This window comes from Castor canadensis, chromosome 4 (genome assembly GCF_047511655.1).
Source record: "Castor canadensis chromosome 4, mCasCan1.hap1v2, whole genome shotgun sequence".
Classification (NCBI taxonomy): Eukaryota; Metazoa; Chordata; class Mammalia; order Rodentia; family Castoridae; genus Castor; species Castor canadensis.
The window spans coordinates 42,939,961-43,084,139 of record NC_133389.1 but is presented as its reverse complement, the minus strand read 5'-3'; the positions used below and the strand labels follow the sequence as shown (position 1 = coordinate 43,084,139).

The window sequence follows — 144,179 nt, the reverse complement described above, 5'->3', positions numbered from 1 at the left end:
TCTGAAGAAGATCTGAGAGCCCAATAGAATCTACATCAGCAATAGAAATCATCATGAACAAACACTGTTAACCAGGCGTCCGTGTGATATGGCTGAAATTCCAATCCATGTGTAACAAGTGGTGTATAGGGATGGTCTTTTCAGCCCTTGGAGTTGTCAGGTAGAGTTTGGAGGAACTGAGTTCCCTGGGCTCATCACCTCTAAGCGGATCACCTCTTCTATGTACCTAGAAGTGCCACTCCTTCCTGCCTGCTCTGACACTTCTGTCAGACTCTATTCTTGGTTGTGTTTCCTCCATTCCTTGTTCCATAGTCTCATGCTACTAATTTCCATTTCCACTTCCATCGACTTGAAGCTCTCAGATGCTTCCCCACTAGTATGGGAAAGTAATTATACACACTACTCCTTTTCTCCTATGTGTATTATATTTATCCTTGATAATCAAGCTTAAATCTTATCTCCTCACAGTAGTTTTCCATGAGCCCCAAGTCACTTCTTCCTTTTATGAATTACTGCTATCCTCATCAACTGTTTCCTATTTAATGAACAAATATATTTTCTTAACAATTAAATTAGGAGCAACTTTAAGGTATATGTGTCTCAATAACTCCAATGGTGGCTAGCATATCTTCTCAATAATGATGCTCAATAATGACTTCTTTTAATCATTTGAACTTACATCCCTCTTTATTGGTCATATTTCCAAGATAATAGATGTGGCCAAAATCTAGATATTGAACCATGGATCCTGACACAAATCAGCATAGTTTATTCTAGAAAATGTGGGGACAGAGTTAAGATCAACCAAATCTTCTTTAATTCCAACAGGTGCTGTTGGTCCAAACCCAGTGCAGTCTCTTTGTATAAAACACCCCAAGGATGAGTTTGGAGAAGAGAGTTGTTCACTACCATCTTTTCTTCCAGCCATACCATGGCTCCTGCTTATCCTTCACAGATCACACCCAGATAAGCCCAGCTAAATGCCATGCAAACTCAAGTCTGTTTTGCCATACAACAAAGAGGAGCCCATGGAAAACCTGCCAACTAGACAAAAGAGCCTGAACCTCCTCTCTGTCTCCCTCATAGTGGAGGTGGATGAGCTTTGAGGTACTCTAGAAGCCAAAACTCTCATTGCATCTAATGTCTGTTTATTGATAAAGTCCTTAAAATATGTATAATCGCTGAGAGAGATGCAAATCTGGACCAATACATTGGTGTCTTGACTTTGAATCATCTGAGCTACTAACATAAGGCAAATTAAAGTCCCTCAGATAGAGACAGGGTAGGTTCTTGAGCCAGCAGTGAGGCTGAGGTCACTGCTTCCAGATGATATAGTCCCCCAATATGGGACAATATGGCAGCATGCAGGACATGAGTTGTGAAAGATTCTTATACTAGGGAGTTCTCAACTTTTAAAGGATGACCCTTAAAATTCATCAATGAAACTCAAAACATAATTAATAAAAAATAAAAGGTGATGTAATGACCAATACCCTCGATAATGTTTGCTTTAACTTGGATGGCTATCCAGATGAGCCCAGAAGGAAGGGGAAACAAAAGAAAAAGACTTTTCATCATTTATTCAGCTCTCTGTAGGGCAGACATAGATAAGGCTGACATAAGTATTCCTATCTTGAGAACAGTGTTCTCTGCAGTAAAGCAGGGAAACTTCCAGGCTTTCCCACCAAGGAAATATCCTCACAAAATGAGCCAGGCCCCCTTGCTCCAATTCCTTGCTTAGCTAGCAACCATCTGATCATTAATTAAATTGGTATTATACTTTTAAATAGAGTTTTTATGACTTGCTTATGATTAATCAACCCCCCCCCCCAGGACTTATCCACCTCAAGGGGAGCTGACAAAATTGAATTCTTTAACCTGCAAAGATCCAGGGCCCCAAACACTGTCGTTACCCTCTCCCCACTTGTTCTGCCGAAGTCCCCTCCCAGCAGTTGGCCCTCTAACTCTCCCTTCTGGCTAATCTGCTCACTTACAACAATATCAGTGAGCACTCCAGGGGCCACTGGCTACTGCTAGTTGTTTGACATGCATGCTCAGAAAATAAACAAAGTAGAAATAGCTTATCTATGATGTGAAAACGGTAATAAATAGGCTGTGCAGTTTAAGGGAGAAGGCAGAAGAATCTTAAACTAAAACCAGGCCTGATTTGTTCATTAACCACTGCATATGCTGTAGTAGAGGAGGATGCTGTCATCAAATTAGTTCTCTTTTCACCTCAATTAAATATCTAGGTTATAGCCCCATGGACAGAATCTGGAGGAAACAGTACATGGCTAAGAAAATAAAAACTTGTCTCTTAAATGTTTCACTAGTTATTCTTTTGTTTTCTAGCCCTGTGTCCCTGCTACCTTTAGTATGGTCCTGAAAAAGGGGGTATATTATAGTCACCACTTTGGATTCTGGAAATGTGGTATATCTCTTGACCTTAATTCATCCTTCTTGTTAAATCCCATGTGGCCATCCTCCCAGACAAGCTTTCACAAACTCCAATACAGGAAGGGCAGACCTTCTCATCTCTGGAAAACCATGTCTATCCACACAGTCCTCTCTCATCCAGAATTGTCTCTTAATCAAGAAGCTTTGGGTTTCTCGTGTTTATGTCAATGCTATTTGTTCTACACAAATATTCCTTCAAGAAAGAATACATTCTCACACTCTTTTTCAATTTGTCCTTCTTGCCTCAACCTTGCTCTTCTCTTACCTAAAACACTACAAGTCTCTTCTCTAGAATATCTCTGACTTTGACTCCAGATTACCTACTCTGGATCTTTAGGCCTCTGCCCAAATTTTCTCTCCTTTTTATATTAAAAATAATCTCTGTCTCTGTAAAGTTTATCAGTGATTTTCTAATCCAATTCAGGGCCCTCCCTGTTCTCTGAATTGCCTCACTTTCTCTCCACCTCCTAGTCTGGTTCAAATATAAATTTTATTAATGATTTCCAGATTAATGACAGTTCAGCAAGCAAGCAAGTCAAAGTGTCCAAGGGCATGTGGCATGGAGAGTGCTGTAGTGTACTGACTTACTGAATCAATTAGCAAATGGTGCCAATAGGATGGGACTGGAACTAACAGGATGAGATGGACCAGAGACAAAATTGATAAGTAAGAAAAGCACGACATGATGAATATTCTATAGTTATTTCAGATCATGGTGACCAAAACATCATAGTGTTTTGATTGAGGAAGGGTCCAGAGATTATAGTTATGAGTGCACTCAGGGTGCAACATTTTGGAATAGCATACCTTTGCCAAGGGGCAACTGTCTCATCTCCACGTCCTGTGGGTTGACCTGCTCTTCTCTGGAGCATGTGTTCAATTCAGTGCATCACATTTGAAAAGAGACATTGACCAAGGGAGGAGGACAAAGGGCAGGTTTCTGGATGGTGAGGATTCCAGGAACAATGTTTGATGAGAAATCACTCAAAGAAGTGGGGATGTCTATTTGGCAAAAGAAAATAAGCTGTTATATACTGCTTAAATAACTGTCAGCAGGCCAAAAATCACAAACTCAAATTTTTAAGAGATTGGGCAGGAATGCAGATGAGGAAAATAGGACATGCATAAAAAATTCTTAAGTGTTCAAGTATGATAGTGCTACTAGAAATGCCACCTGGCTTCAGCAATGGCAGGGAGGCCTACAGAGCTGTGATATCTGAAAGCAGGATCCCACCAATTGTTGTCCTGTAGAGATGAGCCCACTATTGCCATCTTTTCTGATTTCTCAAGACAAGCCAGAAATTCAGACTTTCATGCCACATGTTTCAACTTTAATTTTAGCAACTATTTGAAAATGTTAAAAGAAACAATGGTGCCTATGGGCAGATGAAAGCCCAGCATTGCCAGTTCATAAGATGTACAGGAGTAAATTCTTGGTTTCAACAGAGTACAGGGATAAAAGGCATAGGTGGAAGGTTTTTCTGAGTAATGAAAGAACTTTCAAATGTTTAGGATTCATAGTCAGAGAACAGGCTTTCTATCCAGGTTCTGAGCAATAGGAAATAATCAAGAGAATATTGGATGACAATATATGAGAAATGTTAAAAGGATTTCTCCTTAGGCATAAATGTTGAACTAAATCATATTACAATTGTGTTTTCACAGCAGAATCATTTCCAGTTTACAAAAGCTTTGATATCACCTCATATTTAAAGTTATTGGAACAATTCTTCAAAGTTGAAAAGTAAGATACTAAATAACTTGCAGAATCATGCAGGAAACTGATAACAGAATAGGCCCAAGTGACTCAAAGCCTCTAACTCCATATTCAAAACTCTTTCCATGCTGCTTTGTAGGCAGACTCGAAGGCTGTGAGATTCTGTCCCTAGTAATGCTCTCACTGAATTCATTCATTGGTATTTTCCCATAGCCAACATGCTCTTCTGGAATCTCCTGCTCAATTCCATATTTCCGGGATGTCTTCCCTTTCCTTCCATATCTCCCTGGAGGCTTGTATCTTTCATGGTGTTTTTTTTTTTAATATCTTCCAACCTGAGTCTATCAACTATAGGAAGGTTCTCCCAACAATCAGTGCTCCAAACTGGACTTATTTTTGACATGTACCTGTCCAAAACATTTATCTTCTATCTCTTACATATTTGTCTTTATGTCAAAGGCCTGTCTTAATTTATCCAGGAACAAAGACACATACATGAGTTGTTACTTGATCAATAAATCATCAAATTATTGTTTTTTCTAGACTTGTAGGTCAGCCAGGAGGAAGAGATGTTGTCAACTATGGCTTCTAGTTCTAACAATCATCCCTACTTCCAGAAATTTCAATTCTGATGAAAGCCAGTTGGGTAGCCTTTGCCCCACATGCCCAGATGAGGAGACAGAGTAAAGATTTGGCTGTCTGTATTTCATGCTGATCAATGCCAATATGAAATATAACATCATTCCTTAGGGTGAGGTGAAACTTATCTGGGAAGAACACACACACACATCCCTTATCTAGGAAGAATACACACACTTAGGAAATACTCTCAGTTTAATATCTCATCACACACACACACACACACACACACACACACACAAAATATGGAGAAATCCCTGACTAAGCAAAGCTTCCAAATGATTTAGATTAGCTAAAACAGACTTTTTAAAATGAAGCACCGCCAATGGTTTTTCCGTGTTGACTCATGGACATTAATCTAGTGCAAGGACATTTTCTGATATACTAGATTTAGGCCTGTGCAGCCGGCTGTGTGAAATAATCATGACTTGCCGCTCTCATTTAAAATGAAAGACAAAAATGTAGAGAAAATGGAAAACATGCATAGAAAGAGGCAAGGGGGGCAGGCAAGGGGGGCGGGGATATCCCAAGAATTCTGCTGCATTCAGCCCAGCAGGGAGAAGCCTGTTTTTGTTAGGTTTGGATTGTTTGTTTTGTTTTGGTGATCTAGCTGGTCAAATGACCAGTTAAGAATATTTCATAGAGTGAATGTTCCGATGCTCTAATCTCTCTAGGCAAGGTTCATATTTGTGTGGGTTACTCATTCTCCCTTTGTTGACTAAGTCAATAATCAGAATCAGCAGGTTTGGAGTAAGATTGGCAGGGATCAGCAGCCTGGCTTGGGAGAAGGAAGTATAAAAGCCCCCAACCTGGGAGCAGCCATTACAGAAGTCCACTAGTTCTTGGCAGGATGGCTTCTCACAGTTTGCTTCTCCTTTGCCTTGCTGGACTGGTATTTGTGTCTGAGGCTGACCCTACGGTGAGTGTTTGATCCTATGAGGTCCTTTTCATATATTGCACATGTACATTAGATGAAACAGAAGTGACTTCTAGCTTTGGCAACCAGCTTGTGTTCCTAGTACAGGGGTACCCAGCATCTATGTTTAACAACAGCAAGTTAAGGCAGAGTTTGCTGACTGGGGCTCAAGTCCTGGGCTCTTTCAGCTGTTGCCTTGGTATATTGAGTATAATGCTTAGCACCTCAATGTCCTCAGATAGATGCTAGAAATAAAAACATGATATCAAAGAAGCTGTTAATACTGAATTTTCATAAAAGCATCTCTTTATAAAATATATTGGGGAAAACTCTATGAGTTTATAATCTGGCCCGTTAGCTAATCAAAATGTATTTGGCTGGTGAACAACATTCTAGAGCAGTACTGATTCTTAAATCTGTTAGAATTAAACTAATACTATAAAATGTATCTGGAAGTACTCTGGCATTATTTTATACCAACTGATAACAGGGAATTATTATAGCAACAGTTGATTAAAATGATCTCAAGGAAAATAACTCTGGCACATTGCACCTTTTCAGTAATTTCACTCAAATGGAGAGGCTGAACAGAGCAACTGTTCTCAGAGGGCCTATTTTCTCTTTTAAAATTCATTACACATGTTCCAGGTCGATAGCAGTGTGTCTGGAGGAGAAACCATTCTTGCTTTGGAAACAATTATGTCTGTGTTATACCGAGTAGGGAAGCTCATTAATTGTCAACACTTATGTTACTGATAATGGGATCAGCGTGTACTTCCAGCTTTGTTCCAAATGTCCAGCATGGTAAAGAATAAATCCTTTCCCTTTGATCAATTTTGTTGAATTCTCACTTGTTTTCTCTATGTCCAGGCCACTGAGCAATCCAAATGTCCTCTGATGGTCAAAGTCCTGGACGCTGTCCGAGGCAGCCCTGCTGTCAATGTGGGTGTACAAGTTTTCAAAAAGGCTGCTGATGAGTCTTGGGAACCATTTGCCTCTGGGTAAGTTACCAAAGACCCCTGCTAAGGACTGATTATATCTTCCCCCTCCCCCTGCACTTGTGAGAAAGAGGCTTACATCATCCACTAACGAATCTATAAGTAGATTTAAAAAGTGGGTAGGGCTGGAGGTTTGGATCAAAGCCCTGAGTTCAATACCCAATACTGGAAAAAAAAAAACAAAAACCCAAAACAAAAAAAATATGTTTTTCCCCTAAAATGTGAGCAAGGGGTCAAGTGTGCCCTGACAAGGATCCCTGTTCTTCCTTTACTTTCCTGAGAGTAACAAAGAACTAGAGTGTCATTTAGGGCTGATGGTTAGGAAAAGGAAAAGAAGGAGTCAGTAGCTCTTCTACTTTTCACGTCACAGACCACTGACACACACATACAAAAATATATATGTAATTTTAGGGGTTTCATAGGTTTTTTGGTAACCCTGGGTGACACGCAGGCTGAGAGCCCTTATCTTAGAATTTTAGGAAGGATGTATAATGTTTGTTAATTTGCTAATGAAAGGAAAGAAATTGATAAAACACCTACCTGGAGTTTACTTGGATCATTAAGAATCCAAGGATTTTTGTCTAATGACAAAAGTGTAAGGCTGGTGGCTGTCAAGCTCGTAAGGAAAAATACCTAAGAGAAGGACATGTAAGGCAAAAATCCAGCTACAAACTAAAATTGCAATCTCCCAATACTTGTGCAAAATGAATCCTCAACCTTCATTAGCTACTTTACAATCGTCAGGGAGGCTTTATTTTTTTTTTAAAAAAACCTCCCTTAGTAAGAATTTCAAAGAAAATACATACTAGAAAACCTAAGCAAAGTAACCAAAAGGAAGAACAAGTAAGAAACCTCAGCTCTAAACAGAAGAGGAGCTGCGAAGTATTTATGCCTCCTGGGAGAAGGTTTCCTGTTGGGTTTTAGTTGCATCCCCAGAACTACATTGTGAGTCTTCACCCACGATTGGGATGATTGTTGTCTTTTGTGGGATTTTAATTGAGGTTTTATTTGTTAATTTATTTATGTTTATATAAAATGCCAAACACAACATGGAAAGTGGTTAAAAAGAATATTCTAAGTGGGAGATAGAATGGGCACCAAAAATATTCACATTTTTTTATGAATCTTTCTTCTTGTATCAAGACACACACACAAAAGGAAGTGAAAAGGCTAGATGGGGGCAGGTATGGCTAAATTACTAAAGATGACTCCCATTTTTATCTTAGCTTTTGTAGTCGAACAGGGAGCAATTTCTAACATTTCAACTACTGAGCTGGTACCTATATGCAAATGAAAGTTGCCTAGTATTTGTTGTTGACAAATAATATTACTAAAAAGATAAGCATATAAAGGGAAAAGATTCAGATGCAGGTCTTCTTTATTCATTAGCTCTTTCTTTGTGTGTGTACAAATGATACTGCCTCTGGAAGGTCCCTCAGGCTAGGGGACCCAGGAGCAAGACCCTGCTGTCCTGTCATGCAGGATTGCAGAGTTATAGAGCAGCTTACATGAACTTTCATCTAATCACCAGCCCTGAACCCTGAATTTTTTGGTGGTGGTGCTGCTGCTGGCGATCAATTCCAGGGGTTCACACATGCTTGGCAAGAATTCTATTTAGCTGCACCCCAGCCCTTAGGATTTTTATTTTTATTCCTATATTTTGTTCTCATAAGAGCAAAAATCCACAATAAGCTTTTGGAAAAATTTCTATGAATTTCCTACCATATAATTTCAAAGAGTTATTAGAGTTTTTCCCCTCCTCACTTAGTTAAGGGAAAAAATATTTCTGTATCTATATATAATTTTTAATATATGTTTAAGTATATGAGTTTTTATATATTCTTTATCACACACAAATGCTCACAAGTGTGTGTGCTCTGCCATGTCATTTGTTCCTTTTGTGACTAACCTAACCTGGACTTTCATACCTTACAGGAAAACCAGCAACACTGGAGAGCTTCATGGGCTCACCACAAATAAGAAGTTTGTAGAAGGTATGTACAAAGTCGAAATAGACACCAAATCCTACTGGAAGGCACTGGGCATTTCCCCGTTCCATGAGTACGCAGAGGTGAGTATATAGAGCTTTCATGTGTTTTTGGCATGTCCCAGGAAATGCACAGTTTGCACTCAGCCTACCATGTAAATGTCGTAAGGAATTTTCCAAAAGGAAAGCACAGCCTCCCTTTCCCATCCTCTAACCAGAAATCCCCAACACACCCAGGAGCAAACCTTTTTCTGAGTTTGTTGAGAACTCATTTAGTAACATCACCTGAACTCCCATGACCCCATTTATGTTCTGTTCACATGAATATTTCTTTGCTGAAGAAATATTGATTTGTTCGGTTAAAAGCAGCCCCCAGGCCCTCAGGGTCTGAACTCAGGACTTCATGCTTATGCTTGAGCCACCTCCAGCCCCATATCACTTCTCTAAAACCTGAACAATTCTTCATTCTGAAACACATCTGGCTCCCCAGAGGGTTTGGACAAGCAATTCTTGCCAAAGCACAGAAAAACAATAAATTCAAGATAATAATGACAACACAATAGATAAATTTACCAAGTGTACATCACATTATCAGGAACTATGGCAAGTGTTTTCTGTATGTAACCTACTTTATCCTCATGACCAACTCACTAAGGTCAGTCACATTATTATTTTCATTTCACAGAAGAAGAAAGTGAGGCATGGGGAAGTTTACTACCTTGTCAAAGGTCACATAACGAATCAGTAGGGGAGTACTTACCACCAGGGTGCAGAATGGGTTTAGCTTCAACGTGGCTATGCCTCCTAGCGACTTGGGAAGCTTTTCCCCTTTGAACAACCAAGCTAAAACAAAAACAAGCAAATCAAAGCCACATGTGTACCTTTTTCTTGCGTTCTTTTTCAGTTCTAGTGATCAAACTCTGGGCCTTGTGCATGCTAGGCAAGCAATCTACCACTAAGCTATACTCCCAGCTCAAAAGACCAATCCAATTTTTTTTTTTGTCCAGTGCAAAATAAAGGGGGGGACACACAGCGGTATCTGATTTTTGTTCGTTTGTTTTTTTGGCCTCAAACTCATGATCCTCCTGCCTCAGTCACCTGAGTGCTGGGATTATGATGGGTGCTACAATATCTGGCTCAATATTTGTAACCCCTGATTTGCACTCTGTTCTTCTGTTTATGAGGTATGGATCCTCAAACAGTTATACACAGTCCCAATCTCCCTGCCTCCTCCTAGTCTTCCCTCTGTAAGTCATTTAAAACAGATGGCTGTCATGGAAATAGAATCCAGACATGTTGGTCAGAGTTAAAGATCAACTAATTCCATCCAAAATAGCTCAACATGAAAGGGAACCATTCTTGCTGGCTTAGTCATGGATGAGACTTTCAATTAACATAGTGCTTTTGCCAAACATTGTTCCCAGGGAAACTGTATTTGACTTCCGGGGCCCACAAAAGTGACCAAGGAGTCCTAGCCATCAAGAAGCATGTGTCTGGCTCCTCCTCAGCCAGGCAATAAGACACCGAGCCAATCAGAGCAGGTGTAGGTTTTAGATGGTGCACCACAAGATACTCTGAACCCCTGTCTTGAACACTGGATCATCCTCCATGGGACCACTGTTTGCCCAGGGTCTCAGCTTGATGAGGGAATCTGAAGATATTCATAGCCACATTACCCATGGCACATTGCTCCTATTAGACTACTTGTCTGCTCTTCACTCATTTAGTATTCACTTGACAAACATTTTCAAATAAAAACCTTCCATGTGTTGAGTACTCTGCTAGGTGCTAGAGATTTAGAAGTGAACAGACATCCCTGCCCTTGGCATGAAAGGGAAGGGGTACTCTAATACATAGCAGAATCACGAGTCTGGCTTGGAGCCTGAATGGACATGGGGGTGGGAGAGAAAGAATAATGAAGCTTAGATCCTACTGCCTCGTGGTCACTGGTGTGTGGTGGCTTCAGTCACAAGCTCCTTTGCTGTGTCTGCTTCCAGTAAGATCCTTCCAGAGATGGAGTCCTTCAGAGCAGGCCACCTCCTCCCAGCCAGTGACCAAGGTAGTCATATCAGACTTACCAAGGAAAATTATGAAACTTCCTTCAGAACCATTCACTTCTTCACTTCATGGAGTTTTGCTCACAGGTTACACCGTTTCCAATTCTGAAGATTCCGAAGAATCAAGTGGAATAGAGGACTATGTCACCAAAAAAAAAAAAAAAAAAAAAAAAAGATAAGAAAGTTAGCCCTAAAGGGCTGATCTGTTTTCACTATAATTCACTCAGTCATACAGGTTTCCTTTCCTTTGCCCATATTTGGAACAGAAAGTAGCCAAAGCTCAACCCAGGGCCTGTATACAAAATAAGAAAAATTACACATATCCTCACTGCCCACCAAGTCTCCCCTGAAGAGAATTTGTCCTGGTTGGCCTCACTCTGGACACCAGTGCTGTCCCAGCACCAGAGTCTTAGATGCTTTACTGAATTTGAGAAGTGCAAAACTAATTAATTGCAGCAATACTTCAATCCATAATTTGCCCAATCAGAAAACTTAAATGAGTCCCAAAGCTTGCGGGTGTATTTCGGAATTCCAACTGGATCTTCCACTCACTGCTGGAATATAAATAGAGCCCTATACTGCTTTTACTCTATAACTCTTTCCTTGCTAAATACTTAAAAATGTTCATCTTCTTCATGTTTGAAAATGCAAAGGAACTGTGGGAGAAAACCTCTGGGTGTGAAGACAGGAGACTTCATTCTTGGTGTGGCTCTGTCACTGTATCAACTTGGCAAACACTAAAGCAGAATTCTGGTTTGCTTATCTGTATTTGCTGCTCAGCTTCAAAATTCTAGGTCTCAGAGTCTATGGTTGGGACTTAGCAGTCACCATTCCCAGCAGGTCTTCAGTCATTGGATGCCAATGTTCCCTCCTTCCCCATCTTTTTCTGAACCTCTGAAAATGAACAAGAGTCTAAAGGCTCTCTGTTACTCCCCTGAGTGAAGGCTAGGGTCATCCAGAGTGTTGGTGTGAGTTTGCAAAGCAAGAGAGCTGCTTGCGCAGGCAATAAGGAGGAAGACCTCTGAGAGCTGCACAAGGTTCCAAAGGCTTAGCTTGCTGGCATATTTGGATTTTTACTTGTTGTTCTAGTTATTCCAAAAAAAATGAGCTAATAAAATAAAAACAATTAATTTGGCTCTCTGTCTGTGGCTCACTTTTTGAGTTCTGTCTGTCTTCTCTCCTAGGTGGTGTTCATCGCCAATGATTCTGGCTTCCGCCACTACACCATTGCGGCTCTGCTCAGCCCCTACTCCTACTCCACCACTGCTTTGGTCAGCAACCCACAGGAGTGAGGGACTTGACTGAAGAGAGACTGGAATTCATGTAACCAGCAGTATTCCATTTTTACTAAGCAGTGTTTTCACTCTATAAACTGTATTAGAAACTCAGGAAGAGACCATAAAACATTCCTATTAAAGCACTTCTCATTTCATTTGAACTTGATGTTTTTATTCCCTCACTGTTTCCTCCCTTTCCCTCCCCAAATCCAAATTTTGCAGGGAAGCAAAAGAATTCTAGAAAGTCTCTGGCCAGAACTCGGGGAGAGAATCAAATTTCCAATGTTTTGCAAGCAAAGTACATATTATGCACAGACTGTTGCCATTAAAAACACACATCTTGAAAACAAGAAAGCTTTGTTTTCCTAGAACCTTAGTAAATAGCAAAAAATTGTAAGGACCCAATTCTTTACTCTGGGCATATTTCTTTTACACCATTTATGATGTCAAGACTAGTGCAGCTCCAGTGGTACCTACCTGAGGTGACTATGCCCCTCTGATCTAGCATAGATCAACTCTACCAGCAATCAGCTGAGGAAGGGACATAACCACAGAGCCCTCCCACATCCAATCTACTTAAACTAATACAGAATTCATGTAAGAAAAACCCACATGTGCCAGGCAGTGTTGCAGGTATTCTAAGCATCAAGAATAAGACCTAGGGCCTGTGTTTATTTATCTTTTGAGAAGATAACTATCTCATTCACCGTGAGTTGACAGGGGCTGTGGTACAAGGCACAGTGTGGGTTTGAAGGAAGAAGAAGGCAACAGCCTGGAGAAGTCAGAAAAAGACTTAGAATGTGCATCAGTCACTAGTGCAGTGGCACACACGTGTAAACTCAGGACTTGGAAGGAGAACCAAGAGGATGGTGAGTTCCAGGCCAGCCTGGCCTACATGTGAGATTCTGTCTCAAAAAAAAACAAAAACAAAAGGCATCACTCAGTCCAAGTGGTGGTGGTTTGTTACCTGGAAGGTGTTCTAGGTACAAAGACTAGAGACTGTAAGGCCAGGCTGAGTGAAACAATTCAATAAGTTGAGGGAACAGGAAGTTGAAGACAAGGGGTATTAAGTTAATATTGTGCCACTGTAACAAAACACCCCATATCTCAGTGGTTTATTCCATACTCACACCAGGTCCAAAGCAAAAGTTCTTTCTCTGGTGACTTTTCTTCAAAGGATGACTCTGACACCCAGTTTAATTTAATCTTGTGACCTCAAGGTTACCCTAGTGGCATCTGGCCAGCAGAATGACAGAAGAATGTCATATTACACCTCTTGGTGCCTCAGTCCCACTGGCATTTCACTGGCCAGAGGTAGTTACTGGGTATTATAGACTCTTTTCTGTTGCTGTAACAGAATACTTGACATGAATGACTTCTACAAAGAAAAGGGGTTTATCTTGCATCATGGTTCTGGAGTTTGGGAAGTCCAAGACCATGGTACCAGCATTTGCTCAGGTTCTGGTTCAACTCATGGCAGAAAGCAGAAGGGCAAGCAGGCACAGGTGGGAGAGACAAAAGAGGGGCAGCTGTGCTTTATCATAACCTGCTCTTATTAATTAATTAACTTATTAATTAATTAACTAATTCAGTTCCTCCACAGCAGGAACCCACTCACTACTGCAAAATTAACCCAGTCCAGTGAGAAAGGACTGGGCTCCACCCTCATACCCAACATCTCCCACTAGGCACTACCTTCCAACACTGTCTCACTGAGGAATTCAGGTGAACTTTTGTGTGACACACTCGAATCATAACCCATGGCCCCATCTAGATACACTGAGAAGTCTGGTCTCTGGCTGGGAGTCTTTTCCAAGAACAACTCTCCATTTTGGAAGATGAGTACTAATCTACATGACCAATAACCATCTCTGCCACATGTGGGTTGGAGTGTTGGGAAATAAGATTTTATCTGCCATCCATATCTCAAAGGCATCACGGATCCATTGAGGAGAGTTTTGGCATCGGTCTTCCCCCACCTGCACCCTCCGGGGCTGGGGGAAGAAGAGCTACTGTTACACAAAATCTCCAACCAGGATCTCCAAATAAACCCGAGTCAGACACATGGCTGAGGCTTAAAATTACCTAAGCAGTTTTTCCACTTTTCTACAAATTCAAATCTAAAAATCTCGCCACCATCTGTTGGCCATGAGAGCAAGAAATTTGAAGAGAATGGAATGAAGGTTTGGACTTTTAAACAAATATTGAGTTTTCCCAAAATATGTAGCAAATCAATGTCACTGATTCTGTTCAACGTTGTTAGCTAGTACTTGTCCCATATACATTAGGTTAATCTATATCAGATTGATAGCTTTTAGCAATTTTATAAGGTTCAATGTATTAATTATATTGATTGTGTTGGTGACTAACCTCATTATTTCTAGAATGCTGCATTTCAATTGGGCTGTTGTTAAATAGCTATGGATTTCTGAAATCAAAATGATTTGAAAATATGAATCAGTTTGAAATATGTGTGTAAATGCGCACACACACACACACACACACACACAGCTTTCTGCCCCCTCTCCACTTTCTCTCAGCAAACTTAATCTTATCCACTGAAATTAACTCAGTTTAACTTACAGTTTAATGTCCAGCCTCTGCTTCCTTTCTCCCTGAATATCATCTACCTTCTGAGGCTCTGTAGCATCTTGGTACCAAGAAGAACGTGTTGCCATCCCTGATCATCCTCCATTCATGCTTCTTATCCTAGATGCAACTGCTTTTCTCTCTTCCAGTCTTGGTTGTTAGGTGTCAGTATCTCTGTTCATATCCTTTCATGGCCATTGTTATGGATGAAACTGTGTTCCTTAAAAAAGATACACTGAGGACTGGTGGAGTGACTCAAGCACTAGATGGCCTGCCTAGCAACTGTGAGGACCTGATTTCAAACACCAGTACCATAAAAAAAGGATACATTGAGGCCCTTATCCTGTGATACCAGTGCATAGGACAATTTGGGAAGAGATAGGAAGAGCAGCATGTAATGATGGAGACAGAGAACAGAGAACAGGAGCACCAAAGACTGATAGCCATCCACAGAAACTAGGAAAAAACAAGAAAGGATTCTTTCTACATCTTTTGGAGGGAGGATGGTCTCACAAATACCTTGATTTCAGACTCCTATCTTCCACAACTAAGAGAATACATTTCTGTTGTTTTTAAGCCACCCCATTTGTGGCATTTTGTTACTGTGCCCTAGGAAGCTAATATAGCCTTTATGATTCTTCCAGATTTTATCCTCGGTTTGTAGTCATTGAAATTTTTGCCATTCTTCAAGTCAAAAATTATGTGTAATGTTTATTTCACCTTTTCTTTTTTGCCTGATGTTGCTGAATATATTGTCTTGTATTTATGGGCTGTTTGAAACCTCTTCTGACAACTGCGCGCTTGCCCTCATTAATCTACACGGGTCTGTTTATTTAATATTGAGGTACAACTCTGTGCATATTAAAGGTACCGTGAATTGTTTTTTAAAAGTAGATGTGAAACCCAGAGGAACAGTTATCTAAGTTGTAGAAAACTGTATCAGCCAAGATACTTAGGAGTTTATGTTGCCAATGCTTTCCCTTCTGTGCCCATGTTTGAGAACCAGAAGTGCAAACTACTGGAGAGTGTAGAGGGAACAATCTCACAGCAGCATGAAAGAATAGTAAGTAAAGAACACTAGAACCTAGAATACACATGTGACACTGTTGATGTGGCATTATAGACTGCTGAGGATAAAGGACAAAATTCCACTAAGAGTGGAGAAGACAGAATGGTGCCAATGCTCTACTGTCAGGTCCACCAAGAACACATCTATACATTTATTACTCTTTCCATCAAGAGGGTTTACCCAACCCAACGGGGGAAACAGGAAGCAGTTCACTAAGAGGATGTTAGAGAGAAACTACTATAATATCGTCCCTAAATCGTCAAGCAATTTAGGGAAGAGATGAAGGAAGTCAGGCAGATTGAATGCTGTCAGAAGGTAAGGACAATGTTATGATTATTTCAATTACTTATCTACCAGAGGGCTGCCATCTACACCAGGGCAGAGATAAGTCTGTCTTTGGTAATAAACTACAGCCAGCACTCATTTTAAGGAGCTAGAGATGAGTGATATTTTGTGGGCTTCCCAATTATTTTGTTTTCATCTTACTTTGTCATAGTCTCAGAGTGACCTTATTTTATGCTGCTGTTCTGTGATATTGTTAGGTCCAAAGGGACCTAGCATGAGAGCTAGACTAGCTTGCAATAACAGTGAAGCTAGCTCCTGGGTGTCCTTCTTTTGCTCAGTGTCTATCTGGAATGGGAAACAGCAGATAATCAGTGACAGCCTTGTTGTAGGCTGTGAGAGAATTACAGAAGTCTTTGGAATGTCAGGCATATGTCCTGACTCACAGGTGAACGGACGAGTCTGTAACTGAAAAAGAGCAGAAGAGCAGATTTGTAGCCAGAGATAATAAATCCCATTTTAGTCACACTGAGCTTGAAGCAATCAGGCCAGTTTTCAATCTCCTAGCTTTGAAGTTAGCACTGTACACAAACATAGCCCTCAATAAAGTCATTAGGATATCTGTTGAAAATAAAAATCCTAGCTATTCAAGTGCTTCCTGGACATTCTGAGAATACCTGCCAAGGAAAGAAATTTAGGGTATTTTGTCTCAACCTGTCCACCAAGACTTGTATATAGCAGAGGCAGTACTTCCAAAGAGTTATTTCTCACCAAGTGCTCAGTTTTATGGCCAATTCCTTCCTTTTGTACATCACACTTCATAGAACACATCCCTCCCTTAGCCCCGTTATTTCTCCTTACTGCCTTTCAAAATGGAAATAAGCTTACAATCAATTCTCCTTTCCTCCCTCCTCATTGTCTCTGGGTTAGAACTTCCCTAGCTAATTTAAAGCCAAGACATCTGATAAGTCATCTCTGGCAATCCATACAGTACTGAAGGTCTGTTCTAGAAACACAGTTAGCAAGGAGATGGTCACATGCAGCCTTTCTTAAACAAACCCTTGAGATGCAGAGCTGCCCTTGGGCTTGGCTCTCACCTATCTGCTATTGCTGCTGATAATAGCATCCCCAGCAGGCGAGAGGCTACTGGGTCTGGATAAAAGGCAAAAGGCAATGAGCTTGGGAGAGAAAGCTGAGGCTGGCACTAGAGCCTTGGCAGCTTCCTGGATGAGAACTTGTACTGAGCTCAACGACCTTCACAGGCTTCCTCAGGATGGCTCATTTGCAAGGATGTTGGACATATTTTCTAGTATCTGGAGAATAGGGCACAGTTTCAGCAGCATAAAACAGCCTTCCTTCTAAATATGTGGAATGAATGAATGAATAAAAGGCTTAAATCCAGGTAGACAAGTAATTCTCATCTAAGCCCTTACAGATCCCACGGACTTTTTACCAGGGTGTTGGTTTTCCTCTTGTACACAAATGCGAGATTTGGCACCAGGACCCACCAGTATACAAGAAATGGACCCATTTGTTGGGAAACACTAGAAAGCTACCAGCCCCAAGGGGTAAGCTAGTTCAAACATGGGACACCAGGTTCTGCATCCTTGGATTGACTTCGAGAACTTAGAATATTTAAAAATAGAACCAGTCTGTTTTAAATGTCCTTCTGATTGGGGCCAGGACCAGAAGAACAACTAAAGCCTACGGAGAGACGGTGGCCCAGAGATCCTCTGCTGCTCCAGGCTGCCCGCCCACCCACAAAGAGGCAGCATGAAATCAGGGAGTTGGGAGAGGGAGTCCTATATGGGAATTCAGGACCATCTTGAGAAGTTGAAGTCCTGCTTCATAATAAATGTTACAGCTATATCTCTAGCATTCTTTCCATCCATCCTTCTCCTACTGAATAGAGATGGAAATGAATCCCCTTAGCGCTACGAGTTTGATTCAGTTTTTTGTTACTTAGATTGTCTTAATCTTTTTTTCCCAGCACAGGGGTTTGAACTCAGGGCTTCACACTTGATAGGCAGGCGTTCTACCACTTGAGCCACCCCATCAGCCCCAGAATGTCTTAATCAATACAGATGTAAAACTACTCATCTACTCTTGGTAAGAGAGTATAAAAAAAATGTCAGCAAAGGATCTAAAATAGACTTTCTCCTCACATATAATACTAAATCAGTTCAGTCCTATGATTTATTGAGATGGGCAGATTTTTTTCAAAGATAATTATCTTATGATTTTTATTAAAGGAATTTAATAACATCAAAGAAATTAAAATTGTAGTAACCCATAGTTGTACCACAATAGAATATTTTAATAGTCTATTATAAAATATTTATATAAACTTGTAATCATAAAGTGAAATCACCTTTATGCTTCAGTGATTTTATCGCAATTTTTCATGTTTCTTTGTAGTCCTTATAATTTTTTAAAAAAAATAATTATCTTGTTTTTAATACTGCAATTTAATTATTCCAACCCCATAATGTGATATACTTAGTTTTTTATACTTGTATAAATGTTTACGAAGCATACAGCTTTTTGTTTCTGTTGAATTTGAAGTAAGTGAATGATCTAACATTTCAAGCATGGCTCAAGCGGTATAGCACCTGCCTAGCAAGAGCAAGATCCTGAATTCAAATCCCAGTACTGTAAAATACAAAAAAACCAAAAATCCAAAACTCAAACCTCCTTGAGCATCAAACTTCTGGGAGCTTTTTTGACTTTCCTTTTCCTCCTCCTCTCCCTTCCCAAGCTTATTTTGAAGACCAGTTGTCACAATACACACAAAAGAGCTTAAAACAATGTATAGGAACTGGAAGTGTAGCTCCGTGGTAGAGCACTTGCCTAGCAAATGTGAAACCCTGGGTTTGCTCTTCACATCCCATACTGCAAAAACAATGTATCGTACATAATAAGCTCCCAAGAACTGTAGCTATTATTATTTGGAGTAACAGTAGTGTATGAACACATGAATGTATTAAGTTCTATGGCACCACAGTTTGCCACTTTAACAGACACACCGTTATGTCTTAGGATTGCCTTAATTTTTGTTTCTAATTTTAATTATTGAAAATGAACATTTCTCAATGGTCAGAGACAGTGAATTACAACAACACAGAATTACTCTTACACTTTTGAAAGTTAGAAGTCCAAATGACAGTGTTGGCAGGGCTGTGTTCCTTCTGGCTGCTTCAGGGTGAATCAATTCCCTTGTCTTTTTCAGTTTCTAGAGGCTACTTGTTTTCTTTGGCTCATTGCACCTTCTTATAAGTACACTTGTGATTATATTGAGTCAACCGAATATTCCAGGATAACTTCCCCATCTCAAGATCCTTAATTTCAAAACCGTATCTACAACGTCCCCTTCACCATGGGAGGTTAACATCTTCCCAGGTTCTCCGAATTAGCATGTGGACATGGGGAGCATTATTCAGACTAGGACAGCATACGATGATTCATGCAACACAGTCACTAAGCACATACTACATAGCAGGTACGGGAGTTATAAAGATGCATGAAGATACAGGGTCTGTTCATAAGGAACTGGTGTTACTGGAAATGGAAGGAAAGTGGGGGGAGGAAGAGAGGGAGGGAGGGAAGGAGGGAGACGGAGATAGGGAGAGAGAAAGAGAGAGAGGAGGAAGAATGTGAGGAGGGCAGGAAGGAAGGCCAGTTGGATAGCCAGCTGACATTGCCATAAAAATATTTAAAAGGCTACAGTAGTATCCACTGGTTTCTCTTCAGGTAGCACAAATCTTTCATCTTTTAAAAGGCTACAGTGGCACAATAGAAAACTGTATTGGTTCTCTGGGGTCCCAGGACCTGACAGAGGAGGGGACAATTGTACTAATCCTTAGAAGCTAAGTAGGAGGCACCAGGTAAATAAGTAGGAAAAAACCAGTCCTGAAAAAAAAAACTAAATTGCACAGTGACAAAGATTTGAGACCAAGAATGGCAATATTCAGAGAAAAGGCAAGCAATTTGGTTTAGTTCATGGATAGGATATTTCCTACTGAGTGGCAAAACATTGGAAAGCTTTGCTAAGAAATTAAAGAACCTGGGGTAAAGGGGAAGTTTAGAGGAGGTGAGAAGGGTTGATCAATGTTTTCTGCCCAGTCTTGTGGCTGGTGGAGACCTAAATGAGGGAAGCTGAAAGGCTGGTACAACTGTCCAGTGAAGGGGTCAAAAATCCCATTTATTTTGAGCAGAGATGGTAGCTAGGCCTGTACTCCCAACACTTAAGGGGCTGAGGCAGGAAGACAGTGAGTTCGAGGTCAGCCTGGGCTACATAAGGAGACCCTGTGGGAAAAAAAAAAAAAGGGAGGAAGGGAGGGAGGAAGGAAGGAAGGGAGAAAGGAAGAGAGTGAAGGAGGGAGGAATTGGCTTCTATTCCTTTTTGTTTTGATATCTTTAGTAAAGGAAACTTTAAAGTTTCCTCCCTGATCTAAAACTCTGTGATTTCATAGCTTTCTGTTCAGTTTGTCCCTCCAATAGTGTTAGTAATTTTGATACTTTAGCTTCTAGACCTAGAATAAAAAGAAATTACATTTACTCCCAGAAATGACTTTAAAAAGTTTTAATAAGTAGCTACTAAAAACTTATTAAAGATTACTTGTTTCTTCCGACTTTCTATTATGCCTTTGGATAGTTTTTATTTCCTTACAAAGGCACACTATGGAAGTAATGCCATGCTTGACATTTTTAGAAGCAATGAACTCTTCAGACTGCACTTAGAACTGTGTGTGTAAAACCTTAATAAGCTGGATTTCCTTGGATTGAAAGTCAAGTCAGGAATTGGTCTAGGAAGGTTTCTATAAGGCTGTGTAGCTCTAGGATGCATACAATTTTTCATCTGTTCCTCCTTATTCAATTTCCATGGATATTAGAAATTCCCTTACCACTTCCATATTCTGATGTATCTTGAATGGCCTAGCACTGTTTCCTCTTCTGGCATGGAACCTCTCTCCTGTAGTTTCTTCACTTTCATTCATTCCAGGTAGTTGTGAGGATCAAATAAGGCATTAAATGTAAAGGGCTTAGAAATCACCTGGCCCTTTGTACACATGTAATATTTGAAATAATATGTTTTATAAATTGTCCAGATCATCCCACAAAATATACAAAATGGTTAACTCATCAGTATAACAGTCTTATACATGGTATGTTGTAAATCTGCTGTACTTTTTCCTATGAAACAATAACATTTTATGACCTACAGGTATTGACTAATCAAACCTGGACCAAGGTCTCAATCTGCTTGAAAATCTGTATGAGATTCCATCAACTGCAAAGCCATATTCATGACTTAGGCAGTTACCTACTACTATAGTTTTTCAACCTTAGGAGGATTCTGGAGAAATTTTGGTACATTTTGGAGAATACCCATCCTAAAGTCCCAAACCAGGCCAATTAAATCAGATCCTCTAGAGGTGGTACCCAAGTGTAGTATACAGTCCCCCCAATATCTGTGAGAGATGTGGTCCAAGACACTCCACAGATGCCTAAAACCTCAGATAGTACCAAATTCTATATATTATATAGATTATATATATATAATCTCCCGGGGATGGGGTCTTCTGTCTCTGGGACTGCAGGATTTCCAGCATAGTCCTCTTCATTCTCTCTCTGTAGAGCAGCTTATTTGCTCAATCACACAGAAAGAAATTTGGGCTCAGCTCCAAGAATCATGCCATGACACTCATCCCCCACCCCAAACGATCAGCTGTCTGTCTCTTCAATTCCTGAGAAATTTTTCCAATTTGAAGTCCCTTCAAAACCCTGAGAAAGCTGACTGGCTTTTTTTTGGAGGGAGGGCGGGGAGGAGGCTGCAGGGAGGTGAGAGGGTCTTGGCATGTAGCTCAGGCTGACCTCAAACTTGTGATGCAACCCAGGATGGCCTTGAACTGGAGATTCTCCCACCTCAGATTCCTGAGAGCTAGCATTCTCAGGTGTGCATGAGCATGCAAAGCTCTGACTGCCTGTCTGGCATATTGTGGTGCTCTGTCTGGGCTACAGTCTACCCTTCATCCAGCTAGCTTGGCCAGGAAAGTTACAAGATGTATGGAAGCCTGCTTTTGAGGAGGTGGTTAGGGTAGGTTTTCTAGAAAAGGACAACAGAGGGGCTGCAAACTCATTGATATGGACACGAAAGGGTAGATGCTACATTTCTCACATTAAACTTTGTATAAAAAGAAAAATACAAAATCAAACTAGGAAGAAAATATGACCATACAACATGAAAATGCAGTATCAGTGACATTTAGGCAACACAGTAAGAACAATGATCTAATAGGAATAGTTTTTTTTATACTTCCTAAGGTTAGTTATTAGTTAAGGACAAACTCATTACATACTTGCTCTCCTTTGTCTAAATATGTTTTGAAATTTGTTTAAAATCAATTATAAGCACTGGGGACATAACTTAAGTGGTACAGTGCTTGCCAAGCATGTAAGAAGCCCTGGGTTCAATCCTAGTACTGCAAAATAAGAATATCAATTTTAACCCAGGTGTGATGGTACATGCCTGTAATTCCAGATCTCTGGAGAATCAAGAGTTCAAGGCCAGCTGAGCCACACAGTAAAACCTTGTCTCAAAAAAACCCAATAATAATTCTAGGCTTTCTTTTTAAAATTTAATGCTATGCAAAAACATTCACATGGTTCCAGCTCATAACTCTGTAAAAGCATAATTAAAGGAGTCCCACTTCTACCCATCTGTCCTGCATCCCACTGCCATCTACCACCCATACATTATTTTTATTAGTTTCTGGTTTATGCTACCAGTCTCTCTTTTGAAAAAGCAGCAAATACACACCTATTTCTCCTTTCATTCACAAAGGCAGCATTTGTAAATGTCTAAACCTTACTCCTCCCTCCCCCAGAATTCTATATTCTGATGTATATTTAACCTGGAAACCAGTACACGTTATTAGATCAGATCAAGTGTCATATAAACTTGTGCTTGATTTTCTAAAAAAATTTAATAAAAAATAAGTGAATTCTTTGCTTTTCTTTTAAATATTAACCTCTTGATTTTTAACTCAGTATGTATTTTTTAAACTTTAAAGATGTTTAATGAGAAAGAGCCAGTTCTCTATTCAGACATATTTAGAGGTAGATCACAGATTTTTATGATGGTCTTTAATAATCCTAAATTAGGCACTAATCCTACTTAACAAAACCCAGTAGGTATGAGGTACATGGATTAATGCAACGGTCCTTTAGAATGCTGTGAATGTCTTCCCTACTAGATTGCAAATGGTGCTCCCTTAACGGAATCATTCCTTCACTGAGCACTGTGCTGGATGCTGGGAGTATGAAAGTAAGACAGAGATCACCACTCTCAGAAAGCCAACCCTTTGGGAAAGAAGAAAATCCTAAAATGGAAAAAACGCAAGAGTGTAAACTATGCTTTGGAAGGGTTTATGTACTGTGGGGCAGGCTTTCAGGGAGACAGCATTTACTTTTCCTCAGGTTGTCCAGGGAAGACTTCCACAGGCACTTATTATTAAGCAAATCTTAAAACCTATGCCATAGATCCTCTGGTGGATGAGGTAAAAAAAGACAAGTGTGCCAAGGCAGGCAGCATGACACAGGCCCCTGGGGGCAGTTTATAGGTGATGAGAGAATGAATGGGTGGACTGTGAGTAAGATGTGAGGTGTCAGGTCAGAGAGAGGTAGGCAGAAGTAAGATCATTAAGGCTTGCTACGTGAAGCAGAAGTTTTTGGACTTTACAGGTAGGCAATGGGGAGCCACTGAAAGATTTAAGCAAGAAACACAGTTTGGCAATCCAGAAGATGGATTCAAAGATGACAAAGCCTCTTAATAAGAAGTGTGTGTGTGTGTGTGTGTGTGTGTGACAAAGCCTCTTAATAAGAAATGTGTGTGTGTGTGTGTGTGTGTGTGTGTGTGTGTAGATCTGGGATGTTGAGGAAACAAGAGACCCAGATGGATTGGAGCCCTGAGATGGAGTGAATGTTGATTGCAAGGAGGAGAAAACCAGGATGACTCATGGATCTGGCCCTTGAGTTTCTAATTGTGTGGAAAACAGGAGCCATCTGGGTTTTGAAGGGAAATACAATAGCCAAGGACCAAGTACGTTTGGGTAAACAAGTGGGTGATGATGTCAATAAATTAATAATTAGGTTCAGGAGCTAAGAATTCTCAGCTCTTGGGAGGCCTCTAGGCAGGAGGTCCATGTAATTAATGCTTTTGAAGTGCAAGGGATCACCTACAGCTTTGGGTGGCTTAAGTTTAGTTAAAATTAGAAATCGTTAATCCAGTCCCTTACTCATGCTAGTCATATTTCAAGTGCTTATGAGCCACCTGTGGCTAGTAACTGCTCCACTGAACAGCACAAATATTTCCATCCTGGCAGAATGTTCTATTGCACTGTTATAAAATGAGTATTGATCAAGACAGGAGGTGGCAGGGTGGGAAGAATGGAAAGGAGAGAAAGAAGCATCTTCCATGGAAACTGAGGCTAAGTGGAAAGGCCAAACCCAAAAGCCAAGGTAGGAAAGAGAAAGAGTAGTTTGGGAACACAGATGACATTTAACCTCTTCGACTGTGCCACCAAGAAGCTCCAGGTAACTTGATGCTTCCTATCCCCTATGTATAGTTGCTTCCCATGTTGCCTACCTAAAGCCCCTGATGTCTGAGGAAAGAGCCTGGTTATTTGCCATGTTTCTTCTCATGACTATTACTGACAAATTTCAACTGTGCATATTTGCCAATTTTACTAATTTTACATAATTATGTTTAACCACTGGCTAATCTCCTAGAATTAAAGACCATACTATCATTCTTTAAATGTTACCAGGACAATTTGCATGCAGGAAAAGTTTTTTAATTAAAAGCTGGAAACTGGTTTAATGAGCCCAGTTTTTTTTTTCCATGTGTCAGGAACTGTACTAAGTGTTCTACTAGGGTTAACTTATTTAATCACTTCAGCAATCCTCCAGTAAGTACTACCATCTTCAATTGAGTTCCCCACAGTTTTAAAATTCTTAAAAGTTTACCATCTCACAACTAATGACAGGGGATCTGTGAATTCAAACTCAGATCAGACTGATCCAAAAGATTTGGTTATAATTATAACCCTTACTTCTGTCTAGCAAGCATGAAGCCGAGTTCAAACCCCAAAATCACCCCCTACCCCCCAAAAAAGATGCTCAAGAAACATTGCATTAGTGAAATAAACAGTATTTTTACAGAAGACACAAACAGAGGCTCATGTGATGGGCTGTGTGGTCCTTCAGGTGTTTTCATCCATCAGTTTTACACAGAAGTTGTAAACTCCTTGAGGTCAGGAATGTCTAACTCTGCAAGATCTTCCAGAGCAAAACTTTAAACTTATGAAACTAGGAAGATTAAATGTACGATGGATTTCAAGTCCATCAAAATAAATTATAGGAATATGTTGAGAAATGAGTGAAGTTTTATTTTCAAACAACATATTTTTCTTTTAATTACAGTATAGCTGAGTGGCAAATCACTCTCTTCTGAAGTCATTTAAATTCAGAGCAATACGGCATGCTCCTTATGAACTGTCTTCTCCAAATAAAACCATTTTGGTCCAAAGACATAAACTTCAATACACACGTTTAAAGATAGCACTATATATGTGTGTATATACACAGAGTTATTGAGTCAGCTTGTTGTATCTATGGTAATGATACCATAGATTTATGATCTATGGTAGGTATCATTAATACCTTAGATAGGAACCTAGGGCAGAATAACCCAATTAAATTTTATGACTTTAAATGATTAAGTGATCATGATTTAATGATTGATTTTATTTGTGATATACAATGACAATGTACTTGTACCTGATACTATAGATACAAGTAAAATACTACTTAGAATTCATTACACAGATAAGTTAAAAGAAAAAAGTCATGATTTCACAATCTATTCCCAAACACAAATATTTTAAGGATTTTAACTACTTTATACCTAAAAAAGTTCCAAAGAAACTTAGAAGGAATGTACATCAACAAATAAAAGCTATCTATGACAAACCTATAGCCAACATCATACTAAAAGGGGAAAAACTGAAATCATTTCCTCTAGACTCAAGAATGAGACAAGGGTGTCTTCTTTCTTCTCTTATTCATTATAGTGCTGGAATTCCAAATCTAAGCAATAAGGCAAGAAGAATAAAAGGGATTCAAATAGAAAAGGAAGAAGTCAAATTATTCCTACTACAGATGATAAGATCCTATACATAAAAAACCCTAACGACTCCACAAAAAAAAAACCTCTTAGATCTGAAAACCACTTTTGGCAATGTACCAGGACACAAAACCAACATACAAAACTCAGTAGCTTTTTTATACACTAACAATGAACAGGCTGAGAAATAAATCAGGATTCCATTCATAATGCCTCAAACAAACAAAAAATCTCTAGACCCTAGCAATAAACTTAACTAAGGAGGTTAAAGACCACTTCAATGAAAAACTATAAAACTTTGAAGAGGACACGTGTTTCAGAGAAGTGGCACCTTGTTTCCACCTGTACAAGTGGAGGCGACATTGGACTTGAGTGGACAGTACCAGTAATTGAACCCAGAACCTTGTGCATGCTAGGCAAACACTCTACCACTGAGCTTCCTCCAATTTATTAATGAAGCATGAGTCCTGTTGAACAAAACAAGCTGGGTCAAGCATTTGAGGATGCCTTTGAGGTCTGAGGCAACATTCAACTGCAGACCTTCAGTTCTCCCCAGATTACAAAAATTACTGGCCTTTCATTAACCACTGTCCTCACATCAGAGGAAATTCCAACTGCTATGGAGTCCTACTAGCAGAAGAGCCTGTCTGTAATTGGAGAACTGTAATAAACAGTGCTGTGACTTTTATCTTGAAGGAAATATTCATCACTCTCTGCAGAACACAGCTGAAAGCCAGTTGTTACCACCTGCTGTTTTACATCAAAAGGGAGGAAAAGGCCAGAAGAAGCTGCGACTGTTTGAATACCTTTACGAATCCCTGCCCAATCCTGATATGACATCTTGCATCCAGTGGGTTGATAAAAACAAAGCCATCTTTCAGTTTGTGTCAAAAAACAAGGAAAACCTTTGGGGAAAAAGAAGACAACCGGAAGACCATGACTTACCAGAAAATGGCCGGCGCCCTAAGGAATTATGCAAGGACCGGGGAAGTCATCAAGATCAGGAGGAAGCTCGCCTACCAATTTAAGTAAGGCCATTCTGCAAAGGCTGGCCCTGCCTTCCTGTCTCGGGAAGGAGGTCTTCTACTCACTGTGTGCCACCCAGCCAAGAATATCTCAGTTTGAATAAATGGAGTGCAAATTACAACAGCTATCCATATGCCAATTACCATGAGCTAAGCCACCCTGGTTATTAATACACTGCACCCTACAGGCTTCGAGATTTTTCTCTTGAAGCAAACACCCCTGCCTTTATACCAACAGGTTCCACATCTCTGGATTGGACTGGGCCAACCACAGAGCAAAAATATTCAAAAGATAATTGTGTCTGTCCTGACCAAGTACAGACATTTTTCTTGCCATTATCCCCCCCCAATGATATAGCGGAACGACCATTTAGATAGCATTTACCTTGAATTGGAATGTTTTGGGGGGTGGGACTGGGATTTGAACTCAGGGGCTTCACGCTTGCAAAGCAGGCGTTCTACTGCTTGAGTCACACTTCCAGTCTATATCATATTAGTATAAGTAACATTGAGATGTTTTAATGTGTGGGAGGATGTTCCTGGGTTATATGCAAATACTTTGCACTTTATATATGCATTTTATATATATAAGGGACTTCAGCAAGCACAGATTTTTGGTATATCCCAGGGCATCCTCCCCAGCTATACTGAAGAAAAATACAATGGGGAAAAAAAAAGTACAATTAACTTCATTGCCATCTTTTCATCAAATAGCATTTAATCATACTAACATGGGAAGTTTTGCCAATAAACAGCTTAATGTTTTTGGTGGATCTGTAGTTGAACTCAGGACTCCTCACTTGCAAAGCAGGCGCTCTATACGCCACACCTCCAGTCCTCAACTGTTTCAATGATCAAGTCCCATTTGGGCTTGATCCTTTCTCTTGCTATTCTCTGTGCAACACTTTTCTTCTGGATCACGTGTTTCCATGACTTGATTTATATATCAATTTAAACATTTTCCTGTCATATGCTCACATGAAAAATCACTCTAGCACCAATCTGTTTACAAAAAATCATTTACAGAAAATGATAGTGCATAACACAGGGTCCATGCTGAAATGCACTCTCAGCTTTAAAAACTTGAGTGGATTATTATTTTTTTTAATAATAGACACTCTAATAGGTGCAAGATGGTATCTCGTCGTGGTTTCAATTTGCATTTGTCACTTACAGATGTTGACTGTTCATATCTATTGTCTATTTGTTTGTCTTCTGAGAAGTATTCAATCCTTTGCCCTTTTTCATTTTTGGCAGTATTGGAGTTTGAACTCAGGGCTTCATGTTTGCTAGCGCCGCTTGAGCCGCTCTGCCAGCCCTTTCTTGTGTTCAGACTTTCCAGATAGGTCTCGCAAACTATTTGCCTGTGCTGACACTGAACCTCAATCCTCTTGGTCTCTAACTCCTGAGTAACTATGATTATAGGCATGAGCCACCGGTACCCGGCAAGAGCTTTTGTTTGTTGGTCTGTTTGATGCAATCCCATTGGCTTATTTTTGCTTTTGTTGGTTGTGTTTGGAGTCCTATTCAAGAAATCTGTGCTCTGTTTTCTTTTAGTAGTTTTACAGTTGCTGGTCTTATATTTAAGTCTTTAATCCATTTTGAGTTGATTCTTTAAGGTATGTTGGGAGTGGGGTGTGCAGTACTGGGGCTTGAGCTCAGGGTCTCATGCTTGCTAGGCAGGCACTCTACCATTTGGCCAGCCACTAGAGTTGATTCTTGCATTAAGTGGTGAGATAAGACCCATTTCCATTCTCTGACATAGATATCCAGGTTTCCCAACCCCATTTATTGGGGAGACTGTTGTTCCCCTATTTTGTGTTCTTGGCATATTTGTTGAAAATCAATTGACATTAGATATGAGAGTTTATTTCTTAACTCTTTTTTTGTATTTCAGACATTTTGATCTTGCTCTCTATCAACATTTTTACCCATAAAGGAAATACAAAATGAAACTACACTGAGATTCATTGTCTTTTATAAGCCAATACTATTTTGGTTTGATTATTGTAGCTTTACAATACATTCTGAAATCTGGCAAAAAAAAAAAAAAAACCCTTGAGGAAATAAATTACAGAAGACACCAGAAGAAAGACTTCCCATGCTCATGGACTGGCAGAATTAATATTGAGAAAATGGCTATACTACCAAAATTCCAACATCATTGTCCACATAAACAGAAAAATCCAACCTAAAATTCATATGAGAACATAAATGACCCTAAATAGAAAAGTAATCCTGAAGAAAAAGCAATGTTGTAGGTATCACAATACTGGACTTCAAACTTTATCACAGAGCCATAGTAACAAATACAGTATGGTACTGGCATAAAAACAGACATGAAGCCCAAAGGAAAAGGGCATCCAGAAATAAACCCACACAACTACAGCCATCTGATTTCTAACAAAAGAGTCAAAAATATACATTGGAGAAAAGATAACCTCTTCAACAAATGGTGGAAAAACTGGATCTCCACATGTAGAAGACTGAAACCAGGCCCTAATCTCTCATTCTGTATAAAAATCAATTCAAAATGAATCACAGATCTTAATGTAAGATTCCTAACTTTGGAACTACTACAGGAAAGCATAGGGGATGTAGATATAAGCATAGGTAATTATTGTTTGAATAAGACTCTAACTGCCCAGGTAATAAGAATAAAGACAAATGAGATTACATCAAATTAAAAAGCTTCTGCACATCAAAGGAAACGATCACCAGAATGAAGAGAAAATCCACAGAATGAGGGAAAACCTTTGCCAGTTATTCATTGGATAAAAGATTAATATCCAGAATATAGAAAGAGCTGAAAAAATTAAACATCAAAAGAACAAATAATCCAATTAATAAATGGGTAAATGAACTGAACAGAAAGTTCTCAGAAAAGCAGAAATGGCTAAAATAAATATGTGAAAAAATGCTCAACATTTTTAGCCATAAAGGAAATACAAAATGAAACCACACTGAGATTCCATCTCATCCCAGCCAGAATGGCAATCATCAAGAAAACAAACAACAAATGCTAATGAGGATGCTTGGGGTGGGGGAGGGGAGGAAGTGGCCCTCATACCCTGTTGGTGGAAGTGTAAATTAGTGTAAACACTATGGAAATGAGTATGGAGGCTCATCAAAAAGCTAAAATTACACCTACCATATATATGTCCCTACTATACCACTCTTGGGTATGTACCTGAAGGGGTATAAATCTACATACAAGAGATACCAGGAGCTGGTGGAATGGCTCAAGTGATAAGTAGGGTGCATGCCTAGCAAGCATGAGGCCCCGAGTTCAAACCTCAGTACCACCTGAAAAAAAAAGGGAAACACCCATGTTTATAGCAGTACTGCTCACAAATAGCAAAACTGTGGAATCAGGTCAGGTGACCAACAACTGACAAATGGATAAAGAAAATGTGGAATGCTGGGCACATATCCTAACTACTCAGGAGGCAGAAATCAGAAGGATCTTGGTTCAGTACCAGCCCGGGTAAACAGTTCACAATACCCTATTTCAAAAATACCCAACACATAAGAGGGTTGGTGGAGTGGCTCAAGGTACAGGCCCTGAGTTCAACCCCCAGTACCACGAAAAAAAAAAAAAAAAGATAATGTGGTATATATACACAATGGAGATTTATTCAGCCACAAAGAATGAAATTATGTCATATGCAGGAAAATGGATGGAACTGGACATAATCATATTAAGATAAACCAAGCTCAAAAAGCTAAATACTGCATGTTTTCACTCATATGTGGAATCTAGACCTGAAATATGATGATGATGGTAATAACAATAATAATAATAATAATAACAGTACTATAACATGAGCATAAAAGGGGCACTGTCTGTGGGGGAAATCAGTAGATGGGGAGGGGGAAAAAGGAAAGGGTACTCATATGTATGTATGAGGACAGCATAATGAAACTCATTAAAAAATGAAAATGTGAGGGAAGGGTGGGAGGTTAAGAGAATATAATGGGGGAATGAACTTATTCAAAGCAAATCTATGGGTATATCACAATGAAACCCCCTTGTACAATTAATGTATGCTAATAAAAATTAAACTACTTGATAACAGAAAAGTAAATTAACCATAACACATCAGCCTAGTTTAATAAAGTTGTGCAGGGAGAAGAAAATGTATGCTAAAACTAAATTCTTATACAGTCATCTTGATAAATAGATTCGATCTACTACAACATATCACCATTGCATTAATGGAAATATTTAAATACTTATTTTTTTAAAATAAAAACTATGAAATGATTTCTAAACATATTAAGCTATGGTTGCCTTAAGTTTATGTTGCAACCCTAGACAACAAAGACAGTCATCAATAATTCTCTTCAAATTTAGGAAAACAAACAAACCCCCCAGGTCATCCCAAAGAGTCCTGAGAGGAAATAATTGCACCATCACACAAAATCTTTAGAACATTGTATTTCATAAAAGACAATGATAAAAAAGTACAAACGTTTTCATGAGAAGCAAAAAAAATGAGAGTACAAGAGATCACCAGCATTTATTTCAGTGCATTTATGTAGAAGCCTTTCATATCTTAATAAATAAAATAATCTTAAGTACACTTCCTCTTTCTGATAAACAACACTGTGACCATTTTGGTTCTCCCAATTAACACAGTTAGAAATCCAAGGCAGTATATCTAGAATGCTATTTATCTGAAAAATACATGAAGAAATATAATAGAGGCTAGCAAAGGCCAAATAAAAAGACACAAAATCTGCTTTCACTTATAAGGAACCTCCAGAAGGATAATATCATATTGGATCATTTTCCATTTTGTTTAAAAATGGTTATCAATATCTTGGCTGGTACAGGATTATAAGTTTTTAATATATAATTTTATATTTATATAACATTGTAAAGAAGGTTTTCTTAATGAACACCTTTTCACAAAGTAAGAACAGAAATTTAAGTTTAGATTTTTAAAAAAACTAACTAAACCATAGTTTTGGCAAAGAATTAAATGACATCTTTACTGTGAATTAGACATGATGTTACACAAAAGTACTCACTTCCCCCCCCCTTTTCTACAAAACACACCCACTGTTATTTTTCTTTCTCTAGTTGAAAGGCACTATGTAATTTTCCCAGTGCCACAGGGACCTCATAAAATCTGTATGTCCACACAGGTTTCTTTGCTTTGAGACTAAAACATACAAGGATGTCTTCATAATTTCAGAAAGGTTTCAACAATGAAGGTAACTGGGCAAAACTATCATTCTTATAGAAACATATAAAAGTCATTGTTCATAGTCAAAATAATTTTAGGTCTCTACTTAAAAAGCAAAAAAGTTGAAATCAAACTTATGAGGTGGTTTTCACAGCATGACATGCCATATTCAAAATTTAAAAAAGGCAAAATATTTACATCTAATGCCTAAAAAATATTAACAGAAATATTAGAAAATTTAACAGAAAATAAGGCAAATACTGAGTTCTCTTGAGACTGTAAATGAAGAGATATCAAACGTGGACAGCCCCACATCAAAATGAGAAAAACACGTTTCCTGAATAAAATTCAGAAACAGTGTTAACTTCTCCCACCACTAAAATATTGTGTTACTAGGTTAATTATGCACCTATGCCCCTACTATCTTGTTAGTGGTTAACAAATGTTAACATTACCATTCTACTATCTTTCATTTCCCCTAATTAAAACACTACATTAGCTGTGAGAGACAGAAAACAAAATGACCAGATAAATTAAGTAAAAACACTTAAATTTTCAGAAGGTTTGATTTTTCACTATTTTAGTATCACAAAAAAATTGAAAGATAACTATTTTGGAAGTATAGAATTCTAAGAAATAAATATGGAAAAATTCTGCCTGGTATCATGATAGAGAAATCATCCAGTATTCTCAAAGTATAAGATTTTTGATTATTGTATGATTTGGCTGTGGTTACTTTACTTTGTGTACCAAATTGCCATAGAAAATGATACTTGAAAATTAAACTTATAAACTGAGATAAATAACCATATTTCTGTTTCTAGGTGAACTACCCATGGGCAAATGTTATCCAAGCATTTTTCATGAATTAATGCTATCATTCTTCATTGTTGAAGATTCACTTGGTAAAATATACAATTTAAAGTACTGTAAGGTATTTTAAAGAGTCTTTATATTTGATAATTTTTGAAGTAAGAATACTGTTTGGTTTTGCCATGGAAAACTTCATTCAATTTTAAGATGCATATATTTGATATTAGGTAGTAAGACCTGCTTTCAGAAGTGCATTTAAATAACTGATAATGTAGTTTAAGATAATTCTAGAGGCCCTGGGTTCAATCCCAAGTATCACCCATACAAAAGATAATTCTATTAAATAATAATTTTAGTGAAGAAATTTTAATAATTAATACCAGAGATTTCCTGAAAGTAAAAAACAATAGTTTGAATGAAACTTGCTGACATTTAAGGGTCCTTTTCAAAGGTGAAATTGTTTAAGTCTGATAATTAAACTTAAAATTTATTTTTTTCTATTTATCTTCATAAAAATAGAACATTTCATTTCTTATCTAATACTATAATTCATCTGTATAAGTTCTACCAGGTTTTTCATAGTTCATTATTTAAAAAAGAACAATTAAATTTTTTAAAAAATTAAAATTTTTTTTGGCTCTTCTAAACTGAAAAATAATAAAAAAGTGCTGTTCACTATGAAATTAAAAAAAATACAGTGTGTAAACACACAACCTTGGGAACACTTTTTGAGGCACAGGATCCCTGACACTTACACAGAGGTACGTAAAAACATTTAACGTAAAGAGGTCCTTAGTATCATGTCACATCACAACTTTTAAGATTTTCTTGGTAATACTCATGCAATATGCATAAACAATATGGTTGTGATTTAGCAAAATCTGATTAAATTGCAAGCAAGGAAAGAAATAGGTGATCCTAGCAGGAAGAAAGCTGTGTAAGTCCTTTCTTCTTTCCCTTTAAAGCCCTAAGAAAGCTGTGACTTCTTCCACATGGAGGCTGAAGGTCTAAAGCTGAAAACTAGTATAACAGTTTACTATATTAATTCACTGTCAATTATTGACAGTTCCTTCATTTCACACAAGGGTTAACCTTTGCTTAGTGATATAAATTTACAGTGTTTTTCTCATGCAAATAAAAATGTCTATAAAAGTCCAAGGCATAACCAATTACATGCAAACTGCACATCTTATTTTTCAACAATTTAAACACATTAATTTACATCACATATGTACAAAATATGTTTGAACAGAAATAAAAGCATTCTCTTGAATTAAATTACAGATTTGAGTATAAAAATTTTCTCTTTGTGGGGAGCTGTCAACTTCCAATCTTAAGCAATCACTTGTGGTTCTGCAGTGCTTGCCATGGAGTGTGTGTAGTAGAGAGGAGAGGTGAAGAAGGTGATTGTATATAGTCCCACACTGTAAACACTAAGGAATGCTGACTCTTCTCACAGATCAGGGCACTGAGACACACTGATTGCTGACCTCCATTAAGAGAGCACAAAGTTCATGTTCGTGATCCAGCATTGTGGTCCATCTTGCCACGAGAGCTACTTCTTTCAATAGTCTTCGATTGGAGCTAATTCTGGCATGAGGTTTACAGATATATTTGTATACAACCTATCAACCAATATTTTTGGTGTATATAATAAATTGTTCAACCCATCGATGTACTGACGCTCTTTAGAATACCTTAGTAATTTATACCTACAGCATTAGAGAAGAAAACAAAAAAGTGACAGAATCATATTCAAATAGGGAAATTGGTGCAAAATATGTTCTAGGTCATGTTGTAATTAAAGCATTTACAGTTCTTTACAATATTGGATCTCATGGATATTTAAAAGTCTCTAAACAATTACTCTAAATTACCATTTTTACTCTCAAAAATCCCACCTGAAATATAATTTTATCTTCAGGAAACAGTTTTTTAATTAGGTAACTGGGTTCTTTAATGTATCATAAATATGTGTGCATGTGTGTCTATCTTCAAAAGAAGCTCTAAAAATGTTTTCCTTTCATAAGCAAACATCTCTTTGGCAGACTGCTTTGGGATGCAGTATCTTTTTTAAACTGTCATATATTAAATAGTTTTGTAGATGACATTAAACTTACCGTCCTAAAAACTGGACTTCTCCTCGATGGTGATGAGGAATAGACTTGTATTTTCCTAAGTCTCCCTCTGGTCTGGTTACATTATATCCAGCATAGTGAACTCTACAAAATAAAAATGGATTATATAATTTCAATTTCAAAATGCAAAATGTGCATGCTACCAATAATTTTAGAAGATGCTTAATGAAAGAGAGAAATAAAAAACAGGACCGAGGAGCCTCACAATTTTTTATCACTAAGACTCCTTTCTTGGAATAGGCAAATATAATTTACCTCATAGAAATGAAACTTAGAAATTCTATTATTAAACTATATGTATCTCAACATACCTGTTCCAAAGGTCATCATCTTCTCCTCCCCATCCCCAGAAGGCATTAGGAAAACCATTGATCTTTCTAAACTGTTCCACAGTCAGTCCACTTACACCACCAAAAAACTCTTTATAGGGGAGACTAAAAAAGAAAGCAGGACACAGCATGTTAAAAATGAAATCATAATATGAGATGAAATTTTTAGTGTTTCATATACTTGGTAAAATATATCCCTATTTTCCAAATAAATAACTGGACTGATTAAATAGTGTTCTGGAAAATGTAAGCCAAGAAACAAAACATTTTAATATTATGGTGAACAAATACTGTGCTATGTTAAACACAAAGTAATACTGTAGCAACTGAAATTCAATATTTAATACTGCTAATTTTTAAGACTCAAAACCCGTGTTCAAAAATTATATAATATTCTCACAATAAAACCAAACTTTATTAATCAATCAGTACTACCAATGCAATGTTAGATTTTGCTAAATTAATAACATTTTTAAAGTAACTAAATTTATAAATGCATTGCTTATTATATAAAACAGGATAATACAAATTAGAAAAGCAAATCTAGCCCTGAATACTGAAATGACTAGCTGCCTTACAACAATTCTATTTGGAAAAACAAAACATTCATGGTTATTTATGAACATATTTATTTTAAATGGATTAATATTTAGAGAAATAACTATTTCAAAATTTGAATTTTATTTTCCTTACCCTTTCCTCAACTTATATTCCAAATAACCTATCAAATCATGCAATATTTTTAAGCTACATTTTTAATAATCTAAGCTGTTAAATTAGATAGGAATTGGTTTTTCGATGTTGAGGTAGCAACCCCTAAGACTGTAGGACTCTCCCATGGCCCAAAATGTGCTTCTTGGGAGTGGTATGCCTTAAGGGGTCAGGAGAACATGCAGCACAACAGAGAAAACATAACCAGGCATAGCACCCAAAAATCAAGATGATGGACATTTGGCTGGAGCAAAAACAAAACTGTCTCAGAAAAAGGAAAAGAGCAGATTTAACAATTTGTAAGGTACTTGATTCACTTGCTGTGGGGAGGAAGTGCTGTTTGCAGTTGGAATCTTATGTGGCACACAGAATCAGAGAAAAACAACTCCCACACAGAGCCAGAAGACTGTAGGAGAAAGCAGTCTTGCACTCAACCTGGGCCAAGGACACCCCAAGATAATAACAGCAACACTTGCCCTAAAGATAACCATACTGTATCAGGAAGATTCCACAAGGGTTACACGTGGATGCCCACAGTTCTAGGGAACAGTACTGATGGGTCTCCCAGAGAGTCAGTGCTGTATTTTCTATACCAGTTGTATTATTCTTACCTAGGTTTGTGAGAAATCTAAGATCATTAGTACCAAGATATTAATAAGGGCTTGGGGTGTAGCTCAGTGATACAGCATTTGCCTAGCATGTGTGAGGCCCTAGGTTTCATCCCCAACACTGAAGGAAAAAAAAAAAAGATAAAAGACACCCAATAAATGTGGGTGTGTGCTTACTGACATGTATAAACCATTTAGCCTAATTAGGTCTACTTGCTGTCTTGCTTAGGTGGAAACAACCAATATAGTACACAATGGAAAAAGACTAAGATAAAACGAAGTTCTCACAGATAACTAAAGAAAAGAAACCAGAGCAAAATACTGTCGTGCCTATCTTACCCTCTCCACAGCAGGAGAAACACAGTCTGCATGGTTACCTGGGGTCAGAGTGTGAGCACAATGGTGGGTTGAGACTCTTCCCTAGGCTTCATCCTATGACAAAAGTATGCACTGTCCCACCCATGCCACTCTTCCTATACTACCTTCCAATTTCTAAGCAAGTCTCCCAGATCTCCTACAAATCCTGGGACTAGTCCAATGGATATGAATGTATTATCCATTAGAAACTGGTATTTTTAAAAATAAAAAATTAACTCAGAATTCTCAGTTTGCATGAGCTTTTATGATGTTTTTTAGTGAAAATCACTTACCCTGGATCTAATCTAATTCTAGTCAGCTGACTAAAATCAAGTTTCCATAAGTCTTAAGAGCCAGATCATAAACCCTGACAGCTTCCCCCCAAAAAACTCCAGACTTGGAGTTCAGATGGAGAATAATAAGGAAGATAATTTGTAATGATGACAGTGACTTAGCAAAACTAAAACACTGTCCCCCCAAACATTCTTGTTTTTTCATTAGTTTTGTTTTTTTCTTTTCTGATTTTGATGCCAATTCATTAGCTCATGTCAATGGAACTTTGAGTCTCTCTCTACTTTGTAGGTCAGACACCAGCCAAAATTATGACATAGGCAACATTTTCCCTGCTCCAGACAACAGTTTTCTCTTTTTTCCATTTCTATCAGTCAATGAAAACTGTGATCTCTTTATCAGATTAGATCTTATTTGTTCATGTCAACTTCAGTTATTCTCACAGCTCTGATAATTGTTTAAATTTTAAGGTATCTCCAGTTGTCAGCAAATGAAAAGATTTGTTTCTTATAATTAAGACAGGTCAAGGAATGAGTAAGTTTAGGAAGAAGAAACATTACAGAAGGAAAACCTTCATGACCCTGAACCATTTCTAAGGGGAAAGAAAGTAGTAGGGGCCAGCATGGGCTATGGAGCTACTAAGGGAAGGCCCAGGGCAAGTGTGAGCCCACTGAGGAGTCCTACAGATGGGGGATATCATTCCAGTGAAAAGGAAACCAAATTTCAAAAATATACGTAACTGACCAAGTCCTACAAGTGTGAGAATTCGGCTGAACCAGGCTCCATCCCACCATACTACACCCAAACCTTATATAATACGAAATGTTCAGATAGATGACAAGCCACTCTACGTCCTGGCTCTCCCAGGACAGCCTGGAGTTAAAGATGGTGTTCTTTAGGCTCCTGAGCTCTGTCAGAGTTAGGCACGTAATGCTGGTACCATTTCAATGCTATAACTGTACATCATACAATAACCAGAATAGTGCATATCACTTACATGTACATGTATTTATCCAGCTTTGCTGCAAAGTGACGTGGCATTTCTCCACATCCATAATAGTTCCGGTCATTTTCAGGTAGATGATCCACATCGTGGAAGATCACACAGTCCCAGACACTGTCTTTCATAGCTTCTTTGAAGCCCACATTGAAGAGCATCGCACGATTAAAAGGTTGCGTGCCAGTCTTCACAGAGCAAACACAGACAGAAAAATAGAAAAGGACTCAGACTTTGTCATCTGACTTTTTTCCTACAATTTTCTAACTGGTTGAATCACAGTCAAGTAATAACAATTATACTTGAATAAAATAGACAAGTCATAACCATATGTTAGGATTTTTAAATACAGTCAGGCATCACTGAACAATGGAGGTACAGTCTGAGAAATGTGTCATTAGGTGATTTTGTCATTATGCAATGTAACTTTATGGGACTGCCACTGCACATGCAGCTTACGGCTGACTGAAATGTCATTATGTGGTACATGACCATACACTGTTTAAATTTACTGCTTACATTATTTTATATCTTGGTAACACAGAAAAACTAGATAATAGGTACTATCTAGTCTACTGGTACATAGTCATATAATAATGTAATCTGTATTTCTGCCTTACTTCAAATATCAGGTCACAGATTATGACCAGAAAAAATAGAGATAAATAATTTTAAAAAACTGCACTAAAAATAACACTCTAAAGTAAAGTGCTTTACTTCTTAGTGGTGTTTCCTGTATATCATCAAAATTAAGGCAGGAGGGTAGGGGGTATAACTTGGTGACAGAGTACTTGTATAGCATGCATGAGACCCTGCGCTCCATCCCCAGCACCACACACACACACTCACACTCTCTCTCTCTCTCTCTCTATATATATATATATTAAGGCAGGAAACTTGAAGTAACTCAACAAATTGTGCCTTTCTCTTCTATTGCAAAGCCAGGAGGTCTAACTTTGTATTTCTAATGTTCATAATAAGGACCAAGAGCATTTTAGAGACAAAAATAATTGAAACTTACTATACAAACCCAGCTTTCTTTGTATTCCTTTATTGGGGAAAATACATCAACATGCACAAGCAACAGTTTCTATTTTTGCCATTACTATTAAATTTATACTGTATTATACTATCGTATTTACTGTTGTAATATAATTATAATAGCATTTTAATGGACAAAATATAGGAACTTCACACACAAAACCCAACCTCCTGTACTGCAACCATTTTTCTTTATTTATAGCGAAAAAGTGCACTGGCAATAGAAAAGTTTTATCCCACATCTAAAGAAAATTAAAGAGTGGCTCAGGCCTGTGATCAGCTACTAAGGAGGCAGAGATCAGGAGAACTGCAGTTCGAAACCAGTCCAGGCAAAGAGTTCATGAGACCCTGTCTTGAAAAAACCCGTCCAAACAAAGGGCTGCTTGAATGGCTCAAGGTGTAGTCCTGAGTTCACACTCAGAGGAAGGAGAAGGAAGGAAAATACCTTAGCAACATTTCTCAAAATAATTTCCAAAATATGAAAAAAAAGAATAATTATGATAAAAGTGAATGAAACAACTCTGGAGTGCTGCCTCAGGAGTAAGAAATTACTCATTTTTAGCTCTGGGTCTTGTACTAACTTGAGGTCACAGAAATCACTTTACTTTTTATAGCTTCTTTACCAGTGAAATGGAGAAAATAAAAGGAAAGGGAAGTCAATTGTATTATTACTGGTATATCAACATCAGCTTTGACTTTCCTTTAAGGTCTTAAAATTTGTTTTTTATTAAATGTGTACATAACACATAAAAGAGTTATAAGAATAAGAAGTTCCAGTCCAATGCATTTTCATCAGCCAAAAGTAATACATATTTCAACTCTTCTAGCTGTTTGTTCTAACATTTACTTTCATACTTTAAGACAGTAAGAGTTCTGATATTTCTTGCTTGGTTAACTTCAGACACTGTCTACTGACTTCTTACCATGGCAATAAAGGAGTTAAACCACCAAACCCACTACTCCTCCCTCCAGTCTCCCAATATAGTTATATCATAAGTTTTGGTTAAATCAGAGTATATATTATTAAGATTATGTGAGCTAATTCTGGTTTCTTTGTTAAACTGAGATTAACTACAGTTTTCTATATAACTTATTACTTTGTAAGAAAGGCCCAGTAGATATGCCCTATACCATTAATAATTGATGTACTCATAGAAATACAAATCATCTATCAGTTCCTTCATTTCCCAAGCTCAATTCCCCCTGCCCTGACCTTCTGCTTCATCTAGTCTGGACTAGCTGCTATCATCTGGACTTCTGTTTCATGTCTTTTACTTGATTTACTTAACTTTCTGAGGCACATCCGTCAAGAGCTTCTTAAGTAAGGGCCCACAGGGGAAAGTGTGTGTGTGTGTGTGCGTGTGTGCACGCGCGTGCACGGATGCACAAATGCATCTATGAACGAGTTACTGGAATGACTGGAATGCCACTGTCTACCCTCACAATTGAATTGATGTTTGACTAGGTCAAAAAAAATTCTAGGTTGAACATTATTTCTCCTTAAAATCTGGAAGACACAATCTTGCAGCTATCAGCATTGCTAAGAAAGTTAATACATTTCTGATTCCTACTTATTTTTCCTATAGAACCTTTTAAGTACTTTCTTTCATTTTTATTTAAAAAATTTCAAAATGTGCTTTATAATGGATCTACACTTTATTCATATATGCTTTTGGGCACTATTTAAAGCCTCATACCTTTACTTTGGAGAATTTTACTTTTTCTTTGGTCATTTTCTTCCACTTATCTGATTTTTTTTCTGCTACAGTTTTTCCAGAACTCTGTTTTAGTTTATTCTTTTAGTTATCTACAGATGTATTACTAATCACAGCAAAATCTGGCAACTTAAAAAAGCCAAGGGCCGGGGATATAGCTGAGTGGTAGAGCATTTGTCTAGCACGCGTGAGGTCCTGAATTTGAACTCCAGCATGGGAGGGGTGTTAAGTGGGGAAAGCCAATAGACATTTATTATTCTGGTCACTTCTATGGAGGGGGAATTTTTGGAACAGAGTAAGGAAGCCTCACCTCTGCCCCCAGGTTTTCGGGGCCTTGGCCAGAAGGCTAGAAGTCTTGACTGGGACAAAAGGATCCACTTTCAAGGTGGCTCGCTCACATGGCTGGCAAGATGATGCTGGCAAGTCACTTCTTCTCCACAGGGTTGCCTGAGCAGGCTTATGTCACAGCAGCTGGCATCCCCAAGAATGAGTGTTGCAGGAGAGCATGATGGAAGCAGCATGTTATCTTTTATGACCCAGCCCCAACTCATGTACTATCATTTGCACAACATCTGGTTCTCTTTTGCAGGATGCATATCCCCATGACATACTGGTACTCTTAGATCTATACGCCTACTTTCTTTTGCTTTGGTTCTATTTTTAGGAGTTGTATTATCTCCCACCTCTTCTACTGAATGTTTTTAGGCATCACATTTCATTTTCAACAATGCTCTTATGTTATGATGTCCTATTTTTGTTTCACAGATAATCATTATTTTCTTGCATTTTGTGGACTCTGAGCTTTTTTGACTGTCTTAAGGATTTCCTCTGTTCTCTCCATCATCTCTATTTTTTGTACTTTTCTTTTTAAACCCCTATTTAGTTTTGTCTCCTTTATAGAGGCCTTCTTCAAAATCTAGGGATCTTTGGCTATCTATTTATGTTTGAGAATAAGGCACTACAAAGCAAAATGAATTTCACATATGTATACAAGAATTGTTTCAAACCACTCTTAACTTACATACAACACACACATAAATACACACCTAAACCAAAAAAGTAGGTCCTTCCCTGCCTCCAAGTGTTCCGAATGTTCACAGTTGAGGAAATGGCAGTGTCCTTCATCGTTGAGGACAAAAACCCTGCCATCCTATTTGACTACTCTCTACCACTCACATAGCACACCCAACACCTCAGCAAATACTATCATGGCCTAAAACCAATCACTGCTCGATGCATCTGCCACTATCTCAGTAGTCCAGGTCATCACCATCTCCTATGCAGGCATCTGCAAAAGCTTTCTAACTGCTCTGCTCTCCTTATTTCATCACTATCTCATCTACAGCTTATTCTCTAAACAGCACCCAGTGCCATATTTTAAATGTGACATTCCTCCACTCAAAACCTGACAGAGTCTTCTGACCTCACACATGAGAACTCAAGTCCTTATCCTGGCCTGTTAAGTCCTTCATTATTTGTTTCTCAACCATCTCTCTGACTTCCTCTCCAACATTCTCCTTCTTTCAATGCTGTAGTGACACTGACCTCTCTGCTCAAACCATGCCATACACATAGTTTCCTCCTGCCCTGCCTGGAACACCACTCACCCACCATCACCCCATCAGCTTGACAGCTCCTGTACATCACGGAGTGTGCACTGAGCAAAATTCCTCAGACAGGTTTTCCTTACACACTGTATAAAAGAGCACCTCTCTCTGTTCATACCACTCTTTTGCCCTGAATCTTCTTAGCTCCAAGCGCTGCCTGACATCATAAAATTGTTGACAGTCTTTCCTCTCTAGAACAGGTAAAGGCCTAGTTTGTTCACTGCAGTATCCCCTTTGTGGAATGAAGGAAAGAGAGGTGCACAGGGGTGGTGATGTGATTAACTGGCCTTTCCTTTGGAGACCTCCAGTACTAGATCTGGAATCTTCTTGCTATGGCTAACCTATCTTTCTAATGAAGTCACCATTCATACCTTGCCATAGGTGAAGAGGCTGAGGGATTCCTATCTGTCTGCTGACCTCAAGAAGCTAGACAGGGAAGAGGTTTGAGCGACCTTTGGGTCAGTTTGCAGGCTGACTTACTCCCATCTTTAGCTTCTACAGAGGATAAACTTTTCATTTTTTATAGAATATAATGTAGCATTCATCCAGCAAGAGGAAAGATGAGGAACTGGGGCTATTAGTATTTTGTAATCAAATTTTCAACAATCTCCTCACCACAGCCCAGTGCTTCAGCCTATCTTCTGTACTATATTTCAAGTGCTGAGATTCTCAGGGTTTTGATTCCATTCATGTCATAATCACCTCCTGTAAGCACATGGTTAAATATCTTTAGCTCTGCCAGGCAGCTGTCAGTTCCATCACCCATTCTCATCTCTGTCCTCGTGCTTTGACAATTTATAAGGTTCCCCCTGCTTTCACTTTCAGTTATGGAGTTTGGAAGAGAGAAGAGGTAAAACCATGCACAAACCTCTACTTTTTAACTAGGATTTTTGAGCTGCTCTACAGTTTCTTGGCACTTTTCCTTGGTACCAATCCAGCAGAAAAATTACTTCTTTTTCGTATGTGGTAAAGATGTTTCTAGCTCTAAACGAAACTATATCGAATAGACGGTCCTGAATTAATACTGATCAAGGATGAGATTCAGACTTAAGAGGTTTGAAAGTAAAAATCTGAATCTTAGGTGTTTTCCAAAAGTGTCTTCACATACACAAAATACTTCAGTGGTGCTGAACTCTTGGAGAATATGCCTTTAAAATCACAGAAAGATACCTATCTCCAGCACATTATGGATGAATGAAGTTTCAAGAAAGGAAACAAGCAGTCAGTAATACTGACCTAGAAATGTATAGCTATAGCTGTCATGAAAGTAGCTAAAGTTTTTGACTTGTTATCAGATCAAAAAGGTCACTTTTCATAGTATAGGTTGCTACATTAAAAAGTGCACAGGCTCCATATACATCATTATATACACAGGGAACAAAACTGAAAGTGTGTTTTATGTACCCAGAAGAATATTATATTAACCAAGTATTTCTAGGGGAAAAAGCAGAGGTGAAAAACTGAGAAAATTTTTAAAAAGAGGCAGATCCAGAATAAACAACAAAAGAAAAGAAAAACAACAACTAAGAATCTTAGGAGTAAAAATTTAAATACTTGGTACAAAAAAAAAGTACCATCTACACAAAGCTAGGTCACTTTATTATTCAATTATATATCTACTGAGAAACAGGAAAATAAATTCCAGCATGTCTTTTTATAGAAACTGACAACCAGATTCAATGGAACAGAACAGAGAGACCAGAAAATATGATACCTGTATGTTAACTCATTTTCCACAAAAGTGACAAAAAAGGAAAAGATAATCATTTTGATAAGCAGTAATGAAATAATTAAATAGCCATAGGCCAAAAAACATAAACCTTCACCCTTACCTCAGAGCATAAATAAAGATTAATTTAAAATGGATTAACCTGAGTCTAAGAGTTTTAAACCATAACACTCAGGAAAAAAGCATCAAGAGTACCTTAGAGAACAATTTCCTAAACACAAAACAAAAAGCACGCATTATAAAAATAATCAATAAACAGAACTTCATAAAAATTTTAATTTTTTATTTTTCAAAAACACTACCAAGAAAACAAAGGGGTAAGTACAGACTGAAGGGAAATATTTGCAGAACTTTTGTCTTCAACTCAGTAAAAAGAAGACAACCCAATTAAAAAGTAGACAAAAGATGTGAACCAACATTTTTTTGATAGCAAATAAACATATGCAAAGATAATCTACATTATTAGTCATGAAGGAAATACAAATTAAAGCTGCAATAAGATATTACTACAGACTCTCTCACCATGCCAAGTGTTAACAATGGGCTAAAGTGATAGGGAAGGTCAGTATACATTAATATAAAATCACTATGTGCTGCACACATATGCATCATAACAGTGGCATAGGTTGGCAAAGAGACCTAGTCTTCAAGTGCTATCACATTTCTTTTTTAAGTTTCCATAACATCACTTTATTCACATTTAAAAAGAATAGAAATAATTAAATCCTTTCATTACATTTATAATCACAGCTTGTTTAAAGACAAAGACCACAAAAGTAAATCAGGTTCATTTCAATTTTATTTAAATAGGCTATGTTAAGAAATTACAATTTACTCACTTTTGATAATATTTAATCAAAGGAAATAGAAGGAATTTTTTTCCTTTTCAATATTTGTTAGTTCTATTCTTTCTCTGGCTATCTGTATTTCTAAAACAATCATAGACTCTCCATTTTGAAAGGGATCTTGGGCATCACATGGTTTAGTCCTCTATGGCATGTGTTGTTTTCTGACCTGTCGGTTCACTGTATGTATATTTATTTTATCAGTTATTGAGCTAGGCCTATACCCTGGAAAGGCTGGTGTTCCATTACTAATGAACATCAGGCTAAGCAAGACTAGTGTATTATATATGTGTATGGCTACAACAGAGACAGTCAACATTTCTTCATCAAGAAAGATTACGTTGAAAATGAAAACAGGACAGCAAATGTTCACTGTATACCACTTTTTAAAAAAGGATCAATACCTGACTCTCATTCAGGTGCTCTTCATTACCTAATGAAGTAGATCAAATATTATTTTGCAGGACTAACCAGCAACCACTCCACAGTACAAAGAAACCCTCAATCAAGAATTATCTATGCTTCAGGCCAGGCACAGTGGCTCACATCTGTAATTTCAGTTACTCTGGAAATAGAGATCGAGAGGATCACAGTTTTAGGTCAGCCCAGGCAAAAAAGTTAGCAAGACTGCATCTCTATCAATAAGCTGGGTGTGGTGGTACACTCCTGTGGCCCTGGGGGAGAAATAGGTAGGAGGATTATGGTTGAAGGTAGGTACCAGGCAGAAACATAAGAGTCTACCTGAGAAAAGCAAAAAGGGCTGCAGATTTGGTTCAACTGGAAGAGCACCTGTCTAGCAAGCACTAGATCCTGAGTTCAAACCCTAGCACCACCATCAAAAGAAAAAAAAAAAAAAGAATTATCTATGCTTTATGCTTTGCTATTGAAAGACAACAACAAAAAAGTCTGATCCTTCACTTTCTTCCTAAGTCAGAAACTGAAATGCTCTTTCAAAACTAAACCCTATGAAGGTACCTGAGATCACTCTAAGTGCTTCATATATTTTAGAGTACAGCTTTTGAGTTGCACTCCAGCATGCCCCAGCTGCATTCAAATGAGTCTAAATGCTCCCAAATAGCCTCCATCACAAAATGAGCAATTTTTCAATTAAATGGAACTAGAGATTTTCAAGAATAACAAAAATCACAAACATAATGAAAGCATAAAATGGACAATATTGCAAGTCAAAGGAATATGTAATCCTATAAGATAAATATCAACTGTACAGTTATTTAAAAACCAGTTTGAAAATCCAATATGTAGAACATCATTAAAATATATCAATACTATCAATGCTAAAGCCAAACAGAACTGCTGATCAATTCATTTGATCAAATTACAATTACTACAAGATAATTACAATTATTATAAGAAAAAAAGGCTCAACCCAAAATATAATTTTATTCAGCTCTAAAACCAAGGATTTAAGTTACCTAAATCAAATCATAGCTAAGAGTTTAAGTTCTAGACTACTTGGTGACCATTCTGAAAAATATTCTCACCTGTTCAATGACATAAAAGGCAAACTCAAGCCGCTGTTTCTGGAGCATTGGAATCAGGTGCAAGAAAAAAATTGGAAGATGTTCATGGCGATTGCGGAAAGGAATGAGAACTGCCACCTTTAAAACAAAATAGTCACATTTTTAGTAAATATAGCAGCAAATCCTAGAGGCAAAGATAAAAACTGACTCTTGGAAACTTCTGATGTCTTTAAAGTCACACCCCTATGTACTTTCTCACTGGAGATACCACAGTGAGCATGCACACACACATGTGCGCACACGTACGCATATGCACAGAGGCTTTGCCATCATGCCACTTATGGTCTTTCTCGTGAAGCTGGGGAGGTACATGTGGCCTCTGAAGACCATTCTGAGAACTATGGTCCTTCTCCTACAAGTACCAGAGGAAATCACTGGAAGGTTCTGAAAGAGTGGTAAATTAGATTTGGTGATCTAAGACTACTGTGGTGACTACATGAAGAGTAAGTAGATTGAAATAGACCAAAATGGACTCAGAGAGCTGGTTAGGACAGTAACACAGTAGTCCAGGCCAAGAGGGATAACGGAAGCTTGAATTAAGGTACAGGTGAAGGAGAAGAGGGGTAGGTGGATTTCTGAGACATTTCAGAGGTAAATTAACAGGATTTGGCTGTGAACTGGGTGTCAGGAATGTGGCAAGAGTAGCTCGTAGGTTTAAAGTTGATCCTAAATAATTTTTTGGGAAGACATTAAATGAAATACTTCAAACACGTAAAGATAAATACCCCATATTCTCACTCATAGCCAAAAACTAAAACAAGAAGAGAGTAGGAGAAAGAGTAGGAAGGGTAAGAGGAAGAAGAAAGACAGACTGGATGATGGATACCAAAAATACAGTTAAAAGGAATAAAGTCAAGGGTGACTACAGTTTATGACAATCAATTATATAATTTTATGATGAACTGGAGGGAAGAATTCAAGGTGTTTAAAATAAGAAGTGATAAATGTATAAGGAGACAGAAATGCTAATTTATCCTGATTTGGTCATTATATACTATATATACTGAGTGATCATACTGTAACTCATAACTGTACAATTACATGTCAAATAAAAACAAAGAAAAAAGAAATAATCTTTTGGATTTTAAATTGAATTGAAAAAGAGGCTCCACTTGAATGTCTACTATCTCTACACAGCCTCAAGATTACAGTGAGTTACACAGACCACTTCAGGCCAGCCTGGGCTACAATAGTAACACTCTGTCTCAAAACAGCAATAAAAACACAACCTTATAAAATATGACCATGAAATAAACATTAAGTCTGATGATTAAGTTAATACTTTCATTTAATCAAAATGCACAATTAAACTTTTGATACATTTTGTAAATTTATTTCAGAGGTACAGTAATATTCAGTTGAAAATGAGATTATGCTAGAACATTAAACATAACAAAAATGATCACATAAACAGTACAGAAAACAAAGAAGTTTGTCCTTCATAAATAAAAGAAACTATGCTCATCCAAAAACAAAAAGAAAAAAAACATTCATATGGAAGTGAAAATGGTTTCTCAGCACATCAATCTTTCTTCTAATCTAGAAAAAAAAAAGAAAGGGGGGAGGTACAGGCTCAATATTTACCTAGTATGCATGAAGCCCTGGGCTCAATCCCCAGCACCATTGTGTATAGAGAAAAACACCATCTATAAAATGTGTTAATACAAGTCAGGCATGATGACTCACACTTGTAATCCCAGGTACTCTTTAGGTAGAGATGGGAAGGATTATGGTTTGAGGCCAATTCAGATAAAAAGTTAGCAAGACCTAATCTCAATCACTAAGCTGGGTGTGGTGGTATGTGTGTGCAGAAGGCAGTAGGTAAAAGGACTGTGGTCTGGCTGGGTAAAAAACATGAGGTCCTACTTGAAAAATAACTAAAACAAAATAAGGTTGGGGGGAGTGGCTCAAATAGTAGAGTGCCTGCCTGGCAGCCATGAGTTCCTGAGTTCAATCCCCAGTACTGCAAATAAATAAATAAACTCAGGCAATATGGGAGTAAGTGAATAAGTATCAATCATCACTCAATTCCTCTATTTCTTGGATCCAAACTTTGATGTAGAAGCTAAGTTGCTTAAAATTCAGATTTTACTCTTCAAAAGGCTAAAATGTTTTCTAAGTTACTTTTCTTAGCAATTTCTGAGCTAAATTTTTTTTAAAACAAGCTTTCTACACATAAATTCCAAAGTCATTAGATTTATAAACAACCTAACAGTGAAATTATATCTAACTAATTAAATATCTAACTAAAATACCTCTGTCACTCTATATTCTGGATTTTTAAATCCAATCTAAACTGGTTTTAACAGCAAATCATGTAAGAACATTAAATCCAGAATTTATTAAAATTTTACCTATACAAATAAATTTTACCAATGAATGAGTAAATATAAATAATTGAGGATGCTTAAGTTCTGAACCTAATTCTACTTGTAAAATGAGGATGTGACATTAGACACTGTCAACAAAAAACAACAACATTGGAGTGTGGGGGGTGTGGCTCAATGAGCGAACATGGAGTTAGCATGTGCAAGACCCTGGGTTCAATCCCCACCACCAAAAGAAAAAAAAAAAAACAGTTAACATTTACCCATGTATTTCACATTACCAGAATCATAAATGGGACAGAATTCTAAATTATTGTTTTATTTTAAAAAGGGAACAAAGTATGGTTTAGTAAAATTGAAGATATCTAATCTGGAAACCCATTCACATTCCTTTAATGCCGAAGAAATAGGAAAAAAAAGAGACATAATGGTTACCATGAGGCTGGGGTTTTCATGCTTGCACTAATGATTTTGTATTTGGTAAGTGGGAGGAACTAATGCGGTTCCAACATCCCTGGTCCCATTCCTATTTGGTTTGCCCCATAAAGTGTCTTGGCTCTGGAGTCTGAGGCTCCATACCAACACTGACCCAACATCCAAGACTGCCTCACATCCCCACAAGACAGATCCTGGATGGGGTTGTGAACTCCCTACTGAGATGGGATTTGCTGATGGGCTTCAGTATAAGTAGCACAGTCAAGAATTCCTAAATCAATGCAGCTGCCAAACTAGTTCAGAGCACCTTAGGTTTATTCTTAATACAGGAAATTGCTATGGAAAGTAAGAGGAGATAGAGGAATTAGACAGTGAGTACATATCCCTACCGCTTACCTTACCTGAGGTCTATCAACATGATAACTTCTATCGAAATAAGGGTCAAGCCTGCCCCTCCTGGTTTTGCATTTTGCCACAAGTTGGTTGCTTATGACATAATGGAAATAAGCTATAAGAGCAGTTAAAGTAAATTATAGATATTTAAGGGAAGAAGTTATCAAATGGCTGCAGAGTATATATTAAAAAGTCCGTATTAAGGGCTGGGGGTCATGGCTCAAGTGGCAGAGCCAGTTCAAAGTGCAAAGTCTTGAGTTCAAACTGTAGTAGCACAAAAAAGTCTGTATTAATTAAATTAGGCTAACTGACATGGTGAACATGTAAAGATAAAGTCAAAGTCATAATTCTTAATGCAATAAGCTCTTCAATGCAGCATTTAAAATATCAAGAGCTATCTTTTTTGTTTTTACTTTGTTTTTGTTTTTAGTCTTATAAAAAAAACTCCAAATATTATAAGGGAAAGAAATTACCAGAGTCTTGGCAAATTCCAATAAGCTAAACTGACATTTTAATAGCAAATAAATATCCACATTATAATGAGATAATATCAAAGATTATGAATGATAGGCCTAAAGCAAAGTTTTTATTAAACTAAAGCTAGATAGCATCTTAAAAGTTCACTGATGTGTCCCTTCTTGTAGCTATGGAACAACATTCTCAATAGTGTATAATTTATTGTCTAGAAAAAGATCTCAGTGTTCCTTGGTCATTTATTTTAAGGTTTAATAGTCTTTGTTTCAAGACATTCTTTCTTCCGCGTGTCCTAATTTGCTGTGTGAACCACTCTTTTGTTGATACAACCAGTGGAGATGGAGATCATCTGATCATTATCTCCTGAAAGAACACTTCATCTCTCCAAATTCCTTCCTCATCACCTCTTGTCTAAGCAGTTATACCCTTTAGTTACCTCCCACTTTAAAACCACTAACCTTGCTAAATTTATGCTTATTTTTTCCTAAACACTATGAAAAGACAATCATGAAAAAAAAAATGTCTACCACATAAATTTCTCCCATCAAGTTTTTGTCCCATTTTCAACCTTCAGGGATACCAATACAAGCTACGTGCCCTTAAATGACATGGCGTTAGATGCGGTTAATGTAAGGCTTATCCCGCTGTCTGCTGCTGAGTCAGAATGAAGGAAGTAGAAACTGCCAGGCTCTCATTCTGTAGCGCTTTCAGTTCTATCTTTCTCATTTCCACTGCTTACACTGCCTGTGGGAATAATTCTCAAACTGGAGGCACTTCATTAAAAACACAGGTTCTTGCCCCCTCCCACTACTGGAGTCTGAATGTCTGAGGGCTTGATTTCAAAAGTCTGTATTTTCACCTAACACTTTAAGTACTTCTGAAACAGTGGCTAAGCCCTGTCTTTGAGGGACTTGGACTAAAAGGGAACTTCCAGTCCTTTTGAGTAGGTACCATCATCAAATAGCTACCTGGTTCTTTATGCCTATAGGTGTTTGACCAGTTATTCAAGTCCCCCACCCAAACCCTGAATGGAAAGTCAATGTCTCAGGTAAACACATCACTTGTAATGACCTGAAAAGCCTCATTATCTTCCTCTTCAACCTCCTCTGCAGAAATAAGCCTACCTCCATACTATGTCCAACATGCACAGAAATCTTCTGCTCAACTCTGCAGTATCAGGAATATCAAGGAAGTATGGAAGTTACTAGTCCTGGAAGATGTCAGTTCTAGTTAATTGGCCATCAACTAACTTGGGTTTTTTTTTTTCCATTAAAAAAAGGAAATCTCAAATATTAAGAACCAAGTCAACAGCTGATGTTTAACATAAATCTAGTTACTTCTTCTTCCCTTCTAATATTGGAACATTACTAGAATGTACACAGGCAAGAAGGGGCAAGAGGAGAAATGTTTAGTTAAAAAATATAGCAAGTACAGCTCAACTCTGAAGGATCTTCAAAACTCCTCTTATATCTTTACTATTTTCATATCTCAGAACTAAAGACTATCTTCTGAGAAGGGTTTGCTAAAAGCTGAAATAAGAGGAGGATCACATGGAACCTAAATAAAATAAGCTAGTTGTTAAATCCCTACATGATTTTGGTCGCAGGAATTCCTTTTAGTACTCCTTACCTACTGAATCACATGGAACTTTTAAGTCTACTAATAACTTAAAGTAGGAACTACTAGTGTAATACAGATGTCTCCCAGAAAATAAGAAGACCTATCATAAAATGTAAAATCATTCTGGTATCATAAAATGTAAAATCATTCTGGTATAGATCACGGGGCAAAATCACTGAAGTATTCCAAACTGAAATTGTCCTACTAGTATGGTATAGTGCACACCTGAGGCATACGATGTATTCCTATTAATGACTCAGCATCAACCTCCATGCCACCTGACAGCATTTATGATGAGTATGTTTTTTCTTCTATTAGGAGTCAATGCACACACTCAAATTCAAATAATAAAAGTAATTTATTTGCCTAAGACATTTTTTGAAAGTAGAATGTATATAAACCGTGTCATATTTCATATAGATACAAAGGTGAGAAATCAAGAAATATGAAAAGATTCATTTATTAAATGAATCTGCTCTGGAAAACAGCATAAGGTAATTATAAAACAGAGTATTTTGCTAAATTACATACTGAAATCTAGTACATAGCTTGTCTGAGGCTATGAGAAAACGGAACATTTTAGTCATCTGCAACAAGACCAAAAGGGTATTTGCTAGTCTCACAGAGTCAATTCAACAAAACCATCTTTACTGCTTGTCTTATAAAAGCATTACAGATGCAGATATAAATTATACATACTCCCTAAACATAAGAGTTCAACGTCAATGAAGTCGAAAGACGTTTATCATGTACTTAACAGCATTTAATTCTCCTCCCTCTTTGATTATTCTGGTACTGACATACAAATATGCTCTGCACTTTGAATCATGCACATCCTTCTTCAAATGCATGGTAAGAGTCACATTGCAGATGAAAAACACTGCCTCACCTTCCATCTTGGTTTACAGTCTTTAGGCCTCCAGTGACCTCCTGGCTCAATATCTAAATCCTTGGAGAAGAGCTGATTAACTTCATCGAAACTGACTTCGCTTACATTGACATTGAGGAATCCCCCTGCAGGTGAAAAAACACATTGTTTTAATATTTTTTGCCTCAAAGATGCACAAATAACAAACAGCAATCAGCAGGGTGATGGCATAACCTTGCTGCCACAGGACAGTTCGTGCTGTTACCACCACACGATGGTTAACAGCATTTCATTTTACTTTTAGACAGTAATCTACACAGTCACCCTACTACATTTGGTAAATCAGTCAAAGAAAATCAGGTTCTTCATCTAACCTTGTGCTTTTGAGTAATACACTGGATATTCAATATTTTCAGGAAAGTGGTTTGCAGGTCATAACATACTGTATTATTGTAATTTAACTATTCAAGTATTTTACAACTATTTTTTTCAGTATTTGACAATGTAACTTTTATTTTTTTAATTTAAAAGAATTTTATTTAGTATTCATGACTTTTATTTTTGTTACTATTTTGCTTTTTGTGAAGTTTGGCTTTCGATTTTTTTATGATTATATTATTATTGTACTGGGGGTACATTGTGACATTTACAAAAGTTCTTATAATGTATCATAGTTAAATTCACCCCTCCATTGTTCTTCTTTATTCCCCTCTCCCCCTATTCCTGGAATGGTTTCAACAGGTATCTTTTTTCCATTTTCATACATGAGTACATAGTATTTCTACCACATTCATCCTCCTACACCCTTTCCTTGTATCTTCCCCTTTCCCACTGGTGCAAACCCCCAGAAATGACCTGTTTTACCTTCCTGTTCTCCTTTTTTGAAAAAGAGACATTTTTGTTTGCTTAAGATAGCTATACAGGGAGTTTCATTGTGACATTTCCATGAATATATGTATTATAACCTAATTTTTCTGCTTTCTACTTTAGTCCCCTTCTTACAGTGATTTCAATAGGTTTAAAAATTCTATATTCATTCTTATATAGAAAGTACATCAACCATATTCACTTTAACTTCCTTCTTTCATTCTCCCTCTCCCATTACTGCCCTCTCCTTAGTGTGACTTGTTTTTCGTAATATCACTTGTATTTGTATTGGACCTATCTTCCACACATGAGAGAAAACATGTGGCCTTTGGCCTTCTGAACCTGGCTAACTTCACTTAAGATGATGTTCTCCAGTTCCATCCATTTACCTGCAAATGAAAAAATTTCATTCTTCTTTGTGGCTGAATAAAATTCCACAGTACATAAATAATATGTTTTCTTAATCCATTCATCAGTAGTGAGGCATCTTGGCTGTTTCCATAGCTTAGCTATTGTGAATAATGCTGCAATAACCATGGGTGTGCAGGTGCCTTTATTACAACCTGACTTACATTCTTTTGGGTATATCCCTAGGAGTGGAATTGCTGGATCCTATTAGTTTTTTGAGGAGCCTCCATATTGTTTTCCATAGTGGTTGTACTAATTTACATTCCCACCAACAGTGTATGAGGGTTCCTTTTTCCCCACATCCTCGCCAACATTTGTTGTTTGTTACAACATTTTTAACTCAGTCCTGTCAATATAGGGGATATACTCGTTCTGCTGTTTTGGTTTTGTTTTTGATGATACTGGGGTTTGAACTCAGGGCCCTGTGCTTTCCAGGCAGTGTCTCTGTCTGTCTGTCTCTCTCTCTCTTGGTACCAGGGATTGACCCAGGGCCCCATACATGCTAAGTATGTGCTGTGTACTACTGAGCTAGGCCCACAAGCTACTGATGTTTTGTTTTGTTTTGTTTTGTGAGACAGGGTCTGGATATGTAGCCCAGGCTGATCTCAAACTCACAATCTTGCCTTAGCCTCCTGAATGCCAGGATGACAGATGTGTACTGCCACACTCAGCTCCCTGACAGTTCTTTTTTTTTTTCTTGTGCAGGATTCTTCATTTTTTTAAATTTTATTATATTATTGTACTAGGAGTACATTGTGGCATTTATAAAAGTGCTTATATCTTAGTTAAATTCACCCCCACCAAGATTCTCCTTTATCCCCCCTCCTCCATTCTTAGAATAGTTTCAATAGGTCTCATTTTTCCATTTTCATATATAAGTACATAACACTTATACCCTCCTACAACATTTCCTTATGTCCACTACTCCATGACAGTTATTGAGAGGAAATATGCAAACACAATTCAACACTTATTTTGAGCACTTACCATTTTTCAGGGTCCTTAGTATACAAAACTGAAAAACCAAGACTTCTAAAATATTCCTGGTCTAATAGGCACTCACTCTCTCCAAATAACAAATACTACCAGAGATGTTTTCACTTGGTTTTTCTAACATATACCTTCTAAACAGGAATGAATCTTGGGTGGAAAATTATTTCCCTCAATCCAGTCAAAACCTGAACAAAGTCTGGAAGACTGTGTATCTTCACCCAACCATTAAAATAGCTGCATGACCACCAACATTTCTTCAGAGCAATTCTGTTCTCTGTGTTTCCAATGAAGGACAGTAGAACAAACCACAAGTCATCTTTTAGCAATTAATTAACCTGTCACCTATCATCCAAACAGGTATAGACTGCTCTGGAATCTGACTTTCTCATCCCTCATCCCATAAAATACAAACCAACAAACACTGAGGTTTCCCACGTCATGTCTTCTGAGCCTCTCTTGTGACATTTCATATATAACACTTGGCTCCTCTCCAGACAGCCCCATTGCTCTGATATTCCAAATTCTGCAAGGTTTTCACAACAGCCACTCTTCCCAACCCACTCCATTCTGAGTAGGCAAGATCATCAGGGACTATACTCAGCACTGTGGCACACTAGAAATAAGTATGGTTTCCAAAATAGGCCAGGAAAAATTTGCAATGTTTTACTGATAAATGGCCCTTTATAACGAAATACCCATCTGTTAGTGCGACATGACATACAAACTAGCTACTCTTAGGAAGATCAAATTTTCCCCAAAGGAATAGGAGACCTATCAACTTGGAAAGAAGGGGTAAGTCAAATGTAAGACTGATCAGTCGACGTAAGTACAGATTATCATGACTCAGCTGACAAAAACAAAATCTAACACTATAATTAAATAAAATCCACACAAATAAACCTGATGCATTTAATAGAATGCATGGTTGCTAAAATGATAGTGATTAGGCCAAATAATAAGCAGTTTTTATAAGTAACCAAGGCTGGTATCCTTCACGCACTGTTGAACCAATTTTTTGTTTTTTCCAGTTATTGCTTTAACAGCTATAATCATTATTATTTTCAGCTTTCTCTAGCATCATTTACAGTTTACTTTCCAACTCCAATGCACATGCACTGCCAAATGAAGAGACAGAACTCATGTCTTTCTGCTCAATGAAGAGGGCCTCCTGCGACCTCCAATCAGTCACTGATTCTGAGGCTCCCTAAGTAAACCTCCCTCCTGGTTGCCTCCCCAATCCACATCTCTCAGAACCCATTGCAGCTTTCTTATGTGCTTCATCCTCTTTGCTCTGAAAACCTAATACACCACTGGCTGAAGGTCAGAGATGGGCCAGTGGCAAGAGGTTATCCTGCCAGTCACAGCAACATCACTACTCTAAAAGTGGGGAGGGGGAGAAACCTCCCGGGACAGGCACTGTCACCACTAGGAAGAGTGAAAGTGTGATTAGAGAGTGAGAGGAGGAAGAATGAACACTGACTATTTGGTGGGGGGTGGAGGGGCGGAGTTAAGGTGATGGTGTTGGAGAGAAGACCCTGTGCACAGGAAGGGAAGGGACAGAGAAACAGGAGGCAGCTCTAAGAACATGAGCCAGTGCTGATGTGCTTTCCAACTGTCCGCAGTGGAAGAACTCTTGTGGGGAGCTGAGGAAGGACAGAGCACAACATGGACGTCCCCAACTAAGACCACTTCAGCCTGTTTTATGTACTGGGTATCCCCCACTTTAAGTTTCACTCAAGTGTTCCATTCCTTTAAGAAAGCCTTTGAGGGCTGGGATGTAGCTCGGTGGTACAGCGCTTGCCTAGCATGCGTGAGGCCCTGGGTTCGACCCCAGCACCAAAAAAGAAAAGACAAAAAAAAAAAAGCCTTTGAAAATCACCTGCTGTGACAGAACCAGGAAGGTACATCTTTTCTTTACTTGTAAGGTAAGCCTCCAATCAGCCCAGCCTAGCCCCATGAGTTCACTTACTGAGATTTCAAGGGACAAATGAAGAAAAGGATCCACTGAGCTCCAGAGGACTAACATCTCCCTCTCCCTGGGCTAAATCTGAAATTTTTAACTGAGAACAAGTGTTTTCCTTCCCTAGTTAGAAATTTAAAGGTTAAATATACGATGGAGAAATAGCAGCCTCTTCAACAAAAACTGCTGGGAAAACTGGTTAGCAGTCTGCAAAAAACTGAAACTAGATCCATGTATATCACCCTATACCAAGATTAACTCAAAATGGATCAAGGATCTTAATATCAGACCCCAAACTCTTAAGTTGATACAAGAAAGAGTAGGAAATACTCTGGAGTTAGTAGGTATAGGTAAGAACTTTCTCAATGAAACCCCAGCAGCACAGCAACTAAGAGATAGCATAGATAAATGGGACCTCATAAAACTAAAAAGCTTCTGTTCATCAAAAGAAATGGTCTCTAAACTGAAGAGAACACCCACAGAGTGGGAGAAAATATTTGCCAATTATACATCAGACAAAGGACTGATAACCAGAATATACAGGGAACTTAAAAAACTAAATTCTCCCAAAACTAATGAACCAATAAAGAAATGGGCATGTGAACTAAACAGAACTTTCTCAAAAGAAATTCAAATGGCCAGAAAACACATGAAAAAATGCTCACCATCTCTAGCAATAAAGGAAATGCAAATTAAAACCACACTAAGATTCCACCTCACCCCTGCTAGAATAGCCATCATCAGCAACACCACCAACAACAGGTGTTGGTGAGGATGCGGGGAAAAAGGAACCCTCTTACACTGTTGGTGGGAATGTAGACTAGTACAACCACTCTGGAAAAAAATTTGGAGGCTACTTAAAAAGCTGGACATCGATCTACCATTTGATCTAGCAATACCACTCTTGGGGATATACCCAAAAGACTGTTACTCCAGAAGCACCTGCACATCTATGTTTATTGTGGCACTATTCCCAATAGCCAAGTTATGGAAACAGCCAAGATGCCCCAGCACTGACGAATGGATTAAGAAAATGCGGTATCTATACACAATGGAATTTTATGCAGCCATGAAGAAGAACGAAATGTTATCATTCGCTGGTAAATGGATGGAATTGGAGAACATCATTCTGAGTGAGGTTAGCCTGGCCCAAAAGACCAAAAATCGTATGTTCTCCCTCATATGTGGACATTAGATCAAGGGCAAACACAACAAGGGGATTGGACTATGAGCACATGATAAAAGCGAGAGCACACAAGGGAGGGGTGAGGATAGGTAAGACACCTAAAAAACTAGCTAGCATTTGTTGCCCTTAATGCAGAGAAACTAAAGCAGATACCTTAAAGCAACTGAGGCCAATAGGAAAAAGGGACCAGGAACTAGAGAAAAGGTTAGATCAAAAAGAATTAACCTAGAAGGTAACACCCACGCACAGGAAATCAATGTGAGTCAATGCCCTGTATAGCTATCCTTATCTCAACCAGCAAAACCCCTTGTTCCTTCCTATTATTGCTTATACTCTCTCTACAACAAAATTAGAAATAAGGGCAAAATAGTTTCTGCTGGGTATTGAGGGGGGGGAGCGGGAGGGGGTGGAGTGGGTGGTAAGGGAGGGGGTGGGGGCAGGGGGAGAAATGAACCAAGCCTTGTATGCACATATGAATAATAAAAGAAAAATGAAAAAAAAAAAAAGAAATTTAAAGGTTAAAAAAAATAAATATTTTGGCTGAAATCCATTCACTGGATAATCAATCTGTAAACAAATGTAAATAATATAATTTACTGGAATAAATTTCATTTACTTGGAAGGTGGGACTGGGGTCAGAATGGAAAGAGTGCAAGAACTGAGAGCCTGGAAAGGGGAGGGGCTGCCAATAATCTGGAGGGCAAAGATGAAGGGCAGGGAAACAAGTGTAAGCCACCAGTCAGTCTGGCCACCAACCTATATGCCCAACTACTGCTGCTATTCTCTGCAAGAATAACCCAGTTGCACCCTGGTTAGATGGAAACATTTACTATAATTTCCTAATGCTGAATTTGCAAGACATGCAACAATGCCTCCCATTTGGTGAAGCTGAATCAGAGTGGGCCTGGGTCTGTTAGGTATGCATGGACCCAAAGGACAAGCTTTTGTGATGGGAGCACCTGCACACCCATGTTTATTGCGGCACTATTCACAATAGCCAAGTTATGGAAACAGCCAAGATGCCCCAGCACTGACGAATGGATTAAGAAAATGTGGTATCTATACACAATGGAATTTTATGCAGCCATGAAGAAGAACGAAATGTTATCATTCGCTGGTAAATGGATGGAATTGGAGAACATCATTCTGAGTGAGGTTAGCCTGGCCCAAAAGACCAAAAATCTTATGTTCTCCCTCATATGTGGACATTAGATCAAGGGCAAACACAACAATGGGATTGGACTTTGAGCACATGATAAAAGCGAGAGCACACAAGGGAGGGGTGAGGATAGGTAAGACACCTAAAAAATTAGCTAGCATTTGTTGCCCTTACTGCAGAGAAACTAAAGCAGATACCTTAAAAGCAACTGAGGCCAATAGGAAAAGGGGACCAGGAACTAGAGAAAAGGTTAGATCAAAATGAATTAACCTAGAAGGTAACACCCACGCCCAGGAAATCAATGTGAGTCAATGCCCTGTATAGCTATCCTTATCTCAACCAGCAAAAACCCTTGTTCCTTCCTATTATTACTTCTATTATTACTCTCTACAACAAAATTAGAAATAAGGGCAAAATAGTTTCTGCTGGGTATCGAGGGGGTGGGGGGAGAGGGAGGGGGCGGAGTGGGTGGTAAGGGAGGGGGTGGGGGCAGGGGGAGTGTTCTTTTCTTTATAAATCAAGTTTTAAATGACTTCTTCATTCAATCTTAGGCCTCTATTTTTTAGTATCAAAAGCATAATTCTGTATTCTTTGGCCTTTTGTCAGTTCTGCCCTCACGGTTTTAAATGTGCAGCTCGAAAGTTCTGATGACAGTGTCAAAGACCTGAATTTCTCCTAGAAATGGTCCTTTGATGAATTCCTCTCCAGAGTCAGAAAGAAATTGTTGTAAGATGGCACATTCCCTCTCCCATCCTCTGTGCTGCCTCCTGGTATATCTCTGAGGCTGAATGGTTATGAGTCCATCCTGCCTTGGTCACCTACTGTCCCCCTTTGAAGCCAATACCAGACAATGTGTATTTCAAATGTTTTTTCCCAAGCTTCCCAACTTCTAGAATAGTATAACCTCTGATTAACAAATGATTTCTTACTCAACTGTTCTTCAAGAGACCAAACCTGAGCATCCTAAACACCAGACAGAATGGTTTTTAGTCACATATTCCAATGTTTGGTGCATTGGGCACAGAATGAATAAATGAATGCAATTAATGAGTGGGAATAGCAAAGCTGGTTATGTGCGTTCCTGTCTCACTCCTCTCTGCCAACCAATATTACCACTCCCTGGTTCCACTAGGTGCTAAAATTTGTGTTTAAGACACTTGTGTAAAAGGTATGCCATGCGTAGCTGACACAAAATAACAGCCCCCAGAACTGCCCATGCTCCTGTCTCCTAATTTGACCACAGTACAGTTTCTTAACACCCATTTGCCTCTCTTGCTACAGTTCTCTCTTGGTTTGCTCTGAATGATTAACTGTGACCTCCAGTTAACAGTCTGCTTTGTTCCCAGCTTTGCTTCCTATCCCATGCCAAAGAAACCTTGGCCCCTGGGGGCCTCATACCCTTAGTAAGACCTCTACAAATTGTTTTCCTACTCCCTGGCAACTGATAATCTGACAAGGTCCTTCAAAGTCATAATCCACAACCATTACTTCTGTATTTTCTTACTTCTGAGACAATTTTGTTCATGTTTTAGCATGCTGATGGGGATGGGAGGGGTTGTCATTCCCTACACTAAGAACGTTAAGTGTACTGCTTCATTCTTGTTCCCAAAAAGACATTATAAAATGAATGATATGTCTGTTTAGAAAATATAGTTTATAATCTTCTCCTCCTGCCTTTTCAAAGGTGTCTTCTGGAACCATTCAATTGCCAAGAAATTTCCATTGATTGTACCCCAATGTTTTTTGTAGAACACCACCACTTCCAGCTCCTTACCTTAGGCAAACAGTATTCGTCCTTTCAAATTGTGCTAAATGAAAGGTGCTCAATTCTGAGGGCAGGAATAAAAGAAGGGATCTACAGACTCACATGTGCACTTTATAAATCATCAGTCTTCTAAAAATTCACCTCTTTTACAGTTTTCACCTATATTCACATCATCTTCTAATTCAGCTCTGTCCCCTATAGGTGTCCCTCCAGCCCAGCTCTGCTTCCATAGCTTCCACATCCTGAGAGTCACTTACCTGTCACCGAATGCCTTTCAACTCTGCCACTATATACCCTCTCATAAAGCTTCTTTCCCTTTTACCTGCCTACCTGTCCCATCACAGACAATTAATTCCCTCCACAACCTCGTGGAAATACAGTCTTCTCTTCTATATTCTTGTTTTTCTATCTGACTTCCTAATAAAGTAGTTTACTAATATGAATGGTATGCTTGTTTAGAGTGTAGTTCCTATCTCTATCGCCAACACTTCTTTGTCAGCAGATGTCCATGGTTCATATTTGTGGCCACCAATTTTACCTGGGACGTATGTCAGCTAAGTGGCCTAAGTCCTGCCTCCCAGAGGAAGAAAGTAGAATGCACTCTCCCAGCTCTTCTCACAGGAAGGAGCAGTCACACAATCAGATGCACACAAAAATGATTATGCAGCAACAAACAGCATGAGGTCAGGGGTACTTTGCAAAACTACCTTTCACTGTAAGTAGTGGCAGAAGCTCCTGCCTTTGGGGGTCCCAGGCAGTAACATTTCTCTGCTTCCAATCTGAGCTCTGATGGTAGTAGCTGAGAGCTCTGACCAGGGCACCAAGAGATATATCACAAAGTAAAGTTTGAGCCTTGTTTGAGCCGCTCAACTATGAGTCTAACTCTTTGGACACCCAGATTTTCTGTAGGCTACCTCATACTTTTTCATGACAGTACTGGAGTTTGAACTCAGGACCTTATGCTTGCCAAACAGACTCTCTTCCATTTGAGCCACCTCCACCTTTTTGCTTTAGGTTATTTCTCAGATAGGGTCTCAGTTTTTAATGGGATCCAGCCTCAAACCTCAATCCTCCTACCTATGCCCTCCAGAGTATCTGGGATCACAGGGTGTACCACTATGCTTGTGTGTTTTGTTGAGATGGGGTCTCACTAATTTTTGCTAGGGCTGGACTTCAGTTGCAATTCTTGTGATCTCTGCCTCCCACTAGGTTTATACACATGAGCCACCACAACCAGCTTTCTTATCTTCTTAAACCACATAAAGTATATTCTGTGGTTTGCAACCAAGAACACAGACTTGTACTAGAAGTCTGAGGTTTGGCTGTTGTCAGCCTGCATTTTTACAAGCTTTCCAGCTGATTCAGGTATAGTCATCCTGGAATCACACCCCGAAGATAGTTTGATGGCCCTTATCCTATCACAGCACCTTCACACTGACCAACACCCTCCCCTGTTTCCACTCCCTTCTGGACCTGCCACACTTGGGCTGCCAATCTCAACTCTGAAGCAATGACCTTCCATACTCAAATTTCCCACCTAATAACCAGCATTGAAGAAAATTACATGAACACACAGATTAGTCCCATCATTGGAGTGACAATACTTGATATATTATCTCTAACATAGCAAGCTTTCCACAAAAACAAGTGTCACATTATGTGTACATTTGTCCCCCACCTCCAGGGTGGGACTTTCTTAGTTATCTGGTCAGTCACTTTTTAATTCGTTATTAGTTAGCTGACTACATTTTCATTCCCTACAAAAACTGTAAAATATTTATTCCCCCCTTTCAAGCTGCTCAGTTGTTCTTGGCCACCCCCTTATATACATAAAGCCTCTTACTTTATCAGCCCATGGAAGCAAGGCCCTGCCTCTCTCCACCTAACCTCCAAAGGGGCTGCCATGTCACCTCAGGAAAAGGGTATCTCTACCACTTTCCACAGCTAACTCTTCAAACCTGAGGGCAACCACCTTCCCATGGCTTTCTCCAGAGATCCCCAGCATGTTGTTCTCCCTCTTCTTCCCACACTACACTTTCTGTAATGGTACAACATGCTTGTGGCCATCTTCTCCTAAACAGCCTTTTAGTTAACCACACCCCCGCCCATTCTCCTTCCCTTTGCCACCAAACTTTATTTAAAAAAAAAAAAATCAACCAGTCTTTACCTACAGTTCACTTCTCAGAACAGAATGGTTTGCTTCTTACCAACTACTGTACTGAAATTGCTTGCACTAGTTTTCTACATGGCCTTTTCACAGCTCCTCATTCTACCTGCTCTCCTTGGAACACTCTCCTTGGTGGCCCCTCGGACACTGTTCTCTGACTCTGACTTCCTATATCCTTACCAGTTTCCTCTTCTGGACTGACCAACCTTCGGCAGCCCTGTACGTGCTGATCCTCTCAGGGCCCCATTCTCAGCCTTCTTCCTGTCTCACTTCCTCTTATCTTCAGTCCTCCTTACCTCTCCTTCAAAACTCGGACCCCATGTCAATTCTCTGGAACTTCAAACTTCAAACAAAACATGCCCAACTGAACTCACTGATTTCCCACTCTTGAAAAATGTTTTTCCTATGTTGCTTGTTTCAGTTAGCAGTCACTGAGCCATAAAGCTGGAATTAACCCTGCCCTCTCAGTTGGGTCTGACATCTGGCCAAGAGCACACAGCAGCTTTTTTGTGTTGCCTCCTCTTTCCAACACCACAGACTTGACACACACCCTGTCTTTTCCTCTTGGCCCCTTGTGATGCTGATTCTAGCATCTCCCCATTCTCTTCCATTTTTCCACTTCTCACCTAAATAATCCTTGTGATGTACAACTCTATTCCAACATTCATCTGCCTGAGTCATTGGCTCTCCATTCCCCTAGAGCAGTGTTTATTGGGTTTTGGCAAACCCTTTGCTGCCCCAAGATCCTCTGAAACCTGTGCACTCTCACTTGAGAGAAAAAAACAGCAGCTCCTAAGTCAACCTCTGCATACAAGCACAGGGCCTGCTCCCTCAGAAGCCTATCTCATAGATGCCGCGCCGTTCCTTAGTGCTTCCACAGGCCTTCACTTTCATGTTCAGCTTCATGTCCCACACAGCCCTCCAGCTGGAATGAACCCCTCTTCCCTGTAGAACACACAGACTCCTCCTCCTTCAGCCTGAGGCTCTCTGTCACCTATTGAAACATCCCCAAAGACCCAGCCCTGCCCAGTGTCCCCTCTCTCTGCTCACTTCATTCCTTTCCTTTCAAGCAGCACACTACTGATCTCTAGGTGTTACCTGCTTCTAGCAGGTACCTACAGGATCACATTTGCTTTGCTCCTCTCTGCCTGCCACTGTGAACACCCAGGCTTGCTGCAACAATAAGCAATCACTTGTCCACTGTAAAATGGCTCCCATCTCTTTTTGTAGTAAACATGTGCATGATGGTTTGCTACATTAAACATTATTTGAGTTTTTCTAAAGTTTATTTTCTTATCTTCTCCCTCTTTGTTCATTTTCATTTGAATGATTTAAGTTCATTTAAAAAAAAAAGGTCCTTATAGCTTTTGCTATAGTCATAGTATTAGCAACTGTAGTAAGTACCAGAGTTAAATCATAAAGGGAACTATAGTAGGACAGGATATAAAAGTTACTAAAAACATATTATTTGCCTAAGAATTAAAGGATATGAAAGCTACAGGTAAGCCTATCTTTATTTTAATGAAAAGTATACAGTTGACATATTCCATTTCTACTTCACCCAGAAAAATAAAAATCAAAACATTCATGCCAAGCACTTACTGTTTCTTATGTTTTTTTTCTCTAGATAAGGTAATATTTTTTATTTTACTTAGTTAGCATGAAGAGTCTTACTAAATCCAATAAAGCCAAAAGTGGATTTTCCCTCTGGAGAATCTATAAATACTAACAGTAATGAAGTATTCACTCATATTCTTCATGTAAGTAATACACAGTAAAATATATTTTATAGTGTAATTGACCACTATTAAATATTGAAGATCGCTGAAATCCATGAAATGCATTTTCCCCAATTTCAATTTGAACAATTCGAGCTTTACATTATAGAGAGCCATTGCTGTTAGTTGCACTGCTACTCTAGGGACTTACACTTAAGATAATCAAACACACCAATTTTAACTTAACTTCACTTTTGGTGATTGTAGGTAACTTAAGTATCACTCATGCATGAATGGTTTTCATCCAACTAGATCTTATTCTCACGTAGACTCTATTATTCAGGGAGACATATTCAATTATTTTGTGTGATATATTATGATTTTACATGTAGGTATTTCATTATGTTGTTCTCTATCATCAATGGGAAATATCCTGTTAATTAAAAAAAGAAATAAAGACGTGTAGCTAAGTATAAGTATAAAACTTCTTAGCTCCTCACATTTCTCATAGGTTTCTCATTCCGTTCAACATTATGAAGTCTGGCTTCATCATTCAAAGAAGCAGGGAGAAGGAAAGAGAGAAGCAAATGAAATCTATCAAGCTCCAAGCACTGAGCTTCACTTCATGCTCACAACACTCTGAAAATGATACTGTAATCTGAGGTTTTACAGATAGGTATGCTGAGGTTCTACTTCGCTGAGGTCACATGACCAGTAAAGGGGCTCTTCAGGATGGTTCACGTAAGGCCCTCTTGGCAAAAGCCTTCTTACGTTACTTGTACCCATAGTCCCTTTCTTAAGTGTTACCAATATATGGCCATCTTTTCTACCAACTAACCCAGTCACCACCCTGGCCACCACTAACTGGACATAGGACTGGTACTGAACCCAAAGGTGGCAGCCCAAGAGGAGGCCTGCTGTGAAATGGTGTCTTGCCAAACAAGTATGAGCCTCTCCTGTAACAGAGTGCAAGGTTCTTCAGGAGACAAAAGAAAGTAGCAGTAGCACCAAGACCCCAGTTGAAAGGCAGCCTCAGCAGGCATGAAGCAATCTGTCCAGCACTCAGTCAGAGGTATTTACAAGCAGCTGGAGGACTCAAGGAGAGGAATGCTAGAACCAGGGCCTGCCAAGCAGATACCTTTAAGCAACTTAATTAACATTCATAAAGTACTAATGAAGAAAATGGTGTATAAACCAAGGATAGAAAGATTTCCTAAAAATTATCAATCCCTGAAAATGAAAATTACAAAGATGAAATTATTGTAATCAATATTTCAACAATACATTACCCAATGGTTTCAGGAACCGCAGAAACCAAACACTCATTTTTAGGGAAACAAGGCTTCAATAACAAAATATGACAAACGTGGTGACAAAAATCAACCAACCTTCACAGAGATAGCAAGATCAAAATCACTTGAGAATGTCTTTTTGGTTTTTATTTTTAATAATAAGATAAAATCTCTCCAGTCATTCTACTGTGCAGCCAGGGATGAGATTCATTACTCTAGATCAGGGGACCTCAAAGTATGGCCCAAGAATCATCAACATCAGCATAATCAGAATTGTTAGAATGAAAATTCTTGGTGCCACTTTGGCCCTACTGGAACTGAAATTCACAGGATGGGGCAGGCACTATATTGTACAAGACCATTCAGGTGACTGTTATGCACCCTCTAGTGTGGAAAACCACCTTTTATTATAGAAATATAACGTCTGTGTCTGTACTACCGAAAGCAATCTACATGTTGATGCAATTCCCATCAAAATCCCAATGACTTTTATCACAGATACTGAAAAAATCTACTCTAAAGTTCACTTGGAAACACAAAAGACTGTGAATAGCCAAGGCAATACTCAGCAAAAAAAGCAATGCTGGAGGTATCACAATACCCAACTTCAAACTACATTACAAAGCAATACCAATAAAACAGCATGGTACTGGCACAAAAACAGACATGAAGACCAGTGGAACAGAACAGAAGATCTGGATATGAATCCACACAACTATACCCACCTCATTTTTGACAAAGGTACCAAAAACATATGATGGAGAAAAGACAGCCTCTTCAACAAATGTTGCTAGGAAAAGTCGTTACCTGTCTGCAAGAAACTGAAACTAGATCCATATCTATTACCCTGTACTAGTATCAACTCAAAATGGATCAAGGACCTACATATCTGACCTGAAACTCTGAAGTTACTACAGAAGGAGCAGGAAACACTCTGGAACTAATAGGTATAGGCAAGGACTTCCTCAATAGAACCCCAGCAGCCTAGCAACTAAGAGAAAAGATAGACAAATGGGACTTCATAAAACTAAAAAGCTTCTGCACAACAAAAGAAATGGTCTCTAAACTGAAGAGACCACCCAGAGTGGGAGAAAATATTCACCAGCTATACATCAGACAAGGGACTGATAACCAGAATTTACAGGGAACTTAAGAAACTAAACTCTCCTAAAATCAATGGACCAATTAAAAAATGGGCAACTGAACTAAACAGAACTTTCTCAAAAGAAGAAATTCAAATGGCAGAAAAGCACATGAAAAAATACTTACCATCTGTAGCCATAAAGGAAATGCAAATCAAAACCATACTAAGATTCCACCTCACCCATTAGAATAGCCATCATCAAAAAATACAACCACCAACATGTGTTGGTAAGGATGTAGGGAAAAAGGAACCCTAATCCAGTGCTGGTGGGAATGCAAGCTGGTGCAACCACTCTGGAAAAAAATTTGGAGGCTTCTTAAAAATCTAAACATAGACCTGCCATATGATCCAGCAATCCCACTCCTGGGGATATACCCAAAGGAATGCAACACAGGTTACTCCAGAGGCACCTGCACACCCATATTCATTGCAGCGATAGTCGCAATAGCCAAGTTATGGAAATAACCAAGATGCCCCACTACTGATAAACGGATCAAGAAAATGTGGTACTTGTACACAATAGAATTTTACTCAGCCATGAAGAAGAATGAAATCTTATCATTTGAAGGTAAGTGGATGGAACTGGAGAACATCATTCTGAGTGAGGTCAGCTAAGCTTGGAAGACCAAAAATTGTATGTTCTCCCTCATACGCAGACATTAGATCTAGGGCAAATGCAGCAACGTGGTTGGACTGGCATCACATGACAAGGGGAGAGCACATATGGGTGATATAGAAATAGGTAGAAAACCCAAAACATGAAAGCATTTTATGTCCCCACTCCAGAGGAGCTAATAGAGAAACCTTAAAGCAACAGAGGTTTTCATGAGAAGGGGATCAGTAACCAGGGTAAAGATCAGTTAGAGATGAATCACATGGGTCACAACACATGTACATGAAAGCAATGCTAGGAATATTTCTGTATAGCTATCCTTAACTCGACTAGCAAAAACAGTTTGTCTTCCTTATTATGCTTATGTCTTTTCTTCAACAGAACTAGTGATAAACTGCCTGGAACTGAGGGGGGAAGGGGGGAAGAGGGAGGGCAGGGAGGAGAAATGACCCAAACAATGTATGCACATGTGAATAAATGAATAAAAAAAAAAGAAATATAATGTCTATAAACAATTACCTAAAAATAATCTTAAGTATGATGGGCAAAAACTAATTTCTGGCTGGTGGAGTGGCTCAAGTGGTAGAGCACCTGCCTAGCAAGCATGAGCCCCCTGAGTTCAAACTCCAGTACAGTACTGCCAAAACAAACAAAAACACCTAATTTCCTTAATAAGAAAACTCATGAAAAAACAAAAAAGGGGAGAAATAGCCTAAACAATGTATGCACATATGAATAAGTGAATAAAGAAATAAAAAAAAGACAAAAAAGCATCTTGATAAAAAAGGACATTGAGATACAGGAATAAATGAGTCATAAAAAGATGGTTACATCCTTGACTACATAAAAATCAACATACAAACATATAATACAAAGTGTGCTTTAAATAGGGGGAAAGGCAAATGACAAAATAATAGCCATGGTAGAGAGTTCAGAGAACAGTGTTGTTGTTTTAATAAAGATGGTTTACTACTACATGTAGCATACAAAAGTTAAAAATAAAATAGTAAAATTAATGGTAGGAAATAAAGGTTTATATGGCTCCATCTATGGCCTCTGAGCTTTCTTAAGACCAACAAAGGAAGGAAAAAAACCTTAAGTATGATATACTTGAAAAAACATAATTTTAAACTTCTGTACAATAAAAAGACTCCATAAACAAATGAAAAGACAAACTCAGGATACTTAAAACACACACAACAGACGATGGTCACTGCAGGAATATAAAGAGCTGCCACAGATCAATTCTAATATCTAATAACAAGCAAGAAACTGATAAAACCCATTACCAAGAGTTACAAGACAGAAAATTCAAAAACACAAACATGAAAATCTACCCAAAACCACTAGTAAAAGGGAAAGTGAAAACTAAAACAATGAGATACTATTTCTTATCCTACTGGATTAGAAAACACCAAAAAGTTCATCAATATCAAACTGGTACGTTCACTAGAGATACACATTAGTACAGCTGCTTAGGGGAAAAATACGAAAAAGTCAAGAAAAGCAGAGACAGCCTATGGAGCAGTTCCACCTCAGGAATCAATTCTTAACTAAACAGGCATATAAACACAAAGAAATCTGCAGTATATAGCAAGGAAAAAAAATGAGCTTTTTTTTGCTCTTTTGTCATTGAAAAAAAGTGAAATCACCTAAATGTCCATCAGGTGGGAAACAGATACACAAAATCTGGCACAATTATACAAAGACATACTCTGCCACAGTTAAGAGAAATAATTTACAGCTTGTATGTAACATAGGTAGCTCTCAAAAAGGTAACTAAAAACAAAAGACACAGAATGAAATGTATTTTAACACCATTTACATAAATTCTTAACACCTTTGAAGCTATATTTTCTATCTACATCAAAAGAGTTTAAAATAAACTATATAAATACACAGCAGCCTCATAATAGAGGCAGGGTTACTTCTAGGGGGATGGGGAACAGGCATTAGAGATGGTGTCAAAAGGACTTCAGCTGGGGGTATGGTGGCACAAACCTTTAAGCACAAGGATCTAAAATTCAAGGCCAGCCTGGCTATGCATCAAGACCTTGTCTCAAAAAATCAAAAATAAAAACAACAAAAGACCTAGTTTAATTTGTAGCAACCTAAAATATCCAAAAGGATACAAAACATTAATTTTTATTTTAAAAACTGCTTTAAATGAGTTTGGAAGTAATGAATTTGGAAGTAAACAAGCCAAAGTATCCATTTTTAAATCTAGATGAGAGAAATACAGGTATGTATTATCCTCCATTTTGCATTTTTCTTGAGTTTTTCAATCACCCCGTCCAAAAAAGTGTTAATACAAATACAGTAACATGCTGTACACAATATGAGCATTAGTACCACACTATGATCTGATCCTCATGTGCTCAAATTGTGTGGTTTTAATTCTTTTACTCTAACACAAGTAAATAGTTTAGTCAAAATTATCTTACACTTACGCATGTAAGGCAGTTTTTCTGGACAGGGAAGGTATGGTGAATATGTGAAGTTTTCCGGAAGATACGTCGTTGTTTGAACAAGATAGTCACTTGAATTATTGCCTTCAGGATAATCTTGGAGAGAAAAAACAAAGTTACAACCAAAACCTTGCCTTTTGCTCTGCCTCAAATATAAAGTATGCCACCAGCACTGTAAGAAGACTACAATATGCAATCTACAAAGTACTTAAAAGCAATTACCTAGAAAGATCTAGAGAAAAGCAAGCCACTGCTGGAATGGCCCCCTCAGTGTGATTTCCCAGGAGACTAGAGACCAGCCTGCCCTTATGCTTGCACAGGTACCATCTGCAACCATCTGAGAATACCTGCTCCCACCCTCCCTGGCTAGACCAGCTCTAAAGGGAGTGTAGGAATCCTCTCCACCGTCAAACAGTCATACTCAACCCCAGCTCAGTTCTACTGGCATCCTCAGAGCAGAAGGTGGGAGTCATGTTTTCTTACCACATCTCACTCATAAAAAACTGAGACTAACCCACTCAACTTACTTCTGTAACAGTCAACCTTTACATTAGTCCCTCTGAACCTGCAGGCTGATGGCCCTGGGGAGCCCTGGAGCTACTGTGCCATTAGGTCCATCTGCTTTAGAATTAGCTAGTTATACCACACAGAGGGCAGTGGTCTGGAGCACCAAAGTCAAATGCCTTCATTCAAATCCTTGCTCCAATACATACTTGCTTTGAGGGTTAGACACTATGCAGTTTTTCATCTATGCCTACCTGTTACTGTCATTTTCAAATTTAAATAACATAAAACATTGCCAGGTGCCCAAGGCTTATAATCACAGCTACTCATGAAGCTGAGATTGGGAGGATCGTGGTTTGAGGTCAGCCTGGGTAAAAAGTTTGTGAGGAAAGACTCCATCTCAACCAATAGCTGGGTGTGGTGGTACACACTCAAGCTCCACAGAGGCTGAGATCGGGAGGATCACAGTTCCAGTCTAGTCCAGGTAAAGCAAGTTTGTGAAACCCCATCCCAACAGAAAAAACTGGCATTACAGTAAACACCTGTCCATTCCAGCTACTGCAAGAAGCATAAACAGGAGGAGGATCACTGTCTAGACTGGCTCAAGTATAACATAAGACCCTATCTCAAAAGTAACCAGAGCAAAAAAGGATTGGAGGCACAGCTCAAGTGGTAGAGTACCTGCTTCACAAGTGCAAAGCCCTGATTTTGGATCCCAGTACCATCAAAACAATAAATAAATAAAATATCTAAAGAACTTAAAGCAATCTCTGGCCCATATAAATATTTAATAGTTGTAGCTGTTGAGTGACTGGGTTAGAAATAAGCACCTAATCTAACAGAAAAAGTTAGAGCCTTAGAATTTTTGAACACGGAACCAGACATCACATTCCAGTCCTTCTCTGGAGCAAAGTTTTAAAATACAGATCTGAGAACCAGGACATGCCAGTTTCCTGCTATGCAGATGAAAAGCAGGCTGAGGAGAATGCAGCCAATAAGAGATAAGAGACAGCAGCGGCTGATTAGCCACAGCTGTTTTGTCTCCTAGACAATGAAGCCCTAGTAGACACTTCAGGAAAACATGAAGGTATTCTTTCTATCAGTAATCTGCTCCAATGAGATTAAAAACTAAACTTATGACCCATGGGAAAATGATAGAAGTATAATTGTGAAGTGCGTGAGAAGAGCCAAAGCAAACTAAGTACTTCTCCTGAACACATAAACACTTATTCATATCAAAATGGAGCTATGGGCTACAGCCTGGGGGCCAGGACCACACTTCAAAGAGACAAAGCCCACTTCCAGGCCCACCTATGCAACAGGGCCCTGCCAGGGCTACTAAGCACAGGTTGATGGGATGGACAAAGGTCCCCAAGTCCCGTACCAAGGAAGAAACAGAAGAAGAAAAGAAGGTTTAATTCCAAAGGACTGCATGGAACTTCACTAAAATTAATAGGACATCAGTGAGGTGTTAACTGTATTGCCAGAAAAGCCCAACATGATAAAAAGACTGACTACCATCAACTGCTAAGGCCTATTCCACCAGGAAGTGGGAAGGTCTCATTAAGAGAATCTTACAATGTCCCTCTGTGTAGAAGCCCTAGAAAGCACTTGACATGAAAATCCTCCAACCCATGGGGGAGTGGAGAATTCAGTGGTCACTGTTTTGTGCATCCAGGGACAGCTCAAGGAGGAAACACTCAAGGCCTACACTCTGTATCTCACTCAAATGCAGCTGAAAGACTTCACAGGTAAAGCACGATATATAAAATAAGTATAAGGAAGTCTAATGGGGTTCTGATTCTTTCCTTAAAATGCTTTTTAAAATAGATCAAGGTATTTATCAAATTTCAAGTGGTATTTTAAAAATGGTTTCCCTTTTATGGGGAACTCCTAACTTCACTAGTGGTAGGAGCCAGTTCTCTAGCCATGAATTTAGATTCTTGTCACTTCATTAAAAATAGCTGAGGTTATTATTATGGGTACTGCATTAGATTTTGGTCAGACTCCTTGATTTATATCTTATTTATCTTTAACCAACAGATTTCAATACTTACTAATAATGTAATTTTAAATGCCTTTCTTTTCATTTTAAAAGATTAGACATACTTTTAAAAATCAAGCGCAAAAAGAAATCTTAAAGATTACAAATGAATTTTGTAAAAATTTCAGAAATCAAACCAAGAGATTATAATAAAGAGAAAAATAGCAGGAAGGCAAACAAACAATATAGGAATATTTGATAGAACTGAAGAACAAGTGTTTCCATAATGACAGGCTCAGTCATATCTAGCAAGAAAAACAAAGGTGTTCGTTGTCAAATTTCACAATCCTAAAAAAAGAAAAGAAAAAAAAAAAAAACCTGAAAGTTTCCAGGAAGAAAAAACCAGTCCACTTCTCAAGAGTAACATGGGAGGAGAGAAAATTTCAACCCTGCATTCATGCGCCCAAAAAGCTTAGGAAAAACCTGTACTGCACAGAAAGCTTAGCAAATGGGCCACCTCGGTCAACAAGAAGCCCCACAAAACAATGACCATCCCTTGACTTGGGGCGGGGGAGGGAGAAGCATTATTTACGCGCTCTAAGCAATACTGATTTGAACTTAAGTCCTGATACAAGTATTCTGGGGGTGAAGAGGATGTGAAAGCAGTGTGCTATGAAGTAAATGTCTTTCCTCCACAGTAGGAAAGGTTACAATTGGTAAATCAAGAAACAGCAGAATAGAGCTGGAGTGTAGCTCACGGCAGAAGGCATGCTCGGCATGCTTAGCATGCTCAGGTCTTGGGTTCAATCAGAAGGGAGGGAGGAAAGGATGGCAGAAAGAAACACAGATAAACACAGAAGAGGCTATTAACAATATGTTCCTTTGCACAAGTTACATAGTCCCCCTCCACACACACACATTTCATCTTGCAGTTTTTTTTTTTGCACAAGCGACCAGAAAGAACAGATAGTCTAGCTACATAAATATGATTTTTTTTCCTCATCTCTTCATTCAGTCAATTTTTCTTAAGTACTTACACTACACATTTGGAGCAGTGGAAATGGAAGATAAATAAGACTTTCCCCAGAGTCCACTGCCTTTGTGTGTTCCAAAACTGATATTTAAAAATAAACCTTAGGCAGAAAAATATTAACTTTATCATGTAGCCCTTAAGTAATTTCTTAATGTCATATGGTTAACTTTAAATCAGAACATTTTCTTCCTTTGTATAATTTATTAATAGGTGGACCCCTCCTTTTTTCTGTATGCTATGATTCTATAGACCCACACCAACTCACTGAAATTTCAAGTTCTCTAGACATTGATACACAACAAATTGTTAACAGTCACTCCCCATGGGGAGTCTGGTGACAACAAGAGGGCCAGAGAAAGCAATTTCACTTTTTAATCTAATTCTAGAATGACTGAATCCTTCATAAAAGAACATGCTAATCACTTTTAACAGTTTTAAAGAACCAAATAATTTTTAAATGCCTCAAGGTAAGCATTATCCCAGTGTATTCACTTCCTTTGTTGGAGTACAAACTTTCAGAGTACAACTCTAACAAACGTGAGTTCAAATTCAATCCTTGAGTCATCTGTCCAATGATATGTATCTTGTATATACGAATCTGTCCACCACGAGGCCACTAGTATGAATATCTCTTTTAATTGAAATCAAATTGTCTTTGATTTCCAGCATCTACAAAAGTGCCTCTGGCATAGCAGAAATGTCCTACAAATAAACACTACACAACTGATAATATAGCCAAAGATGATTTAAGCTTTTGGAGACTCTACTGTAATAAACCCACAAAATCATTATTCCCACAGAAGTGGCTAGGTGAGCAGTGTCCATCAAGCATAACCATTACTTTCAAAGTCAGGAACAGTTTCCAGAGGTTATGCATGACAGATGCATCTGAGAGAGCCACCACAACCACTGTAAGAGACAGACATTATTTCATCTAATGAATGGATGCAATTAAGATGAGTTCTGGTCCCTGACCTGATTCCTCCCTTCCAGAACCACAACCAAAGAAAAAGGGTACACCTACTGAACAGGTCCCTCTCTCTCAACTAGACCTCATCACTTAAGGGAAAAGGAGAAAAAAGATCAAAGGATACCTCTCAGTGGTTTTATTTTTCCTGCAAAAGGGAACCTTAAAATGGATTATGGAAACTGCATGAGAGTTTTGGTCTGCTTATCACTAATTCATGTCAGGTGTGCCACGCCTGACAGCCTTACTTTATGAATCCATCAAATAAGGAAGTGTACTGGGTCATTTCTAACTAATCTACCAACTATAATGTATGACCCTTACTACCTGCTTCAGTCATTATTCTATAAATACATCTTGTTTTCTTCATTTGCCTGGCTCCACAGAATACAAAGAAAGCATCGTTTGATTTAAGAATACATGATTTCTGTACAAAAATATTTATTGTGATGCTGCATAAAGTCAGGTACAGTGTAAAAACTTTTAAAAATCAAATGAATTCATAAATATCATGACCTATCTACCTTTGTATCTACATTTTAATTAAGTCTCTATGTGGTAGTCGATTCTCCTCTTAAGGCTCAATTACCTCTTTGTACATCTGATTGGCTTGGCCATTGTCTTTTTGGCAATTTACATCTGTATAAGTCCGTGAAGAAATAACTAACTGCACTATACTATTTATGTTTCCACCTGTCCCAGAGCCTAGAGAGTTCCTCACATAAAAAGAGAATGTACTTTTTAATGCTGTATCTCCCATGTCTAAAGTATGCAAACTATACCAACTGCTGAATAAATGCTGGCTAAAAGAACCTGGCAGAACCTCCCAGCTCCCAACCCAAACTCCATTTCCCTTCTCCTTAGGTAACAGAACCAGCACAGTACCAAATCAGCTTTTAAAATATTTTTACTTCTAAATTTGACCTACAATTCAGAAGACCAATTAATGCAACATATCAGTTAATGAGACTTTTATTGTATTACTAAAACATCTACTATGTTAAGACAGATTTTCTAAAAGCACTTAAGGTAAAAGATTAAAGGAAAACAATAAGTGTTTTGATTTGTGGCATCATACATAAATTGGACAAGTAACTATAATGAATTTTGTAAAAGCATTTGTGACATTAAATTGCAAATTAGTATGCAACCCTTACGAATTTCTTGGAAGGGTCGACAGTTAAGAAAAAGTGCAAAGACAGACTTTCTATTGGAGAGGTAAGAAAAGAGAATGAGAATTATGAGTGCAAGTTTACAGTGGCACAAAGAACTGCTGACACGTCTTCATTTTATACTGTATTTGATATTAAACTGTTTAAAACAAGAACATAGAGGGTGCAGCAATTAACAGTCCCAGTGATCCATTCAATGTAACACCCTATAACACTTTGGAAGACACTAGAGCTACACTGCCATAAAGGAGCATCAGCAACTTTCACAATGGTTAAATACAACCGCACCACTTCACCATCATTAAATCACTAGTTTGGCCTAGTAGATCTTAATCTTACATGAGTTTAACAGAGACTCCACTTCCAGATAAGAAAGGACCAGCTACTAGCTTTATGTTTCCTTAAAATAAGCCCCTTAAAGTCATAAGATTATTAAAAATATTCTGTACTTACAAATAAAGTGTTTTCTAGATACCGTTGGTAAAACATTTTAGAACGGGCATGAACAAACAGTAGCATAGTTCACTAAGATGAATAAATTAGGCAAGCATAGTGGTGCACATCTATAATTTCAACACTGAGGCAAGAGAATGGTGAATTCTAGGCCAGCCTGGGCTACATAATGAGACCCTGTCTCAAACAAAAAGATAAATCAATTATTCTCTTAATTTCTCTTAAATACAATAGGTGAAATGAAAAAGTTGAAGTTGCTGTTTATATTCTTTTGTGTTTGGAAGAACTGAGATCACAACTTTATACAGCCTAATTTGATGGACAACCCTGATTTTCACAATAATATAATCTACAAGTACACTTAATGAGATACTTTCATCTTTAACAGGGACTTATCAGAGCCAAAACTAGAGCGTAAAAGATCTATCTTACTGATCTGTGACTACAGGGTAAGAAACAAAGCAAAGCAGGATTAAGGAGGAAGTAGTCTTACCTGTCCCGTTGAAGGTAGCATTTTTATTTGTGTACAACCTGATCATATGTCCTATTGTTTTTACATTTTCTCTCAACATTATACCTCGAGCTTGTACCATAAAGAGATATGTGTTGGCTATAAAAGAAGAAAAAAGAAGAATGTCATGATCCAGTAAGTTTTCCTTACTTAGCAATATTCATTTTGTAAATGACACAATGTACCCCCAGCACAACAATAAGAAAAAAAAGACAATATTCAGAATTAGCAAAGTACCCTGTGAAAACAGACTGACTCAATTACCTGTGGGCAATTAACATACCCAAAGAAAAAAATGAAGTCTAGGATGACTATTTCCTACTTTAAAAATTTACAAAAACTGATTTTTAAAACAATATAGATGAGAAAAATAGAGTGGCAGTATCCATCTATTAAACAGAAAGAAACTAAATGAACAAACTAAAATTACAGTGAAGTCCTTTATCCTTAAATGATTTTCTACTGTAAAATGAACTTAGCCATTTCAAAAAAAATATTTTATAAGTTCTCAATTCTATAGCTTAAAATTCACTTTCTCTAATTCTGTGTTAATTCCCTCAAACCAAAAGCTAAACAAGGGAAGGGATTCCTTATTTAAATGTAAATATACCACAAATCACTAGTCTAGTATGGATGAAGATCTTGCAATGTATCCCATAAATCTCAGTGTGTTTGAGGAATGGGGTGATCTAGAATCATTATTTTGGTAATTTCTAAGAGTTAATTAGTTGAACTTTTACACCCCCTTTCAATGACCAATCTACCTATAAAGATTGCAAAAATACACACGACCAAAAATCAATACACATTTTAAGGCTTGTCACCTTAATTCTTATGTGCTAAGTGTTTCAAAAATAGGTCCTTACTTTCTTCCAGTTGGAGAAACTGGGTAACTGACAACAAAACAGAACACCTGACTGGCATGCCACATGTCCTTGGGCAGACAGGGGACTGAAGTCAGAAAATCCTCTGCTTATCCCCCATCTGCTAGTGTGGTGCAAAACATGGGCCAGATCACAGAATCCCAATTTCCTCATTTAAAAAAGGCAGCCTTAAAAAGTATGACAAAAGACATTAAGTTACCTTTACCCAGGTTATCAGCTTTGTATGTCCTCATTTAGAGATATTTCCATTCAGAGATACATATATGTATATATTTTCTTCTCCTTCCTTCTTTATACAAATGAGTATATTATGCACCAAGAATATCTGATTCTTATTTTTATTGCTATACTGTGTTCCAGTGGTTATTCAGTGTTATTCAGATAATCCCATTTTAAAGCCTCTTTCACTCTAAATTCTCTCCATTCAGACAAAAATCAAAAAAGAACAAGGCTCAGTTAAAGGACTGTCAGTGTTAAGAGAAGTTGTCATTGAGCACAGCAAAAAGTCTCTCAAAAAATGAATGCTAAATGCAAAAGCTAACAACAACAACTAATTTTCTAGGCTGTATTCTACTTCTCAGGACAGTAGAAAGAGGAGCAAAATGTAATGTTTACTATCTCCTTTCCCATTTTTTTTTGTAATGAGCACAGCATAAATAAAACTAGTAGAAAAGCAGAGTAAAATGACTTTTTCTTTCACCTTTAATCCACAGAAGAGATAAACAGAAATTCAGGTTTCACATAAGCTTTACCTCTAACATTTTTAAGCATATGTCTGCATGCTTTCTAGAAAGCAGTCCTGTAATTAGACTTAACTTGTTTAGGCTTGAATGTATTATACAAGGTTACAAACACCACAAGATTTTATTATGTTTCTGCACTTGAGCATGTGTTAAAAGACTGAAGAAAAGAGATGAAGAGGAAAAAGAAAGCTAAAATGTGTGAAAATGTTCAATAAAAGCCAAACTAACATTAACAGTTCTACCTAAACCAAGATCCAAAGTTCATCTGAAGTGCAGGGAAAAGGTACCAAATAGATTATTAAAGCCAACTTGTTGACAGCAACTTGGATTATTTAATTCCAAAGTGATATATACAATTTGATACCAGTAATATAAGTATCATGTTTACTCTTTAGTAAGCTACATACAGACCTGCCCAAGAGCAGCAAAAATGAGCTAAAGAAACTCAGACTTCTGTAGATGATGGTAGGTAAGAGAAAATGTGAATTATTGTGTGTCTGAAAACATACATTTTAAAAAAGTTATATAGTTTACAGTTATAGGTAACAAAACTGTTAGTGGGGAAAATTACTGATGGTACCTGTGACAAAGGCGAGTTATTTACCAAGAGTGTGCATTTAGTACTCACCATATAGATAGATGGAGGGCAAAAGGAAAGAAAAGTAGACACCAAGCTCTCCAGTGGAAAATCTATTATCTTATTTAAAATCATTTACAGCCAAGTGAGTTACATTCTTCAAGTTAATGGTCCTCATAGGTTTAATCCCTGAAGATTAAAACCCATTAAGGAATGAAGGTGTGTTTAAATACAGAGTAGCTGTTAACAGGGACAAAGTGATGTGCCAAAGTATTGCAAGTCACACTAAACAAACCAGCATGACTAACACAACAGCACTGACTAACACAACTACATTAACCCATGTTCAGCCAAATGCTTACCAATTATCATCAAAATAAAATGTAATGTCTCGTTGGCAAGACTTTAAAAGGCAATCCCTGTCTAAACTTTCGATTGCAATTTGTAATAAGCTACAATTCAGAAAATAAGCAGGAAAGTCTTTCTTTTCTTGCTGTTGGGTCTCCAGACAACTCAAAAAGTATACTAAAAACACCGCAGCTTAATTAAAACCATGTTGTATGTTCTTTCATTTAGTTCATTTTCTATTTGCCTCTGCATAATGTCACATTAATCTAACTTATTTACCAGTTACGGTTTCAGGGAGAAAGGGCTAAAAACACAATTAGAAAAGGAGAGGAAAGAAAAAGGAAAAGCGGAAACTTCAGAAAACAATAGTTTATGAAAGCATCTAGGCATCCTACCCAGGATGCATGAGGAAAGAGGTTTATGAACTTGTCTCTTTCTCCACCAAGAAAATTAAGGAACTGCTATAAAGTGTCCCCACCCCTTTCCACAAGCAGGTTTATTCCCTGAAAGCACTGTTTGTATTCGTAAGGAGATGGAAGTGCTAGTCTGTGGGCACCTAGAAATGTTGCTAGGCTTTGAAGAACTCCAACTCAGTGTCCCTCTGCACTTGCCTAACAAGTGTTAAACCCTAAATTCAAAACCCAATACCACCAAAAATAAAATAAAGAAAAGAAAAAGGAAAAACTGGAACTGGGATGGTTAATTACCAGGAAAAATGACCTAGAGTGGAGATGAGAAGGTAAAGATCCAATGTAAGCAGGCCACAAATAAGAGGCCCAAAGATAAACAATTCCAAGGTGAAATAATCTTGGTTTAAACACAAGTAAAGAAGCTACAGACTAAAGAAGGAGGGAATGATCAACCAAGTCAAATACTGGTAAGGCTAAGGAGAAAAGACTTTAAATGACAGCTTAAATTAAAAAACAATGAAACCTAACGCACAGTATATACTCTTTGCCAGGGATCCTTAGATATGCTTTACACGTACCAACCTATTTAATCTTCACAACCGGCCCTATAAGGTAGGTGTGCTAGTATTATTCTCAATCTGCAGATAAAAAAATTGAGACAGGTAGTTAAGTAACTTGCCCAAGTCCATACAGTTATTATGTTGGAGAAGTCTGGCTTTAGTAAGCTATCTTCACCATCACACCTTTTAGCCTCTTAACAATGCTATTAGAAGATCTCCGTCAACCTTCAAGAGAGAAGTTACCTTTGGAAACAAAACAAAAATGGCAGAGTTCAGCAAAAGTGACAAAATGAAAGCAGTTAAGTTTCCGAAATGGAAGGCTGGTGATCAGCAAGGTCCCAGGAAAGTTCTTAGGAAGAGGAGGGGTCTGAGCATGACTATGGGCTGAGTGAAGGAAGCTGTCAGAAAGAATAAACAATTTACAGCACAAAAGAAGGAGGGAAAAGAACATTTCCATTGACAGGCAGTATAAGCAGAGGCTCTGAGGAGCACAGGGACAGAGCATATCCAGGGAACGAATGATTCAACCTGAGTAGAGTTTGGTAGCAACGAAAATTAAGCTGGGAGATCCCAGTGCATGGACAGTTTGAAAACCCAGAAAGGAGGGTGAGAGGCCTGGAGATCATTGTGAGGATAAAACATGGCATGAACAAAAGTGAGAAAGAGCCAGATAAGGAAAGTTAAGAGGGTGTGGTCTGAGGCACCAGCCAAGAAAGCATGAGGCTCTGAGTTCAATCCCCAGTAACAGAAAAAAGAAAAAAAATATATAAATATATATATATATGAAGGTGGTAGTCTGAAAAGGGACAGGGAGGGCAGAAGAGAGTAGAGCAGAGAGAAAGTAAAAGGCAAGAACCAGACTTTTCTGATGGTCACCAGCAGGACAGCTACCGGGGATAAAGCAGAGTGGGAACACTGTGAATCCAGTACTATTAACTGCAGAAATCCTCCAGGAATTCAGGGCATTGGAGGACAGAGGTTCCTAAAAAAGAGGACATGAATTAACATTTACTGAGTACCATCTTTGATTAACCACTGAGCTAAAAATTATATATAAATAAAAACATATGCAAATGTATGCACAATTTTATTTCATAGAGTTCGTATAGCCACTGACAGTGGGTTGAATGGAGCTCCCAAAAAGATATATCCACATCCTAATTCCTAGAATCTGTGCATGTTACCTTATTTGGAAGGGGGTCCTGGCAGAGGTAGTTAAGGAATTTGAGATGAGGAGAGCATTCTGGATTATCTAGGTAGGCCCCAAATCCAGTGTAAATTGCTCTTATAAAAGAAAGGGAGGAAAATTTTTGCAAGCATGCATGCACTCATGAAAAGACATGAAAACAAAGGCAAAAAATGGAGCCATGGAGCCACAGAGGGAAGCCAACAGGCACCTGAAGCCTCAAGAGGAAATGTCCTGCCAACACCTTAATTTCAAACTTCTGGTCTCCAGAACTGTGAGAGAATAAATTTCTCCCATTTTAAGCCATTCACTATGTGGTAAGGTGTTAGGTAAGTCCTAGCTTATCTCGCTGCAACATCAGGAAAAACCTCAGAAGCAAGTGACATCAGTGGAATTTAAAACTCAGATTAACCACTCAGGAGTCAGTTAGCTACTGTTGCTGTGGCATACTTATTTTATTTTTTAAACACTCACTGTGTTATATTCATGCTTTGCATTATTTATGTTGCTATCAGAACCCTAGTTCAAATAATCAATAATTTTTTTTTCCTTTAGAAGAAAAAAACGGAGATTAAGGGCTGAGGGCGTGGCTCAAGTGGTAGAGTGGTAGAGCCTAGGAAGTAGGGGGATATGAGTTTAAAACCCAGTTCTGCAAAAAAAATAAATAAATAAACAAAACCCCTCAGATTTGAGCATGGTCTGAGAGGGCCAGGAATTTGGAAAAAGCAACAGAGCAAGGTCATAAGGGCACAGCGAGGGACAAGGAAAAGAGAAACCGTCAATGTAAAAAGTTATGAGGAAGTGATAGTATGAGGAATACACCAGACTCCAATTAACAGGAGGTGGAGGATGCAAGAAGGGACATTTAAAGTTTACAAAAAAGAAAAATCATTGCCCATATTATCTACAAAACATATAAGAAAGTAATCAATACTTTAAAAAAACAAATACCGCTTATATTCACCCTTTAAGATTATCTACAAATATCTGAATCAGGTATCTCTGAATTTCTAAGAATTCACAATAATCTTCAAAATATCTATTTCAGATTCTGAATGTTATCTTCTTTCTACATTTAGTATTACGTTCAATAAATCCCCAGAAATTACTCAGCCATGTTGGTAAAGGAAAATATATTATTTCCAATGGTAGTGTTATAAATCACAAGATCAGGCCAGATCAAATATCAAATATTGTTCCTACTTTGCCTTGAACTAAGGTATTGCTTGGATTAAAAAACAAAAAATAAACTTTGAGGCTATGCCAGGCTGTTAAACAATTCCTTTATGTCAAAGTACTATTTAAAAAGAGTAGCTTAGCACAGAATAATTCAAAGCCAAATATGGGCTCAAGGAAATGTATTGTGCAGATAATGATCAACCTATAATACACTCCTCTCCACCTTTCAAGTCAGCTGTAGACTGACTAATGAAAAAAGAGAATGAAAGAATTCTGAGTTCAAAGTCCCATTATACCAAGCAATAACAAATACAACAATCACATACAGTATAGATCTACTTCAAATCTTAGCAACATCTCAAGGTTTGCTGATGTAGACACTGAAAATTAACAAGGACTCGTTTGAAACAAGTCTCTATCACTTTTCACTCTGCAGTTAACAGTTTTAAATTATTTTTGGATACTGTATTTGAATATTGATCACAATTCAATATTTTTAAATAAAAACGGGCTTGTACCAAAGATGTTCAAGGTGAAAATGTGGTTACCTAACAGATACTTATTGTTTACTATTTGCCAAGCAGTGCCAAAAACTAAGGGGCCCTCTGAATTCTTCTCTGAAGAACCAAGATCCTGAAAGCACTAAGTGCCTAAAACATGGGAAGTGCTTTTGCAACAACCAAACCATCAGTTCAGTCTAGATTAAATGTAGCAGAGAATTCAAAATGTAGACTCTGAACCTATGTTAATTCATTTTGCCATTCACCTAAAACAAATGCATAGCTTCTTCAAAGTATTATAGGAAAGCTCACAGAGTTAATGAACCACAATGGGAAAAATTAGCATCAGGAGGAAATGAGGGAATCAGGGAAGGGAAAATGCAGGCAATTAAACACATTTTAGCAATCTAATCAGGAAACTCAATGACATTACAGACTAAAAGATCTGAACATACATAAACATGTCCAGGAAACATTATAAAATTGTTTGTGGTTTCAGAGTGCACAAGGTAAATATGAAACAGGCCTATGTTACTTAATATTTTTTACATTAAAATGAGGAAAAAATAAAGTGAGAGCTATTTGAACTATTTTTTTTAACCATCTCCAATTTCCTCATGCTTTCACAATTAAAACACCTTTTGGAATTTCAACTTACCTACTCAGGAAAGATAATGACTTTAAAACAAGAGGCAGATAAGAGGACACTGAGCAAGAAATGGATTTAAAAATCGGACAAACCTAGAGCATATTTTAAAATTAGTAAACGTGACCACCTTTTAATTCTATTCCTCAAGTCTCTTGGTTGAAATGAAAAACATGAATTTCCCTTCCTTCCTACAAGTCAAACTGGAAACTGCACTATAATTAGAAGTCATGGTTTTTTTTTTTCCTCTTCCTTTAAAGAGACATGGTCTCACTGTGTTGACCAGGCTGGGCTCAAGCGATCTCCTGGCTGAGTCTCGAGCAGCTGGCACTACTGGTGCCACCACTTGATCAAGGCAGTTATCAGAGAGACAGTCTATGTAACACCGTTTCAGTAAAATCCTATTAACATCAGCATGCCTTGAATACATAAAAACAAAACAGGATATTTCAATCAAGACACAGTGTTATAGTAACAAACCTCATACAACTACTTAAAGATAAACTGGAAAGATATTATTAAAAAGCTTTTCTCAGCTGAGCGCTGGTGGCTCATTCCTGTAATCCTAGCTACTCAGGAGCCAAAGATCAGGAAGACTGTTGTTCAAAGCCAGCCCCAGCAAATAGTCTGTGAGATCCTATCTCAAAAAAAAACCCATCACAAAAACAGGACAGGTAGAGTGACTCAAGATGCAGGCCCTGAGTTCAAATCCCAGTACCCCCACACACACAAAAAATTCTCCCCAAATGCTAGGAAATGTTATTTTGAAATTATTTCCACTGAGTAACCTATAGTGTTATAAGCTTTAAGAATGTTCATCAACCTTGTTAAGTGAATTACAATGTATCTAATAATTAAAAACATTAAATTATACACTTAGGACCAATTTATGACCAATCTCCTAGTCACTGCAGACACATAAAAAGAACAGAGTACACTGGTTCTCTTAGGCAATTTGTCCATTACCCTAGGTGAAAAAAATTCAGGATAGCCACTTCTATGTTAAAACAAGTTAATCTGGTTTTCAAAAAAGTAAGATTAGTTCTATGAAAGATTAACTGATATAAAATGATCAATTTGGAAAAGTAAACCTAACCACCACGTAATTTTCTCCCCATCATTTCAGGTGTTATGTCAGAAACACAGTTCCCAGGCTTCAGAATTAGCAGTCGTATGTGTTAAAAAAAGGAACAGAATTGCAATTCAAATCTCTGTGGAAAACATGAAAGTAGAAAAGGACTGTTAGGGAGATGGGAGAGGAGGAGGAGAGAGAAACGGGGGAGTGGGAGTGAGTATGATCAACGAACGCAATAAGCATACAAGTGTATCACAATGAGACCCACTACTTTGTACAATTAATTAATGCACTCACAAAAAAAGGGGTGGAATGAAAGTAAGAAACAGGAATTAACAAAGAATCTCTGATAATATTCTTAGGAAATGAGCTTATTAAAGCAGACCACCTTAAATAAGGCTTAAGACCACCTTAAATAAATGCTTATATTTGAAAGCATTGCTTTTAGTAATTCTCAAAACATAACTAATAACAAGCAAAACAGGAAACTCTTCCTTTCATATTAGTTTAACTTATATTAAATACATCCTCTCTTACACAGCTTTCTAACGCAGGCACAATTTACTCCATCATCTTTAATAAACATACAACCTAACAATTTAGTAGAACAAAAAACTTAATAAATTAGCCTTAAGAGCAAAGATTCAACACAAGAGCTTTATTTATTACACTTCCAAAGGAAAATAAAAAGTGAATTTCAAATTTAGTTTTAAGTTACTAAATATACTGTCACAAATGTTTTCCTCTGCCACAAAGCCCAAAATATAACTAACTGACATGAACATCCTTTAAGCTAATTCTCCTACTGCAACAGAGGAAGGTTTTTGCTGTGGCTTAAACCAAACTATGCAAATTCTGCTTTTCAGGTATGCCCACAAGAAGTCCAACCATGAGACATAACAAAGCAAAGTAGCCCAATATAGGAAATATATGCTATAGAAGAATAAAATGGGAATGTGACCTGAAATTCTCCAGTAAGCCCAAGATATAAGGTTAAAATATCTAGCTGTAATTGAAGGAAATGCTTAAGTTTTCAAAGGCATGCTTAATGGGCACCATATCCTCAGAAATATCTCTACCTTCAACCCTCAAATGACCTGATCTTTAATTTGAATCACAGTATTTCTGTCACACTATTCTCTGTTATTATTCTGACAAAAAACAGAAATGGAAAGAAAAGGGTCTTTTAAATATTAAATCACTATATCCCCTAGGAATTCAGAACAACCTGAGGGACAAGACTAGGGGGAGGGAAGGGGAGGAGAAAAGAGGAATGAAGAAACAACAGGCTGCCCTGCTTAAATGGGCAAACTGCAGGCTCAGGCAGTGGTGACAAAGCCAGCTTGGTCCAAGGCAGCCAGGAAAATGCACCAAAATAATACTGTGAACACAAAGCCTAAAGAACTCCCAAAGGCGCCCTAGGAAGCCAAGCTCTAGAAACAAATCACTGTTCAGTGTACCTCCTCCCACTCTTCTCACCTCAGCCTTTCCACCTACCTCCATCATTTTCCTGAAGACAAAAATGAAAGGCAGGCTTGAAAGAAGAAAGGAGGCACAAGAGGCACAGTGGCAGGAGGGGAACAGATAAAGAAGGTCTGCCCCTTGGCTAATGGGTCATCACAGAGCCTCGGAGTTTAAGGGCATGATAGAGGACTTTCTCCAGCCAACAGGGTAGTTACCTACCCTCACTTGAAATGTGGAAACAATTAATATGTGGTAATTTAAAACCCAAGAAAAGAGAAAGACCACTTATACGGTCACTTATTGATTTCAGGTGAGTTAGTTCATGGTGGGGTGTGTCTTTACAATAAGTCTAAACTCTGTTACATTGTCATTACACTCACTGCTCAGGCTTTCCAAACAAATGTTCTCTCTTCCTCTGCATATATAGTATCCCCTCAAACTGATGAAAAACAAACTCATATTTCCCCAAAATTTCCATTTTCTCAGAGCAAAAATGATGGTGTCCTTTCACTCAGGAGCAGGAAAGTCAGGTATCCAAAGGTGGACATGTCAGCTCTTCCAACAATATAAATGGGACTTGGGGCAAACGACAATCTTTGTTAGCCTGCCCTTCCTTCCTTCTTCACATAAAGGCTACTATCCCTGCAGGCTGTGGGATTCCAATGATAGACAAAACAGTGGGATACCTTTGGGATTTTGCTTCTGAGGCTTCTTTGCCAAGGACTTTGACACCAGAGACACCAATGCCTCTATATCCAAGATTTTCATGGCCTTGGGCCTTTGCCCAGAAAAACAAGCACAGGAACTGTGGCGAAAGAGCAGCAGCCAAAGCTGGAACCACCAGAGCATTAGGTACTAGTGTCCAGAGAAGCCTTGTAGTGCATCCTGCGGTAAACAGGCTTTTCACAGGATGGGTTATGTGGGTAAAAATGAATCAGGATCTTCAGGGATAAGACTAGGAAATATGCTTATTAAAGCAGACCACCTTAAATAAGTCTTGGATAAGTTATAAAATTAACCACCAGATATAACACTGCCTTAGAAGGAAAATGACTTCTCTTCCCAACAAATTCCAAACAGCATTTGGAATACCTATCACATACAGAGACTATAAACCTAGGTTAGGCATTTCTCTTTTACAAATATCCACAGACATGGTTAATTTTATCTTCAATAAACACTGAAAAGCAGAAATGATAAACACTGCTGCAGAATACATATCACTACCTCATTCTGCCAAAATCCTTAATAAATCTCAAATTCATTCACAAAAGACTAAGGTGGAGAATGACATCTAGAATTCCCAGGTTTCAATGATCCAATAAATTACCTAATTTCCCACAAGGCTTTAGGATTTAGGTTAATTTATACTGACACTACAGAGCTGAGTTACAAAGTCTACTCAAGAATGGCAATCTGGTACCTGACTAGCAAGTGTGATGCCCTGAGTTCAAACTCCAGTACTGCCGCCCCCCCCCAAAAAAAATAAAATGGCAATCTAACTGTGGGAGGCCATCTCTAAAGAGGGCCTGCTACCCCTCTGAGTGGAGACAGGACCTACTGATTCTTCTCTAACAAGGTGAGGGAGTGAAAGGATATCAGAGCCTCCTTGGATGCTTCCAAAATATACATGGGCCTCCTCCACATTCTCACTTAACCCCTATGATTCCAAACTTAACAGCAACGAACAATGCCGTTAAGTTCCACTTGCAGAAGTGTTTATTACTCAGTTGTTGGGGGAGAAATAGATAAGTGCCATTCACCTGTATGTTGAAGACACCCAAACCTCCCTCTTGACAATTCTTCCCAGATATCCCACAGGTATTCAACTCAAGTTTCTCTAAAACGACCCTCAAAAGGTGTACCTTTCCATATTCTCTATTAGCAGTTACCTACTTGTCTAAGTTAAAATCCAAACATAATCTTAAAGTTGCCCCTGTTTCTTCAACCCCACTATTCACATTCTCACTCTACCCTAATAAAAACATCAACTACTTTGATCTGAGTCTAATCTCCTGCAGCTTGAACTAGTGCACAAACTTCTTAACTGTCTTCCTGTCAATGGCCGTGCCCTCTACATCCCATCTTTCATGCTAGGATGACTCTACAACAAAGGACTGCATCCCTTCCCTTCTCAACAATTCTGTTTCCTACTCATAGAACAAAATGGGGCTGGGGGAGTGGCTCAAGCAATAGAATGCCTGCCTAGCAGCATGAGACCCTGAGTTCAAACCCCAGTGCTGCTAAAAAAAAAAAAAAAGAACAAAATGGCATGGAATGCATGGCCAGTAGAGGCGGCACAGAGGAAAAAGATCAATACTGTGGCCATAATCTCAACTCTAGAAGAGCATCATGTAGATCAGAGCACTTAGTGACAGAAAATCAGAGACCTTTGCAACACAAAGCTGGAAAACACCTTTGCAAAACAGCTTGAACACAGCCAGGCTTACCTAGTCAGGGACCCGTAGGAATTCAGACCAAAGTGGCCTGACCAGATTCCACTCCTACCAAAGAGCACGTCAGAGTGTCTACAAAAAGTCAGGGACAGGCTGGTGGAGTGGCTCAAGTGGTAAGAGCACCTGCCCAGCAAGTGTGAAGTCCTGAGTTCAAACCCCAGTACTAACCAAAAAAAAAAAGTTAGGGACTCTGTTGAATCGAATGGACAATAAAATCCCCACTTCCAGGGAAGTTATGCAGTCTCTTCCATAATACCGCCCTGTGATCTACAGGCATGTCAATTTCTTTCTTAATCACAGATAGCTTAAACAAAGCTGGGTGAGCCGAACAGTTCTCCCCACCAAGAACTTTAGGGATCTCAAGCACCTGGAGAGTAGGCTGGGCAATGGGGCAGCAGAGACCTTTCCCAATCTAGTCCATCTGCCACCCTACACCCTAAGCAGTAGCCAGGAACTACAGGAATCCCATTTCCTGAAAGCTTTGCTCACTCAAAATTCTAACCAGACTCCCATCCTTTACTCAGTTCAGATAAATCCTGGCGGTGGCCCACACCAGCTCCTCTGGAAATCCTTGACCAGCCCTCTGCACCACAGGCTTTCAAAGGGCCTGCTGCAGCTCTTTTATGAGGCTCATCCCCACTGGCGACTGTGTTTTAGTCATCTCAAATCTGTCTTCCATGCCTCAATGTCCAGCTTCTCTCAGGTACTCCATTCACATTTATTGACTAAATTTATAAGTCAGCTCATCTTTCCCTTTGACATGACAGTAGGAAAAACGACCACTGGAAGTTATATTGGAAATGGCTTCCTATTAAATAGAAATCTGTTCTCAATCCAGCCAGCTCAGAACTTTGAAGAGAAATTGTATTCATCTCTTTGCAATCATGTACAAAAGCAGACACAGAATGAGAATTCATGCCACCCACCTGTACTGGGTGGACTATGGCAATGTGTCCATGGACTCTGCATGGGGTGACCGAAGCAGGGTGCCTGCCACCCAGTATCTCTCAGCTCACTAGTAGACCTCTTGCATGCATAAGGCCCTAAATTCACCCCAGCAGCACAAACAAAAGAAATACCAAGAAAGTAGAAAGCTTCTTATCTAAGAGCAAAAAATCCTTCTCCATAATCTTTCAAAATTAAATGCCTGGTAAAATAACATCCACCAAAGATCTCCAACTCTCAAGGACTTACGTGAGAAAGTAAAAAATTGTTATAGAATAAAGGGTTAATTTATAAGACTTCCAAAATGCCAAAGAAATAAAATAAAAAGGAAACCTTTTTGATTATCTTAGTTAGTATCAAATCCACTGAGTGACAGGAAAGATGGTAAAATATAATTCACATCTATCAAACTAGCAGATGTATTAGGATTAAGAAGGACTTCTGTCAGGTTTGGTTTGGTTTTTGAGACCGGTTACATTAGGTAACTCAGACTGGTTATTGTCCTGGTTATTCCAAAAGTTGGGATAATAGGTATGCACCACATGTACCACCATACTTTGCTCGATAAGGACCTCTTAACGGATTTGAACCATTTAACTTAGGCCCAATAAAAGCACACAACATATATTTCAGTACTAAGAAAATTCTGCCTCAGTGTGTAATTCAGTCTAACATATAAAGTACTGTCATTAGCAGAAATACCACCTTGAAAGAAGTACTTTTTTGTTGTTTTTGTTTGCCTAAACAAAAAAACAATTACATTTAAAAAAATGTTTAAATATTCATACCTCTTCAAACTTTACCTTAGAAGACCTAAGGATACATTCAGGTGTCAACAATTCACTTCTTCTCAAGCATCATTATCTGAGCATATATATTTAATTAATTCTCATAAAGAAAAAGTCACACAGCAATCTTAAGAAATGAAGCAAGCCCTCATAGTGGCTCACACCTGTACTCCCAGATACTCAGGAGCTGGAGATTGGGAGGATTGAGGTTTGAAGCCGGCCCAGCAAAAAAGTTACTGAGACCCCATTTCAATCAATAAGATAAGCATGGTGATGCCTCTGTCATTCCAGCATAGCAAGAGGCCTGAGATAGGAGTATCTCCATTGGAGGCCAGCCCTAGGCAAAAACGCAAGACCCTAACTGAAAAATAACTGGAGTAAAAAAAGGCTGGGGACTTGGTTCAAGTAATAGAGCACTTGCCTAGCAACCATAAGGCCCTGAGTTCAAACTCTACCACCGCCAAAAAAAAAAAAAAAGTGTGGATGAGACTTCTTCCCTTGTAATTTATTAGAATAATTACATCCAAAAGATCACCCCAATAAAAATTCCATGTCAAAATTCTGCAGGTGCTTTCACTCTCTAACAGCATCACATTTTTAGCTAACTCGGGAGAATGGCACTGGCTCAAAGGACTACTAGTGTGTAACAAGAATGGCAAGAGACCCACACTGCTACCCAGAACCCTAACATTACATACACAACGCCCAGGAAAACTCAGAAAACTCTTGGAAATAGAATTATTTGAATATTTATATGAATTCATATGAATGTTTTCACTCCTTTCAAAACCGCCACATTGACTCCTGGTACTGGGAATGAAGAATAGGCAGTTAATTAAAAAAAAGCCAATTCAAGTAGATTTTACACAAAACTGTATTTTGGAGCAAAGGCCTGAAAGTGCTAAAAAGAGGGTCAAAATTTTAAACTACAAATTGCCTTACATAATTAACTTTAATCACTATTTTACGAGAAGTCATCCTAGCAGGTAGTAGAGACCACCTACCCTAGAAAGACAGACCCTAGCAGACTAAATAATGGAGCGCTGTCTTTACAAGGCAATTCAACCCCTATAAATTCCTCAAGTCTGGCACAAATGTTCACTGACCCCATTCTAAAAACGTGACCTAGAAGACTAGAATACGTAGACTCTTGACCTCAATCACATTCCGAGATGCTGTTTCTCCAACACATTTTTACAACCAATAATATATGATGTTTGAATAAAATTATGATTAAACCCTAAGCTTAAAGATCAATCAAAATCAAAAGATTTATCAAATGGGTAAAGTCGACATGATGATTTAAGAAAGCGACCAGAGCGCACCGCAGGCCATCATCATACCTAATTTCACTATGTTCACTAATGCAATCTTTGAAGTAATTTAAACAAAACTCACACAGCAAAGCCATGCCCCACAGCATTTTGTTTGACACGTCTGAGTAACAATTCAAATAAAACGCTTTCTGCGGGGAGCCCCGTCTGCTCGGCTTCCAAATCCCCAGAAGTAACATTCCTGACACCTCCGTGCTTACCTATGCCTGGAGCCACATAGATGAAGTAGAGACAGGACGAGGAGAGGGAGAAAATGAAGATGAAGACGAGGAGAAAGCGATTGGAAACCCGCATCATCCGCCTGAGCACCGACATCTTCCTCTTCCCAGCCGGCAGCTCGGGCTGCGATCTCAGGCCGGACTCGGGGCCACTGTCCAGGCCCTAAACTTCCATGGATGCGCTAAGAACCCCGAGAACGCAGCGAGGTCCGGGGGGAGGTGGGGGGAGGGAGGCTGTGGGGAGGAGGCTGGGACAGGAAAGGCTTGGAGAGAGGTGGGAGCGGGATGAATGAATGAACGGAGGCCGGGAGGAGAAGCGTGAAAGGATCACCAGGAAGGAAGGCGAGGGGAACGGGGGCAGTGCCGGGAGGACCGGGGAGGCCGCGGAAGGGCGCGGACGCGCGTCCTCTTCGCCAGGCAGCGGCGGGAGGAGGGGCTGCAGGTGCGGAGCGGCGCTGGCTGCGCGCCGCGGCGCCCTGCGCACTCGGGCAGCAACTGCAGCACGCCGGGGCTGCCCGCGTTCGGCGGGGTCCAGAGGGAAGTCCCGCGCTCGGGGTCCGGCCAGCCCGCGTCCCCTCGGCAGGCCTGCACCGTCTCCTCCTCCGGGCCGCGGCGTCTAGTGCCTGCGCGGGGCTAGCGTGGGCGCCGGGGCCGCAGCCGGCGCACGCGACGCGCGGGGGCCCGCGGGGGCCCTGGGGGCCGAGGAGCTGGGCGCTCGCCGGCGCGCAGCCTCCACCTCATGCCGTGCCGGGCCCCGGAGCTCTGCAGCCGCCGCGGGAGCCAAGCGCAGGCCAGGGCGGCGTCCCGGCCAGCGGCGAGCGTGCTCCGGCTCCGGCTTCTGCCGCTGCCGCCCGCTGTCCGCCCGGCTGCAAGGGCGGCAACCGCATTACCGCCGCGGGCCCGCCCGGGGTAAGGCGCCCCCGCCGGCGCCGCCCCCGCACGGCCCCAGACACCAAGCCGAGAGCGGCCAGGCGACGCGCGCTGCGGGCAGGGCCAGAGAGTGCAGAGAGAAACAGAAAAGAGAGAGAAAGAGAGGGAGGCCGGACGCCGTCGGACCGCGTCTGCACCGGAGAAGGGGCGGACTTGGGAGCCTCGAGGAAAACCCGGACTGGCGGGCACGCCCGGAGACCCCGCAGGCTCCGCCCGTTCGCGCGCGACTCCGCAGGCGGCGCTGCGTGCGCCGGGACCCGAGGAAACCTGGAGGCCCCCCGCCCTCCCGGGTCTCCAGACCGCGCGTCCTGATTGGCCCGCACCGCACCGCTCCACACCGAGCAACCCCCCTCCCCCGCCCTCTCGGACTTGGGCCTCAGCCGCCTCCTGCGTCATCGCCACCCCAGCCCCGGGACCCCGCATTCACTGCGCGGCTGAGGAACGCGTGCCCAGCCTGGGATGAGCGCTTGCCCTAGTGATCAATCATGAAGGATGATGTACCTGCCTGGAAAGGGTATCTCGAGGAGGGACTTTGATGTAATTTCCTCCCAAAATGCTGGGCAAAAGAGGCGTATTCCCACCAGGATTTGGGACATACACCTGCCCTTCCTGTACAATCATCTTGAACGGATGCAATATGGGTCTGTGTATATATCTCACCTGCCTTCGTCTCCGAAGGTGAACATGGGGTGGTCCCCCTACTGTAGCTCCTTGCAGCCAAAAGGCCCTTGAGAGCTGCAACCCCAATCCAGCTGCAGTAGGCAAGCTGTACGGCCCTTTAATGGACCTGTTGACCGGGGGCTGCCCTTTATTCAAGTGCTTTTCCCTGCTAGCTACACTAGTCTAGGTCCTTAGCTATGTCACACTTTTTCAACAAGTGTGGACGGTTTCTTTGTCAGCTAATGGAGCAAGTGGCTAGATGTGCTACCACCATTATTTCTTGAATTGTCATTGAATTGCAGACAAAACCTGGGAGCTGTTACCTGTGCCTTACGTCATATCTGAGGTAGTGCTATGCAATGTGGAGCCTCAAACACCTAACTTTATAAACTCATGCATAAAATGCTACTGTAATCTGGCACATAAGAGGTTCTCTTACATCCCTTTACTTCGCCGAGTGGAATCGCTAAGTTTAAATTAGTTTTTGATTATTTTGCTTTTTGGAGTAGTTAAAAGTTATTTAAGTTCCCTGGCTAATTTGATATTTATTGTGAAAGGTAATGACACTATTTTGTAACATTTTTAGAAACTTAAGGGGAACTTAAAATACAATGTGGAACAACATATTAAATAAAACACACTGAGAAAAAGAAAAAACACAAGCAAAAAAAAAAAAACCCACAAATCCATGAATGACAAGAAAGCAAAAGTTGTGTTATTGCCCTCTCCCCAGCTCCCTTAGCTTTTCATTTCTTACTGATTGTTTATGAACTTAATACAAAACCGGGCATGGGATGAGTTTTTTTTTTTTAAAGGAAAGCTTACTATGTTGTGGAGGGAAGTAGTGACATCATAAAATTAGGGTTAATCTTATTTTAAGAAGTCTGAAGTCTGTACTGATGCACCTGGCTGCCCAGATGACTGCCGTTGGTATCGCTCCTATTTTAACCTCATCTCCTTTGGTTTGTCTTGCTCACCCAGTGCACCACCACAATGCTTGTTAAGACTGATTAGTTCTCCCCTGGAGAAAACAACTTCATTTCTGGTACCGGAAAACAAGCTCAGTCTGTACAGGCACTGTGAGGATTGCATCCAATGAGTTAATGTCTCTGAAGAGCCTGAGAACCTGCTGTATGGTAAGCCATACTGGAATAGTTGTGAAATTTATTCTTGAGAATCTGCCCTTTTGATCATTCTCTGTTGGCAGAAACAAGTGATGCATGTCTCTTTCTGTTTAAACACCAAATTCCTTGTGAATCAACCAATAAGTCTCTATCTCCAATAATCTTAGGGGATACCTTAGGATCTGAGCTCTTTAGCAGGGAAGGGGTGGTAGACATCAAACCCAGGGCCTTCTAGGTAAACACTGTGCCACTGAGCTCAGCTCAGAGCACAAGAAATACTAACTGAACCCTCTCAAGCCCCCATTATCAACTGATCCTTTCTTAGGAGCCAAGTTAGCCCCATATCAGAGATGTGACTGCAGAAATACACGACACTGAAAAGAACTTACACCTGTAATAGTAATGCATAACTTACAATGGTATGACAGAACTAAATTTATTTAATGGGCTGTTCTTAACTTATTACTACCATGCATTTCTTTTATGACCTTTTGTTTACTAGAGACCCCATACTCTTAAGTATCTGGATATCCAAGTGAATAAATAAAGTCACAATTAACCATTTTCTCTTTGCATTAATAAAACGTATATTACAGAACTTGAAATTAAAACAAAAAAGAAAAGCATGCTTATTTAGTGAGATAGGTGACATTTTATTTGGTTTATGCTGAATGAAGATCAGTAATTCCATCAAGTATTTTTGATTTGCTGATAACCTTAGTAAGTAATAAATATTTTTATGTGTGCAAGGAGAAAAGGGAATGAAGACAGCATTTGGAATTCAGGGGCATGACTCAATCTCACTTTTAGAGTTGCTAAAGTTTCAAAACTCCTTACTATAAGAACTAGTTATATATATTAATTATGCCTATTTCAGTACATAGTCTAAGCAGCTGAGATTCAGCTAAAAAATGCTAAGTTGATGAGTAATGTTTATGTGATTGAATTTTTTATTTATAAAATTGAATGTATATTCTATAAAAGTTAATCATTGTCATGACTTATAAAATTGACTGTATTTTCTTCACTATGTTATAGTATAGAAACTTCTCTTAAATAAAAATTTCCATTACAAATGGAGTCAGAATTCTTCTGAGAAAAAAAATTGCCCCCTTAATATTTAAGATAGATAGATTAGATGGATAGATAGATGATAGAAAGATATAGATAGATAGATAGATAGATGATAGATAGAGGGTGCTGGGGATTGAACCCATGGCCTTGCCCATACTAGGGCACATAACCAATATTTAGGTTACATTAGAGAAGTTTTAAGATAAATAAGTCTTACATTTAAGAACAAACATGTCACTATAAAGCCATACTTTAGTGATACTATATAGTATCTATGAAATAATACAGAATTTTATGATAATACTGTATTGTAGTTAAAAATTTAAAAAGAAACCATTGTCACAGTTGAGCATTTGACCCACATTTCACACTAACTTCAAAGTACCTTAACTCTTTCACCTTAAACTCGAGACCTTTCTTTTACTAGATAAGAATGCCCTGTAGGGTTTTCAAGTATCCAAATGACTTTCATATCATTTTCACAATAGCCATTTGGAGCAGGAATTATTATGTCCTTTGGGGATAAGGAAAAAGAACTTGTCCAAGCTCACATGGTAATAAGACAGCCAAGCTGGGAACAGAGCCAAGATGTTGTCAGCCTGCCTCCACACCCTTTGCACTAACCACACCACCTCCAGTCTTCACAATGGTCACTTTGCTTATCATTTATTGTTTAGTGTGGGTTTTTTTCATTTTTCTAGAAACAAATATAAGCAATTTTTCTTTCATGGTTTTTAAAAAACCAATTTTGCCTTAGGCATCCATGTCAGGAGACTATATAGATGATACCACATGAAACCTGTCCTGGAAAGAAAAAATGTTTCATGAAGTTAAGGCCCTTCTGTCTAGTCCTTGCTTGGAATCAGTTGATAATTCAAAATGAGAAAATTAGTAGATTGTGTTAGCTTTATCCGTTATTTTCTTTGTTTGTTTAGTAAGGCCACTAGTTTTCGCCTTAAAGAAAATCTTAGCTACCAGACAACAGCCACTGGCTGGCCCTGACCCAAAGCCAGCAAATCTTTGACTAGAAGAAACCTGTGCAGTGGAAATGAAAATTTGTTCAGAAAACTCTGGGTGCAGAGGACGGGAAGACAATGAAAACTAAAGATACAAGTCACATAGAAGGCAGTGTGCAGTGTCCTTCATGGAAAGAAATGATCTTTAAGCAGCTACCAGGTTAAATGTAGGAGGCTGCCTTCATCTGCCTGAGGTCATGACTGCCCTGGGGGAAATCAAAACCTTGTCACATATGTAACCCAGATATACAGGGCAGCTCAAGCTCTGTGCTCATCAGTTGGAAAACTCAATCATAGAGACAACATTCATAAATTCAGCTTTTATTTCAAAAGTAGGATTTGAACCCATGCCTCCAGAGGAGATTAGACACAGCTCTTTAGATTGTTTAGTCATCCTGACAGCAGAAAACTTGGCTTCTGAACAGACAAAACCATATCCAGATTACTAGAGCTGCCTTGAATTCTAAACTGACTAAGCCTAGGTATTAACATATATATTCTTGTCAAAAATAAATCAGACATCAGTTGAGAGGCTAAGATCAGGAGAATTGTGATTTGAGGCCAGCTTAGGAAAAAGTTCACGAGACCACATCTCAACCCATGTTGGCACTGTGGTTCACACCTGGCATCCTACCTATGCTGGAGACTTAGATCATGGTTCCTGAGTATAAGTTTGTAAGGCCCCATCTCAACAGAAAAAAAGTTGGGTTTGGTGGCACACACCTGTCATCCCAGCAAGAAACATAAAATAGGAGGGACACCGTCTGGACCAGCCTGAAAAAAAGCAAGACCCTATTTCCAAAAAACCAGAGCAAAAAAGGGCTGGAGAAGTGGTTCAAGCGGTAGTGTGTGAAGCCCTGATTTTAAACCCCAATACTACCAAAAAAAAAGAAAGACAAGAAAACCTGTTTCTTCAACACAGTTCAAAAGAATTTGCTTGTTAGCACCAAAATAGCCTAGTCTCAGTTATTTGGTTTTTTTTTTTTTTTTCAAAAGTTATTTCCTAAACAGAATTTTGGTGTCATAAAGTAGCATCAGAGTATCCAGGACAACAAATAATAACTGAATAACTGGATTAATATACTCTTAGTCTCTTAAATAATCATGCACGTTCACTTGAGTTTAGTGTAACAAAAAGTACTGCTTCACCTTCCCTCACCCACAGCATATTATGAAAATGCATTCATAGGTGAATGACTTATAAAAGTAAGAGATAAAATATGTAGATGAAAGGTAATCCTTTCATCTTTTATCACACCAAGTGTGCTTTTATCGTATCAAGAATCTTACAGCTGTGGTTGACAAAAAAAATCCAAGAAATGGAATTGTAATATTGAATAACTTTTAGTAAACAAAATGCCTTGTCCTTGTTTCTATCATTTATTATCTTATTTAATGTCCTAAGCCTCCTAGGATTTTCTCAATCTATTCTTTTAGTGACCAAATCCCTGGAGAAAGGGGAGGTAGAAGGGATTCAGTTGTACTCCAGGAAGGATTTCAGTGTTTCTATGTCTGAAAAACAATTCTGGAATTCTGAGGTCCTAACTTAAGCCAAAATCCACAAGTTCATAGTCACAGGAAGGACTATGTTGCTGCAAACGGTGAAAGTTATAAAAAGCAAGGACTTTAGGTATGTTAGAGCTATCCAAAAAAAAAAAAAATCCTTTCAACATTAGGCAAATTATTAAAATGATTCAATATGTTAGGTCAAAGAAAAATATATCTTTTCAAGATAGGTAACTGTATAAATATACCACAATTTATTTACCTCTGCCATATTTGTTAATAGGCATTATTTTTCAATTTGAGGTAACAATGAATAAAACTAGCTTAAACATATGCACATATGTATGTATCTCTGTTGATTTTATACCTAGTAGTTGATATTCTAGGTCTTATGATACGTGTATGTTCTTCTTTAAGAGATCATAGGAAAAAACTTCCCAAAGTGATTAAGCCAATTTACACTCCCTCTAGCAGCACTAAAAGTTCAAGTTGCTCACATTCTTCACCCACACTTCTAGAGCCAACTCTATTACTATTAGCACTTCAGGCTGAATGTATGGATGGCTCACTGTGGCTATAATTTGCCTTTCCTGAGGGTTAAGGAAATTGAGCAATTTTTTAGATATTTATTGGCATATAATGTCTTCTATAAAGACAAAAAAAGCATTTGATACAATGAACAATTTCTGATGTTAAAACTTCTCATAAAATAAGGGTAAGAGAAGACCTTATTTTGAAAAGCAATATCCCAAACAAGTTCCATCAATGTGATAATGTAGAATCATCCCCACTCAAATCATGGAAAAGATATGGGTTGGTAAGAACTAGCCAACACACTTGGATAAGAAAATTAAGAAGTAAAAATAGGGAAAAGAAAGTTTGTTAAAAGTATCATAATTTTGGTTGGTATTGTACAGAAATTATTAGCCATATTGGTCTAGAAACATTAAACTTAATTTTTTTCCATTCATACAGGGATAATGTACTCTATTCAGTATGTAAGGTCTTATCTGTTTGGGTTTGATTACAGAAACAAAGTATTCTCTAAACAATGAAAAACATGAATAACAATTATCATTATTTGTAGGTTATGTGATTATTTAAAAAAAACATGAACTAGAAAATCCATTAAATCTAATAAGAAATTATTAAGCAAACTACATACACACTTACCAAATTCAGCATGGGAACACTTTCCTAGAAATTAGAACTCTTCACTGGATTTACTTATATGAGCTCCTATAGTTCCTATAGAGAAGTATTTTAGGCACTGTACTTAAGTGATTGCTCAATCATCTCAGTTTTTAGCAATGTTTGGGATTCTCTTAAACTCTCAAAGGCTTTTATTAATCTCCTAATATTTTTGTTGTTCTTTTGTTTTTGTTTTTTGGTACAGGGTCTCCCTATATAGCACAGGCTGACCTCAAACTGGTGATCCTCCTTCCTCAGCCTCCCAAGTGCTGGGATAACAGATATGAACCACCATGCCCAGCTTCTCCTAACTTCATGATTTTCTGCTTCCTCAAGCATTTCCTTAAAAGTATCACAAGTTAGCTGGGTGTAGTGGCTCACACCTATAATCCTGTAATCTTAGGTAATCCTAGGATCATGGTTTAAGACCAGCATGGGTGAAAAGTCAGCCAGATCCCATCTTAACCAATAAAAGCTGGATGTGAGAGCACATGCCATCATCCAAGCTATGCAGGAAGTATAAAAGGGGAATCATGGTCCATGGGTGTAAAAATGAAGCCTTACTCAAAAAGCAAAAAGAGCTGGAGGCATGACTCAAGTGGCAGAGTTCCCACCTGGCAAGCATAAGGACCTTAGTTCAAACCCTAACACCACCAAAAATAACATATCACAAGTTATCAGAAAATGTGTATTCCAACCTTGTTCCTCTGTGGTAGGTCCAACACCTTGGTCCCATAACTTTGAAAGTCAATATATGTCAAAATTATTTATTGAAACTCAAAATATAATCTGGAAGGAGAGGCTGAAGCCGAGAAAGCAATGCACATTACAGAACCACTCAGCTCAGAATGATTTGGATGTAGCTTATTGGTTGTGTTTGGTAGCAGTATAGTACAGAAGTATATCACATGTACTCAGAACATAGAAGAACAAAATTTTTTTCTTTTACTAAGTAGCCCAGGCTGGGCTGATGAATTCTCCATCCTCCTGCCTCAGTTTCCTGAATGCTGGGATTATGGGGGTGCCAATGTGCCCAGCTATGAAGAAAAATCTTATTAACAAGATAATATAATAAACTACTTAATGTATAATGCCTTTTATACATATTACTGTTTTTTAAATACCACAAGACAAAGAGCATATGAGAGATACAGCAAGCTATATTACAAAATTGGTAAACTAGACAGCTTACAGCATACAAATATAAACCTATGAGATTATATGATAAATATCTCAAATATAAAGCAACAACATATATAAAGACTATGAATAAACTGAAAAAGAAACACACAAAACCAATGTAAAGGAAGAACAACCACAAAAAAGTAAAGACCAACAAGGAAGACTTACAATAGAAAGGCTGGGAAATCCAAGCATGGATTCTCCCTAAATGTGACCATGAATGTTGGAGGATGACCAAGCTAAAGAATTACAATCACCTATAATTTAAGACACAACAGTAAGCATACTTCCAACGCTAGTGACAACTCCTCAATTATTGTTCCCTAATTGATGATAACAGTACTCATAATCACTACCAATTATGTTTCCAGTATTCTTCAGCTGACGAGGCATGAAAGATACGATTATTGTCAGTGTGAGAAAGATAGATCTATCTTTAAAGAAATGAAGTCTTTCCCTCGAGGAGATGCAAACAGGAAGAGTTTCCAGTACAGTCTGCAAGAGTATAAAATGGAGATCCCACTCATGAACAAGACTCATCTTTATAGATGGAAGCATTGTTGCTGTGCTGAGCATAATACCACTTCGCTTACCCACAGGGCAGAGCAAGATGGCCCAAGCAAGATGGACATTTTTAAACACATTGCCTCTTCAGAACAACGGAGTGCAGATAGAAAATGACTGTTCAGAGCCTCTCCAAACTCTGCATTGGATGAAAAGAGCCAATGTGCCAGAAAGAGAATGTGAGGAGACCTCAGCCAGACTCCTTTGCTATGAGTTCTTTACCAATGGCCAGAAAGAAAGCACCATAGAACTTTTATTCAGAACAAAAGTCCTTTTCATTCAGCAACAGCCAATTATTACAGAGTTATAGTTGCATCTTCATGTAAGTTGTCTTTGAAAAACTTATTTCAATAAAAATTTCCCTATTTTTCTATATGATAAACACTTCTAGGGCTGGGGGTGTAGTTCAATGGTTGAGTGCTTGCAGAGCACATGGGAAGCCCTGGGTTCTAACCCTAGAACTGCCAAATATATATCTATATACATATATATGTATATTTTAACTAAATACAAATGTATATAACTAAATATATATATATATATATTCAACTAAAATATCATCAATGTGAAATGCTAAAATTGTTTTCCTCTGCACCTACATTCCGGTTATTCCTACTTATTAAACTGATAATGGAAGGATAATTTTAGCAATATGAATTGCATAGTGATTAATAATTAGTCCTTTAATTTTAAACATTTTTGATGAACTTCCCAATCCCTGCTTGTAAAATGACATTTAAAAACTCCTGGGAGACTATCACATATGGGAATTCTTAAGAGCCATGCTGTCCTGCAGGGAAGGAGTATTAATACTGTGAAGTACAGGTCATTAAAATAAGATAGGCAATGGCTTTTTTCCTATCTTTTTTTTTTCAGATTCTGTTACTTTTTTTTTTCTTTATTATGTGCATACATTATTTGGGTCATTTCTCCACCCTGCCCCACTCCCCCACCCTTCCCCCTCTCCCCTCCTCAGTTTCAGGCAGGTCCCCTTCTGCCCCTGTGACTGATTTTGTTAAAGAAAGACATAAGCATAATAAGAAAGACAAAGCATTTTTGCTAGTTGAATTAAGGATAGCTATACAGAAAGATTCCTACTATTGCTCTCATGTACCCATGTGTTGTGTCCCATGTTGATTCAACTCTAACTGATCTTTGCATTGGTTCCTGATCCCCTGCTAGTGATAACCTGTCGTTTTAAGGTTTCTGCATTAGTTCTTCTGGAGTGGGGATATCAAACGCTTTCATGTTTTGGTGTAAGTCCTTCACTGCCACAGAAAAAGGGACTAATGCAAGAGGGATGTTTGTTATGAAAGACTAGCAGGCAGAAGGAGGTTTCCAGTTTACACTCATTAAACAAAACAGCTCTGCCAGCTACCCTCACAGAAATTAATGAACCATCTTCAAAGATGTCAGAGAACATCTAAAACACTGTACAGTAATATATGATGAAGCCTGGGAATATTGTCCCACGGTCAGGGAGATTTCTGGAGAGGATTCTCCTGGCTACACTTTGGATGGAACTGTCAGAGGGCAGAATCCTCTGAAGTAGTAGGACCCCCTGAGAGGCAAGATAGCCTCTGTCTCCTCTAAAAGGAGAGGCCCCCTGTAGGCTTCCTGGAGAGCCCCTGTCCCCTTTGGCAAAAGGGAAGGGAAGAGGTGTTTGCCTAGCAATGCACACACATACCATTTCTATAAGAAGCAGGCTATAGATACGGTGTGCGGAGGCCAAACCTTGGAGGAGATGAAGCCCTGAGCTGCCAAGTTTTATAAAATGAGAGTAGAGAACCTAAGTCAAAGGTAATCGCACTTTTATGCTTATTGGAAAATTATATCGTGGAGATTCATGAAAAACCATTGCAACTTGAATCATGCCACTGGGCAAGTGCCGTTAAGAAAACTTTTACAGGCAAAGCCTTGCAAGCCACCTGTTCCTCAGGTGCACTTTTCACAAACAGAAGAGGAAGAAACAGAACATGATATACAAAAGGAAGATAGCCACATATCAGAAAGATTATAATAAGAATGAGATTGAACTAGATTTTTTAAACTTCAAAAGAATTTTTGCATACACACACACATCTATCGCTGGGAAATACAGATAAAGAGTAAGAAGGACTCAAGAAAGTGGAGGCAAAATGAACTGGCAGGCTCAAAAAAAAATATCAAAGAGAAGAATAATGCTGTCACAAAAATCATGGCCACATGAAGAGCAGAAATAAAAAGATAGTGGACATTGTTGAAAACACAATTAGATATATGAAATAAGAGGATTGAGAAAGTTGAGCACAGAAAATAATAGAGAAGAATGGAAAGTGGCAACATAGTTCAACAAACGCACATTTGGTAGTGCTGAAGAAGAAAACGGAATAAATACAACAGAAAAAAATTAAAACAATTAAACTCAAAAGAAAGTGGATCTCTCTTCTATATACATTTTCTAAACTTCTTTTATTCCTCTCATGCCTGGCATTTGATTAATCAAGTTTTAGTTTATTGCTTTTTCCTCTTCACTGTTTTCTACATTGTTTTTATTATTTTACTGATTATTCTCAAAATTTTAATGTACATAATTAAACTTTTATTATTGGTTATTGTTATTGTTTGTTTTGTGGTTTTAAGACATGGTCTTGCTATATAAAATGGGCTGGCCTTGAAGTCAAGATCCTCCTGCCTCAAAAAAGATTATTTTCAATGGGGAAGGCTACTGTTAGCAGGGTAGTAACTGGGAAAGTACCAGAGAGTATCTTCTGGGATCCTGGTGGTCACACACATAAAGAATCCTCAATTTCCATACATAAAATGTGTATCCTTTGCTGTATGTATGTTAGAGCTCAATACATTTCTCTTAATTTGAAGAAGTTACATTTTAAAAATCTGTTCGCCCCCAACTAAAGAAGTAAAAAATAGCTGGATGTGTTAGTGTGCACCTGTAGTCCCAGCTGCTTGGGGAAGGAGGGGCTGAGGCAGGAGGATGTCTTGAGGCCGGGAATTCAAGACAAGCCTTCACAACATCATGAGACACTGAAGAAAAATACTTTCGTAAATATTTTAATTTTCTCCTCTAAGCCTAAGACAGTCATGTAGACATGAATAAAATATAGCAGAAGCAGATGACATAACAATGTAGGTTTAACTAAAATATATAGGAAAACTTACGCTCTGTGAAAAATATGCTTTTACTTGAGGGACTTAAAACAGTTTTTTAAACTGATTATATTCTAGGTGACAAAGATTATCTTTAGAGTATGGTGGAGCCTGTGTTGCTCTGGATTTCTGAGTGACCAAATGGAGCAAAGAACATGCCACCTGATTGCACCTACCAACCTACATCGACATGGAGTCTAAGCAAGAAATGAACTTTCGCTTTATTAAGCAACTGGTATTTTAGGAATAATTTCTGTCACATTATAGCATAGCCTGTAAATTAGCTAACAGCATAGCCTCATAAATGATACTAACAATAATAGAACAGAATAGAAATTCAGAATTAGGCACAAATACAGAAATTTAATATACATAAAAGTGACATTTTTTCCACTCATGGATAAATGACAAGATTAGTCATTAAAAAGAGATGGAACAATGCTAACATCTGGGAGAACTTAGACCTGTTTAATTTTTTACACTAAAAATTTCCATAGAGTAGGGCTGGAGGAGTAGCTGAAGTAGTGGAACACTTGCCTAGCAATTTCTAACGGCTGAGTTCAAACCCCAGCACTGCCCAACCCCAAAAAGATCCATAGAGTTCCATGTTTTAAACATAAAGATATAAAAAGTAAAAAATAAAAACTAAAACTACTAGAAGAAAACAGAATGAATACTTTTATTGACTTAGAATGGGGAAGGTCTTACTAACAAAAACATTAATACAAATGATTGATTATGCTACTATACAAAATTTTTTCTTTTCCTTTTTCTTTTTCTTTTTCTTTTCTTTCTTTCTTTCTTTTTTTTTTCTTTTGTGCAGCACTGAGGGTTGAATTCAGGTCCTGGCACTTACTAGGCAGGCAATCTACCACTTGAGCCACACCCCTATCCCTTTTATGCATTTGTTGTTTTTGAGATAGGGTCTCATTTTGTGCACTGGTCAGCCTGGACCACAATCCTCCTGTTTGTGCTTCCCCAGTAGCTGGATGACCATGCCCAGCCATGGCTGAAATGGGATCTCTTGAACATTTTGCTTGGACTGCCCTCAAACTGAATCTGCCCAATTTCTATCTTCTGAGTCGCTAGCTTTATGAGCTTGAGCCACCATGCCCAGCTAATTTAAATTTTCTTCACTGAAAGTGTTCTATAAACAGAGTTTAAAATCTGTAACCCCAGCTACTTGGGAGGCAGAGATAGGAGGAATTGTGGTCGGAAGGCAGTCCAGGCAAAAACTCGAGGTCCTATTGCAAAGAACATGCCAGGCATGGTAGTATGTGCTCCTTGGGAAACATAGGAGGACCACAGTCCAGGCCCGGCAAAAAGTGCAAGACCTTATCTAAAAAATAACTAGAGCAAAAATAGGGCTAGGAGTGTGGCTCTAGCAAACATGAGGCCCCGAATTCAAACCCCTCAGTACTGCCAAATATATATATATAAATTACATAATCAGATAAGAGACAAAATCAGGAAAAGTTAATATCAGTTAGATTAAAATTCTTCTTAAGCATAAGCAGATTATTCTAATCAAATAAGGGATTTTTCTTTTTTAATAACATTTTTGAATTATCGTACCTTAATAATAGTAGGGGATTTCACTATGATAATTCCATTCATGTGTGCACTGAGATTCTCTTGATACTACAAAATGTCTTACGTGGAAGAATATTAAAGATGGAAGGTACATGTTCATAAAAGGGTAGAATACTTCATATACTAATTCTACATTTATCTATATCGATTTCCAGCCATAAAAACATTAAAATCCATATACTGACATGATCCATCACTAAATGTGGATTAAAAGAAAAAGCACTAACTCTCTAAACTAAAAATATAAATGTAAGATTCAACTGCCTTGCCCAATGCAGTTAAACTGTGCAAATGACAGTCTAAGGACAGCAACATATTCTAATATCATACCAATTTTAGTTAACATAAATACACCAATATCTAACAAGAATCACAAAGTATGTGAATATCTTTTTTTCCCTTTGGTTGAAGGTTTGGTCAGTCCTATGTATCTCTCTCTAGCTGATAGCACTTTCTGCCTTTTTTCCAGTTAAGCATTTTAAAACACAGAAATAATCTATTCTTCTACTTATACAAGGAGTTGGCAAGGAAAATGATAAATTTTTAACATGCAAATTAGAATTGCAGTGAGATACCATCTTCCACCTTTTGGTTTGGCAAAGAACATACTACACTGGCGAGACAGTGGCAGTATAAACCAATACAAACCTCTCAGGGGCAACCGTCAATATTTATTAATATTTTAAGTACAAATGCTCTTAGGTACAGCAATTACTTTTTTTTTTTTTTTTTTGGTGGTGGTGGTGGTGGTACTGGGGTTTAAATTAGATCTCCATGATTGCTAGACAGGTGCTCTATCACTTGAGCCACACCTCCAGCACAGAACAATTACTATTTTTTTAATTTTTAAAATTCTCATATTATTATTGTACTAGGGGGTACCTTGTGATATTTACAAAAGTGTTTACAATATATCTTAGTTAGATTCACCCACTCCATCATTCTCTTTTCTCCCCTCCCCATTCTTAGAATAGTTTCGATAGGTCTCATTTTCCCATTTTCATACATGAGTACGTAGTGTTTCCCACATATTCACCCTCCTACACCCTTTCCTTCTATCTTCCCCACTCCCAGACAGGAACTGTTTTACTTTCCTGTCCTCTGTTTTAGAAAAAAGACATTTTTGTTTGTCCAATCACTATTTTTAAAAGTTAGCCTGGGGACTGGAAGTTTAGCTTAGTGGTGTAGTACAAGCCTACCATGCCATAGGCACTGGATTTGATCCCCAGCATCAAAAAATAAATCAAAGTTATCCTGCAGTCCAGCTTGCACATACAAGTAACAATACGTGCAAGGAGATATGTTTGCAGCAATGTAATACATAGGATGACCGGAAGCAATTACATCAGTACAATTGAAAATTATGCTTGTGAGGAACAGCTCATTTGAGTTGAAGCAGTCTGACATCTAAGCTTTAGAAAATTGTGTATATAGTGCTCTCATTTTTATCTTTGGATCCCTGTAGGCAATCCTTCAAGCTGGATAATCTGAATTTAACAACAACAACAATACTTACAAATCGTGGATGTGTTACCAGAGTTTTAGGTTAAAAGCCTCTGCTCCAGGAGTCCCAACAAAAGAGGCTTGACCACAGTCCCAATATGCCAATTAAAGAGATGAGTAGTGGTAAAGGGCAGAGAAAGATTTGTTCATTCTGGCTAGGTGGGGAAGCACAAATAACCCCAAGACCATCTACAGGGTACCGACATGAGCTTCCAGATCACATAGGAAAGAGGCGAAAAGTATGCATAGATAATCAATCAGTCTTGGTCAAACTGTGGTCTGGTTAGTCATTCAGTATTGATCAAATGGGCCTCGTCACTATAAGACAGCCATTGCTGCCTGGGGGTAAATTCAACTCTGTCATAAAGATGTTAATCCATCAGTCCTGTCATTCTGGAATCCAAGGTGACTGCAGGAGACAGAGAGACTCAGGAGCAAAAGGTTAAAGAGTTAACAACAGAGCCAAAAATGAACCAAATGGAGTTAGGTAGGCCAGTGACCAGCACCTTCCTTCAATGGCAGAGAAACTTGATAGAATGAGACATTGCAACTACAAAAAAATGCCTGAAGATGTGAAGGATAGGCATGCTTACCAGAAAAGAAAGGAGGGAGCAATTGGAGAGAACTACCAAGGGAAACTTGGGATGCCAGACCAAGGCACCACCTTCCTGTTCTCCTCCAATGTCTTCCAACATGAAGCTGGGAGTGAGGAAGCTTGAGGACTCACATACACTAGAGCTCCAAGTAGGCAGCAAAGCCAGAGGGTGCAAATGGAAGGGCAGTGCAAGGTGTGCAGTGTTCTTTTTTTTAAACTTGGCATGAGGGGATGCCTTTGCAAAAGAGAAAGATAGGACTGAAGTATGGGTAGCATGGTATAGAAAGACATCATCCTTTCTCTGCATTCTCTATCTAACTATTGAAATTTTTTTATTCTTAACGCATTCTTTTGATTTAAAAAATATGGGTGATAGGTTTTTTTTTTTTAAGGAAAAAACGTTTTTTAGTTCTTTTAGCAGGGCTGGTAATTGAACCTTATATATGCAAGGCCAGCACTCTGCCATAACTTATTTTTTCACAGATCTTGATAGTCATCCTTCCTGGGAAAAGGGAGTCTGCAAAACAAAGAAGCCAGGAAAAGAGGAGAGGACACAAATCTCTTTTCATGATAATATTTTAGTAATTTGGACAGATGTAAGTGATACCAGGAATTGGTTATAAAATGAGAAGTGAAGAAATCGAGAATGAGAGATATTAGGGAACTAAAAAATTCTGGGTAGCTGAGGCCTGAGAAGAAAAAAAGAAAACAAGAGCAACACATAGTTCAAAGAACAGGCTGTCTAACAGTTTTGCATTGCACCAATCCTTTAGAAAAATATGTTTCTTGTGTGTAGTTGGGGTGGATGAGAAAGATTAAAGGACAAAGGACTCTTGTTTCCTGTTTGGATTGTCTGAGGATTGAGAACCAAGGAAAGCTATGGTTGGACACACTCTGAAAAGAAATTTCACCCTAAACCAGAAATTGGGACAGAACCTAACTTGAGAAAACCTAAGGTCCTAGAACGTCTTTAGCAATATAGGAGAGATGCTGATTTTCACCATACTTGAGGTTGGAGATTGAGTCAATATTAAGAAGACTGAGCTTAATAGCTAGACCTTTGAGAATCCTGGGGAACTGCATGGTATATAGAGAAATAAAAGAGAGCCAAATAAACGTGTTCAGGGAAGATGTGACTCATATATTCCAGCAGATGTCTAAGAATCCACATGGAGAAAATAGGTAAAGCTCTGAGCTCAATGACTTTGCGTTGGCTCTTTTACAATCAACAGGGTTGGGGTTTAAATACTATTCTGGGAGTTGACTCAGAAATGCGTAACTGGCAGACTTTTTCTAAATCACGTGCACAGATCCAGGATTTTAATCCTTGTTCATTGTCTGTATTTTCAACAAAGCAACATCAATGACAACAAAAACTGAACATGCAGAATTGGTTATAAGTTTTGTGGTAAATGAGAACTCAGAACATCAAATGCAAGCAATAATAATAATTACTAATAATCTTACAATTGGTTACTAATCTGATGAACTTAGAGTATTTCAAGATATGAAGGAATAATAGAATTGGTAGTCAAAATCAACATCTCCTATAAAAGTCAAAGAGATCTTGCTTGCAGCAAAAAGTCTGTACCTATTATTAAGTACAACTTTGGTCATGTCTTACCCAAGATACATTAAATCTCATCGAGTCCAAATACTTGATTTTCTAAGAGTGATAATGAGGCAGGATAGAAGTTGGAAAAGTGGGGGGCTCGTGTAGTCTGCCTGGGGATGGCCAGCCCACCCTCACCTGGCAAGTAACTGCCCATGCCCCTCCCCACTTGTTCTTTATTGGGTGTGAACCTGCTGGGCCTGCCCTCCCATGGGGTAGTATAGGTTTTAAAGGCACCTGAAAAAAGAAAAGCGCTCTCTCTCAGCTGGCAGACTCTACCTGTACCACCATGCCCCCTTCTTCTGCTTTCCTTTCCTCACCTGGTAGAACAGGTGACTCCCCTTCTTTTAATAAAGCTATCCTATCTCATCTATGTGCTCTGCTTGGATTTTTCCATTTGGAGCACAAAAACTGGAATCTTCTGATCACAGACTGCACCAGTGCCGGTAACATATGTTCTATTTTATTATAATTATATATTCTATATTCTATGTAGACTATATACATAGAATATAAATATAATACAAATTTATACCAATATGATACAAATTTGTTAAAAGATGTTATAAAGCACAGACAGTTCAGCATGTGCTTTCAGTATCACACTGGGGTATTGTTTAACCAGCTCACTCATGGATTACTTAATTATCTAGGACTTTTGCACAGTCTTTCTTTGCATGATATATACAGGAATTGAAGCTTAGACGCTGGGGTATCATATATTAACTTGCAAGTAAATCCAGTGGAACTATAAGTAATTTCTGTAGGGTGGAAAAGATAGTTTCAAACATCATGTTTTCTTGACCAGCACATGGCTCACTCCTATAATCACAGCTACTCAGGAGGTGAGGATTGGGAGGGTCATAGTTCAAGGCTAGCCCTCCATCTTAATCAATCAATCATGTGATAGTGTGTGCCTGTGGTCCCAGCTACACAGGAGGCTGTAAGAGGATCATGGTCTGAGGCTGGCCCCTAGCAAAAACTCAGGAGCTTACCTGGACTAGAGACGTGGTTCAAGTGGTAGAGCTCCTACCTAGCAAGCACCTGAGCTCAAACCCCAGTTCTACCAAAAAAAAAAAAGTTATGTTTTCTTATTGCCCTATTGAACGTTATTCTAACATTCCCTTTAAATGCCTGTAAGAACTCAGTTCCTGAAAACACTCTCTGGACAGCTTTATCATCTTGAGGATTCCCTCATTAATGAGTTAATGGATCTTTACATGTGTGTATTCTGGGTTGGACTGAGAATCATGTCTTCAGCTTTTTAAAATTTATATTTAAGCCAAGCACTAGTGGTTCACTCCTATAATCCTAGCTACCTGGGAGACTGAGATCAGGAGAACTGTGGTTTAAGGCCAGCCCAGGCAAATAGTTCATGAGACCCCATCCGCAAAATAACCAGATCAAAATGGACTGGAGATGTGACTCAAGTGATAGAACACCTGCTTTGCAAGTGTGAAGCCCTGAGTTCAAACCCCAGTTCCACCAAAAAAAAAGGAAGAAAATTATATCTATACAGGTGGTTAAATAAGACAGCATGCCTAAAACATAGTAAATGTTCAATAAATATTAAATTTTATTAATTTTCATAACCAATTTCCTCCAACATTATAAGAAAAAAAGTAGCACTATTCACAGAGGGAATAAATCCATACGTGTGTGATCTAGAAATGTTTGATATATGAATATATTATGTAAATACATATACTTCCTTTATCTCTCTATATATAAATATATATGTACATAACATATTTTACATCTACATATATATTCCTGTGTATATCACATTCATCAAACATTGACTGTCAAGAACCTAATATAGGATTAAGCATGGTGGTACATTCCTATAATCCCATGCCTATAATCCCACCTCCCAGGAGGTGGAGGTAGGAGGATCATGAGCTCCAGGCACAGTTAGAGAGACCCTATCTCAAAAACAATGTGGAAACAAAAGGTCTTGGGATACAGTTAAAGTAGTAGAACACTTCTGCACAAGGCCCCAATTCAATCGTGGAGCCGTGTTATAAAAACAACAACAGCAGAACATATAACTTCTAAGGATTTTCTTTATTCTTATGATTAATGTTTTCAAAAACAAGAACAACAAAAATGAAGTGAGACATAATAGTACATGTCTGTAATCCCAATGACTGAGGAGGCTTAAGGCAGGAAGATTTCAAATTTGAGGCCAGCCTGGGCTATACGGTAGGACCCTCATCTCAAAATAAAAACAACCCAAATGTAATATTATTAACAATATACTGAAGTCTAGTTTTGACTTAGGATTCTGAGCTAAAGACTGAATCCTAAGTCAAAACCAGAAGTAGCAGTATCACTAAGAAAACCTCCTGAGAACTACACTGATGGAGTAAGAGAAGCTTGCCAAGCACTCTGAGAGAACTCCAAGACATCAATGGGGTTGATGCACCTCAATTGCCAGAGCTGCTCATGGATAAAATTCATCTTGAATAGACATGTATTCCTGTGGTCCTGGCATGAATGAGGGAGGTAAAGAAAAGAAAGAAAGAAATAGCTCAGAGAAACATAATCACCAGTATGACTGCTATATTCTCTTCCTTTATAGGAGTGGCCACATGGCAACGTGTCTAGAAAACTATTTACCTTGCAAATAAAAATATGAAAGTGAACTTTTTACTCAGGACCCAAAATGGTGAATTATACCTCTCTCTGTGAGAAATGACAAATTGATTCACTTAAAAAATTTCTAATTGATTCATTATAAAAATTCAAAAACAGAAATATATTGAAGTCCCTAATATCAAATGGCTAGTGACACTGGTTCCATCTTCCTTCTTATAGTGCACTCTATGATAATCACACAATGACTAAATCAGCTAATGATGAATTTCTCAGAATATATCCCTGACGTTAAGTGACACATGACTGAATTTAGACTCAGGAGGTCATCTGTGGGGCTCAAGCACCTATGTTTTTAGGAGTGCTAAGGGGAAATTTTGAAGACCACTTATTTAACAACTTTCCTGTTGATGACCATCTAGTATTTTCCTATTTTTTATGCTTAACATTGTAATAATATTGGCACCTGAGAAGAGAAAAAATGGAAAAGTGAGAAAGAAAAGTCATATTTTTCTCTCTCCCTTTATTCCTTTCTATCTGTCTTCCTTCTCCCAGGCTCCAAGCTTCCCACTTCTCATTCCTTTGAAGGAAAAACAGTATAAGATTAGGTAGATCTTGGGGGAAAATAAAGAGATGAAGGAAAGCAGGAAAAAACATGAGCTCCACTTTGTAGAAGATACTGGGAGATTTGGGAAGACAGAAGGACAAAATAATGTCAAAAAGCAAAAAGTTCTTTTTCCAGTTGATTTCAAATTAGAAAAATACAAAATGGTGATGGTGATAAGGGAGAGAGGCCATTCTCTCTTATTTTGAAATAAGTGAGTGAAAAAGAATGAGACCAGGTGTTGTCATTCTGGTGCTTCATTGTGCAATAGGAAAGCCTGATATAAATTAGTTTTCATCTCATTAAGACTTCTACCAAGGTATTCAATTTCCAAAGTGTCACAAATTTTATTGTAAGCTGCAGAAGTGGATGGAGGGAGCAATAGGTGCTGTCTGTCACTCTACGTGTGATCTTTGACAAGATTGACTAATCTCTCCGGGCATCAGTTTTCTGGTCTGTATTATGTGTGAGGTATGTTAGATGAATCTATAGTCCCTTCTACTCTATCATCCTGTAATTCTGTGAAAGATCTTTTTCTTTTCTCATTTTGTAACTGACCTCATTTAAGAACAATAAAATTTTCTTTATTCTAATTTTAAAACCCATGGACACAGGAGTATGTGACAAGAGCACTCAGAAGCCCTTCAAATTATATTCTATGATTCTTATCCAAGATGCTTCAGAGCCATATGTTATTCTAAAACACAGAGTACAAGGCTTAAGCCAAGATCACCTAATCCCTAAAAGACTCAGGATTCTATTATGTGTGCACCTGTATGTTCAGGGAATTCAGAGCAGATCAGTGTTTTTGGAAACTACATTTTGAAAGAGAGGTATTAGTTTCTCAGGGTTGCCATGACAAATGACTACATGGTTTAAAACAACAGAAATTTATTCTCATATAGTCAGTCCTACAGGCCAGAAACCCAAAACCAAGGTGTCTACAGGGTTGGTTCCCACTGGCAATTCTGGACCTTATTCATTCCCGGGTTCTGTTGGCAATCTGTGGCATCCCAATGCATGTCGTCGTTCTCTGACTCTGCCTTCACCATTGCCTTCTTTTACAGGGACACTTGTCATTGGACTTAGGGCTACCCTAAATTGCACATCACTGTTCCAAAAATCATCTTTGCAACTAAGCTCACATCCACAGGTTCTTAGTGTACATATCTTCTGGGAGGCCACCATTCAACCAACAACAAGGGGATCATGGAAAGACATTAGGTTCCTGAGTAGGCAGAGGGAGACCTCCTGTCTGAATCCATGTGACCACTATATTGCTTATGTCAGCTTCAGGCTCATGGCTAGTCAAACATTTGTCACTTGGAGGTTATTATTATTAAAATGAGGAATTCCTCCCTCATTTTATACTTGTGTGGTTTGGTTTTACTGTTACTTGGCAATTGTCTTAATCAGAAGAAAATAGTTACCATTTACACATTCCTTACTCTGGAAAAATAAAAAGTCCCGAATTGTTGCTGGGGAGACCTTGAGTTTCAAATTCATTTTTCCCTTTACTGGAACTTGTTTTGAATTGCTGATTTACTAGAGATATAAACTCCCTGCTTATTCACCTTTGCAGATTGATTTCCAGTGAAGTATTAAAGCCTTCCTGCAATCAACAGATTCTCTTTGTACTCTGTGTTTTAGAATAATACATGGCTCTAAGTACCTTGGATAAGAATATAATTTTAAGGATTACAGAGTGCTCATTGTCACATACACTTGTGTCCAAGGGTTTCTAAATTAGAATAAAGAAAAATTTATTTTTCTGAAATGAGGGTGGCTATAAAATCAGAAAAGAACTTATACTATCGATGAGGGTAAAATACTCTCTCCCTTGTGTTCTGTGAATCCCAAGATATGCCCCTGCCATGTTGCTATACTTTTGGGTGTGTGTGTGTGTGGTACTGGGGCTTCAACTCAGGGCCTACGCCTTGAGCCACTCCACCAGCCCTTTCTTGTGAAGGGTTTTTTCAAGATATGGTCTCGCGAACTATTTGCCCAGATGGGCTTCGAACCTGGATCATCCTGATCTCTGCCTCCTAAGTAACTTGGATTATAGGCATGAGCCACCAGCACTGGGCGTTATGACTCTTTTTTTGCACAAAGGTACAACTTATTCCCAAGCATGTATCTTTAAAAAATTTGTACAAAAATGGCTTATCATTAGCAATGATCTTAGTAGTTCCCTCTCTGTCCTCTTGTACTTCATCCTTTGGTCTCACCTTTCTCCAGGACTGGTAAGTAATTCCTAAACATCAAGCATCTCTTAAACTTACTAAAATTACAGCTTGATAATAACTCTTTGAGAGCAAAGCCCTAATTGTGTGTTCCTACCACCCTGCATTTAGCATGTACTCAAATATTTGTCTCTGAAGCATTTTTCTCATAACCAAATATTCTAAAAGGCTATAGTCACAAGTTTAAACTCCTGTCATTTTCCAAAAATCAATAACATTAAATATCTGACAAGTTCTGCCAGAACCCTTCTCCTAGTCACTTACACACAGTCTATGGCAGAAATTCTTTTCCTTATTCACCATTGGATTGCTGTAAAAACTTGTGGCCAGCATTGGTTTTTGGGTTTTTTTTTTTTTTGCACTTCTGCTGGTTCACCTTTCCTTTTGTTTTTCTTACACTGTATCTTTTACAAAATCTCTTTCACTTCCTCATTCCTAACTTCCTTTGTTGTGTTCACACTTGTATTTATTGCCCTGTTTTTAAGGCTTTTTGGTAATATTATGTTCCATCTGGATTTGATTTTTTTTCTTTTTAAATTTCTAGTTCCTTTCTAATTCCAAATTAAGAATGCCACTAAGCAAGGAACAGAATGTTAAACAAGCCTACCATTTTGACAGGTTCAGAGGTAGTTGTTTTCTTATAAGGCTTATTAGCTTATGATTGATCAATTTAACCCAGAAAGCATATGAAAACAATCTTTTGTTTTATTTCCTCCACATAAACAATTCTATTTTTTTTATTTGCTAACAAGAAAGATCCTTTTTTTTTTCTTTTCACTATTTGGTTCTCACCAGTTTCTTTCCAAAACTGATGTTGTAAATATAAAAATTATAAATCAATTTAAAATAAGCTACTTCTTGAATTTGAAGTTTATTACTGAGCACAGATCCTAAGTGTTTTATATACTTCATGCCACTAGAGCCTTATAACAACACTGTGAGGTAGGAATCATGGTCGATGTCTTGTTATAGAAAAACTGAGTTTCAGTGAGGCAAAAGGACTTGCCCAAAGTTGTCCCCTTAGAACTTGATGGACCCAGTATGCAACCCTGCTCAAACAGTGTTCAAAGCCTCTGATCTCCTGGATTTGGCCTTTTTTGTAGCCAGACTGAGAAAGGCACCTTCTAATTAATGTCTATATAAGGTACCTCCTAAAGTCCAAACATCTTGGGCAAAATTCAGAGCCTAATAAATCTTTTTCATAAAGATGAAATGATTTTTTTTCCCAAGTGAGAGTTCTCCAAACCTGTGGCAACCAAACAGACTAACTTAAATCACATGTCTAATTTGGTAGCCATAGGCCACATGCAGCTATTTAAACTTTAATTAAAGTTAAATTAAACTAAAAATTCACTTGTTCAGATGCGCTAGCAACATTTCTGGTGTTCAGTGACTGACTACATATGACTACTGCAATGGACAGTGCAGAACATTTTTATTCTTGCAGAATGTTCTATCCAACAGCACTGAACTAAAGTAAGAAAATCTGAATTGCTTTTCTGTTCTCAGCCATGAACTACTTACTCTAATGTTAAAGTTACTGCCCCAGAACCATTCCTGACACTTCTGTTCCACCTGATCAGAAACATGGTGCACAGACAACCCACCTGACTGAGATTTGCTGTAACAAAACAAGTCAAACCCAGGACAAGGCTGGGAAGGGCCTTTTAGCTTCCCCCCATACACACACACATACACACACACACACACACACATACACACTCCTAAGCTGGCCCTCTCTCCTCCCCTTTTTACAGACACCAAGGCCTTCTGTTCTGTTTACTCTCCAGCACTTATTTTTAAGTGTTCAACCACAGTTAAGTATAAGTGATGGATACTTGCTTGAGGTTTCTGTACCTCCCTTGGGTGTTTACATTTACAATGTGTAAAATTCTGAGTAAATGTTATCAGATACCTTCTCATCACAGAAAATCAAGACCATCTCCTTGGCGCATCCGAAAGCCTGCCATATAGGCAGGCTATCCACTCATTCTCCTGGTTTTATGGCTGGCCCTGCTTCAGGATTTGGGTCAGTAGTTTGAAAAGTAATTTAATCATTATAACAACCCTATCAAGCATCTCTCCATCTTGTTAATGAGAAAAGTACAGCTCAAAGACTTAAAAGAGATTTTTGAGGCAAAACTACTAGTAAATGGAAAACCTAGGATCCAAACTCAGATCTCTGGGTTCCAGTTTCAATGCTTATTTCAGTATTCAGCCAAATGAGTGAAAGAGGATGACAGTAATCAGAGAAAGAAGAATTTTCTATCACAAGTATGGTTGACTAACCAGTTACACACCTATTTGGCTCACCGGCCAATTATGAAACTAAAGGGGAAGAAGATCTGGGCCCCATAGTGGTAGTAGTGCAAGGCTCTGGGTTTAATCCTCAGCCTTCCCCTACCTCCAAAAGGACCCCAAGTCTTCTCCAGGAACCTAGAAGTGTGACACACAGGTCAAACTGGGTAATACAAACCAAAGAATCTAGAAATCAGCTTCTGGACTGGTAATGGCAGCGACAACAGAGAATGCCTGAAAGAATGTTCGGAACCATTGTTAAGCTGAGTAACATAGTCTGTCTGTAATTCACCTCAGCCACTCAGTTCTTACCCTGGAATTTCCTCCCAGTCAGGTAATGAGTGCCTCCGGGCCTGATGTGCCCCCTGAGATTGGCACTGCAGTGAGCAGGGTCAGAGACAGGTTACCCTGAAAATGGAGAGGAAGTAGGGAGAAACCGTAACTTAGGCTCCCAGGCTCCAGAGGGAGATGACTAATAACCCCAATTGCGTTCTGGGTGTGGTAGGACACGCTGAGCCACCCCAGAAACTCATCTCCATCAGCTGTTTGCTGTTGAGAGTGTCTCCTTGTCATCACACATCCATCATTACAGGAACATTATGGTGCTTCCAAAAGAGATTCATTCAACCAAAAAAAAAAAAAAATCAGTAAACTGAATTTCCAAATGAATTAGAAGAGTTGTAACATCTACTCATTTTAGCACGTCTCGTATTTAGTCTTCTCTGTATTCTCTGTAAGATGTAAATACGTTTAATCTTGTAACATCCCCATGTACTGACACTTGGTAGAAAGGTACCTGGTTCAGACAGGCAAGATATGATACCATATTCAATCACCATATGACACCTGGGATGAGAGCAAATAAAGCACTGTGCTGTGACTCAGTCAGTTCTCTTAATAGCTGAGCAATATTATCAGGCTGCAGCAGAGTGAGTGAGTTATTATTACAGACATTGACCCTTATTAGAAGAGCTTAAATATAGAATCATTGTGGACTTTCTTAACCTCCAAAACACTTGAATACTGTCCCAGAATAAGTTATAATACTATAATATTATATAATAATATAATATAATACTATATATAATATAGTATTTATAATACTATAATATATATAATATAATATATAATAATATATTTTTATTATAATATAATAAAAATGCAGCAAGTACTCAGCTTTCTTTTGTACTCTTTCATGGTAATACAATTGAGAATTTTTAGATATATCAATAGTTTGAGATATTAGAAGTCTAAAGTATTAATTTTCCATATTTGACCAGGAAAAACAATCCAAAGTTATTTTATAAGGAAACCACTTGAATGAGGCTGAAAAGATCATGTTATTGCCTTTAATAAGACATCGGAGTTGGTAGAAACAGGGTCTGTGAACTTACATGTTTATCTAAAATAGTCAGTGCACATGGAAATTATAGGATTAGACATCAGATGACCTCACAAGTTATTTCCAGACCCATATTATACTGTGAATGGACACTTACCAAAATATAACATTTAAAAGATATTTGTTCCTACCCCTAAGTCTGCAAAAACTATCATTGAAAGAAAATAGCAAGTATATTATCTCTTAAGGTAAATGTCTCCCTGGATCTATTTTGGTATTGCACAGAGAATAACAGTGAGGAGGAGGATTGCTCAGCTGGTCTCAGGCTTGGCAGTTGATGTCACTGGGTAACAAAGAGGGTATGCTAAGGCAAGAGAGGGGTCAGACGTCCAGGACTGCAGAGGGCACAGCCTGCTTTGTGAAGCAGGACATGGAGAATGCAGGTGGAGGAGGGGGACTTTCTAGAAATCTCTATGCACAGAGGCCCTGGCATTTGATGGAGATAATGACGCCTTTATGTTGGCACAACTCAGTCTTACTTATTTTTTCTCAAGCTGTAGAGCACTGATTTCTCTCTTTATAAGAATCACTGTCTTGGGTGATCCCATCTACTGTTATGGATGACCCCTTCACACAATGCTAATGAAAAACAAAAATGTACACTGGAATTAGTTGTAATCACCTTCTTTAACTGTTATTTCTTCTAGAAGTTTGAATCTGGTTTCAGTCAGGGGACCTACCTAATACCTTAAATGAGATGCAAATACTTTAACATTTAAAACAAGAAGGCCAAACAGATTTTATCTTACATAGAAATTCTTATCAAGATCAATACAATGGAGTAATGATTCTGTCATGCTTGTGAGAGGGGAGAGAGCAGAATATGGGCCAGGTTTTCACCATCACTGATCATTGAGTAGGTCAGGCCTAAAGAGAATAATGCATTTAACAATGAATTTAACAATGAATTTAGTGGTAATATCCCAAGGTATTATTTTTATAGTGAGGAACAAAGAAATTATCACCAAAAATACTCAATACTTTCTGAAATATTTTGGCCAAATGGTAGGATAGGAAAAGAATTATGAGCTGTAAATATTAAAAAGGTAATGACAAAAAAAAAATCCTTATTTTCAGATGACATATTGTCTCCCCCAAACTCTAGAAGAATGAACAAATACTAGACCGAATAACAGAGATTATATTTTAATTGCTAGTAACTAGAACATTTAAAAATCAATAGTTAGGACTTCCAGAGTAAACATGAGTACCTAAGTTAAGATTTTCCCCTGTTGCTTCATGGAAGTCATATAAAAGCGAAAGGAAAATGAATAAATGTCTACAAACTCCATTTTCAACTTCACTAGAAGACAGATGGACCCTGTAGATGCCAAAGCATGTACAATTCACCCCACAGAGATTGGCTAGAAGTCATGCTGCTGTTGGTGAAGAAAAGAATGCTAGGGATCACAACAAAAATACATTTTTGCTTTTACAAATACAAGGAGCTATCCTTACAGGCAAAACCTATTTCCCTTGTTTGCACCAAGTAGAAGGAATGAGTTAAGAAGCGGGAAGAGGGGGAGCTGGGGATGGAGCTCAGATGCTAGGCACTTATCTAGCATACACAACACCTTATGTTCAATCTCCAGCATGGTTAACAAAGAAGAAGAGGAAGGGGGTTGTGGGAGTAAGAGGGGAGAGAGAGCAGGAGTCTTCTTAAATCAAGTTTGATTAAAGGAAGGAAAGGGTAGACTGCATAGCAAAATGGGCAGATAAGTCACCTTTGCAGGAATTATAGTTGTTCCTCCATATCTGCCAGGATTGGTTGGAGGACAGCCCCAGACACCAAAAGTTTCAAGTCCCTTGTGTAAAATGGCACAGTATTTTCACGCAACCTATACACATCTCCTCTATACTTTAAATCATCTTTAAATTAGATCTAATACCTAATATAATGTAAGTGCTGTGGAAAAGTTATTTTACTATATTGTTTAGGAAACAATGACCCCCAAAAAAGTCTGTACATATTCAGGACAGATGCAACTTTCTTTTCATATTTTTGATCTGTGGTTGGTTAAATCTGTGGATGTTGAGCCCTTGGATTTAGAGGTTTCCCTGGCTCTTTTGGCCATGGCTTATCCCCCAGGAGCTGCTTTTCCAGGAAAACAAAAAATCATTCAATAATGACATAAAATAAGAATGTTAGCCAGGCATGTTGGCACACACCTGTAATGCCAGCACTTGGGAGGCAGAGGCAGGAAGATCTCAATTTCTAAGCCACAAGCCTAGGTTACATAGCAAGACCCTGTCTCAGTTTTTTTTTCTTTTGGTACAACATTGCTATAAGGACAATAAAAAAGAAAAATTGTGAAAAATACCAGCAAAACAATAATCAATGATGTATACTCATTAGAAAACTGTTCCTATGAAGTAGTTGAAATTTTTAACCACACATAACAAATGAATTTTAAAAACTTAGAGGTTGCTTTTATGAAGAAACAAAAAAGCAGAAACTGCAAAAATCAGGGAACAGGTGTAAATTAATGATCAGTTAATTAAAATATGAGTTGGAAGAATTCAAAGACAGCAGAAGGAGAAAAACATGACAGAAAATATATTTAAAGTAAAGTGAAATACTTGAACCAAAAATATAAGCCCTAAAATGAAGATAGAGGAAAACATAGGTAAAAGTTTTATAAATTTGTCATTGAAAAGTGTTCCGACATATGACAAAAATAAGGAGAAAAATACTGATCTGATTATATTAAAATTTAAATTTTTTGTTTATAAAAAACAAGTTAAATTATGAGAAACATTTGAAACATACATTATTAACAAAAGTGGATTTCTTAAGAATTGCAAACACATACCTCACAAGTTAGTAAGAAAAACAGAATACCTCACTATGAAAAATAACTAAAGGATATGAATAGACAACTCAAAAATAAGAAATACAAATGGTAAGTGAACTTATAAAAAGATGCTCAAGCTTAGTGCCAGAGACTCTCACCTGTAATTCTAGCTACTTGGGAGACTGAGATCAGGAGGATCACTGTTTGAAGCTGGTCTGGGCAAATAGTTCTCAAGATCCCCATCTCCAAAATAACCAGAGAAAAATGGACTGGAGGTGTGGCTCAAGCAGTAGAGTGTCTGCTTTGCAACTGTGAAGCCTTGAGTTCAATCCTCAGCCCCATCCCCCACCCCAAATTCAACTTCACAATAAACAAATGCAAATCAACACAATGAATCAGTACTGCTGGCTATTAAACTGGTAAAGATTAAAATGAATGAAAGTACCCAGTGAGGTGAGAGTGTGGGGGGAAGGACACCAATATTCAATTGGTATAAATTTATAAAATTGCACACTTTGTCCTAGTAATTATACATGTAGAATTTTCACAAGGAAATATACAATAAATGCAGAAATGTGCATGAACTAGTTTTTTTCTTTTGTTACAGCCAAGAATTGAAAAGACATGTATCAATAGATAATTAACAAGTTCACCTATACTTAATAATACTGTATCCTGTATCATGTCCTTAAAATTTTTAAAGGAAAAAAATTAGGTAAATAACTAAGGGAACTCAAACACATACACACATAATATATATGCACAAAGCTAATAATCACATTAAAATGTGTTGGACAATGTGAATCATCAATGAAATTTAAATTATAAACAGAATGAACTCACATCCAGTAGACTATCTAAAATCAAATACAGTGAAAACGCTAAATGATACAGACTATAAAATGACATACCTTCAGAAAATCACTGAGCAGTTTCTAAAAATGTTAAACACATAAATACTCTACAAACAAAACATGTACTTCTAGGTATGTAATTATGAGACAGGGAAGAGTGCACATTAGCACACAAAGTTGTATAGAAATGTTTAAAGCCATTTTATTTAAATTAACCAAAATTGGAAACAATTCAAACATCCAACATTTAAGAATAGTTAAATATTATAAACATTATTTAATCAATTATACCTCAATAAAGTTGTTTAAATAAATAAATAAATAACAAAAGAATAGTATTTAGCACCAAACTTGGTAACATGTATAAATCACAGAAAAGATTTTGGTAAGGAAAAGAAGCTAGGCAGAAAAGAAAATGTACTTCATAATCCTAGCCATACAAAAAGAAAACATTAAAATAGCAGTGGCCTCCTTGAGGGAGGGGGTACAATGTAGAATTAGCTGGAATGAGTCACAAGGGAAAGTTCCAGGTGTACAAATCATAGCAAACTGTGTATGATCTGTGCATTTCCTGCACATAAAATATATACCTCAATAAAGAAAATACAGCTAACTGAAAGGATGTGCCCTTTGCCCCAGCAGATCCCCATAGCAGAAACCAGTAAAGCCAGCACAGGATGCCCCGTGCAGGATAAGATAAACAGGATGGGGGCAGGTGGAATGTGAGGAATGTGAGGAATGTGAGCAGATTGCAAAAGACGACTAGAAGTATGTGCAAGATGTGCCCTGCCTGCTTGCTAAATGTAACCGTGTGCGCGAATACTGACCCTTGAATCTATAGGCTAAGAAGTAATGTACTCTTAAATGGATAGGCTGGAAATGTATGTGGTGTTACAAACTCATTGGCTATGTACTGTGCGGGCTTTTGCTGTAACGGCCGGTAGGGGCCTATATAAGATCTTCCCTAAAGAGGCTCGGGGTCTTGTCTACCCAGTCGGACCTGTGTGTCTGTGTGGGAGCTTGACCCTGGCTTGCCAGCTCAATAAACTCTGCTTTGTTGATTGCATTCACACGTGACTCTCTGTCTCTCGGAGGAATAGGATTCTCGGACCCTAACATTTGGAGGTTCCACCGAGATACCCTTTTTCGAGAAGGCAGACCGTCCACGAGAAAGCAGAGGTGATTCCAAGTCCTAGGCATTGGGAGAGTATGAGATTCTCATTTGGAGGGAACTAATTGGTAGATGATTGTTCCCGTTTGGGCCGCGGCGGAGATTTGGCCAATCCCTGGGGAGATTCATTCTGGGAATCTCATTAAGGGGACCACGAGGTCCTGCTGGGAGAGGCTTTCCTCTCATTTGGGCTCGAGCATTTCAGGAATCCTGGCGCCAGGTGAAGAACTAATTGAACTAGTCGACTGACCACCCGTCAAGTGGACACCCTTCAGCCTGATATCCAAATTGGACAGTGAGGAGATTGAATGGGGTGCGCACCAGTGTGAGAGAAGGACCGGTCCAAGTGAGTGGTGGAGAGTGTTCTGTGTGTGTGGAGTTATTGTTGCTTTCACCCTTTTTGTTCTATCTCTCCTGGTGGTTGCTTCTCATCCCACAATGGGACAGGGACAAGCAACCCCAAAGTCTTTGATTCTCTCTCACTTTCCAGAAGTCAAAAAAAGGGCATTAAATGCGGGTCTGGTCATTAAGAAAGGTAAGTTCGACACCCTTTGTTCTGCAGAATGGCCCACCTTCGGAGTCAAATGGCCCATTCAAGGTTCCCTCTCCCTAGACCTGATCACTAAGGTCAAGGCTGTCGTTTTCCGACCAGGCAATCAAGGCCACCCAGATCAGGTCCCCTACATTTTGGTTTGGGAAGATTTAGCGGGGAACCGCCCCCCCTTGGTTAACAGCTTTTCTGACTCACCCCTCCAGTTCGGCTCCCGGGGCTAAAACCCCAGTCACACCTGCCTTGGTCATAAAAGAGGAAGAGAAACCTCCCCTTCCCTCCCTGACCAGTCCTCAAAATAGGACACCCTCTTTACCACCCCCGGTCTTACCGGAGAGTTCCCCCCTTTACCCATCCCTCATGGGGGTAGAGGAAGATCGGCCGCCCCCATACATGACTCCCCCTGGTCAGGCCAGTGCTCCGGAGGAGGAAATTTCCTCATCCTCCTCAACAGGACCGATGGCCGGAGGAGGAATGGGTCGAAGACTCCGCCCCCGAGGGGTACGGGAAAGGGAGGGAGAAGATGGGCCCTCCTCATCAACACATGGGAAGGAAACTGTCCCCACATTTCCAGTCCGGACGGTAGGCCAAGGAGGACCAGGAGGGGGGCAACAGTTTCAGTACTGGCCCTTCTCCTGCAGTGATCTATATAACTGGAGGATGCAGAACCCACCCTTTTCAGAAGACCCTAAGTGTCTCATAGATCTCCTGGAGTCCATCATGCATACACACCGCCCCACATGGGATGACTGTCACCAGCTGCTCAATACTCTTTTTACGACGGAGGAGCGGGAGCGCATCCTCCACAAAGCTAGAAAGAATGTCTTGGGGGACAATGGGAGACCCACAACCCTCCAACTGGCCATAGACGAGGCCTTCCCCCTACGCTGCCCTGATTGGGATTTCAGGACTGTAGAAGGTAGGGAGCGTCTCCGAATCTACCGCCAGACTCTTATGGCAGGTCTCCGAGCAGCTGCTAGGAGGCCCACCAACTTTGCAAAGGTAAAGGCAGTTGTCCAAGGGGAAAATGAAAGCCCGGCTGTGGTATTCTCATTCATTAATCAGGCAGCTCCAGATGTTAGGAGAAAACTCAATAAACAGGAAAACTTAGGGGAGATAACCATTAGGGAAATGTTACAGATAGCAGAGAAGGTCTTTACTGCAAGGGAAACTCCAGAAGAAAAGGAGGAAAGGCGGAGAAAGGAAGACAGGGAGGCCCAGGAGAAATTGAGAAAGGAGGACAGGGAGTTCCAGGCTAAGGAGAACTGAAAGCAACAAAGAGAAATGGCCCGTATTTTTCTAGCGGGTGTCCGGGACCAACCCAGGGAAGGGGACCATGCCAGGACCCCGGATAAGGAACACTGTTTTTACTGTAAAGAGACTGGGCATTGGAAGAGAGAGTGCCCTAAGTTAAAGGGAAGAAGAGGGTTTGGCAGGAGACCAGGAGGTAACAGGGAAAGGGAACGAGCAGTGGAGCAGGCCAGAGTCCTTCTAGCCGGAGAAGAGGACTGAGGGAGACGGGGCTCGGACCCCCTCCCCGAGTCTTGGGTAACTGTATGTGTGGAGGGGAAGCCGATGGGGTTCATGGTGGATACCGGTGCCCAGTATTTGGTCTTAAACAAGGCATGTGGACCTTTGAACAAGGAACGAACAAGTGTCGTTCAGGGGGCCACAGGTACACAGTTATGCTCATGGACTACCAAAAGAAAGGTAGACTTAGGAAAACACCAGGTCACACACTCCTTCCTGGTCGTCCCTGAGAGCCCCACTCCCTTGCTCGGACCGGACCTGCTCACCAAAGTAGGGGCCCGTATCTATTTTGAACCAGATGAAATAATTGTGACTGATTGGGAGGGGAGCCCGATACATGTCCTGTCCCTATCATTAGCTGATGAATATCGACTGTTTGAGAGCTGACAGGAGCCAGGAGGGGACATAGCCCAATGGCTAAAAAGGTTTCCCACGGCCTGGGCAGAGACTGCGGGAATTGGCCTCGCCAAACACCTGCCTCCCGTAGTTATACAATTGAAGGCTTCCGCTCTTCCCATTCGGGTAAAACAGTATCCTATGCCCAAAGAGGCTCGAAGAGGCATAGCCCCTCATATCCGCAGGCTAATAAAGGAAGGAGTACTGCGGCCTTGTCGGTCCGCCTGGAATACTCCTCTGCTCCCCGTCCAAAAGCCGGGAAGCGGGGACTATAGGCCTGTGCAAGACCTGCGAAAGGTAAATGAGCGGGCGGAGGACATTCATCCCACTGTACCGAATCCCTATACCTTGCTCAGTCACCTACTGCCCTCACAAATATGGTATACAACCCTTGATTTGAAAGATGCTTTCTTCAGCATTCCATTGTCAGAAATCAGCCAGCCGCTATTTGCATTCGAATGGCAAGAGGATGGGGGCTGGACCGGACAGCTCACTTGGACCAGACTGCCACAAGGATTTAAAAATTCTCCCACCCTGTTTAACGAGGCCCTGAGCCAGGACCTGGAGCCCTTTCGCCGGAGTCACCCGAGAGTCACTCTACTACAGTACGTTGATGACTTACTGTTAGTGGCAGAAACCCGAGAGGAGTGCAGCGAGGCTACCGAACACCTGCTAATGGAGTTAGGTGAGCTGGGATATCGGGCGAGTGCCAAGAAGACCCACATCTGTGAAAGGTCAGTGACATATCTGGGTTATCGGATCGCAGATGGGGCAAGATGGCTGACTGATGCCATGAAACAGACTATTTTGACTATTCCACCCCCCACATCCACTAGGGGAGTGAGAGAGTTCCTGGGCTCCACAGGGTTCTGTAGACTCTGGATTCCGGGATTTGTGGAGATAGCCAGACCCCTATATGAGGCCACCAAAGAGGCTCCAGATTGGAGGTGGGGAGAGGAACAACAGCGGGCCTTTGACCAGCTAAAGGCCGCCCTTCTCCAGGCCCCTGCCTTGACCCTACCAGACCCCACAAAATCGTTCACTCTGTTTGTGGATGAAAAAAAGGGGGTAGCCAAAGGAGTCCTGACCCAACAGTTAGGTCCCTGGAAGAGACCCGTGGCATATCTTTCCAAGAAATTAGACGCAGTAGCATCAGGATGGCCCCCCTGCCTCCGCATCATAGCAGCCATTGCCATGTTAGTGAGAGAAGCAGACAAATTAACCTTTGGACAGGCCCTCCGGGTCACGGCCCCTCACCCGGTGGAGGGAGTCCTTAAACAACCCCCTGGGAAATGGATGATGAATGCCAGGCTCACCCACTACCAGGGGCTCTTGCTGGACTCCCCTTGGATCACCTTCACAGATCCCGTAACTCTGAACCCTGCCACCCTGTTGCCCAACCGGAACTACAGACACCTGTCCATGACTGCAAGGAGTTCCTCTCCGAAGTTACCCAGGTACGGGTTGACCTAAAGGACACCCCACTGTCCGGCTGTAAATTAAACTGGTACACTGATGGAAGCAGTTTTGTCCAAAATGGAGTCCGAAGGGCAGGGGCAGCAGTGGTCGACCAAGAAGGAAACACAGTATGGAGCAGCGCCCTCCCACCCGGAACCTCAGCCCAAAAGGCAGAATTAATTGCCTTGGCCGAGGCCCTGGAAAGGGCAGAAGGAAAACGAGTCAATATCTACACCGATAGCCGCTATGCTTTCGGTACCATACACGTCCACGGAGCCATCTATCACGAAAGGGGATTTTGCACAGCAGAAGGGAAAGGCTTAAAAAACCTGGCCGAAGTCCAGCGTCTATTAATAGCGGTGGAAAAACCGAAGGCAGTGGCAGTGATGTATGTCCCAGGCCATCAGTCTGCCAAGACTCCGGAAGCTGTCGGTAACAACAGGGTGGATCAAGAAGCTAGGAGAGCAGCAATGGTGATTCCCTCCATGGTCGCGGCTATAGATGTGCCAGTCCCCGAGCTCCCTTCGCTACCTCCCCGACCAGAGTACTCCTTGGAGGATTTCACTTGGATGAGAGCCCACTCCCTCACTAGAAAAAGGGAGGATGAATGGAGAAGCGACTTGGAAGGCAAGCTAATCCTGCCCGAGAAACTCGGCCAATTCCTGTTAGCTAACTTACATAAGTCCACCCACTTGGGGCGGAGAAAGTTGCTAGACTTGCTGACATCTGCACAACTCCGATTTCCGAACCAGACCACGGCTGTCTGTCAAATTGTGGAGGATTGTGCTAGCTGTACAGCTATGAAACCAGGACGAAGGGAGGGGCACCACACAGGTATTCGGGAACGGGGGAGGACCCCGGGAAGAAGCTGGGAAGTGGATTTTACCGAAGTAAAACCAGGGAAGTTTGGGTACAAATATTTGCTAGTGTTCATAGATACCTTTTCGGGCTGGGTGGAGGTATTTCCTACAAAGAGGGAGATGAGTCAGGTAGTGGCAAAAGCCTTACTAGAGGAAATCATACCCAGGTACAGGGTGCCTGAGGCAATTGGGTCAGATAACGGTCCGGCTTTCGTTAGTAAAGTCCTGCAGGGACTAGCCCAGGCTATGGGGGCCAATTGGAAACTACATTGTGAATATAACCCCCAGAGCTCAGGGCAAGTAGAAAGGATGAATAGGACACTAAAGGAGACTTTAGCCAAATTGGCCCTGGAGACTGGCAGTGATTGGGTGACACTCCTTCCCTTGGCCATCTTCCGAGTCAGGAACTCCCCTTATGTCCATGGGCTAACCCCCTTTGAGATCCTGTATGGGGCTCCACCCCCCCTCATTCAAAGGACCTTAAGCCCAGGACTAGGTGATCTGGCCCCAAATTACCTGACTATGCTACAGGCTCTAGCTAAGGTGCAACAACAAATATGGCCCTTAATTCAAGCGTACCATACTACTGAGAGGGTCCCGACTCTGGAACATGGCATAGTCCCAGGTGACATGGTATGGGTTAAAAGGCATCAGTCCAAAACCCTAGAGCCTAGATGGAAAGGACCTTATGTTGTACTGCTTACTACCCCCACCACCCTCAAGGTCGATGGAATTGCGCCATGGGTACACCACTCCCATGTGAGACGGGCACGTCCTCAGGAGGAGCAGGGAAATTGGACTGCACGACAGCATCCCACAAATCCACTCAAGCTCTGGCTGATTCGAGATGCTCCGGAAAACGAAAACACCCCAGATGCTCCTCAGCCCTCCTAGAATGGGATCATCACCTGGGTCCACTACACCCACATCAGACCGGCAGACCCAGTAGCTGTGAAGGAAGACTTCCTGCCAACAAGAAGGGTGTCCCACCACAAGGACAATTCCTTCAAACTCAAACTTCAGCAAACTGGACCTCGGTAACCTTATTCCTTTTTCTAACCCTGTCCACCGCTTGCTTGGGGCATACAAATCCACATCAACCTTTTAACCTGACCTGGATGATTGTAGATGTATCCACAGGAGACATTCTTAACCAGACCTCCAAGGTGACCCCTCCCAGCACCTGGTTCCCAGAATTATACTTTGACTTAAGGGCCTTATTCACTGGCAGGGGACAATGGGATTTGCGCCAAAGTTACTTCTATGTCTGCCCCGCTCCCCAACCCAACCACAGAAAAAATGTGGAGGAATCGCAGACTATTATTGTAAGTCATGGGGTTGTGAGAGCTCAGGGGACATATGGTGGCCACCCCCCAAACAGGGGGACCTTATTCAGTTAAGTAGAGTCTCTCAATCTGGTATTACATACCACCAACCTAGACCTATAAATAAGGGATGCCCAACTCCCCCCAGTTGTAATCCCATTATGATAAATTTCACTGATTTAGAAAAAAAGGCGACAAATTGGGAATTGGGTAAATCCTGGGGAGTCAGACTCTACAAAACAAATCATCCAGGAGCCCTTTTTACCTTGCGGCGTGTGCAACAATCAGTCTCTACTCTAACAATAGGACCTTGTATTCTAAACCGACTTGTGACTTTCATCAAAAACCGAATTAACACTGTCCAACTTCTGGTCCTCCGCCAACAATACCAGGCTCTTCATCCCCTTGAGAATGATTCCTCAATATAGCCCAAAGAAAAGGGGGGAATGAAAGGATGTGCCCTTTGCCCCAGCAGATCCCCATAGCAGAAACCAGTAAAAGCCAGCACAGGATGCCCCGTGCAGGATAAGATAAACAGGATGGGGGCAGGTGGAATGTGAGGAATGTGAGGAATGTGAGCAGATTTCGAAAGATGACTAGAAGTACGTGCAAGATGTGCCCTGCCTGCTTGCTAAATGTAACCATGTGCGCGAATACTGACCCTTGAATCTATAGGCTAAGAAGTAATGTACTCTTAAATGGATAGGCTGGAAATGTATGTGGTGTTACAAACTCATTGGCTATGTACTGTGCGGGCTTTTGCTGTAACGGCCGGTAGGGGCCTATATAAGATCTTCCCTAAAGAGGCTCGGGGTCTTGTCTGCCCAATCGGACCTGTGTGTCTGTGTGGGAGCTTGACCCTGGCTTGCCAGCTCAATAAACTCTGCTTTGTTGATTGCATTCACACGTGACTCTCTGTCTCTCGGAGGAATAGGATTCTCGGACCCTAACACTAACTAAAACATAATTAATAAAATTACTACATATTCGTATGATGAAGTATGTATTTAAAATTAACATGTAGCTCTATTTATTGCCATGGAAGGATGCATACAATGTATTATTAAATACAAAAGCATAGCACAAATAGATTTTTTTGTAAAGACAAATAATGTAAATATTTACATGGTAAAAAAGGCCTGCCCAAATAAAACTAGCAAGATATTAAAACTCATTAACTATTGAGCAAAATACCTTATGATCAGTTTTACTACTTTGCTCAAAAGTAAGTAAGATAGTTCCATATTTTTAAAAAGCACACAATTAGAGCAATGCAACAACATCAAAATAAGACCAAGATCTAAACTGGTGTCCTCAACAGGGCAGTCTGTCCCCCAGGGGGACATCTGGCAATGTCTGGAGACATATTTGATTACCTCAAATAGGTGGAAGTCATACTGACATGCAGTCAGGGAAAGGCCAGGAATGCACAGGACAATCCCTACAGCAAGGAACCATCAGCCTAAATGTTAATAGTGCTGAGGTTGAGAAAACCTGGTTTATCTAAGTGGAAAATAAAGTAGGCCTATCTATAGGAAAATAGTAAGAATAAGCTATGTTAACTTATTACTTATGATTAGTCTATATCAAAAATTTCAAAGAACTACAGCCATGCATCACTTACTAATGAAGATGTATTATTAAACAAATTCTTCATTGTGCAAATATCAGAATGCACTTACATAAACCTAGATGGTATGGGTCAGTCACTAGAGGTGACTTCTTGATGCAGTCAAAAGATGCAGTAAACACTAGGTGGATGAGGCTGTTGCTGGCACAAAATGGCTAAATGTTTTATCCTAAATTCTGTAAGTGTTTATGGCCATACCACCCTGAACGCACCCAATCTCCTCTAAACTTTATAAGTAAAAGGAATTTGGTTCAAAAATAATGATACAGAAGTTAGTATAGTATAGTAAATACCTGAACCAGTAACATTGTTGTCTATAGTCAGTATCAAGTATTATGTACCTAATTACGTACATGTGTGTACATAAGTGCTATACTTTCATACAACTGGCAGCACAATGGGTTTGTTTACACCAGCATCACCTGACCATAAATAAGAAATGCATGGTGCTATGACATCACTACAGAGCTACATCCCTAGGTAGCAGGAGTTTTTCAATTCTGTTGTAATATCATGGGATCACCCTTGTAGGCACAGCCCATTGTCGCCTGAAACACCATTGTGTAGCACTTAACTGTATTTCAAAGTCTTCAGAAGTTGCCTCATATTCAGAATTGTCATGAATCCAGTGGCAACCAGTCTCTTCCGGCATGTAACACAATGCTTCCTACATGACTGGAAAGATGATGCTTGTGGACTCAGCTATGCAAAGTCACTAGGAGCCATCCCCACCCTCAGCTAAGAAGTCTGCAGAGACAGAAGCCTCTGAGATGAATGTGAATGGCATTCCACTCTTCCTCCTCTTGATCCTGAGGGAAGCAGGTGCTTCATGGGGAAAACACCTCTGGCCTCTTTGTGAGCCTTTATAACCAACTACACCTGGGAGAAAGATCTGAATTTGGGGGTTTTAATAACCAAAGAGGCTTCTTTTGATTCTCTAGCTAGACATTACCAAGATGAGTCTTTTTTAGGGGAGTCGTATTTTTTTTCTCCTTTAATTTTTTTTTCTTTTTATTGTGCTGGGAGTACATTGTGGTATTTACAAAAGTACTTACAATATATCAAATATATCATAATTGAATTCACCCCCTCCATCATTCTCCTTTATCCCCTCTCCCTCCATTCCTGGAATAGTTTCAACAGGTCTCATTTTTCCATTTACATACATGTCTACATGGTATTTGCACTATACTCACCCTCCTACACCTATCTCCACATCTTCCCCTTTCTCACTGATACCAACCCCCCAGACAGGACCTGTTCCACCCGCCTATTCTCCAATTCTGTAAAAAAAAAAAATGTTATTTTTGTTTGTTTAAGATAGCTATACAGGGAGTTTCCTTGTGACATTTCTATGTACATATGTATTATAACCTGAATCGGTTCATCTCCTCTATTTTTCTTCTTTCTATCTTATTCCTCTTCTTATGGTGATTTCAGCAGGTTTAAAAATTCTGTATTCATTCTTGTGTAGAGAGTACATCAACCATATTCACCTTCTTAACGTCTTCTTTTATCTTCCCTCTCTGTATGTGTAGGGAAGTCTTTTTTAAAGCCCCAATTAATATGTCAAGATTCAGCCCCTGCTAACCTCACCGTGGAGCCTGGGATGGGGCTACACTGTAGAGGATATGGGTAAAGATGGGCTTTCTCACTTCCAGAAAAGGGAAAAACAAGAAAAGAGACAGTGTGAGCAAGAAGATATACCACTCCTAGCAACCTTCTCCAGGCCACATTCCTGGACTGGAAAGAGCAGTGGCTATTTGTAGACAAATGTAAGGGAAGATGGAGCTAGTTGCTTCCTTCACCATATGTAACCTCAAGGAGCTGAGAGCCTCCAGAGAAAAGGTCATGCCATTTCTGACAGGAAGAAAACCAAGTGGATGGACCTGAAGAACAAGCCCTGGGCTCTCGTTTCTGACCTGAATGTACCCTGGGAAGGAGTGCCTCTTTAGGTGCTGAGATGACCAACAGACTTCCTGAAAAATATTGTGGAGAGACTGCAAGAATTTCAAAACCATGGGCAAATGGCAGGAACCAGCTCTAGAGCCACATCAGAATCCAATACTTCCTGGTACAAACTGTCAGTAACACCCAGAGGACACCGGATCCACAGCCAGAACCAGGGAGGGCCCAGGATGACTGTTCCCATCTCATGTGGATCAGAGTGGTCCCTCAATTTCTTGTCACCACAGGCTCTTTGAATCCTTTCCCAGTCTCAAATGTAGCCATAGGAAAAAAAAAAAAAAGAGGGAAAACATCTGAAGATAGAAAATTTACCTGAATGAGACTGTATGAATTGAAAAGGACTGAAGTAATATGGATTGATTGTGTGTATGTGTGTGCATGTGTGTATGTGTGTGTGTGTGTGTGTGCATGCGTGTGTTGGACCCCTTTAACTATGTGGCAGAGGAGCCTCAGGACTAGGGTTAGGTCAGCAATAGAATATCCTAGAAGCATATGTCTGCTTGCAGATCTGAGCAGTTGTTTGCAAATGCATTTCCCTTTCTTTTGTTTTATACACACAACACACACACACACACACACACACACACACACACACACACACACAAGGCTCTGGAAGGGTATATGAAGAATTGAGCAATATTGATTGTTTGGGGGAATAAGATAAAAGCAAGAGCACACAAGGGAGGGGTGAGGATAGGTAAGACACCTAAAAAATTAGCTAGCATTTGTTGCCCTTAACGCAGAGAAACTAAAGCAGATACCTTAAAAGCAACTGAGGCCAATAGGAAAAGGAGACCAGGAACTAGAGAAAAGGTTAGATCAAACAGAATTAACCTAGAAGGTAACACACACGCACAGGAAATCAATGTGAGTCAATGCCCTGTATAGCTATCCTTATCTCAACCAGCAAAAACCCTTGTTCCTTCCTATTATTGCTTATACTCTCTCTACAACAAAATTAGAAATAAGGGCAAAATAGTTTCTGCCGGGTATTGAGGGGGGGGCGAGAGGGAGGGGATGGAGTGGGTGGTAAGGGAGGGGGTGGGGGCAGGGGGGAGAAATGAACCAAGCCTTGTATGCACATATGAATAATAAAAGAAAAAAAAAGACAAAAAAAATTAAAATTAAAATTTAAAAAAAAATGAAAAATGAAAAAAAAGAATATCCTTCTATACTTTGGAATTTGGTACCATACATCATGGAAAAAGTCAACTTGAAGGTGAAATAAAAAGGCACCCTGCATAACATTTTAAAAGTAAGCCTGGGTGGCTATTCTTATCAGGAAGAAGCTGCCTCAGTAGTGCTCCCGGGTTTGCGCTGCTCTGCCCTCTAGAGGCAGCCTGGAGAAGTGCTTGAGATGAGCACGGCAATCACCCCCTAGTCAGTGGCTCCAGTGACTCTAGAAGCGCCGGCCTCCAGAGGCTGCTCACAGGATGGCCCCCTCTGGCTGAGCCCTGCCTTCCTTTCAGCAGGCAACAGTGGCTCCTGTAATATTGGCAGGCAGCAACTATGGTGGGAAGAATCAGGACTTGAATGAAATCTTTCTTAGCGTTAACAGAATTTGAGAAGGTCTTCAGTCACTAATGAAATGACAGTACTTCTTTATTACTCAATTTTGGCCAAAATATAAAGTTATAGAATGATTGCTTGTTCAGTAATCATGATGTTAGATTTTAAGTCATGACACACTCAAAATGTAAAGAAAGGACTTTGTAATCAATCTCATGTTCTCGCTAAAGAAATACAGAAAACAATTTTTTGAACTACGGAATTTTTAAAAATTTAAGTATAATAATTTAATAATATAATCAACATTTCCACCATCAAAAGTGATTGCAAATATTTTTCATATATATATTCAAGTGCTTTCTTTTTAAAAAAAATTAAGATGTTTTAGGTTTTAGCAATTAGAAAATCAGGACATATTATTGATAGTTTCAAAACTATGAAGAATTTAATAATATTGGTAAACTATAAAATTGGCTAAAATAAATTTGTTTTGCAATAATATATATGTATATATTTTTGGTGGTACTGGGGTTTGAACCCAGGGCCTACACCTCAAGCCACTCCACCAGCCCTTTTATGTGATGAGTATTTTTGAGACAGGGTCTCTCAAACTATTTGCCCAAACTGGTCTCGAACCTTGATCCTCCTGATCTCTGCCTCCTGAGTAGCTAGGATTATAGGCATGAACCACCAGAGCCCAGCAGCAATAAAAGTTTTTGTCAGTGAAAACGCTCATAACTTTTAAGATTCCGCTAAAAAAGAGTTGCTTTTTTTTAATTGATGTTTTGATAATAAATTCTTTACAGATTATTGCATAAGGGTATATTTTAGTGATGGTTTAAAGGACAAAAAAGCCATCTATTTTATGTTCATTGTAAGTGTTTCTAGTAATTATCACTGAAGAGTTTTAGTAGCAGACAGGTTGGTTTAGGTGCTTTATAAAGCAAGTTGAAGACATGCTCTAATATCCCAGAACATAAACCCTCACTGGCACACCTCCTTTATGTGACCATTAATACTGCTATTCAAGGTAGGAAACTACACTTATCTTCTGTAAGCTCTCAGTGCTGAGTCCTTGCATTCCTTGCATTCTCCCAATCTAGTTGTCACCTCTATGTAGCTACCCTGATCACTATCTCAAACTCACTGAGCTCCATGCTTGTTGGATCTTTCCATATGCTTGCTTTCTAGGCGCATCAAACACAGTGTGTCTACAAGTGAACTTGTCATTGTTTACCCCAAATTCTTCATTTGTCAGTGTTCACTGTCACCTCCTTAGTCAACCAGGAGGCTATTCTCCCTGCTTGCCTTCACATTGAATTTCTCAAGCCTGTCCAATTTTACTACCTAAGTATTGTCAAAGTCTCCTGTCTAGATTGGGCCCTAGATATCTCTTGCCTGCACTACTTCAAACACCACTTAGTTATTCTGCCTGTCTCCAGTCTTGCCTTCCTCTGCTTTTATCCACAATGCAACCGGAATAATAGATACCAAAGTGCAATTCTAGAAAGAAACTAACACTTGAGATCACACCACTTGATCTATGAAAAAACATAAAGCCAAGTAATCCTACAATATCTTCTGATCCATTATAATATTTTCAATATGTGGAGGAGTTTGCAATATATAAATAGATTTGTAAGGCAATTTCTGAATTATAAATGTTTGACATCTAAATATCTCTTACCTGGATGTGGGTGTCTCATTTAGGAGTTCAACTCCAGTTTCCTACTGAAAACAGGGCCTGCCAGTGTACAATTCCAGGGGCACTGAGTTCTGTAGGAGAAGCGCCTCTCCAACGGGAATGGTGCCCCCTAGAGTTAGAACAGGTTTGTACTGCCTGGATGATCCCTCTGCTACAACTGCTCCTTCCCGTCCTTTTTTACTTTCCCTTTTTGTCTGCTGCCAAAGACAGTTGGACTCTCCAACCACTTCTAATATTTCTGGGACTTTTGTATGATTCCCTACTACCATTTAGGTCACTGGGACTCTCTTTTACTGCTTAGGGTTCACTCTAATGCCACAAGAACACAAGAACATCACTGCTGCTGCTGAGCCCCCAGAAAGCCTCTGTGAGCTGTATGGGGATTGACCTCAGAGGAGATGTGGATTGGGCCCACTCAGTGGAACCCAGAATTAATTTCCTCACAAAATAATTCTGTTGTTCTCTGGATATGGTTTGTGCTATTACTAATACCATAATTAAGTTCAGAAGTAATGAAACTATTTCATAAGCACTGTGGCGTAGGAAATGATATAGGAAAACATTTGGAATATAATCAAGTGGTATTATGAACCTTAGAATCGTGTTAATGTTTAATTTGAATTCTTTACAAAAGTCCATTGTGGGCACCATATATATCCATCTTCTCTAATACATGTCTTTTCAGATGTCTCTAGCACCTCAGAGCAATGACCATGGCTTATTTTGGTGAGTTGTCATATTCCTGCAATTCTACTGAGATGTAACTTGAAATAGTGTCAGTAAAGCTACCTATCTGACGTCACTCTCTACTGTTACTTCTCTTGCCCTTTTACCCAGGCTTTCTGATTTCTTGCCATTTCTTGAAAGCACTAAACTCATAGCCATTTTATTGTACTCTCATTGATTGGGATACACTTCCCAAGGTTTTTGCTTGGCTCTCCCCATAGCTGTATTTGTTCTTTCCATAGAGAAAAAGTAGAGCTGATCCTAACTTTAAAAAGCCTGGTCCTGCCCACGTGCATCCCGTCCATCTGTTCTGCTTCACGTATATATGTGCCAAATACATTTACACTTGTTTTCTGCTTCTTTAACTAGAATGAGAGGCTCATTTTCACAGAGAATTCCCTCCCCCCAACACCTTCACTGCTGAAATCCCAAAGGCCCAGCATAGCACACACTAGGCACACTATATATAGTGTGTATTATGAAGAAACGAAGGAATTAATTTGTCGTTTATAATATCACTTCTCTTCTCTTTTTCTTGGTCAGATGTTCTCGACTCCCTGATCTCTTCAAAAAGTAGTGCACTGCAAAGAACAATGCAGGGGTTAGGAGAACAGACTAGATTCTGTTTGGATTTCTGGCCCAGTACTTACAGGTTTATGGCCTTTGACAAATTATCTCACTCTCTAAGTTTCCTCTTATTATATAGAGGTGACCAAAGACTTTTCCCATGCCATATGATGACTATTAAATGGGTTACTGCATTTTAAGGCATTTTTAATATGCTTAAATACCTTGAATAGTACTAAATTCATGGTTTTGTTAGTTCTAGTGTATATGTAGTCACACACAGTGCATTGCACTGTAATTAATAAATTTCTACTTATCTTAAAATATACTTGCTAGTGAGTTGGATTGCTGTTTCTTTTCTAAATGCTAAAGGTATTTTGTTGCTGGCCATATTCTGTAATTTTCCAGCTTCATTTCCTCTGATTAATATTCCTGTTCAAGTGTTCCATTCCTTTCCATTTACTGCCCATTTTAATAAATAAACAGCCAAGTATTTTCCCAAATGTGACTGGTGAAGTATCAGATGGTTAGTTCAAAAGACAAAAAAAAAAAGAGGGCTTCACTCCTGAGCAAGATCTTCTTGGGTTGGACTCAATGTAGCTAACAATGAGAGAAATGCAAAGTAAAGTCATTGTGTACTTGTTAGGGTGGGTATTATCAAAAGGACAAACTGTAACAAGCCTTGTTGAGGATGTGAAGAAAAAAAAATGCTTGCACATGGTTGGTGAGATTGTAAATTAGTACAGCCATTATGGAAAACAGTATGGAGACTCCTCAAGACATGAAATAGAGCTATGGCTACTGGCATGACTTAAATGGTAGAGTGCCTGGTTAGCAAGCATGCTCCAACTTCAGTGCAACCACCAAAAAAAAAAAAAAAGATGCTGGTTGTTCATATCTGCAGTCCTAGCTACTTGGGAGGTTGAGATCAGGAGAATCGAGGTTTGAGGCCAGCCTGGGCAAATAGTTCATGACCCACATCTCCAAAATAATCAGAGCAAAGTGCACTGGAAGTGTGACTGAAGTTGTAGAGCACTTGTTTTGCAAGCAAAAAGCTCTGAATACAAACCCTGTCCCACCAAAACAAACAAACAAAAAACTATCATGTGATCCAGCAATCCCACTTTTGTGTGTACATCAAAGGAAATTAAATCAGTAGGTTGAAGAGAAATCTGTACTCTCATGTTCATTGCAGCATTATTCAGAATAGCCAAAGTATAGAATCAACCTGAGTATCCATTGACAGAATAGTGGATAAAGAAAATGTGGTATATAAGCACAACAGAATATTATTCAGCCTTTAAAAAGATGGAAATTCTGTCATGTGTGATGCCATAAAAATGGAGTTCATTATGTTGAATGAAGTAAGGCAGGCACAGGAAGAAGACGACTGCATGCTCTAACTTATGTGTGCAATCTACAAAAGCTGAGCCCATTAGGAGCACAGGGTAGAACTGTGGTGGCCAAAGGATTGGAGAATGGGGAATAAGGAGATGCTGGTCAAATGCATAAAGCTTCAGTTAGACAGGTGAATACATTCTGGACATCTACTGGCAGCATGGTGACTACAGTTAATAGTAATGTACTGAATGATTAAAAATTGCTAAGAGTAGGTTTTAAATATTCTCATCACAATACTATAACTATGAGGTGATAGGTGTGTTAATTAGCTTGATTTAATCATCTCACAATCTATATATGTGTGTGTGTTTTATACCATAAATACAAATAATTTTTATTTATCTAGTATACCTTTATAAATCTGAGAGAGAAAAATAAGAAGTAAAACATGAACACACTGAAGATTGCTTTCATTTTGGAATACAAGTAAGAAATATATTTTAAATAGTTAATCAAGCTAGAAATATATTAAGAAAGCAATATAGCCAAATAGAGTTTCATTTAGGAATTCAAGAACATTTCATGCACCAGAAACATATGATGTAATATCTTTTTTTTTATTCATATGTGCATACAATGTTTGGGTCATTTCTCTCCCCCACCCCATGATATAATATCTTAAGTTATGATCATTGGTGCTAAAAAGTTCAACTAGTCATTCTTCATAATGCAAAATTCTATTTGAAGTAGAGCAAAACTATGTTGAAGTTTATTTCCTTGAACCTGATAGTAAACATTTTAAATAACTAAGCACATTTATTTTTTGTGGTACTGGTACTGGCATTTGAACTCAGGGCCTACTCCTTGAGTCACTCCACCAGCCCTTTTTTGTGATGGGTTTTTTCAAGATAGGGTCTCTAGAACTATTTGCCCGGGCTGGCTTCGAACCTCAATCCTCCTGATCTCTGCCTCCTGAGTAGCTAGGATTATAGGCATGAGCTACTGGCACCCAGCTAAACACATTTTCATTAAACTGAAAAAAGAAGAATGTTCTCTGCTAACCACTAATAGTCAACAGTGATGGGGAAGAATTACAGGCAATGCTGCAAGATAAGAGAAATAAATCGATCTAAGATTTTTTTTAAATACCCTCTTGGAAAAAAAATAAAATACCTTTTGGTAGTATGTATTAATGTCTTATCACCACAGCTGTCCCAGAAAGACATGTCCTCATTTATGGGGACAGGTGGATATAATCAAAAGTACATGAGCCAGGTGAACAGGGTCAGGCACACAGAGCCTGAGATGCCGAGACATACCTCACCTTCTAATCCTTCAAAAAATACAGATTTTTAAAGGAGTTAAGTTCTATTTTTCCTATTTTTTAAAAGTCACGTATCAGATCAAAAATAATTTTTTAATCTCTGAAAAAAATAGGAAATGAAAATCCAGTCCCAGGTTTACTGATCAAATGCAATATTAACTCTCAAATTCAAACTGCTACATTATACTCTAGTTGCTTCATCCTGCTAATTTTGTCAGTAGATTGATGACCAAAAGAGAGTCTCATTACAAAGTGACATTTGTTAGTAGAACTTCAGGCCCCAAAGTGGGATTTCCAGAGTACCTGTAACAGGGTACATTGTAAACTAATAATTCTGCCTCTCAGTCCCAAATCTATCGGGACTGTTTTCTATTGAAATTTAATTTTAATTGAGAGGTAGTGGAGGCTTTAATAGGTATTGGGATATGAGGATTAATGCAGTTCCTATGAGAGAGAATTAGTTGTCGAGGGGGGGGGGGCTGTGCTACAATGCAAGCCTGGTGATTTCTTCTTGCCCTTACTCATAGGCTCCTCTTCCAAATGTGCCCACTTGCTCCTCCTAATTTTCCATCGTGAAGCCCTTACTAGAGGCTAAGCAGAAGCCAGCAACATGTTCTTTGATTTCCAGAACCTTGAGCCAAAATAAGCCTCTTTCTCTTGTAAGTGATCCAGTCTCCTGGATTCTGTTATAACAGCAGAAGACAGACTAAGATAAAATGTGTCTTACTCAGCTCCTGTTCCTTATTCCCCTCTAAGACTCATCAGTGTCCATCAACTCCTTCTCTCGTCCTACCAGGAGCCATCTCATTGCTCACCCCACCCCTGAGCCCCACTATAAGAATACAAATCAGCAATAATGAAAGGATCAGGGATGAAGTGAAGATTGATATTTGCAGATTACTAGGTGATCTAAAAGCCTAAGGTTTAGTGACACTACCACACCACTACCCACCCCCCACCATCCCCCTACCCCTCACCCCCCACCACCCCCACCCCACCTCAGATCACACCAATATCTAACTCCCATCCATCAAGGTTCATACCCTATATATTCTATCAAAGCTATCAGTGGCTCAAGGAAAATTCAAAGTGCTACATCTGCCACTTGAGGGACAGATTGAGCCGTGGTATGAGGTATATCTGGTCACGGGGTAGAAAGGGAACTAGAATAAGAAGTAGAAAATGGAACAGGACATGGTGGCAGAGATCTATAATCCCAGCACTTGAGAGGCAGAGGCAGGAGAAATCGAGTTTGAGGCCAGCATGGGCCACACAGTCAGACCCTGAGGAAGAGGAGGAGGAGAAGAATGTGGTAAAACATGACATTCAAGCCAGTGTTGACTCTGACCATTGCTTGGCTTCTTCACCAGAGGACAGCCCTCTGTTCCTGTGGGCCTCGCCCTCCTGTCCAGCAAAGAGCAATGTCCAGGTGCCCCCAGGACAGAGGCTCCATCACCTCAAACACCTTGGCTGCACTTTTTTTTTTTTTTATTCATCTGTGCATACAAGGCTTGGGTCATTTCTCCCCCCTGCCCCCACCCCCTCCCTTACTACCCACTCCACCCCCTCCCTCTCCCCCCACCCCCTCAATATCCAGCAGAAACTATTTTGCCCTTATTTCTAATTTTGTTGTAGAGAGAGTATAAGGCTGCACTTTCACTGCTCAGCCTCAGCTCTCGCTGCAGCCTGCCTGATGGTTTTGCTGGTTCCCTTTACTTCTCTGACCCATCTCCTTTTCCAGGCAAACCCCCTTTAGGACATACCTCATTTCCCTTGAGTAATGGCCTCCTCTGCCTCTTCTTCACACATTTCCTTTACAACATAGAACCTTCCAAAAGTCCACAATTCCTGTGGTTTTTGCATTCTTATCTCACCCATTTCCTTTATCTCCTTCCACTGAGCCTTCCCTTGTCTTCCCGTTAACGCTTTCCTGAGCTGCAGTCTCACCTGAATTCCTTTACTACTTCCTTTGGGCAGACTAATCAGTGTAACAATGAAATAGGTGGAATCTAGCAGTCTTTCTTATGATGATTCAGATTATAGGATTGAAGCACATTTTATCAAACAAACAACAGGGGAAAGAGTCATGTTTGCTGACACCACCATATTCTGTCAGGGAGTGATTGAGAAGAGTGAACAGTTTGTTCTCTTATGATTAAAACATATTGTAGAATGTTACAGATAGAGCTCAAGTTTGCAAATACAGCATAAATTCTGTGAGCATAAGCAAGAAGAGAAGCATATTTTTACCCAAAGTAAGTCAATACTATTTCCTAAGTAATTTTCAAGGGTTATAAACCTCCAAAATCATCAGCAAATTTGAGTGCATCATATTAGTCATTAAGAAATCTCTGTTATAAGTGAAGTTCACAATAATTGCTCTTGACATTCTATAACTAAGTAACAGAGGATGATACTATGGAGTCAGTATATTAGATCTAAATTCTCATGCACACTAGTGTAATTTCACACCATAACAAATTAAGTCGAAAGGCAGGTGAAAGTAGACAGTAAGTTACTTGAAAAGTATAGTGATCCATTGTAGTGTTCACTTCTCAATAAACTTGGAGGGAAAAAAAAGTGAAACATCTTCCATTGCTATTTCCTGGTACAAAATAGTCACTCCATAATTTTTTGTCACATAATATATTGAAACCTCATGCTAACTAGTCCTGTCATCATTCCACTCTCCCTAGAAATAGTAATAAGAGACTCTTC

At 39.1% G+C, this 144,179-nt stretch overlaps 2 protein-coding genes and 1 pseudogene across 2 annotated transcripts; 2 read left to right on the top strand and 1 right to left on the bottom strand.

Moving 5' to 3' along the window:
• Positions 1-5,575: 5,575 nt before the first annotated feature.
• Ttr (transthyretin) lies at positions 5,576-12,209 on the top strand. Its single transcript, XM_020187347.2, has 4 exons — positions 5,576-5,732; positions 6,600-6,730; positions 8,663-8,798; positions 11,956-12,209. Exons 1-4 carry the CDS (start codon positions 5,664-5,666, stop codon positions 12,061-12,063), a joined length of 444 nt encoding a protein of 147 aa, XP_020042936.1. The 5' UTR covers positions 5,576-5,663; the 3' UTR covers positions 12,064-12,209.
• A 14,425-nt stretch (positions 12,210-26,634) lies between these two features.
• Positions 26,635-27,539, top strand: LOC109701902 (transcription factor Spi-C pseudogene; annotated as a pseudogene).
• Positions 27,540-31,625: 4,086 nt separating this feature from the next.
• On the bottom strand, positions 31,626-93,320 carry B4galt6 (beta-1,4-galactosyltransferase 6). The gene is made up of 9 exons (XM_020187344.2): positions 92,893-93,320; positions 77,580-77,696; positions 70,956-71,069; positions 53,255-53,379; positions 47,078-47,194; positions 38,639-38,826; positions 35,657-35,779; positions 35,328-35,429; positions 31,626-34,919 (listed from the first exon to the last, which is right to left on the bottom strand). Exons 1-9 carry the CDS (start codon positions 93,005-93,007, stop codon positions 34,772-34,774), a joined length of 1,149 nt encoding a protein of 382 aa, XP_020042933.1. The 5' UTR covers positions 93,008-93,320; the 3' UTR covers positions 31,626-34,771.
• Positions 93,321-144,179: the final 50,859 nt, after the last annotated feature.

What these genes read in the sequence shown, in the direction of transcription:
- Ttr (XM_020187347.2), top strand. Translation starts at nt 5,664, where the DNA reads ATGGCTTCTCACAGTTTGCTTCTCCTTTGCCTTGCTGGACTGGTATTT. An exon ending in TGTCTGAGGCTGACCCTACG is followed by an intron (nt 5,733 to 6,599) that starts GTGAGTGTTTGA and finishes CTCTATGTCCAG; the next exon opens with GCCACTGAGCAATCCAAATG. An exon ending in TGGGAACCATTTGCCTCTGG is followed by an intron (nt 6,731 to 8,662) that starts GTAAGTTACCAA and finishes CATACCTTACAG; the next exon opens with GAAAACCAGCAACACTGGAG.
- B4galt6 (XM_020187344.2), bottom strand. Translation starts at nt 93,007, where the DNA reads ATGTCGGTGCTCAGGCGGATGATGCGGGTTTCCAATCGCTTTCTCCTC. An exon ending in AGAAAAACTGCCTTACATGC is followed by an intron (nt 53,380 to 70,955) that starts GTAAGTGTAAGA and finishes TTTCACCTGCAG; the next exon opens with GGGGATTCCTCAATGTCAAT. An exon ending in CCTTTTATGTCATTGAACAG is followed by an intron (nt 38,827 to 47,077) that starts GTGAGAATATTT and finishes TGCTCTGTGAAG; the next exon opens with ACTGGCACGCAACCTTTTAA.